This window comes from Lepidochelys olivacea (genome assembly GCF_965140295.1).
Source record: "Lepidochelys olivacea isolate rLepOli2 genome assembly, chromosome: 24".
Lineage (NCBI taxonomy): Eukaryota > Metazoa > Chordata > Testudines > Cheloniidae > Lepidochelys > Lepidochelys olivacea.
Genome location: NC_140434.1, coordinates 5,230,300 through 5,370,001, shown reverse-complemented (window position 1 = coordinate 5,370,001; position 139,702 = coordinate 5,230,300). Strand labels below are relative to the sequence as shown.

The following is a 139,702-nucleotide window of genomic DNA, read 5'->3' as shown; positions in this document are numbered from 1 at the left end:
GGCACGCCACTTAATAGTCAGGGCCAGACTCTGATCTCTGTTACACTGAGGGTAAATCTAGAGTCATTCCACTTAATCAGTGAAGCCGGGGCCACACTGATCTCAGTTATGATGATGTAAAACTGGAGTCGCTCCACTTTAATCCATGACTGTAGGACCAGAATTGGATCTGTTACACTGGTGAGTTACTCCGTTGAAGTCAGTGCAGTGACTGGCTTTACAATGGATTATACTAGAAAATTAGGTCAGTTTAACAGAGGGCATGGCTACACTTGCAGCTGTAGAGCGCTTTGAGTTAAACCCGCCTTCGAAGAGCGCAGTCGGGAAAGCGCTGCAGACTGTCCACACTGACAGGAACAAGCTCACTGGCGTGGCCACTTTTGCAGCACTTGCAGCAGCATTGGGAGCAGTGCATTATGGGCAGCTATCCCACAGAGCACCTCTTCCCATTCTGGCGCTGTGGCTTGTGGGAAGGGGGCAGGGGGCATTCTGGGTCCTATCCCAACGCCCCATGATGCATCAGTTCGCATCCCAGCAATCCCTGTGCTTCAGTCCACATTTGGTGCCATCTTTCAACGGTTTTTGCACTGCGCGCTCTGTCTTCCCTTTCAGTCTGCGGGAATGGAGCCCGAACTGCTGGGGAGTATGCTGACGAGTCTCGCCGGCACGTCACGTTTGGCCGTCGAGTTATCCCTTATGATCCAAAGTGACAGTGAGGGCTCCGACGATGATATCGACTCGAGTAACGCATGCGACACGAGTTTGCTTGGGGCATTCACGGACATGCTCACCACCGTGGAACGCTGCTTTTGGGCTCGGAAACAAGCACTGAGCGGTGGGATCACATCGTCAGGCAAGTCTGGGATGACGAGCAGTGGCTGCAGAACTTTCAGATGAGAAAAGCCACTTTCGTGGGACTGTGAGGAGCTAGCCCCCACCCTGCGGCGCAAGGACACGAGATTGAGAGCTGCCCTGACGGTGGAGAAGCGGGTGGCTATTGCAATCTAGAAGCTGGCAACTCCATACAGCTACCGATTGGTCGCTAACCAGTTTGGAGTGGGAAAGTCGACTGTTGGAATCGTGTTGATGCAAGTTTGCAGGGCCATTAATTGCATTCTGCTCAGAAGAACCATGATTCTGGGTAACGTGCATGACATCGTGGATGGCTTTGCACAAATGGTTTCCCTAACTGCAGAGGGGCGATAGATAGCACGCATATTCCAATTCTGGCAGCAGCCCACCTAGCCTCTGAGTATGTTAATCGGAAGGGGTATTTCTCTATGGTTCTCCAGGTGCCTGTGGATCACTGCAGGCATTTCATTGACATTAACGCAGGCTGGCCCGGAAAGGTGCATGACGCACGCATCTTTCGGAACACTGACCTGTTCAGGAAGCTGCAAGCCGGGACTTTTTTCCTGGGCCAGAAGATCACTGTAGGGGAAGTTGAAATGCCCATTGTGATCCTTGGAGACCCCGCTTCCCCTTTAATGCCGTGGCGCATGAAACCCTACACAGAGAGCCTTGATAGCAGCAAGGAGGGGTTCAACAACAGGCTGAGGCGGTGCAGAATGACTGCGGAGTGTGCTTTTGGCCGTTTAAAGGGCCGCTGGTGCTCTCTCTATGGGAAGCTGGACCTGGCCGATGACAGCATCCTCGCAGTTATATCTGCATGCTGTACCCTCCATAACATTTGTGAAGGGAAGGGTGAATGATTCACTCAGGCATGGAACTCAGAGGTTCAACACCTGGAGGCTGAATTTGAACAGCCAGAGAGCAGGGCTATGAGAGGGGCCCAGGGCGGGGCTGCAAGGATTAGGGATGCAAGGATTAGGGATGCCTTGAGGGAGCAATTTGCAGCTGAAAGCCACCAGTAATATCTGGTGCCCTGCATGGGAGTGAAGTGCAGTGGTTCCAATGTTAGTAGGAATCTGTGTTTGCTGTGCTGACTTGCAGTGCCTGTTTCTTTCCTGGGCTAAGGTATCTTTTACTTTATGCAATAAAGAATGTTTTCAAAGCCAAAAAATCCATTTGTTGAAAAGAAAATCCATTTATTGAAAAGAAACACAACTGCTTGGGAAACACAAAGGGCAAGGGCGTGGGGTGGGGTGGGGAACGGTACAATCACAGGTTATGCGTATGTTATCATACTCAGCCTTCCTGTCTGGAGTGGTGTGCAAGGAGTGCTGCACTTCAGGATGGCTCTACTGCATGGTGGTGGGGGTTGAGTGCAGTGGGTAAGGGTCGTAGTTTTCAGGGCTGGATGGTGAAGCTCCAGGTGTTGGAGGCAGCTGGTGGTGGTAAGAACCCGGAAGTTGGACGTTGGAGGTGACATGGGGGCACAAGGGAAAGAGTTTTGGGACAAGGGCTGCGGGGGCGGGGGAGGTTGGGCACGGTAGTGCTCTGCCTGCATGGCTACGAGCGCCTGGATCGAGTCCGCTTGGCGCGCCATGATGCTTGTCAGCCGCTCCGGGCTTTGCTGCCGGAGCTCCGCGCTTTTGCGCCGGCGCTCCTCCTTCTGCTGGCGGATCCTCCTTTCCCGGTCCCGCCACTCCTGCGCTTTTCGATTTTCATTACTGGCATGCTGCATTACTTCATGCAACATGTCTTCCTTGCTTCTACGTGGCCTCTTTCTGGTTCTTTGGAGTCTTTCGGCTGGTGATAACACGGGCGGCTGAGAGCTCAAGGTTGCATCTGTAAAGGCAAAATGCAACACTTCACAGAGGCAGCATTGTTCACACCAGACAGAGCAATGATTCCCCCGTACTTAAGAGCAAGCACAGTCTACACAATAGCATAATTTGCCCGTCCCAAGGTGAGCGCAGATAAACCCACGGGAGCCCCAAAATGGTGAATAAGCAAAGGGTCAAGGAGGACTGAATCTTTCATGGCTGTACTGTCCTCTGCGCCTTGGGGAGAGCCAACAGCAGCAGGGGGCCCCTACACTGAACACTGTCCCCCCATTTTCCACAGGAGTTCGTCCTGGAAGAGATCTCGCTGCTGAGGGTGACCAGGGAAGCAAGGGAGGATCTTCTACTGCAATGCGGCTTCTGCCCTGGCCCACATGCAGCTTGCCTGTGTGCAGCAATGGTCCCCCCCGCCCCTCCTGGCACAGTGGCGCGGACATGTTAGCCTGACTGGGACAAGGAACACAGCGGTTCTCCCGAGAAACCTGCGCAAGTGTATTGCCCAAGTTCTCGATGAGACCTTTGAGGAGACCACAGGCCGATTGCCGCGATGTGAGAGAGCACCTCAATGCCCTATTCCGCATCTAGGCAGGCATGCGGCCCTAACCCTTCTCGCCCCAAGAGCCCGCACCGAGTAACTTCCTTCCCAAAATAAAAGCCGCTTACCGGGAACCTCCTCTGGTGTTTGTCCTTCCCCAAGCACTGGCCACCACGACTGGCTACCTTCCTCCTGGCTTGAGAACAGCTCCGGTCTGCATGAATCTAGGGATTCTGGGGTGTCTTCTTCCGCCTCAGCACCCTCGCTCCTGCTTTGCTCCTCCTCCTCCTCCTCCTGCCTTGTTGCACTGGGCTCTGAAGTGTCCAGGGTGGTACTCGGAGTGGAGGTAGGGTCGCCCCCAAGTATCGCATCCAGCTCTTTGTAGAAACGGCAGGTCGCGGGGGCAACACCGGAGCAGCGGTTTGCCTCACAGGCTTTGCGGTAGGCATTCCACAGCTCCTTCACTTTAACCCTACCCTGCAGTGCGTCCCGGTCATGGCCCCTTTCCAGCATGTCCCTTGATATCTGCCCGAAGGTATCATAATTCCTGCGGCCGGAGCGCAGCTGGGACTGGGCAGCTTCCTCCCCGCAAACACTGATGAGGTCCAGCACCTCGCCATTGCTCCATCCTGGGGCTCACCTGGCACGTGGCGGCATGGCCACTTGGAAAGATTCGCTTAGAGCACTCCACGCCTGGCTGAGCAAACAGGAAGGGGATTTCCAGCCGCGGAGTCAGAGCGCTCTACGTGCCTTGCCAGTGTGGACGGGGCTGAGCTAGTGCGCCCAGGGCTCCTTTAATGCGCTGTAACTCACACGTGTAGCCACGCCCACAGTGAAGGTGGCACGTGTCCCCACGTCGACCACGCTAGGGGGACGCAGGAACCCTTCCTGTTGGCGCAGGGTAGGTACGTGCTGCAGCAGCGCCAGGGTCGTGTTTCAAGTGTACACGAGCCCCGAGATCAGAATCTGAGCCCCTGCTTTCTCATGTGCCTGGAAAGCACCATCATCACCTGCAGTGCGGCATAAATAGACAACCACCGCCAACCTCCCGCGTGGTATTAAGCTGATGGTACCTTTAACACCAGCCAAAGGAGGGACAGTTCCCCTCTTGCTCCCCCAGCACCTACCTTATTGTCTAGCTCTCGCCCAGGCTGGCGCTAGGGCCTGATGGGTGAATAAGAGACATGTTGGGAAATAGCCCTCGGGGTAGAGGCTGTGATGAGGAAGGAGGGGCTGGTGGTTAAGATGCGGGTCTGGGAGTTGAGAGAGCTCGGGTCTGCCACTGACTTCCTGCTCGAGAACCTTGGGCGAGTCACATAATCGCTCCATGCCTCAGTTTCCCCATCTATAACATGAGGGCAGTAGCACTGCCCAGTGTTGTGAGGATAACTACACTGACGATGGCGAGGTGCTCAGATATTCCAGGGATGTGGGCCACCGAAGTACTGAAGGTAGACAGGAATGGCAGGAGTTCCAGGAAAAAAGGGATGAGGAACCCTGAGTGATCCGTACAATCCTCTTGACACACCCAACCAAAGGTATAAAAATAGGAATTTCCCCATAATTACTTGCCCCGCCAGCAAAGAGACACAAGCTCCAGCCCAGGGCCCTTGTGCATACGCACACACACAGACACAGACAGAGTTTCTTCCGCGTTGCTTGGCTCACCCAGATCTAACCAGTTACAGGAACAAAAGCTGAGCTGCATCACAGATCAAGAGTCACTGTGTCAAAAACAGGCCCCGGCCAGTTCAGCCGGAATTTTGCAGTTGTTTGGGCTCGCTCAGAATTATTCCTTGTCTAAGCTTGTAACCGCGGGAGATGGGAGAACTACTGGCAAGGGTGTGAAGAGGGTAAACAGGGAGGATGGAGGTGGGTTAGGGGGATCCAAGAGGGTGTAAACAGGGGGAAAAAGGAGTTAAGAAAAGGAAGTGGTTGTCATTATTTTGTATGTTATAGTAGTGCTGAAGGTTCACAACGGAAATCGTGGCTGCATTGTGCTGGGGACTGTACGTACACCTAGTGAAAGGGAGCCCCTTCCTCAAAAAACCCACAGCCTAAATAGACAAGACAAAGGCTTGGGAAACTGAGGTCTACAGTGGGGAAGTGACTTACCAAGGTCACACAGGAAGGCTATAGCAGTCGGCAGAACCGGGAAGTGAACCCTCATTGTCTGACTCCTACTCCTCTGATGAGGAAAAACATCTCCATGGTGAGGCCTCTTAGGGTGTGGACTGGTCTCCAAAGGGCACTGGGGGAGCATTGCGTGGGACGCTCAAGACTGGTGGATGTACTACACTGGGTTGGGGGATGGACTAGCTGGGTCCGAACAGGTGTTTTCCATATCTGGGCTGCCTTTCAGATTTGGAAAATGCAGGGTCACCTCGTAGGAGGATTCTCCACCCAAACTTCTCCTGGTGTTATTATTTGTATTGCAGTAGCACCTCAGGACCCATCATGGAGCAAGAGCCCATGGTGCTCTGTACAAACTGAACCAAAGGCCGGTCCCTGCCCCCAAAGAATAACACTTGTCTCCCTCACCAGACATGGTCTGGCTATTGCATTCTCCACAGATGCAACTCCACTTTGTCCTAGATCTCTGATTCCATTGTTACCTTCCTTATCTCCTTCAGCTCCAGAGGTACTGGGAATTCACCTCCAAGCTTATGCTTCTGGCCTCTTCCCACGCTCCCTCTGCTGCCTCTGGCCTTTGGAATGTTACCAGAATCCAGACCTGCCTCAACCCAGCCTCTGCCAAAAGTCTCATTCGTGACATAATCACTTCTCATCTCACTTATTGCAATCCGTCTTTAATAGCCTTCCATCCCTGCTTCGTCGTGCTGCGACTGGCATGCTCTGTCACTGCAGGAAGTTGGGCTATTTCATCACCATCCTCCATTGATCTGCCTTGGTTTCCTGTCCATCTCTTGCTTCAGTTTAGAATGAGATTTCCTGGCTTTCAAAACTCTTCGGATTCACTTCACCCCTCCTCTCTGGCCCCAAATACAACCACTCCCTCTGCTTCTCTGATTTCCATCCAGCTTCTCCAATTCACTCTTCCAAGACCCATCCACTTACTTCCCCAATCCATGCCTCCAACATCCATTCAGATAAGAATTTTGACCCAACCTCATCTCTTACCAAAAACCACCAAAGCATTCTGTTTGTTTTTTAAGACTGGTGCTGAGCATCTACCCTCAGAAAATTAGGCCCCTTTTGTGGTGTATCAAAAACAATGCTGAAATTACAAACTATCACTTTAAGTGAAAGGGTTTTCCTGGGTTTGCTTGCAGGCTAGAGGGGTCTTGAGAGAAGTGTTTGAGCAGAGGAGCTGGTAAAGAACCAGCTTAAAGTAAGGTGGGGTGAGCTGTTCCTCGCTGCCTTAAGGAGCAGCCTGCTTTGTCTCTCTCTGTTTTTGTGTGTTGTTATTCTGAATTCTAAGCTATAAAGTAGTGTTACGTTGCAACCTTTCAGCAAGAGTACTTTATGTTTCTATATAACTTCTCGGTGTATGCACTGTGAACACAACCCCTTTATGGTGTTTCAAGGTGGACAGCCAAAATCAGTAGGCATTCTTGAAAATCTTAGGTAACATACTTTGCTAAGCTATAACTAGCCTAAAGGGGAAAACAAGGAGGGATGGGAAACCCATGGGAAAGGTTTTATTCATGCATATTGCACACAAAGATGATAAAATCAGTACCGAACACAGAGTACTCGGACATGGAGCTGTTTTACACCTTGCACTGTATTTAGCAAAAGCGGTTACCAAGGCCAAAAAACCACAAACCAAACAAAAAACCCGTAACTCTCCCCCCAAAACAACACAACAGCCATCAGATTAAAACAATCTATTTAGAAACAATAAACTTTGCATGATGTGAAGGGTAAAGCTGGAAGGTAAAAAGTAGAATTGAACCCCCCAAATGCCCTGTTGCCAAGCTGGCAACAGTCCCTGTCACAGCCCCCAGGGTACATCACTCCTGACAGAAGCAAGGACAGCCAGCACAAGGGACTGTACAGAGATGCTTTGCTTGGCCGGGGGCCACGCGCTGCAAAACTATGTAGTCCATGCCTTCTTTTCCTTACGCCCCACCTCTGTGCTGCTCTCTGCAAATGATTTTTTTGGGAGGAAGGTGATGGCTAATGAAGGCCTGGCTGCCTGGGGGGTGCCAGAATTTCAGTCAAAGACGTTTAAGGCCAGAACTATATTAATAATAATCCCGAGCTTTTCTATGGCCCTGTACATCACTCAATCTCAAAATACTTTACAAAAGAGGTCAGGATCATGATCCCCATTTTACAGATGGGGAAAATGAGGCACAGAGCAGGGAAGCAACAGGCCCAAGATCACCCAACAGGCCCGTGGCAGAGGCAGGAATAGGACCCAGATCTCCTGAGTCTCAGTGCAGGCCACTAGACCACACTGCCTCCCTGACCTCCTGTATAACACAGGCCTGAAAACGTCTTCAAGTGATTCCTGCAGCAAGCCCATAGCTTCTGGTTGAGCTAGAGTATCTCTGTCTCAGCTATCCAGTCCTGATTTAAAGACTTCAAGTGATGCAGACTTCATCACATCCCCAATGGCTAATTTGGCCCTAGCGCTGTATAGGTTAAAAGAAAGAATGTATATTCAATCAAACCAACCATGGGTGGATTCACATTTTCAGAAACCACGAGGGGAGTTCTGAGAAGACTATAGGGACAATAACAGTTCACCCAATTCCCCAGGGTAGGGAGAAGTCTAGCAGGAGGGAATAGGCCCAGCATAATGGTTGCAAAAGCCATTATTAAGTAAAGCCCACTCCAGCCCGCGGTTAAGTAAAATAAAGTGACCCAATACCAATCAATCCTGATCCACCCACTGATGAAACTTGTTCTTCCACTTGCCCGGGGAAGCTGTTTACTGATTCTGCATGTGCCCTATGCCCTCCATCCACTGTTTGCCCTGTAGCATTTCACAACCGAAAGGAAAATAGCCCCAGCCACAGCTGTTAGCCTCAGAGATGGCCGCACCTTGCCAAAATCAATACACAATCCAGAAGACTGTACATCAGGCTGGCCTAAGAGCCCCTGGTGCTGTACACATTCCTGTTTGCAAGGATGAGTCAAAGCAAGTCCTGTCTCCCCCGGAAAGTGGGTGAAATCACAGTGCCACAGCGCTGGCTGCTTATTCCAGTCTAGAGAGACAAGGTGGGCGAGGCAATATCTTGTATTGAACCAACTTCTGTTGGTGAGAGACACCAGCTTCCCAGCTGCACAGAGCTGTTCAGGTCTGGGAAACCCAGTGTCACAGCTAAATGCAAGGTAGAACAGAAATAGTTAACGCATATTTCAAGGGACCATTCATGGTGATGTGGCCCGTTAACTTTGCTAGACAATAAAAACCATGGGCGGAATAGAGACACTGGATTTATGGCTTATTTGAACAAGCTGAAACCCACTAATAACTCTTCCCCCCATTCCTTTCCTCCCTAGGACTGGAGGGGTGTCAACGGGCCACTTCACCTTAAATGGTCCCTTGAAATATGTTATGCTAAATAATCTGTTCCACCTTGTATTTTGCGGTGACCCTCTGAAGGCTTGTCTACGCTTACATTTTATAGCCCTCTAACTTGCTGGCTCAGGGGGGTGAAAAATCACTCCCCCCTGAGCACAGCAAGTCTGAGCGCTTTAAAGCGGGAATGTGGACAGGCTCCGAGCGCTGGGAGCTAATCCCCTCGAGGAGGTGGATTACCAGGAGTGCTCTCGCCCAGCGCTCGTGCGTGACCACACTCGCACTTCAATGCGTTCCCGCGCCAGCATGTTGAAGTTTCCAGTGTAGCCCTGCCCTGGTGAGGTCAGATCTACACAACAAACCTATGTTGGTATAACGACGTCGCTCAGGGTGTGAAAAATCCGTCCCCCTGAGCAACGGTTACCCTGAACTAACCCCCCACACACACCTCCCGAGCTTTTCCTGCCTACATAGATTCTGCCACTCACGGAGGGGGGAGTTTTACGCCGACCAAGAGCTTTCTCCCATCGACATAGAACGTCTTCACCAGGGGCACTGCAGCGTACAGACATACCCCTAGTCTGTTAGCCTGGCTCAGACAGAGCTAAGAGCCTGATCTCCCCGCCTCTATCAGTGCAGCTAATGAGGCTTATCAGTGAAAACATTAAGTCCACTTTTATTAGCAAGTATCTTTCTTATTCCCAGGCTCCATAGTGGTGACTGTTACTCCATGATCTAATTATCCAACACCAGCCTTATAGTGGTCGGAAGAAAGGATGATTTGAATATAAATAGCTAGTTGAGGTCTGGATCAAGTTAAAGGGAGGACAGAATTAACCCTGTGAAGCCAGCTGATTACTGGTGGAATGCAATTGCTTGATTGATTCCAGTAGGAGGCGCTGTTGGGCCCATGGTTTTCATGCATGGACGGGGGGCCCATGCTAGGTCTGTATCTGGCCACTCATTTCAGCTCTTAAGGCTTGGGATTCAGAGCCTGCACCAGGTGGAGCTGGACTTGGGGGTTGCTCAGTGCTTCTGCAAACCAGCCCCTTGGGCATCAGGGCACTCACACGCTGAAATGTGGGCACACCGGCCGAGCCCCCCATCCGGGCTCCGTTCATCGCCATCAAACCCATCTCCCTGCTGCCAATCACCAGAGCCCCTTGTCCTGTCCTTTACCCCCAGTATCTCATCTTGGGCGCCGCGGCCCGGCTCTGCTTCTCCGACGGGGCGTCCTGCTTGCCGTTGGTGGCAGTGGCAAACATGTTCTCGGGCTCCAGGATGAACATGCTATAGAGGTTCCACAGGAGCATGGTCAGCAGGGGCAGGAAGGTCAGGCCGAAGCCGAAGCCGCGGAAAGAGCGGCCCATGGCATAGGCCAGCCAGTACAGCAGCCTGGGGAAGAGAAGAGGCACGGGTGTTGGGGGGTGTCGGGAGACAGGACCCGGTTGCCTGAGGAGCACTCCGCCCGAGGGCAGGGCTGGTGGACACCGTAGGATTTGGGAACAGGTTGCTGGTTTAACGCTCTGAGTCTTGGCTTTGCGCCGCTCATGGGCAGCCATCCTGGAGCTGCCCACAGTCAAAGCTGGCAGGATGGAAGACCTCTAGGGGAAAGCCAGGGAGTATTGCGGCCCATTCACTAGGAGACGCTGTTCCCTTCCCGTCAGTACGGACGCCAGCGTGGCACCAGGGGAAACTAGTGCCTCAGTGAGGGAAACTCTCCTTGGGATCAGTGCTTAATTTGTAACGAAAGAGGTGCCAGGGCTCTGAACTGCCCAGCCCAGAGGTGCCGAGGCTCTGAACTGCCCAGCCCAGAGGTTCCGAGGCTCTGAACTGCCCAGCCCAGAGGTGCCGAGGCTCTGAACTGCCCAGCCCAGAGGTGCCAGGGCTCTGAACTGCCCAGCCCAGAGGTGCCGAGGCTCTGAACTGCCCAGCCCAGAGGTGCCGAGGCGCTGAACTGCCCAGCCCAGAGGTGCCGAGGCGCTGAACTGCCCAGCCCAGAGGTGCCGAGGCTCTGAACTGCCCAGCCCAGAGGGCCGAGGCGCTGAACTGCCAAGCCCAGAGGTGCCGAGGCGCTGAACTGCCAAGCCCAGAGGTGCCAGGGCTCTGAACTGCCCAGCCCAGAGGTGCCAGGGCTCAGCCCTAACAAGCCCTGGCATAAATTAAGCCCTGGTACTGATCCGACTGCTGCAGTGTGGTGATAAGGAGTCGGGTGGGTGACGGAATCGGTGACACTCTTCCCTCTGAGTTAGGGTGACTCCAGCACCCCAGCATGAAGCTAGAGGGCTCAGTTCTGACCCCTATTCCCCAGTGTGGTGTTATCCTGCAGGGAGCAGGGGGTTGACCCAGCAGGGGACGCGCTCCCCTCTGAGTCAGCATGGACTCCAATCCCCCACCACTAGGGGGCGCTGTGCTACTGGAAGCGCCATCTTTGGATGAGATTTAAAATCCGGTATGCTGGACCTCCAGTGGTCTTCAAAGACCCCTGGTGCTTTCCAAATGAGTGGGGGAGAAGCAGTATTAATCTCTGAGTCCTGGCTAAATGTTGACAGGACCCAAGCTCTCCTGTCTCCTGGATGAAGGAGCGAACTCCAGCCATGCTGATATGTTCCCTCAGCACTAAATTAACGGAAAGACCAAAGAACCCACCTCCCCATCGTGATCCTAGCTCTGCTCTGGGCTTAGACTCATTGCTCTCAGCTCGTGGTCCATTTAAACGTAGCATGGGGAGGGGTCTTATGCTATGCGGGAGGGGAGTGAGCTTACCGTGAGATGGCAAACAGCCCCGTGAGCAACGGGATGAGCTTCAGGGCTTCCTGAGGGAGGTAGGTGGCCAGCACGGCAATGTTGAAGAAGTAGAGGATGAAGAGGTAGACGGACTGGGAGACGTAGCGCCGGTGGATCTCCACCTCCCGGCGCAGCTCCCCGAAGGGCTGCACTGAGGAGAAGCAGAGGCGGGAGACCCCGTACACGATCAGACCTGGTGGGATTGGAGAGAGAGAACTGAGTGGGGGACGCAAGGAGTGATGGGTGGAGACCAGGACTGGGGGCACAGTGACTGTTGGAGAGTGCGAGGCTATGTGTATGCTCTAGGCATGATAGTGACACGGCCATGCCGCTGTAGCTCCATAATGTAGACATCGATGGAAGAGGTGGACATCAATGGTTTTTCCATCATGGTAGTTAATCCACCTCTCTGAGAGGCAGGAGCTCGGTTGACAGAAGAATTCCTCTGTCAACCGAGTGGCATCTACCCTGGTGGTTAGGTCGGTGTAACTACATTGCTCAGGGGTGTGAAAGAATTGTACGTAGGTGATGTAGCTAGACCTAAATTTTAAGTGTAGACCTGGCCTTAGTGTCGGGCCAGCAAAGGGTGCCTTGCCATCTTTGATGTATTTATTTTCACAACCCTCCACCGTGAGGCAGGGCAGTGTTGTTACCCCATTGTGTAGATGGGAATCTGAGGCACAGCAAGAGTCAGTGACCTGCCCAGGTCAAACAGGGCAGGGAATTGAACCTGCGTTGCCAGATAGCAACCTAACCACTGGATCATAAGAACGGCCATACTGGGTCAGACCAAAGGTCCATCTAGCCCAGTATCCTGTCTGCCGACAGTGGCCAATGCCAGGTGCTTCAGAGGGAATGAACAGAACAGGTAATCATCAAGTGATCCATCAAGTGATCCATCCCCATCATCCTTCCTCCCTCTCACGTTCAGCCTGATGACTTGCACAGAAAGAGTGCATGGCCCAGTCAGTTCTTGGCCTCTCAGCTGAGCTTCCTAGCCAGGGGGCTGGTTAGTGATGGTCACATTGGTGGTTTGGGGGATGTGGTCACTAGACACTGGGCTGAGACCCATCCAACTTGTTTCATGACAGTCACCAAGCAGCCATTGGATGGGAATGGCTGTCCGTCACTCCTGATCTGAGTAGGCCATGAGCCAATTCTCCAGGGGTGCTGAGCGTCCTGCAGCTCCCTACTGACTCCAGTGGGAATAGTGAGTGGTCAGCTCTTCTGAAGAGTCAGTCCCCATCCCCACAGCCAGCCACTCTGCCTCTCAGAGCCAGAACAACCCCCCAGGGCAGAGAGGAACAAATCGCCCGGCTCCACCCACCTAGGATGATGGGGAAGGTGCCGAACACTCCGCAGCGAAGGGTGTAGACCAGCCGGGCGCTCATGGTTGGCATCAGGGGGGCGTCAAAGGGCAGGAAGACGTAGGCCCCGTACACGAAGCAGGGGAAGATGATCATGGCCCCAATCATGGAGGCCACGGCCTTGAGGTTGGCAGAGCTGCAGTCCTGGCATTGGAGGCACTGTAGCCTCTTGAAAAGCGGCTTGGTCTGGCCACCGTCGTAGCCAGCTGGCTCTTCGTAGCGCGTGGGGCAGCTCAGGGGGCCGTGGGTCAGGAAGGCCAGTTTCTCGGGGTTGCCGTTCTCCTTCTCACAGCAAACGATGGCCTCCTCCTCCTCCAGCTGCTGCTGCTTCTTCTTCCAGTCGCTGCCCCCTGCCGAGCCTTGGCACCCGGGGGCCTTCTCGATACAGTGGGGATTGATGGGGACGAAAACATGCATGGCCACCTCAGGCATCCTGTTCCCTTCTTCCTCCTCCTCCCGCAGAGGGGAGGAGCCGAGGAAAACCTCCTCGTCTCCAGGAGGCCCCAGCTCGGGGCCTGTGCGGCTCCCCTCAGGGCTTGGCCTCTTCTCTGTCTCAGATGCCTTGCGGGATGGGGTGGTGGGCTCCGTGGCCACCTCACTCACGGAAGAGTGCCGGGACTGGTCCCATGGCAGAGGAGCATCAGGGTCTCCTGGCTTCTTGTCTTGGACACTGCCGCAGGCCACCTTCTGCTCTGGGGGCTCCAGAGCCTCGTTTCTCAGCTCCACCAGCGCCACGTTCTCTGTGTGAGCCCCAGGGTCAGCAGCTGCCATCTTGGGCCTTCGGGGACGTTCCAGCCGGGGACAGACCCGGAGGGAGGCTGGCTTTGTGGTGGTACGGGCAATAGACTCTATCGCCTATTTAAAGCTGCAGAGTCTAGTTACTGTCCTCTGTCATTGCTGTTCTCCACCTATGGAGGGACAAAGAACATACACAATGAGATACCAATAAGGAACTGCCTGTAGATCACCCTTCTCAAGTGGCCAACGCCCCTCACAAGCCCAACCATTAATCAACACTTCCAAGACATTGTCATCCCTCCTTTATAAACTGGGGACACCAAGAGAAGTGGGGCAATTAATCCAAGGTCACACAGCAAATTGGTGGCAGAGCTGGGAATAGAACACAGGAGTCCTGGGTCCCAGTCACCCTCCTGTCCATGCTGTAACCACCAAATCACATTTCCTCCAAAGTTAAAAGAGAGCCCAAGAGTCCTGACTCCCACTAGGTCAAGCTGCTTCCAGCTGAAGTTGGTGGAATTGCTCTGGAAGTATACCAGTGTCACTGAGCTCAGTTAAACACTATTCTATTTGTTATTAAAATGATTAAATCCAGGGGATGAAACAGCTGCTGAAAAAAACCACAGGATCGGTTTCTATGGAGCTCTAGGAAAGGGTTAAATAATAGATATACCCTGAGCAAAATCGTACATCCAAACACTCCTATAAACTCTGGGCATGCCTCGATCTAGAACAGAACTGACAGCTTGTCTATACTTGAAAGTGAATTCAGATTAAGGTTGGGTGTGAATGTAAGGCCCAATAGCTAGTCCAGAATAACTCCATGTGTGCACAAACCCTTCATGGCTACTCCTAGAGAGATAATGGGATAAATTTTCAAAAACACCCAATCCAAACACTTCACGGATTTTGGATCAGAACTTTGTGCCTCGCCTCCGCTCAACTGAACATAAATGTTGGATCCAAATCATCTCTGAAATTGAGATCTGGATTACAGTGCTGGGGCTGGCCCCTCGTTGGCTGAACCAAAAGACCCCTGAATGTTGGGAATAGAGATGCAAATTTTGGGGTTCAGGACCTCGGATGGCAATGAAAAGAGCAGGGCTTGATTTTCAGGAGGGATGAGTTCTGGCAGAGCCCATCCCATTTGCCGGGGCTCTTCGCCTTTGAAAATCAAGCTGGTCAATCCTTGCAGGGACCTGCCAGTTTACCTGGAGGGATATTTATTACACAGGTGGTGAGCAAAATTGCGTAGTGCGTCGTTGAGATGCGCACACCTCGCAAAACTCTCCAGAGGAAGCGGCGTGAACACCGATCGACAAGAACTGGGAGGCACCTATCAACTGTAGGCATACACGACATATGGCAGGCCAACAATTACAATACCACTGAGTCATAAAGGGAAGACCAGAAGGGACCACCAGATCTTCTAGTCTGACCTGTATCTCATGGGCCACCACCACCACCCAACAACCGAAATGAGATTGAAGTATGACAGCCCTCAGGAGACGAGACTATGATGTTCCACAGGTGGAGACTAGGAAGGACTGAGATGTATGAATGCCCAAGGCCCCTGCAATGTTAATCACTCTTAAAAAAAAGGCGGCACATATGGGGAATATTGGCAATCCCTCCTGGATTGGCTGAGATCTGTCAACTAGGATAGTTAATTTATTCATCTCCACACTGCACTCCCCACTAGCAGACTCACTGCACCCATGAGGGATCCCGGGGAGGAGGAGGGGACAGATTCCTAGCTGGTGTCTGTCAGTTTCTCTCCACTAAAACCATCTGGCCCTGTTGATTTTAAAGAGATGTAGGAGTGTGCCCATGTGGGGCTTAATATAGGGTGGGGGATTAAAAGCAACTTGTGAGGCCCTCATTAAGTGGTTGCCCAAGTGTTAGTGGTGGAGGGGAGAGGGATTGGGATCAAAGAAGTTACAAATAAAGTATTGACGTGTATCCTGCACACCCAATAATAATCCCTAGCTCTTACATAGCACATTTCATCCAGAAGTCTTGAAACACTTTACAAAAGAGGGCAGTAGCACTGTCCCCACTTTGCAGATGGGGAAACCGAGGCACAGAGTGGTGACATGAGTTGCCCAGGGTCACACTACATCCCAGTGGCAGAGCCAGGTCTCCAGAGTCTGTCTGTCAGTCTGTCCCTCTCTCTCTCTCTCTCTCTCTCTCTCACACACACACACACACACACACACACACACACACGCAGGCAAGCTACAAAACTCCGTCCTGCACCCATCTTCCGAACAACCCCTCCACTCGACCAGACTGCAAGAGAAAATTAATAAAGTAAAGCAGAGATCTGTTTCCCTGCTGGGCTGCTTACTTGGAAAGTGGAGCAGTTTTGCGGATGGCTGTCCCGGGTTGTGAATGTTTCTGAAGCTTCTTCCCTTTGCCCCCCTGGATCTCAAACCTGTTTAACCAGCAAAGGTGTGGCTGGAATTAAAGGGGCAGAGGCAGCTTTGCTTCACTGGACCTACTGAATCAGCCGGCAGAAAAGGCTGTTCCCAGAGGTTGTGTGCGTGTGTTGTGTTGTGTTGTGTGTGGTGTGCTCATGTATTGTGTGTGCATGTTTGTGTGGTCCATACATGTGTTGCGCATGCATGTTTGTGTGATTTGCATATGTGCCTTATTATTACTATTATTAACATGCTTTTGTATACTTGTGTTGTGAAAGCATGGACTTGTGACGTATAGATGTGTTATGTTATGCATTCAGGTTGGTGTGTTGTGTTTTCCTGTTCATGCGTATGTAATTGCATTGTTTGAACTTTACACATGTGTCTTTGAGGTGTGTGTGTGTGCGTGTGCTCACACTTGCATCGCGTGTGTACTTATTTATTTGGTTCATTTGCAGTGTGCACGTCTGCCGCGTATGCTGGCTGGTGTGTGTGTGTATATATGTAAGTATGGTGTGTGTATATAAATGTGGAGCACGTGTGTATGTTGTGTATGTAATAAGTAGGGAGGGGCGTGTGTGGGTGTGTCTGTGTGTATACGAGCACAGTGTATGTTGTGTGTGTCCCCGTGTGGGTTGAAAGCACAATATCTGACTATGATGTCTACGTGTGTTAGTGCTGGAGTGTGTGGATCTGTCTGTATGCACATGTGAGTGTGGTGTAATATAAACTCCGTGTGTGTGTAGGCAGATGTGAGTGACGTCAGCATAAGTGCTGACCCCAGCATCAAAATCTTAGATCAATATTTAGTTTGCAGTATGTACAAACCCCTGGATTGGACAATGGTTTGGGTGATTAAACTGCATGGGGTAAGGAAACCAGGAAGCTGCCCTCCATATTTGGGTTTATTTGGGATAACTCACAAGGACCCTGGAGGCAGAAAGAAGCAGTTAGAGCATCTCCACAGCCACTTCTCCAAGCAAACACTCCAAGATTCGTTTTCATGTTGAGCAATTTAGTGCAAGGAAATGAGGGAACAGAGCTAACATGGCTCCTGATTATATTAGCCACCTTCCCCACAAAAAACAACCCACAGTCAGATTATGTTTAGGATCTAATTACAGAAATTGTAATTAAATACCCCAGAAAAGAAAGAGAATTCTGAATTAAGGAAGAGACACTCATCTTCCCTCACTCCATCGCATCACAGCACTGCCCAATGGGTGGAGATCTGGACTTTACTCAGAACACGCTGCTCCTGTTGATTCAAACTATTAACATAATCTCAACATATGTTTGAATTCTGCTCCCTTAGGTCCCACATCCAAGCACTGATCTACCCTGAACCTACTGTCTTTAGAAGGGTTACGTGACTTACAATACGGGGTGGATTTCCTAAGGATTAATTATATTATGTATTACAGTTGCACTTGCGATCTCCACTGAAATCAATACCTTGTTGTGCTAAGCGCTGGGGGTGCAGGCTCTGGGGTGGGGCCAGGGATGAGGGGTTTGGGGTGAAGAAGGGGATCTGGGTTTGGGGGGGCTCCAGGCTGGGGTAGGGGGTTGGGTCTCCGGGTTCCGGCTCCCAGTCAGCGGCGCAGTGGGGGGTGCTAAGGCAGGCCCCAGATGTAGCCAGCAATAGGTCCGGCTCCTAGGCAGAGGTACGCAGGCAGCCCTGCACACTGCTCTCACCCACAGGCACCGCCCCCCCCATCTCCCATTGGCCGGTTCCAGTGTGGAGCCGGTGCTTGGAGCAGGGGCAGCCTGCGGAGTCTCGTGGCCTCTCCCGCCTAGGAGCCAGACCTGTTGGCCACTTCCAGGGTGCAGCGCGGTGTCAGAACAGGTAGGGACTAGCCTGCCTTAGCCGGGCAGCACCATCGACTGGACTTTTAACGGCCTGATCGGCAGTGCTGACCAGAGCCACCAGGGTCCCTTTTCGACCAGGTGTTCTGGTCGAAAACTGGACAGCTGGTCACCCTACCCAACTCTGAAGGCAGTGCAGAAGTAAGGTTGGCAATACCATGATCACCCTACAATAACCTTGCGACTCCCCTGCGACCCCCTTTTGGGTCAGGACCCCCAGTTTGAGAAACACTGGTCGTCCCGCCCCATGAAATCTGTATAGTATTGGGTAAAAGTACACAAAAGACCAGATTTCACAGGGGGAGCTCAGATGTCATGGTCCGTGACACATTTTCCACAGCCGTGAATTTGGTGGGGCTCTATTCATAAGCAACCTGTTAGACTCCAACCCTTTATTAAATATCGATTAATCACTTCTTAACCCTTTACACACGAATTAAAAAGCATACCCTCAGTGTGAAAGTGGGGCCAATTAAAACAGAACCAAGGTCTCCTGGCTCCCAGTCCAGTGCCTGATCCCCTAACATTTTCAGCTTGACTGACTTGCACCTATGTCAATTCCTAGGTCCTGGCTTCCCCGGGGCCAGATTTGGCCTTCAGTTTCACCAGTGTAAATCAGGAGGGACTCCATTACTGTTACCGGATTTAAACTGGTTTAAGTGACAGGAGAATCAGGCCCTGCTCTGTCTGCATCTGTTGAGGCCCCTGCCGTCTCAGAGGGTGGGGGGTAAGCCTTGGTTTGTCCCCATCCCCACTGCAGCCTCGCCTCGCCCCTTCCCCCTTTTGTCTGCCGAAGTCATGTGTTGTCAATAAAGTTTATTTTGAATGGCAGTTGAAGCTAGGAGGCGGCCATATTGCCAGCACTAAGTCCTGGCAGCGGAGAGCGACAGCTCTGGCGGTGGGGGCGTTAGCCGCGAAATCTCGCGCGGTGAAGCCGGAGCGGACGCCATGTTGCCCGCCAGAGGCATGGGCGGGCAGTCCCGCTCTCGAGAGACCACGGGAGAGGCGGGCGAAGTCTCGCGTGACTTCGAGCGGGGGCGGGGAGAGGGCCGCGGCTGAGCGATGGCGGCCGCGCGGGGCCGGTGGTTGCGGCGGCCGCGCTGCGGGGCGGAGGAGGCGGCGGCCGGGAGCGGGCGCTGCTGAGGAGGGAGGGAGCCGGCCGCGCCGGGCCTCCCCCTGCCGGGCGCCATGAGCCAGGGCAGCGGGACCCCCGGCGAGAGCGGCGAGCCCGAGGCCAAGGTGCTGCACACCAAGCGGCTGTACCGGTGAGGCGGGGCCGGGGGCAGAACCGGCGGGAGGGCGGGGGCGTGGAGGGGAGCTGAGAGGCTGGGGAGAGACCTGGGGCAGGGGCGGGGGGTGTGGGAAGGGGGGGCAGGGGATGGGGAGAGGAGGGTGGGGGAGAACTGGGGATGGGGGGAGAGGGAGATGGGGGACGGGGAGTGTGAAATATGGGGAGAGGAGGGGGTGGGGGAGAACTGGGGGATGTGGGGATGGGGGGAGAACTAGGGGTGGGGGAGAACTGGGGGATGTGGGGATGGGGGGAGAACTAGGGGTGGGGGAGAACTGGGGGATGTGGGGATGGGGGGAGAACTAGGGGTGGGGGAGAACTGGGGGATGTGGGGATGGGGGGAGAACTAGGGGTGGGGGAGAACTGGGGGATGTGGGGATGGGGGGAGAACTAGGGGTGGGGGAGAACTGGGGGATGTGGGGATGGGGGGAGAACTAGGGGTGGGGGAGAACTGGGGGATGTGGGGATGGGGGGAGAACTAGGGGTGGGGGAGAACTGGGGGATGTGGGGATGGGGGGAGAACTAGGGGTGGGGGAGAACTGGGGGATGTGGGGATGGGGGGAGAACTGGGGGTGGGGGAGAACTGGGGGATGTGGGGATGGGGGGAGAACTGGGGGTGGGGGAGAACTGGGGGATGTGGGGATGGGGGGAGAACTGGGGGTGGGGGAGAACAGGGGCTGGGGGGCAGCTGGACACAGGATAGGAGGTGGGGGGATTGGGTCAGAGAGACCTGTGCATGGGGAGGCAGAGGGGCTGTCCTCTTCTCATCTCATCCCTGCCCTGATTGTGCCATTGCTTATATAGGATGGGGAGGGGTGTGCTGAAGAGCTGGGCACTAAGCCCCTGTTAATCCCCACCTCGTCCTCCTCCAAAGCAGTTGTATTGTTAGTCTCCAGTTTCTGAGGATCCAGAGGGGCTGGCAGGCTTGGAGGGTGCTGGGCATTCATAGACCTTGTTGGTCACTCTTAAGGGACCCTGTCACTCTAGGTGTTTGTACAGCACCCCGATCTGAGTGGAGGTCTCTGGGTGCTACTGCAATACAAGTCAAGGTAGTACAGCAGGGATGGCATTCTTCATATAACCTGGACCAAAGGACTGCTGTAGGCTTCAGGTGTCAGTGAACATTATATCTAGGGAGTGGGGGTATGTCTACACTATGGGGACTATATTGTCATAGCTACAATGCTCTAGCTCTGTTGGCTTAACCCTGTAGTATAGATGCAGCTTATGCTGACAGAAGGTGTTTTTCCATCGCTGTAGGAACACCACCTCCGCAAGCGACGATAGGAAGTATTCTTCTGTTAACCTAGCTGTGTCTCCGCTGGGGGTTAGGTTGACATAGCTGTGACTCAGGCTATGGCTACGCTACACAGTTTTTAGCGACACGGCTGTACTGCTACAGCTATGCTGCTAAAAGTCATGCAGTGTAGCTGCTGTTTCTCAGCAGGAGAGAGCTCTCCTGTCGACAAAAAACTACCACCCCTCATGAACGGCAGTGGCTTTGTCGGCAGGAGAGTGCTTCTGCCAACAAAGTGCTGTTCGCACTGGCGCTTTTCGTTGGTAAGTGTTGTTTGGGGTGTGGTTGTTTTTGTTTTTAACATCCCTCAATGACAAAAGTTTTGCCGACCAAGTCCCAGTGTAGACATACCCTCAGGCGTGTGGATTTTTCACACACCTGAGGACCATAGCTACATCGACCTAAATTTTAAGTGTAGTCCAGGCATGAGAATAAGGACTCCTGGGTTCTACTTGCTGCATACCCATGACCAAGTCACTGTCCCTCTCTGCTTCAGTTTTCCCATCTGAGTAATTTTTCTTCCTTCTCCTGTAAAATTGAGATAACCACGCCTACCTTTGTAAAGCATGTTGAGATCCTTGTACAAAAGTCCAAAGTTTTGACTGGTAGGTTATTAAAAGCATTTCCCTAACTGTGTCTGTGATGGATCTTTATACAATTGCATGTTTTTTTACATTCAAGTTAAATGACGTGTTTTTCATTACACAGAGTGTAGCAAAAAGCAGTGGTTTTAGTTGCCCATGTTCTAGGATGCTCTGTCATGCAGGAGATGCCTACAGCGCCAAAATGTATTAGGGTCTTGGTATTAGCAGTCAGACTGTAAAATACTCCATTCCATACTAACATATTCTGGTGTTCAAGGCAATAGGAAGTAAGTTTTATATTTAAACTTCCAGAGTAGAATTTCACTAGACATCTAAGTGCTTGCTGTATTTTTATAGCTGAGATAACTATGTGCTTAGCCTTTAAAAATGTCTGCTTATTACAAGAGAGGCCAAATTATGTTAGCCAGAAGCTAACCCTGTAGCTTGATTTTGTTAAAGAATTTACATTTAGTAAGTCTACTAACATGGCTTGCACACTAAACAGCCTAGTGTCACATCTTGTTCCTCTGTTCAAATGTAGGATTATGTAAAATGTACAGGTAACTTGCTTTGCAGGAAGATGTACTGTACTCATCATATTCCATGTGCTAGCTGAGGACACGGGCTACGATGTGAGTTTCTAGAAACTTTTGATCCCCGTGTTGATGTGTTTCTTTGATTCATCTCTTCTTGTACATTCCAGTACAGACTTTAAACTATGCATGAATGGGCTCACCTTTGTGGCTGTAATTGTTGTCTAAGTATTATGCCTAGTGTCACATAGAGAATTTGTGACAGAGCTGGGAATTGAACTCAAGTCTCTTAAGTCCCAGGCTAGTTCTTCAACAACAAAACCATCCTTCCTTCAGTGCAGAGATTCCTGTGTGAGATTGAGGAATATGCTGTAGGCAGAGGTGGGCAAGCTTTCCCATTTGGCTCTTCCAGTATGTATAATTCCTGAGCTAGTCCAGTCCTGGGTCTCTCCTAAAAATCTGTCCATTGGGTTAAATTATGTGTGTGTTAACAGTATGTGGTTTAATTTGAGACCACCAAACTTGTTTCACTTGAATCCCAAGTCAGAATTGCCTCCAAGTAACCACTAGCCATTCAGCTCTGCATTAACCTTGTGTAGTCTACAATTTTAGATTGTACTGCATTATATTATTTTGTACTGATACAAGCTGGAATAAGACAATGGCTGCAGTTCCCTTTGTGGACACATCTCATTCCCACAAGGCTACCCCGATCAGTAATGTTTTAAATAAATAAGATGTGCCATCCTGCCCAATTCCAAAATGTTAATGGCAAGGAAAGAAAATGTTAGCTCAGTTTCTCCTCTAGACAAAGAGGACTCATCATTGGATTGTTTCCATGTAGCTTGGCATGAGATGCCCTGTTTGGTTCTTTTTACAGACTGGCATCTGATCTGCTTCCTCTGTGATTCTGATCTGCTGGCTGAAAGCAGGGATTAAACCCAGCAGGTGTTAAAATATGTAGTGAGGCATGACATCAGTTTGTTAACTCCAAAACGTAACTCAGCCCCTGGTGTTAGTCAGATTAGGACATGAGCAGACTGAGTTATGTTCTGATCAGTGTGTTGTGTATATCTTGTAGAAAACAAATCTTGCTCTCTTTTTTGGCTTTTAGGTTGCAGATACAATGTTAGTTGGTTTGTCCATAGAAACACAGAAAACAACTGGAAGGACCAGTGTCCACTAGTGCCCATCCACTGCAATTTCAGGAAGTTGATCATGTGGGATACACCCTAATGGATGATTCCCAGCCCTATGCTCTAGAGGAAGGCAAAAATACCCAGAAGTTCCCAACTAAGTACTCCCTGGAGCAAAACCTTTCCTGACTTCAAATTTGGCAAGTCGGTTCAACTCTGGTGCATGTGAGCAAGATTCATTACTTAACCATTTGATCCCATTTTTACCCAGCAATACTGTTGATATCCAAATAACAATCTGTTTGGTTTTCTTGACTCTCAGTAAGGGCAATACTGCCAGGTGCTCTGGCAAATTGTCTCCTCAGTCTGTTTAGTCTAACTTCATGTGTACATGCAGTGTCCATGTGTGTTGATGTTGTTGCTTAGTTAAGTAGATCCTTACACAAGACTTTGTGATCCCCTTTCAGGTACATATACAAGAATACAATTCTGTCCTGGCCTATGAGCTCCATTGAGCTGTCAGCAATGAAATAATCAGAGTTGTGTGTCCATGTGAGAGATCCATAAAGCAGTTTGAGTTTAATAAATGGCAGGACAAATGGGTCAGTGTTTGATCATCAAATACAGTTAATTTACACTTCTTTTAAAAGAAGACTCGTGCTTGCATCACACTGCATCACAAGTTAACATCCCATTTTCAGGGTCTGTTCAGCTGCTTATAAACAGGTGTTCACTGCTACTCCGTTTCTGACCCTTGTAGTCTGAGTGACATCATTTTCACTTTTGAGAAGTGTCGTTGTGACTGAGCGAGGCTGGACTGGAGGCAGTACAATTTTTTCATATTTGACTAGTACGCCACGAAAAGATGTGGCTTTTTAAACAATAGCTTTGACAGAAGTAAAGAGTACATATTTTGGCCCATTCTTGGAAGGAAAGGAGTCTTTCAAAGGCTTCCGTCTTCACTATGGGTGGGGGAAAATGAATCAGAAGTTCTGAGTTCTTCTGGAAATGCTAGTGAATGAAACAGAGAAGTGAGCTCTGTTTGATCAAATTAATCTTTGATCCTCCTGTAGTGCTTTGGTAGCAAAGTCTATAGTGAGGTGTAAATGGTAGGACAAAAACTGTAGGATGACAGTTACACAATATCTTCATAGTTATTAAGTTTTATCCATCTAGCTTACTACCTGTGGTCAAAGCAGGGGACCTAGAACTAAAACTCATGGCTTCTGTTTCTGACTCTGCCACTGACTTGCTTGATGTTTGGTGAATTGCGTAGCTTCTGTGCCTCTCTTTCTCCACCGGCAAATGTGTATGTTGCCTGCCTACCTCACAGGGCTATTCTGAGGTTGGATTGGAGTTTGTAAAGCGCTTTGAGGTCTTTGGGTGGAAGGTGGTGGAGTATTCATAATATACTCTTTAGTATGTGATTCTCAGCCATGAAGAAATACAAGACAAGATAGACTATTAAGAAGAAAGTGTTACGTTAAGGGAACTATTTTTTTTTGTACGTTAGCTATGTTTTCATCTCCCAATCCATTACTTTACAAACAATGACCCTGTTTAGGGACAGGTTTCAGAGTAACAGCCATGTTAGTCTGTATTCGCAAAAAGAAAAGGAGTACTTGTGGCACCTTAGAGACTAACCAATTTATTTGAGCATGAGCTTTCGTGAGCTATAGCTCACTTCATCGGTGGGAGGAGGTATTGTTTCATATTCTCTGTGTGTATATAAAGTCTGCTGCAGTTTCCACGGTATGCATCCGATGAAGTGAGCTGTAGCTCACGAAAGCTCATGCTCAAATAAATTGGTTAGTCTCTAAGGTGCCACAAGTACTCCTTTTCTGTTTAGGGACAGAATCATTTCAGTCTCTGTTTCCCTCCCTCCCCCTTTCTTTTGGGGTTTCATGTGAGGTGGAGATTTTTGTCTTTCTGGAATCCTGAAATTTTTTTTGCGAGATTACTTTTCAGCCTGTGCATTTGTAAAGGAGACTTGATTTGCTAGGAAGGAGCAGCATGTGAAACTATCCGTTGCCTTGTACTGACTTCTGTAGTTTTCAAGGAAACAGTTGTTAGATTCTAATGGGTAGGCTGAAATTACCTTTGCATGTTCTTGCTTGCAGATGCCTATGTGCAAGTCCCTTACACAAACTGTCTGGTGTCCATCTGTGCATATTTCTGAAGAGAAGGTCAGGGAAGTTTCAGTGGGGTGATTTGCTTTGTGCTAGTGATGGGGATTTTTTGTGGGGGAGGTTGGTGGCAGCAGAAGTGGCTAATGTTCTGCTTTGTGTAGCCCATATTTGGTCTGTCTTATACCTTATTTACAGTACAGTTTCTCTATCTTCAACTTCTTGTTGGAAGAAAAATCGCTCAGTTCAGCAATGGAAATGTTAAAGTGTGTTCAGAGTGGATGAGCAAAGACAAGTAAAGAGGAATCTGGATGGGAAAGAGTAAGTTCCTATATGGTTGATAGCCTGCAGATTGTTGGCAGAATGGAGGAAAGGGGAGTTGGGAGCTGTATTTTAAAGAGAGGATGTGACGAATGAGTGAAATGCAGAGAGGTGGGTAGGCTGTTTACCATAGCTGATCCAGTGGCCGCCAAGTTATAGGGTTGACAGAAGCAGAGGTTAAAAAGAAGGCCCTAAATAATGGAGTGAATTTGACTTGGTCATTGCTACATTTTGTTTTCTTGAACTCCTTTATTAGGTATCAGTCAATGTGCTTTCTGCCTGTACTAGTGTTTGCTGTGGATACTTAGAAGATTCTCGGTTTTGATTATGGTGCAGTTGGATGGAATCAATTTGGCCAGTCAGCTTAGTTCATATCTTCGAATCGGCACATACTTTGTATTTTACACACATTTGCATTCTTCTCCAGGAGACCCAGGAGTTTCAAGCAGTGACTCATGAATGCAGTTTTTGGACTGATGGTACACTTGATGTTGCCTGCTCAATGTTGCAGCTGGCTTTGGAGAAAACATTTTGTTTTTAATTCAGGTGTTTTAAACTGTTCTGCCAGAAGCATGATGATACTTGGCTCTTATGGAGCACATTTCTTCCAAGGATCTCAAAGTTCTTTGCACTTATTAATTAATGAATCACTACAACAATGATGGGGAAGGTGACGCACAATGAAGGTGAAGAAGTGACTTGTCCAAGGTCATGCAGCAAGTCAACAAAAGAACAGGAACAGGAAATACAGGACTGTTGATCCTTAGCCCCCTCCTGTAATCACTGAAAACCAATCCATTTTGACTTTTTTTTTTTTTTAACTGCAGAGGTTAAAAGTTCACACTAATGTATCAATAGAAGTCTGTCTCATTTAAGTCTGCCAGTGCAAAAATACTTTATATTTGACTCATCAGGTAGTGGTACCCAGTAGCTAAGCAGATGAATTCTAGCATATACTTTATTGGTTACATCAAACCTTTTTTTTTCTCCGTAATTTGTTAAGGATAATAGAACTGTTCAAAAATAGTAGATCAGTTGGTGTGATGTGGGATGGTACAGTTCGTTAATGATCATGTTAAATAGGCCAGGCTTCTTCGCTGGCTGAAGCTATCATGGGTAGATCCTGGATCTCATAGAAGGCCCTCACATGTGAATTGTTATCCTGAAGCTCTTCTTTCTGTATTGTCTGGCAGAGCGGTGGTGGAGGCAGTTCATAGACTGGATCTCATTCTCGGTAACAAGGCAGCTTATCAAGAAGTGTTCAAGCCAGAGAACATCAGCTTGAGGAACAAGTAAGTTGGGCAGATGCTGTATTTTAATTTTTGGTAGGAGAAATCTAATGTGCTAAGTTACACATGGCTTTGTTTCAGCAGTTTCACAGGGAACTGAGTTTGTAGTGCACCTGTCAAGCAAAGTACCCCTAGCTCTTTGCGTGTTCTTTTTGTACAGCGCCTAACGCAACGTTGTCCTGGTTCATGACTGGGGCTCCGGCAAAACAGATAAGTCTTTTCCACTGTGGTTAATGATGATCTGTTTTTATAATTTTATAATTGTAATACCTTTTAAAATACCTGTGTATTGAAGGAATTTCATACATATATAGTGAAGCCTGTCTTCATTTTCCAGGAAAAAATAAAAAATAAGTAAAATAAACTTCTTGCCTAGTAGAGAGGATTCTTTATCATGGTTGAAAAATTTTTTACTGGAAGTCATACAGGGATAATTAAAAGTGATTGCTTATTGGGGGTGGTGCTTAGTGCAGGTTTCATTCTATATAAATGCTACTCTGACAGCATTTTTAGTTCCCTTGCTGTGGAAATTTATTATGTGGCTTGCTTTAGTGTTTACTTCTCTGTAAAAGTGTCTTGCAGGTTAGACGCTGATAAATAGCTGGTAAGAGTGCTAGGCTAATTGTACGTGTTCATTCACTCCCTCATTTGCATAATTATTATATCTGATTTTAGCCTGTAAGCTTCTTGTGCAGCTCTGAACACATCACTGCTGAAAAATAAAGTATATTTATGTCCCTCTTCCACTCTCAAAAGACTTGCAAGGCAGAAGAGTCTGCCACAACATGCAGGGCTTGTGGGGTGGCTGGAGGGAGAGAGCTTGGGAAATTCTTGACTCTCTGGTCTTGATGTGGTGTGTGTATGTTGGAGGTGGGGGGTGGGCTGCCCCATGAATTGGCAGACCACAAGCAGTCTTATTACTTGTGCAGAAGAGTGGCTCCCTGCTTACAGATGAGGAGTGATACGTACAGCTCCCTCAAGAGACTGACAACCCTGCTCCATGCATCAGCCAGACTGGTCTTGAGCAGAGTGGGTGACTGGTCACCGCTCTCCCTTGGGGCTGGGCATGTTGCTGTCAATCTGGATTGTGAGTAACCCAGAGTGCATGACCACTAGGTGGCCACGCTTCCCCTTTAATGACATTCAGGCTTTCCTTTGTCCCTAACGCATGTAGTTTTGGTTATGTAAGTGGCTACTGCAGCTAATGGAATGGTAAACTTTCTGCTCTGTGTCTCAGGTTGCGAGAGTTGTGTGTGAAGCTGATGTTCTTGCACCCGGTGGATTATGGGAGAAAAGCAGAGGAACTGCTGTGGAGAAAGGTTTACTATGAAGTTATCCAGCTCATTAAAACGAATAAAAAGGCAGGTATCTGTGCCTCTGAGCCAGAAATTCTTGTGCTGTGTGACATGTAAATGGCTTAATTTATTTGGAAACAGCGTCCGAGCACAAGACTGGGAGCCAGAAGCTCCTGAATCCTAATCTTAGCTCTTTCATAGACTTCCTTTCTGACCGTGGGCAAATCATTCTGGCCTTGGCGGTGCAGGTGCAGAGAGCCTCTCCGAATTAGGTTGCTTTCCGTTTCCCCATTTCCAAAATAGGAATAATATCTCCATGTGAAGCTGCTGTTGGAATCAATTCATGTGAAGATCCAGAAAAGTGCTAATTAGTTTCATGCTAGAGAGAATCTAGAAAGTCAAATTACTTTTATTATATAGTGCTACACACATTATCCTGGTGATCTTATCAGACAACTGTCAAATGAACATCATTCTAATTGGAATACCGTACTGGTCTTATCTAAATTTGGTTCTGCTTTACAGTGAACTGAGGTCTCCTGGTGCCTTCCATCTGAGGATCTCAAAAGTTCTTTACAAATACTGTGTCAATGAATATGGCCATAGGACCTCCAAGGTGGAGGGAAGTATTGCAAACAAGTGCTCAGATATCACAGTTCAGATCACAAGGGGTATGCTTATCACCTTTATTTTTTTTAAAAAAGGCCAGGAAAGCGAGGTGTAGAGGTGTTGTGACTTGCCCAGGTTATTGCAGCGAGTCTGTGGCAGTGCCGGGAATAAAATCCAGATTTCCTGACTCTCAGCTCTGTGTGTTGGCTTCAAGATTATCTTTGCCATCTAGTGAAACTCCACTGGTGGTGCCATAGAGTGAACGTCCTGGTTTGTTTCAGGGCCTCGCTATGTACAGATAGCAATTAAAGTGAGTGAAAATATCCTGAAAAAATGAATTCACTTTGAGGTGGGGGGGTGTAAATATGTGTGCGTTATCCTATTAGAGGCACAAGTCCTTCAGTCCTGCTGTCCCACAATAGTAAATCAGATGAACCGAGGAGGGAAGAAAGATTGACGCTGCTGATCTTTAGGTGGGATGCTTGTGAGAGTGTGTCTGCACTACCAAAGAAAAAAAAAGTGTTTGTAACTCAGGTTAAAATAGCAGTGAAGATGTGGCAACTCTGCTTTTAGTTTGGTTTAGCTGCTTGAGTGCAACTCCATGGGCTTCAACTCAGGCTGCTAACCTGAGTTACAAACTGATTTGCTGTCTTCACTGCTATTTTAACCCAAGTTAAGAGCACACCTTTTCTTGCGGTATGGACCTGCTCTTAGAGGTAGAATCATCTTGGCCTGTTGAGTGTGGCTGATCAGGGAAGGTTTGAATTAGTACTGCTGGAAACAAGGTTATTTTGCATTACCAGAAACCTATCTTTGGTAGTCGTTAAATACACCTGAGAGTGTTGGTGCCTAAATGAAGAATGATGATGTAATCAGTGCAGTCGGGTAATTCATAAAGGTTAGAGATCTGAAACCTCTCTTAGATATAGTTTGTTTCCCCCCAGCCAACAAATGATTTTTCTTGTGAGCATTTGGTTTACTCTCTTTCCAAGCTAATGGATCTTTCACCATTTCCCTTGGGAGAATAAAATGGAAATAGGAAACGTTTCCTGATTCTCAGCTTGTGTTTTAATTTCTTAATAGTCTATTATTCCTAGTTATATCTCTGTACAGTATCTAACTAATTTCTCCTTTCTTGATGTTTACACCTGTCAAATACTAGATATCAACAATACTGGTTAGGTTATTGAGCAGGAAGGTGGAGTGAATTGAGGGAGGATGGCAAAAGATGAGTTACCAGCTACCTCTGTTTAACCAAGTGCAACTCATGTTGTCTGCCGGATTCTTACTGGACTGCATTAACAGGCTCTCACCTGGCTGCCTATTTTTGTTTTCTACAGCACATTCACAGCCGCAGCACCCTGGAGTGTGCATACCGGACTCACCTAATCGCTGGCATAGGGTTTTACCAACACCTTCTTCTCTACATTCAGTCTCACTATCAACTGGAGCTGCAGTGCTGTATTGACTGGACTCACGTAACAGACCCACTGATAGGTCAGTGCCTGATGTGTATTTGCTCTTGGCTGATGCAAGAGTCATAAGCAGATGGCTTCCCCTTGCAAATACTTGTTTCAGTTTCAAAATGCAGAGGATTATCCTTTTCTCATTAGCTTGTTACCTGTTCAAAACACAGGCTGCTCAGCTTTTATTTTCAAGTTAAAACTTTTGGTAATGAAACAAGAGGGGTGGAAAATATTCTTTATTGCAGTCAAACTTCTCTTAGAAAATCCTCTAGCAAGTGTTAATGTTCAGTATGGCAGATTTTACAGCCCAATTTTGAAAAAGCACTTACCTCTGGCTATAAAGAGTGAGCAAAATTGTGTTGCACTCTTGTTATCTTCCCTCTGTGTTACATTTGTGTGCTTTATCCCGCATGTGTGTACTAAAACCCTTGATGCTGCAATTGAATCTAGGCAAACCTCTGCACTTCTCTGACTTCAGGGGTCTATCCACGTGGTTCCAATTGCAGAAATGGAGCTGAAACTTAAGCTGATTTTTTTTGTATAATAATTGTTGTTGTTGTTATCATCATCATCATTATTATTTATATGAGAAAGGAGAATAATGAAACATTGAAAAGGACTTAAGTGGAGAAAAGAGAGAATTTGGAGTTCGAGATATCCATCTGTATCTAGCAATGGACTATTTAACTTGTTTGTGTTCAGTTCTTAGCTGGTGGAAGATGATTGTATTGCAGTTGGCTTTGAAACATCAGTTTAAAAGGCAGAAGTCCTTAGCAACTGTTGCTATAAGAAACATTTTCATGGAACTGCAGGGCTAATGAATCCTATTTTAAATTGTGGCTGGATTTGTAATCGTTGATAGGTGACTGCATTTGCACAAGTCCTGTCCTCTAAGTTGCTGCAGACACTTGCAATTAAAATACAATGAAAATTAAACACTGCAGCATCATTAAAAATGGTGGATGGGGAAGAGTCGTGCTGAAGGGCAGACAACTAAAAATGGGGGAAGTGGGAGGAGGCTAATGGCAAGGTGGCATAAATGGGGATGACAGAGGTACATGGCAAAACATTTTATAGGTTCACCATCAGCTATAGGCACAACTTTGAAGTCAGCGTATTGGTAAAATATCACGTATGCAATGCCTGTAATAATCAGAACATATTCCTCACTGGTCACTGGCTGGTGAGAAGGTGCTGATGGAAGATTGTTTCAAAAACATCTGTCCTGGTGGGACATGTCCCACCAGTGACAAACACCTCCAGGAGTTAAGATGACTTATGCTTGATTGTTGTAGTTAGCTTTAGATCAGCTGATTGGACCCCTCTTTTGTTGCTCCTGCCACTTCCCAATGACTGAGTTCTTTTCTGGAGGCTTTTCTCCCTGTAAGACTGCTGATGGCTGTAGCTACAGGAATATGTTTTGTTCTTTATCCCTTTCACCCATTTTATTTCTCTTCCTCCCCTGTTGTCTGTCATCTCATCTTCTCGCCTCCTTTTTCTCCCTGTTATTTTAACAGTCTCGCCAAGCTTATCCAGTGCTGAATGCACACCACATTTCTAGTGGCTTGGTGGTGAAAGGTCTGGCCCTGGCTTCAGGACAAATGAGTGAGGTAGCACTGTTAGTGATCGCTGTGGAACAGTGCATTATACAGCCCTCAGAAGAAGTGAGGTGGCTTTAGAAAAAAAGGATATGTTGTCTGCATGAGTCTTATACAGCCTGAAACAAACCTGCGTTGATCTGTAATACAACACAGACAAAGGCCCGCACTCCGGTCTCAGTGTGTGATCTCTTATGCTTATGCACTTAACCGTCATGTATCTCATGAAGAAATATAGGCTGCTGCTGTCTCTTTCCAGCGGTCTTCACCCACGGGCGTGTTGTGATTTGGTATTTCTCATGTAGGCTGCAAGAAACCTGTGTCTGCATCGGGGAAAGAAATGGAGTGGGCACAGATGGCGTGTCACAGATGTCTGGTTTATCTGGGAGATTTAGGTAAGAGCAGTGTTTTCTTGCACGGGGACCTTTAAAATATAAAAGCTGTTGCATGCATAGCACGGATACCATGATCATTAGTCACCAGTGATAATTCCTTGCAGACACTGGTTTGTCTTAGGCCTGTTGTACATTTAGAATTTAGATTGACACAGTTGCATTGCTCTGGAGCAGGGGGAGGGGGAGAATCCACAATTCCGAGTGCCATATCTGTGCTGACCTAACCCCGCTGGATGGAAAATTCTTCCATCAGCCTAGCTACTGTTGCTCGGGGGGTGGTTTTTCTATAGTGATGGAAAAGACCATTCTATCACTGTAGGCTGCTCCTGCAGTAGAGGATTGTTTGGTAGAGCTACGGCACCGTCGACAGTATAGACAAGCCCTTACACACATTTGTCACTAACAGATTTGAAGTGAAACCCCCTCAGCTAACAGATCTGTTACAGAATGTGGGGGTCCTGTCTGAGTGCCGCAGACATGGAGTACGCTATTTACTTAGACATTTAACAAGTGTTCTGGGTCTGAATCCGTTTCTGTATAAGAACATAGGGTCTGACTTTCATTTGCACTGCTCTGGCACTGTAAAGAAGTCCTTAAAGTGGGCATAACTTACCAAGTACACGCTAAGACCCTCTGAGCGAGCCTGAGTGGTGCAAGGAGGCCTGAGTGTAAATGAGAATTTGGCCCAACCTGTAGAATTCTAAACTGAATCCAGTGCAGGACGATAATGACAAAGCTGTGGCCTTTCAATAGTTAGTACAAAACATGTACATGGGTTGGTCCATTCGGTAGAGGACTTGTCTGTACCTCACAGTCACGATCACAAGAAGTGAGTGTGTGACATGATTTAACTTCTTGCTTGAGTATCTATGTGTGCGTGTGAAGGAATGAAAATACATGTGAATGTGCACGAATAACTTAGAGAGACAGGGTGGGTGAGGTAATATCTTTTATTGGACCAACTTCTCTTGGCAAGAGAGACAAGCTTTTGAGCAACACAGAGCTCTTCTTCAGGTCTGGGAAAGGTACTCCAAGCATCACAGCTAAACACAATGTTGTTCCCTTTATGCACTGGGCAATACCAGGGCTCAGCCTGTGCATGATGTGTCTGTCTTTTCAGCTCGCTATCAGAATGAGTTGGCAGGTGTGGACACTGAACTGTTGGCTGAGAGGTTTTACTATCAAGCCCTTTCTGTTGCACCACAAATTGGTAAGTGAATTGCCATGAATTTTGGGGCCTTCCAGAACAATAACGTGGCTCACATAACCTAAACCTCTTGTGAAAATGACTGGAAGAAAACACTATTGTAGCAATTGCTCTGCTTTGGGTTACCCTTACGTTTCTTACTTTTGAGAGATTTGTTTTATTATCCAGTTACAATAATTCCCCTTTGAGACTCTCTCTTGCTGGCAAACCAAGGAGAGGAGAGCATCTCTGCTTTAATTCCCAGGATGACTTTGATTTATCAGGTAACTTCATCCTTATTCTCTAGCTGCATCATGCATAAAAGTTCAAATTTACACACAAGTGGTGATGTCATACTTGTCTGGCTCACCCAAGATCCAGCTGCGTGTTGCTGCTTTTGCAGAGCATTATTGCTAATACAACTTTCCCCACTGATATAACCCCACATGCTCTTTTTTTGACTTACAAGCAGTTACTTTGTGCAAATATAACACAGTGGGAAACTGGGAGTTGGACTCCTGGGTTCTATTCCAGGTGTGCCACTGTGACCTCTTGGGCAAGTCACTTAACACTCTGTGCCTCAGTTTTCACATCTGTAAAATGCGGAAATTTTGCTACATTACAAGGTTAGTGCATGTAAAGCACTCTGATCTTCTCAGTCAAAAGATACAATAGAAGTACGGGAACTTATTTAATAGCTTTCTTGTCTAATGTCTTTTAAATAGTCAGTGGCAATTAAAATTTAGTTTTAATTTCTGTCATGCTCGCTAAGCATATGCACAAATTAGAAATGCATCGATATGGAACAAAATTGACACAGGGCCAATTAATGATTCAAACCTTCCTGAACACACACACTGCCTGAGCTGCCCTGAAGAAGCTTGGCTGAATAGAGTGGTCTTGCAGAATGCCCTGAAAGGCTTACCAAGTCTGACAGCCTGAGTTTGAGAATCAAAGTTGAGGGCTTCTGACTGAGTGCGCCTTCTAGCAGTATACAGATATTGAAATGTAGGGTGTCTTAATTAAACGCCCCAGATGATCTCAATTGTGGGCTTTGGATGTGAGCAGAGGTAGCTAAGAACCTGAACTATATAGATACTTAGAGTCAAATTAACCACTTGAGCTGCACTCAGAAACAAACAATACAGATCATGGAGTACATGTGTAATGAGCCCCCTCAGAGAGGTATTGTTAAGTGGACAGCTGCATTCAGTAGAAGCTAAAGCTTCTGAGTGGTCCTTAGAGGCAGTTTTTGCAACGAGTACAGTTACAAAAACATAGTGCAAAGCTTTTTGCTTGTTGAGTTGTTGCTATGGCTGACCCCTAAGTATGAATAATTGGTGTTTATTGATTAAATTTATATAGCATGGTAAATTTACATGGAACTTTTACAAATGTAGATAAGATGTTCTAGCAATCCTTAGCTGACTGGCTAAGCAGCAGTTCTGCAGAAAAGGACCTGGGGATTACAGTGGACGAGAAGCTGGATAGGAGTCAGCAGTGTGCCCTTGTTGCCAAGAAGGCCAGCACCATATTGGGCTGTATTACTAGGAGCATTGCCAGCAGATCGAGGGAAGTGATTATTCCCCTCTATTTGGCACTGGTGAAGCCACACCTGGAGCATTGCGTCCAGTTTTGGTCTCCCCACTTCGGAAGAGGTGTAAACAAATTGGAGACAGTCCAGCGGAGGACAACAAAAATTATTAGGGGGCTGGGGCATATGACTTATGAGGAGAGGCTGAGGGAACTGGGGTTATTTAGTCTGCAGAAGAGAAGAGTGAGGGGGGATTTGATAGCAGCCTTCAACCACCTGAAGGGTGGTTCCAAAGAGGATGGAGCTAGGTTGTTCTCAGTGGTGGCAGATGACAGAACAAGAAGCAGTGGTCTCAAGTTGCAGTGGGGGAGGTCTAGGTTGGATATTAGAAACACTATTTCACTAGGAGGGTGGTGAAGCACTGGAATGGGTTACCTAGGGAGGTGGTGGAATCTCCATCCTTAGAGGTTTTTAAGGCCCAGTTTGACAAGGCCTTGGCTGGGATGATTTAGTTGGTGTTGGCCCTGCTCTGAGCAGGGGATTGGACTAGATGACCTCCTGAGGTCTCTTCCAACCCTACTATTCTATTAATCCAAATCAGGCAGACAGCACAGTAGTTTAGCAGAGAAGGGGACAGGTGAATTATTGATGACTATGAGGGCTTGCTTGAAGGAGAAAGGAGAGCAAGCAGAGGCGGGACAGGAAGATGTGAGGGTAGCATGAAGCAGAGTGGGAAAAGGTGAAGCGAGCAAGTAGTCAGAGCCTCTTCAACATGGCTTTGTAAATATCCTTTGTACCTGCTGGCTCTGTACACTTCCTATCATGAACGGAAATGTAGTGAGATGTAAAGGATCTTCTTGCATGAGGATTGTTCAAAATAACACAGGCTTAGTTCATTCTCCTTTTAATTTTCATGACAGGGATGCCCTTTAACCAGCTGGGGACACTGGCAGGGAGTAAATATTACAACGTGGAAGCTACCTACTGCTATTTACGCTGGTGAGTGTCTGTTACATAACATACTGAGGCTGGAGGGAGCTGATGCATCCTCATTGCTCTCCCAGTCATTGAGCCAGATTTTCTCCTTTTTCTTCATGTGTTGCTCCATTTCCTTGCACATCTGCTATTAGTGGGAATGCTGGTGGAGAGAGGTGGTGAAGGCTGCCTCCCTGACAAGACTGTACTGGATCACAGGGCCACCATGCCACCGAATAAATAAATAAAACACAAAGGGCCAGATTTTGAATGATATTTAGGCACTTAAAGATGAAGACAGGTATTTTCAAAAGCACCTAGGTGCTTATAAAGGGGCAGGCAAGTCCCTGCAGTCTAGTGTGGTGCTGCCCATGTGACCCACTTTTAATTTCCCCATGGCAAGGAGAGACCAACACACCAACCAAATAGCATATCCCCTTTTAATAAGGGTTCAGGACCTGAGTGATTACAATAAACAGTTCCTAAGGTTCTCACCTCAGGACCGTGGTTCAGCTCCCAGATTTAAAATCCACAGAACAAAGCTGCTGGCTAGGCCAGTTTCCTAGAGCCTGAGAGAAAACCACCACTACCCTGCTGCAGTCTGCATGGCTTCTATTCCCCTCTGTCTTACTCCGCTTCCTGTTCCTGTTTAAATATCTCTGTCCTAGTGTGGGGCAGGTCTCCTTGCTTATACCCCAGGCTGTCCCTTACAGAGGGAGTGCACTCCTTCACAGTGCCTAATGCCTACTGAAATCCTTATAAATAAATCTATCCCTTCAGCACTTTGAAGAGTCTCACTCGGGACCTATCTTCATATTTAGGTGCCAAAATACCTTTTAAAAATTGAGCCTAAGATTCGTGGCACAGCCCAATCAAAGCCACGAAAAGTAACTGGTGAGAATCCCTGCAGAAAAGTAACTTTTTGTTTGTAAAATGTTGGTATCTTAGTATCCAGTCTGAAGCGTCCTTTGAAGGTGCGCACGGTAACCTGAAGCGGCTGTATGACAAGGCAGCCAAGATGTATCACCAGCTGAAGAAATGTGAAACCAGGAAACTGTCGCCAAGCAAAAAACGGTAAGAACACAAGAGAAGAGGGTGGTACTGGGACAAGACTTGGAAGGCGATCATCAGTGGCTTCCTTTAGAAACAGGACACTGGGTATGATTCCTGGGGACTTTAATAGGGTCTGGCACAAATCCAGCTCAAATCAGTCGCCAGTCACAGTTGTTGCTGTTTAATAAACTTTTTTTGGATGATCTCAGTCTAGATCCCCCTACTGGTCCCTTTAGTGGTGATCTCTGGGAAAGAGGCCAAGGATTGACTAGGTGCAAAGGTTGAATTCCCTTCTCAACCCTAGAGCTGGTTGCTGCAGATCAGGGTTGAGGCATACTGGTGGAGTGGAATATGTATGACGCTTGCGCTGCTACAGCCTATGTACATCCAGCCTGTGGGCTTCAGTCTCCCGGGCTACCATTGAGTCACAAGGACTAAATTTCACTTTACGAAATAAAAAACAATATGGGAACTCTGGCATCAAGTAGGTACTGAGAGCCCTTTGAATCTAACTCAGCAACCTACCATAACCCACTGTCCTTCACTAAGACCTTGTGTCAGCAATGTAGCCGTTTACTTTGTTTTAAATACATCTTTGCTAGTTATGTTTACTGCTGCCTTTGCAGGAAGTCCATATAGTCATCACCCATCTAGTAGACCAATATTCATGGTGCATTTAATAGGAAGTCAATAGTGTGAGTAACTTGTTTCCATTTATCTGGCCTTGATTTTTAATGCATTAGAATTTTCTGCTAATGGTCTGGTTCTATTCTTACTGCTTTTCTCAAGTATTATCCAGACTAGTTTCTTCCTTCATGTCCACCACCTGCTTCCAGATATTCTAGTGCCTGAGCCAAATAAATATCATCCAGTAGATATGTAGTTTGTTCCACTATGCATCTCCAGAACCGGACAGACGATTGGTTGGTTGTGTGACGTGGTTCTTGTACTGAGAGAACAAATTTTGTAAATATGTGGACGAAAACTGGAGAAATGAATATTCTTCAACCAGCACCGCTGATTCACGAGAGTACTGACATCCTCTGCCTTTACAACTTAAGCTCTTGCTCTGTTTAGTACTGAACAGCCTCAGAATTCTTAACTCCCTTTAATGCTCTCCCACCCCACCACCATTTTTGCCATCCAAACTCCTGTGTATATTTCTTGTTTCCAAAGTTTAAACATGATCATAAGTTCTGAAATGGATGGACTATCAATGCCCCTTTCTCAAAGCAGGACTCTCTGATGGCAAAAGGTAGCTTGCCACACATCTGTGCCTCTAAAGTGAAGGTGGGAGACCATGAATAAACTAATTTACTAGCAATCCAGATTTACATACACGAATAAGAAGATTGCTGTCATCTTGCAGCCAAGTGATGGGATACTCACTTAACTGTGTTTCTCTTTAATCTTTAGGTGCAAAGATATTAAAAGGTTACTGGTGAGCTTTATGTACCTCCAGAGCCTTTTGCAGCCAAAAAGCAGGTAAGGTTACCTTACAACTTCTATCCTCTGTAGGTGACTTGCAGCTGCAAACATTAGAAATGGAAGAGACTTTGCTTTGTACCCTTGCCACAAATGCAAAACCACATATCTTAGTGACGCCTCTACTGAGTCTTTCAGTCAAGAATCCCAAATGTCAGTAAAGTCTTAACACTTCTGTGAGGGAGGAGAGTATTATCATCACCACAGAGAAACTTCATACACAGGGATTAAATCGTTTAGTCGTGGTCACTCAGTAAATCAGTGGCTGAGCGAATGTAGAACTCGGAAGTTCTGACTTTCCAATCCCCCAGTGTCATAGTTGTGTTATGATGCCCCTCTCACTGTGTTCAAACGCTTTGCCCAGTCTTAAAATCTGTGCTTCTAACAAGCATTGGCAGAATGACGTTGGTGCAGAGGGTCACAATCTGCACACATGCAGAACAGTAGAGCAGTTCATTATAAACACCTGTAATCTAACCTCCTTGTTCAGGGGAAAGATGCTATTCTTTCTGTAACCTGTTTCTGTTGGAATAAGTGGAAAGCTTTGTACAGTTGCATGGCTTTTCCTGGATTTTCTGTCTCTGCCAAGAGATTTCAGGTAGCTCTAGGTTAACCCTTTAAATACTGTTTGTTACAGATTGATTTCTGTTAGGGGGCAGTACGCACTCTGATTCTCTTGCCCATTTTAATGAATTGATTTGTGCTGGTTGACCCTGGATTTACACTTCACTGTTACTCTATGTAACGCACATTCAGTGGGTGGTGTATGTGTCTCAGGGTGGAAGAGGAAATAGAGCTCCTCCAATTGCCCGTGTCTGCTATCCTGCTGAAGAGGATTTGCTGGACTTTTTGCAGACAGTTTCTCTCTAAAAGCTGGAAGCATCTTGTAATCCACTGTACTGATTCCCATAATGCTGCCTCTGAAGCAGCAAAGAGCTGCAAATGACTCTGGGGTGTGTGTGAGGTTGCAGATGAGAACACGTGTGGGAGGTCACAGAAGGAAAAAGGTCGAGACTCTCGATCTAGGCTGTTGCAGTGTAATGTTTTAACTACACAGTAGAAATAACTGATTCTGAAATGTTCACTCTTCTTAATAATGAAGGGTACTGTATATATTGATGTGTATTGCCATATAGTGCCTCCTGACCCAGGCATACCCCTGTAGGAAGAAAGTCACCCAGTGATGATTTATATTTATCCATCTCATGCGGAATTTTTGTGGCTGTTTCTAAAGTGCTTTGAGATCCTTAGATTAGGAGTATAAAGGATCATATCAGCATCAGATTGAGCTCCAGACTTGTAGAAACCTGTTAACTTTCCATAGCTGATTAGGTCAGTATATTAAAGTAATCAATGAAGAATTAGCTGATGTACTGCTTCATATCCTGGCCATTACTACATGGGATGAAAGGTCAATTGTGACTAGTTTCTCGCTGCTTGGGTCAGCCATGGAGGCAGCACCTTCATCCCAAGAGTGAGGAGTTGAGCCCCTCACTTCATTCTCTAGTGATCCATCCTGGCAGTATAGGAGACACTCCGACAGCTGTTTACTTTGTCACTTTAGTTTACACTCTGTAGGGATGGGAAAGATTGCTCAGATTATCTAGTCTTTCCCCATCTGCCTGTGCATGATTGTTCCCTTCAGTATATTCTCCAGTGCCTTGTCCTATCTTGTTCTAAATGACTTAAGTGATGACTGAGCTTGCACCAGTTTTTGTTCAGTATCCACATGAACGTTCCAGTTGCCGGGAGCTTGAGGCTTAACCTGGTGCAGGGCATTTGAAGAGTAAATCTATTTGTTTTTCCCCTCACGTTAAGCTCTGTGGACTCTGAGCTTACATCTCTTTGCCAGTCGGTGCTGGAGGATTTCAACCTTTGCTTGTTCTACCTGCCTTCTCCTCCTAATCTGAACTCAGCAAGCGAAGATGAAGAGGAATATGAGTGTGGATATTCCTTCCTTCCCGACCTCCTCATCTTCCGCATGGTGATCATCTGCCTAATGAGCGTCCACAGCCTCAAACGGGCAGGTAATCAGTGCACTAACAATGAACACTGGTGGCTCATTGAATTGTTGTGCTGTGAGAGAAGAACATAAATGCTGAACAAGATGACCTGTCTATTCTGGACACTCATCTTCCATAGAATAAGGCAGTGGTCCCCAAACTGTGGGGTGAGGGGCCTGAGCCAGCCCGCATGGGGGGCAGGGCGGGAGCGCCATTCAGCCCCACTCTGCCTCCAGCTCCACTCTGGGCCAGCCCCAGCCCTTGGCTCCCAGCCCCCAGGAGGGCATGGACAGATTCCATTATGGATAAGGGGAGCCATGACAGAAAAAGTTTGGGGACCACTGGAATAAGGGGACCCACTTTACACAGATTAATTTAGAACTGGGTAACTCCTATAATCTAACTTGAAATTTATTAGTTGTTAGTGATGGAGAAGACTTATTATGTTGCATTTAAATCTATCTCCGGGACCGGGTCAGGATTGCTCCCTACAGTGTATTTTCTAGTGTCCAATTCAATGTGCAATGTCCTAATTAATGATGCATCCACCACTTCCTTTGGGAAAATGTAGATGAAGGATAACCATCTGGTATCGGAAGGATGTCATCACCGAGAAGGAAGAGGAATTGTTTAGAATGTGCAACTTCTCTCCCTTCTTGGTGTTTACGTCCTTCAGATACCAGATGGTTATCCTGCTTGCCAACACTTTTTTCACTATAATAGAAAGATCTGCATAAAAAATGATTATTTCCTATCATTAAGGTGAGAGATGAAATACTGGTGATGCCACCTTGGGCTGATTTATGGATTGAAGTTTTTTCAGAAAGTGGAAACCCCTGGATATTGATGCCACTTGTCAAGATGGCTGTGTCCTATGCAATTAGACAGTAAATCTTAAACGTATCTTATTTGACATCCATTTTGCTGCAGAACAGGGGTAGTCTATTCGCTTCACCTCTGTGCTGTCCTGTTGCAGGTTCAAAGCAGTACAGTGCAGCCATTGCTTTCACTCTGGCCCTCTTTTCTCATCTGATAAACCACGTCAATATTCGCCTGCAGGCAGAACTGGAAGAAGGGGAGAATCCAGTTCCAGCGTTCCAGAGCGACGGCACAGGTAATAAGAGGGAGGTGGTGAGTGCTGTGTTAGCTCAAACTACTTCCCTCTCTGTGGCCACCACACCCCTTTCCTGAGTGTATTCAGTATGAGCTTTGTAGTGCAGTGCACAGCTATGGGTTTGCAGAGCTGAGTTTGAAACGCTTTGATCCTTCACTGCCAGGCTGGAAGCACTAGGCACAAATTGTATGCTGAGCCCCGAGGGAAAGGAAGTCCCCTCTTTTACTCCAGAGTGCCCTGTTCTGGATGACTGTGCTTTCATAGGAAGCTATCAGAGGGATTCTTGCTGCTGTGAAAAATAGGGAAGACCCTCTGGGTTCCAAGGCAGCCCATGGGGAAGTGGTGGGGGGCACAGACTAGAGACATTTGCTAAATCGTTGAGCAACAACTTCAGTTTCACAAATGTGACCAAAGTGCGTGTCCTCCCTGTCTTGTAACACCTCTGCTTGCTCCTCATTCATTTCAGGGTCTAGTTCAAATGAGTCCTGCATGGCTTTTAAAACTCTCCATTGGCTTTGCTCCAGCTGAACCCATGGATCTTGTCTGTGCCGTTCTTGCTACATCCTCTGATAAGTTGATGAATGGGCTTATATGACGAGGTTGCCTGCTATAGAAGGGGACTGGATTCGACAACCCAGCAGGCCCCTTCCAATCCTGCATCCTCTGTTCATCTAGCACTTCTCTCCCCTGTCCCATTTCATGATCTTACAGTTCATGCAAAAGGCGCCTTCCCTGTTGTCTGGAACAGTCATTCTGTATCTCTCTCCAGCTCATTCTTCTTCAGTATCTCTTCTCCATGTTCACTGAAAGTAGGGCAAGAAGTAATGGGCTTAATCTCCAGCAAGGGAGATTTAGGTTAGAGATTAGGAAAAACTTTCTAACTATAAGGATAATTAAGCACTGAAGTAGGGAGGTTGTGGAATCCCCATCACTGGAGGTTTTAAAGAACAGGTGGGAAAACACCTGTCAGAGAGATTCTAGGTTTATGTGGTCCTGCTTCAGTGCATGGGGCTAGACTTGACGACTTCTTGAGGTCTCTTTCAGCCCTACATTTCTATTATTGTAGGATAAACTGGAGGTCTTTGGTCTCCAAGGTTGCCTATTGATCAGGCTTTTTATTTTCTTTCAAGTCCATTCAGCTTCGGGGAAAGCTGAAGTCCTGCCCCTTCGTTAATTCTGCACAATCACTATCTTTAGAAAAATGGACATTCAGATTTTTCTTGACCCAAGTAATGTACTTGAAGATTCATATTAAACAGGACTCTCCAGTATGTGGCCAGAGATATTTTGGATGACGTAATGACCACTATTTAAAGATGGGAATAACTTAACTCTTATGCTTATAGGTGGAGGTTAATTTAATTAAATGTTGTTGTGTTGGGGTCTTAATCACTGGCCTTAAGCAGTTCCACCGAACACACCAAACATATCCAGAATAATGTACAGACTAGTCTGAACAGTAATAGCTGTATAACTTTAGAATGATGGCATGCTTGTGTAGTTCATTCATTCCTGCAGAAGAGGAATTTAACTTCAGCTTTCTTTCCTTCTCTCCTTCCTTCCTTCCTTTCTTATAAAATTAGTCAAATGTTTCAACCTGTCTTGACTACTCCTCTGAGAAAATTCCCACATACCACTGCACTGCAGTGTTGTTTAATAAGCTATTGTGTTTATATAGTTGATGCAGATTCTCCCCCAGCCTTGGTTTTAAATAAAACAAGGTGAATTAAGCATCTTAAGACACTGAGCGCTATCGGTCTAATAAGAAAGGTGGATTAGACCAGTTCAATCCAAGATTACTGAGAGGAGCAGTTCGTTTTAATTTTAAACCTTCTGACATGCATGCAAGTATCCTGCCCCTTTGCTATATTGTCAGCAATCTGAAGTGCATGCAACACATTTTAATTGGAAAGTAAAATACAGGCCTATTTTTAAACCAAGATTTTTATTTTAAATGCATCTCAACTAAGACAAATTAGCCTCTGGTCGGATGACTGAATTCTTGGCAGAAGATTGCATTTTTATTAGTCAGTGAATTTGTTTTCTTCTGGTAAAACGTGTGTATTCCTCTCTTGTTAAGGACCCATTAAGAAGTAAAATTTTCTCTGTAGTTAACTGCGTGGGCTCTTTCATTGGAAAGTTGGGCTGGGGAGAAAGTGGTTTTGTGTTTAAATGAATTTTGTACTGGGGTGGCAGTCTTGAAACCTGAAGCCACGTAATGACTGATCAGGTGCATCTCAAACAATATTAAAACAAGCTTCTTTAGACTTCTGCTTGTGTACTCCAGTCTTGTCCTGGACAGACTCCATGTCTAAGGCCCTTGTGGGTTGTATAATATGGATTCCATAACTAGAAACTGGATTGAGATCTGTCCATTCATTTCACACTAGCTGCCCATCTACCAGCCGTCAAATGGAAGTGGCTTTCACTTGCTAGGTACAACTTGAGCAGGATTTAAACCAGTGTCCTACTGGGTGGAACACCTGTATTTGCTAGGATAAACTTCTGCTGCTGGCTACTGAATGGATCTGGGGATTAGTAAGTGCCATTAGGAGGTAAAGGAATTGTCCGTAATTAAACTTGTCTGTTTCTGTGCGATTGGGGCTTGGTCAGGGAGTTCACATCACTTCACTTGTTGGTGCTTACGTTGACGCATTTGTAAAGTGGGATTATCTCCCAAGGGTGCCTTGAAACATCCTCTGATGAAAGCTGCTATAGAAGTGAGACACCAGCGCTTTCCCCGGCTTGGGATTGGCCACCTGGTTGGGTTGTACGTCAAGTTTTTTTGTTTCGGGTGTCTTTTGCAGATGACCAAGAGACCCGGGAGCCCTTGAACTCCGTTGAGAAGGAAGCAGATGCTGACTTAGCCAACCACCGGCCCAGCGATGAGCAGAGGAAGAAGGACAACAAGAAGAGCAAGAAATACTCCCGTCTCTCCTGCTTGCGCCGCCGGCGCCATCCCCAGAAGGTCGATGAGAGTGATCTGAGTGAGGGCTTCGACTCTGACTCCAGCCAGGACTTCACTAAGGGCAGCGATGGCTCGGAGAGTGGCTCGGAGAAAAGCGACGAGGAGGTGGAGACAGCCTTTGATGTGGAGACAGACTCAGACATGAACAGCCAGGAATCCCGTTCCGACCTGGAGGATATGGAGGACGAGCCAGGGGAGGAGGGATGCGGCCGAACCAAAAGCATGAAAAATGGGGCCAAGGAGGCCTTAAAAAACTGCATGGAGGGGAGCGGGCTGGTGGACTCTAAAAGCCTGAGTGTCTCCAAGACTGAGAATTCAGATGCTGCAGTCAATGGGCCAGGGTCCATGGGCACTAATGAAGCTAGCATAGCCAGTAACCTCCAGGCCATGTCCACACAGCTGTTCCAGACCAAACGCTGCTTTCGCTTGGCCCCCACCTTCAGCAACGTCCTCTTGAAACCAACTCATGAACCAGCTGCCTTGAAGCAGGTAGTGGACAGCAAGCCTTGTGTCAATGGGGATGTGGAGAAGCCCGGCTTCCCTGAGCAAGGTAAGGATGAATACTTGGTTACAAATTATATCTTTACTGGCATGGAAGAACACACAGAGCTGGGTAGAAAATGATTGAGCAGTAGCAGTCTTCTCAAGGAGTGAAATCTATCCCTGTGCAACACTATAGTGCATTACTGTGCACCACCGTGGCACCTGGGAGCCCCAGTCGTGGACCAAGACCCTGTTGTGCTTGGTGCTGTACAGACTCAAGATGGTCCCTGCCCCAAGAGGCTTACAATCTAAATGTAAGAAAAGAGACAACAGATGGATATAGGGAGAGAACAATGAGGTACTGTTTGTCAGCATGATACACTGAAGTCCCTTAGAGCCCTGTTTTCACCAGAGTGGGACTTAAGTGGTGGATAGGCTGCCTGTTTGCATAGGAATTAATTTCACCCTTAATGCATGGAAGGCCAGATCCATACGTTACCGTAAAACGAGAGGGCAGTGCATCAGGACAGTGTTGTATAGTACTTCTGTGTGACGTAATAAAAGATGATTAACCTGTTAACACAGAACAATTTAGTGAAATAACTTTACTTATTGAACTAGTTTGAGATAGTTTGTAAGCTTCTGTGCAATAGGCACAATAATATTTCCAACTGGGTGTTTAGGGGCTTTGTTAATTAATACGGAGGGACATTATAAGTCGGTGTGTTTCCCAAAGTATGGGCTGTATTCCCCTGTGGGATGCAAAGGACAAACTGAGGAGGTATCAGTGGAACTTAGTTCTCAAAAGTGTCATCTTTTATTTTTAAAGTCTCTAGCTGTTATTGTTGTGAAGAAAACCTTCAAAATGTGAAGCAAATGTAACTTGTACAGAGATGTCTGCCTGAGTTTTCAGAGAGCCTGACATAGTATCTCTGTGGTCTGAACTGCCCTATTCATTTCAGTGAGTGCTGATTTACATGCCAATGAGAGTTAACAGTGTTGACATTTAAACACTTTGCTGCTCTTCAAAGCGTGTAAGAAAGGAGAGGAAAGGTCGTGTTATGAAGATCTATACCAGCATTTCCTAAAGTTTGGGGTGCAGAGGATTAGATTGCAGGGTGGAGATGATGTATAAATTAAGGCTTTCTCTACACTACAGAGCCTGTTCTGGCATAGTTCCCTAGTGTAGATGCAGCCTAAGTGGCAGGAGTTCTTCTGCTGGGATAGCTACACCACCTCCCTGAACTAAGCTAATAGAAGCACTCTTCTGTATGTATAGTTGCTTCTGCGTGGGGGTTTTGCTGGCACATGTTGGCTAGGGGCTGTGAATTTTTTCACACTCTAGATGACATAAGTATGCCAGCATAATTTTGTAGTGTGGACCAGGCATTGCAGGGTAGCAAAAGAGTTGAGGTCAGTTTCATTTTCTTAAAAGGGGGATCAACTTTAAAAACTTTGGGAAATGCTGTTATAACCTGTTCAAAGGGAACAGTTCTGATAGATAGGAGGTGCCGGGGCTACTCCAGAGAAGGCTGCTGGAGGGATGGGGGCATTTCTACAGCCCTCAGCACCATAGCGTCTGGACCACTCCTCAAAATCAAACCCACTCGGAGACTCTGGCTCCACCTTACGTTCGGAGCTGGTGTCCAGAGAGGCTGGTGCTTTCCAAGCTGCACTGGGGCACCTTGGGGACACACACGGCTGGGAGAAGGACCCTCACAGCACCACGCGGGAGAGTCTGCAGCTCCAAGGAGGTGCTATATATATTTTTAATTTTATTTTTTTAAATCTTTTAGGGGGAGGGATAGCTCAGTGGTTTGAGCATTGGCCTGCTAAACCCAGGGTTTTGAGTTCAATCCTTGAGGGGGCCATTTAGGGATCTGAGGCAAAAAGGAAAAAAATTTGGATGATTTAGTTGGGGTTTGGCCCTGCTTTGAGCAGGGGGTTGGACTAGATGACCTCCTGAGGTCCCTTCCAACCCTAATATTCTCTGATTCTATGACTAGGTCTTTCTCATCTCTGACTTCTGTGGTAGTATGAAAAGCAGACTTAGCACCATTCTTCTCTGTTGCCCTGCATTGTACAGTCATTTATACCATTGCAAAGTATGTACAAAATGCTACTGTTCTGATTTGCAAGTGTTTCATAGAGCATTAGTGTAAATGCCTGCACAAGGTGTAGGGTAATGGAGAAATGGGCCATTAATGTTTAAATGCAAATATAAAGTCACCAGCGTATCTGTAAAATTAGTTTTGGGTTCTGTGTTTTTGTCAATGCTTCCTGATGAAATTCATTCCACTCACAAAGCTAAAGGTCTGTTCAATTGCTAGTGCTGCAGAGTCTAGCTGAATTTGAAATTTTGGCTGTTTTACTGCTTATTAAATCATAAAAATGTTGTGATTGGAACTTAACTGGCAATTAAGTTAATGGTGAATGAGGCAAATAGAATCCAGGTGACTCTCCCCTAGCTGTACTGGCTTGGTGAGCTCTGCAGAGTTCACAGAAGTGAAAACTTGTTTGTGTCAGTAAAAGTCAGCAGATTTGACTGAGTGACATGCAAAGAGCAGAGATGTGGCATTAGGGGCAATTTCTATACACTGTCAACCATAATATCACATCAGTCTTTAGGTTTGTAGGGCCAGATTCTAACTTTTGATGCACAGTAGATGGCACTGCAGATTTCTTAAAGCTATTCAGTGACATGTATTATTCAAACAAAGTAATGTTCTGGGAGAGAACAGATAGAAAAAGAGATGATATAATACAAGTGCATTGTCTGTATTTCAGATAAACCACTTGGGCCAGTCTGGTCTTGTTTGTTAGTCACTCCTTCCAGCTTCCCTTATATCCGGGAGCAAGGAAGCATTTTGCATCGAGCTCAAACCTAGTTTCCATGGGAGTGCAACTCTGAGAAGGACTCAGGCTTTGCCTAGGCTAAGATTTAAAGGTACAGTGTGAGATCATGTTAACTAGCTTGAGCTAACTAACACCTTCTAAAACTCTAGTCAAGAAAAGGCAAGTTGTACTCTAGCATGCTAAATCTGGATATTTAGAAAGGGATAGATCAAGTTAGCTAACATGATCTAATGCCACACCATTAAATCCTAGTCTAGACAGAGCCTCAGGGCTTGTCTCCCACTTCCAGGGGCTGGGGGGGGAGGGCAGAGGGGTGACCGATGTGCAGCAATGTGAAAACCCGCTAAATCAACCGCCGATCACTCTCCCGTGGACTTTGGTACTCCACCGGAACAAGAAGCATAAGGTAAGTCAACGGATAAGGATATCACGGCACTTGATGCAGGTGGAATAAAGAAGCATTCTTGTCCCCACTGAAGAAAGGATAGGCAGGGAGGGTCAGAGGGTCACTAACTTGCTTAGGATAACACAGCAAGTATGGGGAAGTTGGGAATTGCTCCCAGGTGTGTCAGCTGTTCTTCTAGCCACTAGTTTATTATTACTTTTATTATTTGATTACTGTAGTGCCTAGAGATCTAGAGATGGACCAGGACCCCCTAGTGGTAGGGGCTGTACAAATGTAGAACAAAAGGCGGACCTTGCCCCAAGGAGAAATCTAAGTGTAAGAGAAGAGAGAACAGATGGATAAGCGAACAGACAGGAGAGTACAAGGACACAGTGAGACTATACTGGTCAGCATGATGAGCCTGCTGCCTTCCAAGAGATAGTTACACCAATCAGTAAACTACTGTTGTGGGTGTGTGCGGATGAAGCAGGGAAAGTTGAAGCATCTTTCCCTTCCCACTCCAATGGTGACTCGCTGTGCAAATGCCAATATGGTTTCTTACCAGATCTCCACTTGATATTTAATGCAGGGTATCTTTGCTCTTTTCGTTGTTGTTTCAGATGACTTGTCCGACTCTGAAGAGAGCATCACCAGTAACAAATCCTGTCGGAACGAGAGATCCCTCCAAGAGAAACTAGAGATCATAACCAATGAGGGCCTGCTTCCGACTGTCAAGGTGTTCCTGGACTGGTTGAGAACCAACACTGACCTCATCATCATGTGTGCCCAGGTGTGGGGGTTTTGTTTAAATGTACACTGTTAATGACAGCGTCTCTTAAGTGTCAGCTTGGGTGATTATATTGTGATAAGCCTCCCTGTAGATTCAGGTGGATACATTGTTTGTCCCTTCCTGGCATAAATAATGATTGTGACTTTAATGTGTATTGTTAAACAGATCCCATGTTGCACCATAGATTCAACAGCAACTCAGTGATGGGGGTAGTGATCTCTGTGCATGGTTTGCAAATCAGTGTGTTAAGTTTGTAAAGCAGTTTGGGATCTCTTGGGATGAAATGTATTATTCATAATCAAATTACTTCCTCTCACTTTTATAACTATGTTATTGTTAGGTTCTACCCTACAAATACGTTTTGGTGATGGGGGAACAGGGGATTCAGGGTTATTAAATAGCCCTGACCTAGAAGCCATGAGAATGAGACAAACCCACATCTAGACACAGGGATCATCTATCACGATTGCTATTGAGTCTTCTGTCTGTTTCAACAACTCGCCAAAAAAATGAGAGGGTGGATGTAGAGGCAACTGCTGGTTAGGTGGCCTGCTGGCTAGGTCAGGAGACTGGGCATCCATAGGCCAGAGATTCTATTCTTGACTCTGTTAGTGTCTTGTTGTGTCTTTGAACAAGTCATCCTTGCCTCTCTGCCTTGGTTTCCCTGTCTATCAAATTAAACTAATCTCTACTTCACAGGATGTTGAGGCTTAATTATTTGCAAAGTGCTTTGAAGTCTCTGGAAGGTGCTATCAAAGTACAAAGTATCCTCATAATTATTTGCATCTATCTTGACTTGAAGATTTGCATGACTTGATTTATTTTGCAGCCTTTTTTTTTTTCCTTCTTCCAGAGCTCCCAGAGTCTATGGAACAGACTGTCCGTGCTTCTGAACCTTCTGCCTTCTGCTGGAGAACTGAAGGAACCAGGTACCGTTGGAGCCCATCCCGTATCATTATCCTCCAAACAAACAAACAAACAATGCTCCCTGCACAGATTCAACTCCTTATTTTTCAAACCTAGTTATCAGTGGTGCTTATAGCTCATTATCCTGCAAGGTGAGAGTAACTAATGCAACTTGGTTTACAAGGATGATGGAATATGAGTAAGGCCATGTCTACCTTAGCCTCTGTTGTGTTGAATCATGATTCAAGTTAGTTACCTCCCATGGTTTGGTTAGCTAGTGTGGATGGAGTCAAACTGTACTAAAGCAGGGTACTTGATTGACTGGCTCAAACCTTAATGGAAACTGGTAGCATGCCATAGACATTCCCGTATGACCAAAATGCTTGAACTTTGAAGAACATAAAGCACAGCATAAGACTTCGGACCTCAGCTGTCCTGGCATCAGTGATGATCAGTCACATCTTACTCTATTTCCCCCCAACAATCTAGGCCTGGCTCTTGGTAACGAGGTCAAGGACTTGCTGATTGGCTGTGAACTTCCAGACTTGAGCACCAGCTTGCTGCTTCCAGAAGACGTGGCGCTCCGTAACCTGCCCCCTCTGAAAAATGCACACAAGAGGTTTAACTTTGAGCAGGACAGACCCATACTCTCAGCGGTGGAGGAGGTGAGGATAGGCGAGCCCTGGATTCTTGCTACCAGCTAAACTTGTCTTGATAGAAACTTTTCCTTATCCTAGCAACACAGGAGGAGAGTCTAGTTTTATTGTGGGAGAGAGTGTGCCCCGAACTGAAATACCTTTGTGAACCTCAGGATGATTCACATTGCTTCTAGCTCCATCGCCCAGGCAGTGTCCAGAAACTTCCCTTTCCCCTCAAAGCAACGCAGAGCTGCTACCTATGGGTTTCTTTGCTGTGTTTAACCCCTCACCCTCCTTGTCTGGATAAATCAGTTGGGACGAGTCTTGAACCGTTTGCAGGCTATCTCCTTTAGCCCTGTGTCAGTGACGATGACTGGCAGTGGCAGAAGAATTGGCATTGTGCCATACTCATGCCCAGAATGGCTTTAATTGTCAGCCCAGCTGCAGAGTAAAAAGGGCTAAGATCATCATTACTGCATAGGGGAAGGTGAGACGTTTAGGGAGAAAGTCAGGAGAGTAGTGGTCCATCTAATTTTGCTACGGCAATCTCTGAACTACCTGATGACTTAGAGCACATTAACATTTGTCCACCTTTGCTACCTGATTTTTAAGGGAATGTTATGGCCTTTGATCTGGGAGCTGCGTTTTTAAAAATGTAAGATTCCAGCTGAGGAAGCCCGGGGATGAATTCCTGGATGTCTCCTCATGCTTTTGGTGCTCTGTGGAGAAACTCTGAGGCAAGTTACAACAATCCAAAGCCGAGTACAGTCCCTCCTTTTACTAAAGCCTGCTTAGCTGTCCTGTTAGTTATGTCACCCCTCTTCAGAGAGATGACGACTCAGGTTCCAACGATGGGATAACTGGCCAGCACAGATTGCTCTGAAAAGCCAGATGTCATTGTTCTCTGTTTGAAAACCCTGACTGCAAATATTTCAAAGCACTCTGGCTGACTTCCTGCACCCCGACCCCATTTATTTTCTCCAAAGAATTATCATGTCCTGCATCTTCAGGAACATTCACAGAATTTTTCACTGTGTGAGTGTGTGTGTGTGTTTAGTCATTTCCACCTTTTTCTAAAAGTTTAGGTTCCAGCTTCCCAGCTAGCGCAGGCTGCTGCCAGGGGGGTGTGGTACATCTCATGTCAAACCATCTCCTTCCTTGCAGTCCGTGATCCGTATTTGCTGCATCCGCAGCTTTGGCCACTTCATCACCCACTTGCAAGGCAGCATCCTGCAGTTTAATTCGGAGGTCGGGATCTTCATTAGCATCGCTCAGTCTGAGCAGGACAACTTGCTGCATCAGGCCCAGGCCCAGTTCCGCATGGTGAGTTGGAAGAGTCTTAGGCTGTCTACACGGCCACTTTCAGCACTGACGCTTTAGTCGTTCAGGAGCATGAAAAAACACCCCCCTGAGCGGCAAAAATTTTAACACTGAAAAGCGCTTTATCACCAGGAATGCCGATCAAGCTACCACCGCTCATTCAGGGTGGTTATTTTTTTATTGCCGGAAGAGCTCTCCCCAGCAATAAAGCGTGACTACGCTGCCCACCTCACAGCGCTGCAGGCATTGTAGACGTACCCTCAGAGGGGCTGATGCTCTGGTCTGTGACATGCTGGCATCCCAGACTAATGTTGCCATTGGCTCCTCTGCCTGGCCGTGTGTTCCTGAACAAGCTCGGTAATGGCTCATAATTGACACACTTTCAGTGCCTAGTGAGAGAAGAGGTTGGCCACATTCCTCTTGGGAAAGCTGCTTGCCAGGAGCAAAGTGCATCTAGGGACAAAAGTCTGTTCCTGTTCAGTCTTGCTGTTTCGTAAGAGGATAATCCGCCCCACCAAGTTGTGAATGAAAAGTCATAGATAATCTGGCGTGCTAATGAATGTGCCACAAGCATTGTCCCCCAGTGTAATGCAGGGAATTGGCTCTAGAGAGCTGCCCCACCCCCTGGCAAATCATTATTGTGTAGTCTTTGTGCATGGGAAAAACTCCATCCCAGATTTGCAGCTCTGGAGGACCAAAGTTTGTTGTACAGAGAAGACACAGTTTAAGAATTGGCAGAACCAAGCTTTTTTTCCATGCTGCCCCACCAAAATTTGCCTCTGCCCTCCCCAGAGGGGGATGGTAATCCATTCTTCCTCTCCCATCGGCTGAGACAGCTGACAAGGTGGGCCAATCATGATGGGGACTTTTGTACCCGCTCATTTCATACAAGCCACCCTCAGATGGTAACAACTGTCCTGGTTGGCTTGGGTTGGATTCAAGCTGGTGACCTGGAGGCAAACAGTTTCTCTCCCTTTACCAGTCCCTTGAGCGATTTGTTCCCCTTTTCTCAGTACCTTTCTGGAAGTACATGCTAATCACTAGCCCACACTCTTCCTGCTAATTTTATTTTTAACTCTATTTTTAAAACTAGGCTGCGGAGGAAGCTCGTCGGAACAGGTTAATGAGAGACATGGCTCAGCTCCGACTGCAGGTATGAGATCCCAGCTCTCAACTAAACCACCAGGTCTGTTAACTTAGAGTTAAATGTCCAAGCGCATGAATGAACCTGGCCTGCCAATCTTCTATTTGGTACACTTATGGAAAAATCATTTTCTGGTCATAATTGTTCACATCTCATTCTTAAAAAACCCCAAACAGGTCAGCCCCTCTGTTTTGACCTAGTGTAATAAAAACTGTAGAGATCTGCCTCTTAAAACAGTACTGTCTGATTTGAGGCGTGGTTAGAGCAGGGGTACTAACAATCAGGACTCCTGGGTCCTATTTCCAGCCCAGCTCCTCAATTGCTCTGTGACCTTAGCAAAGATCTCCCATTCTGTCACAGTTTACCCCTCTGGAAACAGGTATACGCATTTCAAGGGCCTTTGGTAAGACGTTAGTCAGTCGTTTGGGATATTGAGATGCAAGGCACTGTACAAACACAAGGTGTATCATCACCATTAGGTGCCCCTGTGAGTACAGATTTGGAGAACTCCATAAAGGTATATACCAGATGTGTGCTGTACATGTTATATATGCTCTCTGTAAAGATAGGGAGACTCTTTGAACAGCTTATTTTTGTCAAGAAAGGAATAAAAGGTCTGGCTCATGGAAATATTCAGAGGTATGTGGAGTTTGTGTAGATGCCACATTAATGGAGTGACAGATAAAAACGGTCAGTCTACTCAGGCACCAAGGATGACTCAGTACAGGCAGGAACCCTTAACCAAGGTGATTCTTGCTCAGATGCAGAAAGTCGAATTTACGGCCTGATTTGAGGCTGAGAGGGAATTTATACCTCTCCTTGGGAGAGTTTTCACCATCCGCTGGCCCAGGGAACACATTTGTCAGGATCAGGCGGGCTCATGCCATGCGATTGGGGAAGTGGAGGGGCTGGGCTGCACATGACAGGAGGACCATCACTCTTTCTGTTTCTGCATGAATTCCTAATCTGGTATTGCTGCTATCCTGTTTCAGCTGGAGGTTTCTCAGCTGGAGGGGAGTCTCCAACAGCCCAAAGCTCAGTCTGCCATGTCTCCTTATCTTGTCCCAGACACCCAAGCTCTCTGCCAGCACCTCAACATCATCCGGCAGTTAGCTACCAGCGGCAGGTTCATCATCATCATCCCTCGAACAGGTACAATTAGGCTCCTGTTTGCATGTGTGGTTTTGAAGGAGTTCAAGCCCAAAGGCTTTCAAGAGAGTCACGCTCCCTTTGAGAACAATGGAGAATCCTCTCTGTCCCCCGGCTGAGAACAGGAGGTGGGTGTCAGGTGCTGAGCTCTGTTGGAAATCGGGCCCATGGTTCATGAGTAGCTCAGCAACCTCCAGTAGGTCAGAGGGAACACTGGTGTCTGGATTTCCCCTGCAAAACTTGTCCAGTGTTCTTGTATAAATGTGCAAGGAGGTTAGTGACTCTTAGAAAGCTGAGGCAAAGACAGCCCCTGTGTTGCAGAGCTTTGGAGAATGGTTGGCTTAGCTGGTGTGCTGGGGGAATCTATTCAGTCTTATGACAACCAAATTACCTCGGGTTCAGCCCACATTGCTATGTGCCTTGCCTGATTTGTGGTGGCTGTTTTTGTGATTTGTGTGAAATGAGGTGGTGGGCAAGTTCCCATTTCCTTAATGTTTGTGAAGGGCTTTGAGGATGAAAATAGCTATAAATACTACATATTCCCCCCCAACTTTGTGCATCACTTTGTAATACCCTGTGAACTTAGAACAACCTGTTCTTGTCTGCCGTACACCCCCCTTTCCTTCTTCAGACCCCACTCCTTAAATCCTGTTTCTTCCATAAATCCTCCTTGTATTGGTTTCCTGCACCAGAACTTCTATCCCATGTTGGTTTTCCTATAGATTGCAAGGTCTTTGGGGCAGGGACTCTCTCTCTGTTTTGCATAGTTCCCCATGTATATTCACGACACTTTATAAATAAATGTCCACATCTCAAACCACTGGCCACAGCTGGCATTCATTGGCACCCTTGTTTGCATTCTCAGCAGAGATCAAGGACTTAATGTTTCATGGAAGTTGATCTTCCTGTTTACCCCTAGGAAGGTGAGCTCTTCAGGTCAGAGTTAGAGCAATGTTGGGACATTATAGAGGAGCCTGACCTGCCCTGTTTTGTGGCTAGAGGATCCTATTCCCAAGGGCTGTGAGTTCAGTGCTTACTCCCAGCACTAATTAGATTTATGTTTTACTGAAAAAGGCTCCTTGCCTCAGGAGTAGCAGCTGAAAATCATTGCATAGGTCCTTCTTTGGCCGTTTTATTTGTAGCTCAGGCTGGAGTCTAACATGGTTCATCAGCTAATAACTGGAGAAAGGTCCAGGTCAGCAGCTGATTAGTTTGTATTTAGCAGCAGCATAAAGTTATTGCCACCTGCCAGAGGCAATTCCACAGCTCCTAGAGTTCATGCCACATGTAGGATTAACCTGCAAAAGGCACGAGCAAACTAACTTTCTCACTTCTGTTTTTTATTAGTGATTGATGGTTTAGACTTCCTGAAAAAGGAGAATGCAGGCGCTCGCGACAGCATCCGATATTTAGAGGCAGAATTTAAAAAGGGAAACAGGTAAATACCCTTTCCCTTTGGTTTTAAAATAAATGTATCTGTTTCTTATGTAGAAAAAGTCCTTCAAATAAATGGTGTTTTGTTCAGATAGAACACAGAATAAGAACAGAATGGGAAATGGGCACAGTTAAACGTATACCAGGGCAGTACGAAGAGGGCACTGACAGCACAATGATTTAATGTGGTTCATGGATGGATCCCAAAACACACGACTGTCTGACCATCTCTGTGTACCTGTAGGGACCACGTTACTTAGTAATGAAATGCAGCCACTTCTGGTGTGGGAAGTTGCAGCTGCTTATTGATGCACAGCATTTTAGGACAGGAATTGGGGAATGGTTTTTCCAACAGAATTTCAAGCATATAGAATGTAATCAAATCCCCTTAAGAACGAAGCGGCTGAGTGGCTAACAGAATATGCAAACTTTCCTTAAAATCAGGTTTTATGTCAGCGGTCCGATATTTGCCACTGTCTGGTCCTATCTTTAGAAAAAGGCCACTGGGGTGATGCTGGAAATTGTTCCTCTCTGGTCTACTCGCGTGCACTGAGTCAACACATTGGATAAAGGAAAACTGCGTGTTCTAATCTATTTGATCTTTAGAAAGTCTTTGACAAAGTTTCTCACAAGAGGCTACTAAGGAGTCATGAGGTGAGAGGCAAAGTACTGTTATGGATTAGAAATTGGCTGAGAAACAGAAAACAAAGATTAGGAATAAATGGTCAGCTTGTAAAATGTCAGAAGGTTAATGGTGTCATGACCCAGAAATCTGTGTTAGGGCTGATGGCACTTTACATGCCACTGATCTGGTGATGTGCAAACAGTGAGGTATCTACATTTGAAGGAACATCAAATTATTTAGGTTAGTTGAGACTAGAGAAAGCCATGAGGAACTTCAAATGGGACCTATGCAAGCTGGGTGAAAGGGCAGCACCTGCTTTTGGTAAACATCCAGCAGTATCAAGGAAACCAACATGCTTAGAATCATACAACTTCCTTTGCTTTAAAATATTGACATTTTCCCTTTTAGTAACCTCCATGTGGACTCAGCAAATCTGCTCTTTCCTCAGGTACATTCGTTGCCAGAAAGATGTTGGGAAAAACTTTGAGAGGCATAAACTGAAGAGACAGGATTTAGATGCCTGGTAAGGTTACAGCTTAGCACAACCTTTGGAGTTCTTACTTTCTCATTACATGCGTGCCAGGTGGGTTTTGGGATGAGGTGCCACCTTTGGGACTAGTTACATAAATTTGGGTTGCTAGATTTGATCCTATTCTTCAGATTGTTTTAAACCTGCAAAACAAAGGGGCTGTGAGGTCCAGTGTCTTATCTACTGGAGGAGGATCAAATCTGGCAACCCATACTCATGCAACTAGTCCCACTGGGACTCAGGACTCCGGGTTCTATTCTCATCTGTGCCACTAGACTGCTGGGCAAGTCACTTCCTTTATCTCTTCCTCAGTTTCCCTCCTGCCCTTTGTCTGTCTTGTCTATTTAGATTAAAAGACAGTTGGGGCTGTGACTTTCTCATATTATGGGTGTGCATGTGGGGTCATGATCTCAGGGCCTCTCAGTGCTACTTTTAATACAAATAATGGGGTTGAGAGACACTGCACTGCTAGGATGAAGCTTGCCCTGCAGCTGTATAAACTTATGCTTTTGTGGATAAGTGAAATCAGTATCTGTTTGCACAGACACAAATAGCGATTTGATTTTTCTTACATCAATGTGACAGGAACCTCTATAAAATATTGGACAGCTGCAAACAGCTGACTGTGTCCCAAGGGAACGGAGAGGATGACACCACAGGGATGGTTACCATCATAACTGGCTTTCAGCCGGATGATCCAAGCAAATTCTCTGCACCCATGCAGGTCAGTGTCTCAGAATAAGGTAACTGGGTTACAACAACTGACAAAATCCTTCCTGACCCCAGGTAAGGGAAAAAACTCCTTTCATCATCAGCATCCTTTCTGCAAGTGTATTTTCTGCCTGGGCTAGTAAGTGCACTCTTTTTCCACAAGCCTGGGTTATAAATCGTGGCCCTTATTTTTGTTTGCAGTAGGGCGTCTTTACACTATACTGGTAGCGCAAAGGGGTCTTTGGAATGGGCATAACTGTAACTTACACCATTTTAAAGCCCCTTTATGATGTCTGAGCAGCGTAAAGGGGCCCTGGGGTGAATACAAATCCGACGGTTTTGGTTCTGCATGGGCACTTTTGCTGAGATTTTCAAAGCTGCCTAGACGCCCAACTCCCATCAATTGAAATGGCAATTGTATGTCTATATCCCCTTCTCTGCTTTGAAAATCTCAGCCTCTGTTTAGGCTGTGCCCCCTTTGGAAGAGCTGTGGCTTCCTATATAAGGAATAAAGTGTGCCCCTTTTCCAGGTTCTTCTCTTGTCACTGATCTTGTGCTCTTGAGGATGGAAAACAGCAAAACTTCTAAAAACATAGTTCCATGTTGTGTACAGGAATTGTTCAGGGTGGGCCAAAGGGGCGGAATTTCATGTAATTAGAGAAAAAAATGACAGAGAATTTGAGAAGGCTGTCAGGAAATGTTTCCCAACTTTGAGCTCAGTCAGCCTCAGTCAAAAAGCCCCGTTCCTTAGGAGATTTAAATTTGGTGGACAAAGTTCTGGAGACTCTATTGTGGTGGTTGGACGATAGATTACTTTGGGAGACCAGTGGGCTTTTCCCATGCCAACGTTCCATGATATTTTACTGATGTCTTCCCCTGCCCCACACACAGAGTCAAGGAAAAATAAAAATCTAACTCTGAACTACCTAATAAAATAAAAATTCTCCTTCCATTGGCAGTAGGGAAAGGAAAGAGCTTTTAAACTGAGGAGGGAGGTTGATCTTGTGGTGAAGGCACTGGACTGGGGCTCAGGAGACCTGGGTTCATTTCCTGGCTTTGCCACATGTTCCATGTGGAACTTAAAGTGAGTCATTTAATCACTCTGGGACTGAAGGATAACACACTCTCTCACACAAGGGTGTTGAGGCTAATACCATCCCATGGTGATGGGTGGTCATGTAAGTGCCTACACGGATAGTATCATCCAGTCTGCTGTCTTGGCAATGCAGGAAAAAATTCCCTCTGTGTGTGATTGTCTTGTTTTTGTCTCCAGTCTGCTATCCAGGCAGCAGCCAGTGCCAGTGTAGAAATAAAAAATGTTCTGGAGTTCTACAAGCAGTGGAAGGAGATGGGCTGATGGTCAGAAGGGCATCGGGTTGGTGTACCTTTCTCTCCCCCTCTCAGAACGCGCGGTGTCTGAACGAAGGAAACAAAACACAGGCGAGACTTGACACGAAGAAGCAGCAGCAGCAACCATGAGAAAAACAAATCCAGTTCCGGCACGCACACAAAACACCCACAACCCACACCACGAACAGACGACTGTACATCTCCAACAGCGCCAACTGCTCTGAGAAGAGAGACACCTCAGCGAGGCCAAGAAGAGATCTCCCCTTCTCCCGGTCGGCAGGGATGGGCGAGAGACGGGCAGTCGTTCATCCCCCTGCTTGGTCGTCCCCAATAGTCAGGCAGCTCCCTGTATGTACTTTATTTAAACAAGCCAAAACCACGGCAGTGGAAATGGAACACAGAAGGGGCTAGCCTCCGGGGCTGGGGACAAAGTTCCAAAGAGTGCTCTTTGTTGGGAATCTGGTGATAGGAAAATGAACACCTTTTTAATTAATTTTTCCATCTTCTTTCTTTTAATTCTTAGCATATATGTGTGTGTGTGTATGTATGTATGTGTGTGTATACATATATATATATATATATATACACACACACACACACACACATATATATATATATACATATTTAAAAAAGTGGAGTTCCTTTGGGGTTCTGCATCCTCTTCAAATGTTAAAGAATTAAAGAGAACAAGGAAATGATGATGCTATTTTTAAACAGAAAAGCAAAAAAAAAGTTTTAGGAACAAATATATTTATTCCTCTCCGGCCCTTTCCATACTGGGGGGAGTGCAAAGTGATTATTGCCTGTAGAGAAAAGCACCAGACGGAAACCTTCCCTATCCCGCTAGGAGTTTGGTGTGCATTCCTTGCTTTTGTACTTGTTGCGTTTTTTGTGAGCCATGATAGGTCTAGCTTGGGCTGTTTGAGAGAATCTGAGGAAAGGATTCATTCCTCCTCCTAAATGACCCCCGCCCCCAGCATTAGGTCTCTGTGCAGGGGAGGGTACAGGTTGAATGCAATCCAGGCTAGTTGCTGGTAGTCGTAATGGAGCTGCATTGGATGCTTAGACAGTGGCAAGGGTTGTTGATTTGGCTCGAGCCTGCTGAGACTCAAGAGACAAATCGGACCTGAAAACCTCTCCAAACGGTCCCTAATTCCTCTTCGTTATTTTGCAGTGGGATGTTGGGGGAGGAGGGGATACAGAGGATTTTCTTAAGCTTATCAACGGTCTCTTCAGTTGCTCTCGGACTCAGCTTCTTCTGTGTAAAACGAGGGGTTTGCAGAGCTTATGTAGTCCCTAGGAGCAGGAGGGGGAAATGCAGTGGTCACTGCAAGTCAGTGTCATCAGGAGCTGGCTCATGGACTGTTCTGTGCCTTTCAGTCAGTACAACAGCATCCATAAAGGAAGGGAAGGCAATAGCTGTGCAGATGCTGGAATCAGCTCCCTTTGTTTCCTGCGAGGTAAATTTACAAACCTCTCTCCTGCACCCTCTCTACGGATCCTCCATCTGACTTCTGGTAACACTGATACCTATAAATGAAAAGCACATTGCTATAAAGATCACGAAGCACCGGGTAGAAGTTCCATCTCTGTTGATCTGTGTCCCTGTATTTTCAGACCAGATGTCCCCATCCACTTGAACCAGCAACTATGCAAGTAATGTGTTTAACCCACTGGTCTCTGTCCAGCTCTTTTTAATTTGGCCTGACAAGAAGCTGCTATAACTGGTTATTAATAGTGTACTATGAATGGACCATTTGAAAACATAACCATTTGCAATACCTGCAGATTTCCCAGCATAACGCATCATACCAGAATTGCAAAATGTCCCGTTTTGGTTTCAGACCAGTATGAATCCCACAGGATTCATCCACTTTGCAGCTTAGATCATTTTGCAGCCAGCAGCCTTGTTGCTCAGATGAAAGGCCTTGGAAAGCCAGTGTGCTTTAAAGGTGATTTTATTCCTTTGGAAAGCAGAGGAGGGCATAAGGGGTCAGTGTTACTAACCGATTTTCTCTTTGTCTTCACCTGAAACTTGTGGTGCTTTACTAGGCCATGCCAAGAAGACAGCGTAAGCAAAAGTGCTGAATGGGGGCTTTCACCCGCTTCTGAAGGCTTCCTGTGTTTACAAACAGATTTCAGCTGTGGCATGTCCCCAGGTGGAGTTTAGTGCATGGCATTTATCCTTTCCCACACGCGTGCAGCTATTTTCTTTTATCGGGTCTGTTTCTGTTTAGCTCATGTTTTTATGTAATGGAGATGCAAAAAGTAAAAAAAGACCTACCCTGTGTATGATGTCTCCATCAGAACCCTCCCACCTGAGTTGTACGAGCCAGAGCGGTGTAGCTTTGAAGGTGAAACCAATTCACCCCCTGCAGTTCTGTCCCTGTTTTTGACATGATGCTGACCAGTGCATTAAAGTACACTCCCCGCTCACCCACATGTCTAGGTCATCTTGAATTCTGTCTGGTGGATCAGACTTCTCTCTGACTTGGGTGTTCTGCCCAGCTCCTCTTGGTAGGACGCAAACTGGAACCCACAGCCATGAGTGAGTTGTAGCGGAAGCAAGATCTGCACTAAATGAAGCTTTGTCACAGCTGATTACATCTCTAGTCCTCGGAAATATTTATTTTTTTCTCCCTTCCGGGGGTGCCGTCTGAGACATGCTGTTCTGGTTTTGTAAAGAAATGGGAATAGTTCTACTGCAGTTAATGTCTAAAGCCCAGGATGGGAGCTGTTCAGATGTAGCATATTCCAATGGCCACGGATGAGATTAAGGGGGGGGAAAAGCAGTGCAAGTGAAGCAGAAACTGAAAACCAGGCCCCAGCAAACAGATCCATTGGCACTGCAGTTAGTTATGATTTCCAAGGCAACAGTGCAACCCAAAATTGGGACTGGAATCCTAGAGCCAAGCTTTGTGAGGCAGAGATCATGGATAGAATGGGGGTGCGGAGCAGCTACCCAGCACTGCACAAATGTGACCAGGAAATGAGGATGATGCTAGGGAAGAGGAGAAGCCTTGGCACAGAAGAGATGTCCAGCTTGATGCCACAGCTCCTTGTCTTTTGAAATGGAGTGACTGTTTGAGCAGGCTGTTGATGGGGGGCTGTTTTGACAGTTGCAGTGGGGCTGTGCAAGACATTTTTAAATTTCATTTTTTGAAGGTGTTTTTTTAACCTCAAATTTATTTTGTAACAATAAACATTGCTGAGCTAAAAAGAGATCCCCCTTCGTGTGTCCAGAAAGAGAAATCAAGGCATGATTTTTTTTTTTTAAAGGGGGGAGTGTGTGTCTGTATTTTATAAAACATCCCTGTCTTGATGCACTGCCTGTCTAAAGGGTATTTTTGGTCATATCGCAAGTGTTTTGGTCATTAAGGAGGATGGGAAAGGCCCCTTGATTATCCTCTGTCATGAGGAGTGTTGATCGCCCCTTTTGCTCCGTATACATCTTCAACCTTCTTTCTGCTGAGATAGGAAGCTTCAGGCAGGGGTGGCCAGTTTTCAAAGATGCATCTTGAAGCTCCCCAAGCATGCTTTTATCCTTCAAAAATGTGTGGCCATGCAACCGTGATTCAATGCAAGCAACACACTTTCTGTGCCCTTGCCGGATTTAATCTGAACTGGAAAGGGATGAAAAATAGCGTCTGAGTCTGTGGAATAGCACAGCCATAGATCAAGGCACCGAGGAAGATGGCACGTTGTTCCCTCTTATGAAACATTTTCTTACATTGGGCTTTAATTGGAGGCACTGCTTGATTCTTTTCAGGAGAGGTGCAGGGGAGGATGCTTTCAAGGCTGGATCCCACAACTCACAATGGGCCAAAATTCCCAACTAATAAGTTGGCACAGGTCTGTCAAAAATATGCAGCCATGATTAAATGCATAACTGGAGCTGTGCTGACTTAAACCAGCAGGGGACTTGGTCCAGGAATCTCAAATCCCAGGCTAGAACTCAAACAGAGGTGGCCACTTTTAATGATCAGCAATGGAAGTTGCTAATGCCAAGTATTTCTCCGAGGCTAGATCACTAAATGGCCAGTGGGGGACTGAGAGTTGATGTATTGTGGCCCACAGCACTAGTGCCCGTAGCTGCTTAGCGCTGTGGCTCGGGTCTTACAGGAGTCTCCCACAGCGTTCAATAGCACCACCCTGAGCTGTAGCTGCAAACTGACCTTCCACGCTTTCCTAGTGCAACATTCAAGCCTTGCAAAGCCAGCTCTTCCTCTGCTAATGCAAATGGTGCTATCTCAGTAGCTACCAAAAACCTTCTTAGACCATGTCCAAACTAGCCCCTGGGGGGAGAAATGTTAACGCAAGCGTCATAACACCCGCTATGCTGGTAAAAAGAAAAAAAAAGTGCTTTATGGGGTTGAAACCATTGTTTTTAATTTAATCGTTTTGTGTGTTTCTGGGCTTTGTTTTTCTTTTCCTTTTTTCCCCCTCCACCGAGTTGGATTCCCAGAAGCTTCAGCACGACAGCTGCATTCACGGAGACTGTTGGTTTCTGGGGGCTAATGTCATCCTTGATTTCTCATGCGGGTGACATGTTTGTTTTGCCAGCAGCCGTCTATATGTGTAGCTATGGGTGAAAAACGCTGTTCGGTGTGTGTTGGACACTGTACTGTATGGGTAGGCTGTGCCAAAAATTCTTTATTTTAGGCTGTTCCCCCACTCTGGTCACACGATTTGTTTGAATGCCGTTTGAAACGACTCAGCTTTTCCTTCTTGTCATCTAGCAAGGGAGCTGTTTAAAGGGGGCGGGGGAATACAGTGGGATACCAGCTGATGATGAAATCAGAGGTCTGTCGGGATGAGAAGGGAAATGACCATGGGTATGGCTTTCCCGTAACCCAATCCTTCCTCTGCTTCTGCAAACATTACAACCAATGTTGAGAGAATGGTTGCTGGGTTGGAGTCAAAGGAGGCTAACGCTCACTCTCCAGACATTTTATAGCAAAAACGACACCTAGCCTGTGGATTCACAGTTCAATGGTGATTAACCAGGGAGGAGTGGGCACACTGTCCAGGTGATGTGTGTCCTAGCGGAACCTCGCCACACACTTGTCAGTTGTCTGATAAGATGAACTCAAAGAGGATTTGGGACACAGGGGGCACAGGGCCTTTTGACCTCTGATTTCATGGCATGCGTCTGACCGTGGTTGGAACACATTGACTGGCTTAATAAAGTACAAGATGTTTGTACCTCCTGATCGCTCCATTCATTATTTCTCCCCTTTATTGTTTATGATCGTTGAGTCCATCCCTGGCACGCAGAACGGCACCTTTCTTGTAGATCTGTGCATGCCAAGCTAAATTGGACATTTCTCCAACTACTTTTAAATGTCATTTTCACGCTGACTTCAGAGACGCAGATGGGAGTTCGTGGCACAAGTTCTGCCTCGCCAGGAAATTGCCTTTCATTAGATTGGCTCCTGGCATGTCATGAGTTGTTTTGCTCTCTCCGGTGAGACTGAGTGGGCATCCCTCTTTCTACTGAGTCCGCTGTCTTTGTATTAGCTGGTGAATATGATGCTTGTGAAAGTTACCAGACACACAGCCCTGGGACTCCAGTCCTTGAGCCACAGAACAGATGCAGCAGCGTGAAAAGTTTGTGCTCCCCGAAGCAAAACCAGGGATGGCAACAAGTTTTTGAGTCATTACTGATCCAAACCAGCAACCTAGCATTGAAAGGCCGAGTACCTCATTCTGTAAGTATTAGTGTGGGACTCTTGGTCAACTTGGCCATTGTGGAATCCCCATTGACTGGGGCTTACACAGTTGTTTAGATGGTGTACGGTCTTTGGAAAACAAGGGGCTGTCTCTTTGCCCGGTGCCTAGCACAATGGGGTCCCAATCTCCTATAATAAAGGAACGCTTCAGCTGTACCAGATGGGAGCTGTGGTCTCCAACATACAATAAAGCTCAGGTCTAGTGTAAGAAGTACCTGAATGCACTAGGAACAAAGCTAGTTGGAAATTTTTGACAAAGAATGGGGTTTTGTCAAACTCATATTTTTTGTGGCTAAATATTTTCAACTGAATTTTTCTAAGGGAATGTTTCATTTCAAATGGAATCTTTCATCTCAAATTTTTTGAAAATGGAAGAATTCTCAAATTTTTGGTCCCCCCCCCCTTTTTTCTTTTTACACCAAGTAGACTAAAAAGAATAATGTCCAAGTTTGTGTGTGTCACTTCTTTTTTTCCACCTCTAACTTCTCCAGAAGTTCTCCCAACTTTGAAAAAGTTCCAGAGTGGCAAAAGGAAAAAATGACTCTCAACTCAGTCACTCAAACTTTTCAAATGTTGAGGAAACAAATAGATTGGTTTGAAATGAAAATGTTGTTTAGAAGTATAATGAAAATTTTTCATTTGCTTGCTGGGGGGGGAGGGGACGGAACGTGTTTTCAACCAGCTCGAGCGGCGATTAATGGGCTGAAATAAATCAAAGGATCTAAGGTCAGATAGTAGGGAAAGTTGCCCTCCAGTGAGATCTTAGACCAGTATTTCTCCAATCAGTGCATGATCCTAGGGGCGTCATGAAAGGCAATCGGGAAGGGGAGGAGGGTCGCTTCCACTTGGTCAAATTGTCACTAGTGTTTACCACCCGGGCACCTCCCACTCGATTCAGAGCCAACCTGAAAGGTTGAGAAGATAGTCATAGTGCTCCCAGGGAGGTGGCTAGAACTCCATCTCTGGCGGTATTTTAAGGCTGCTGTGGACTAGTGACTTGATAGCTGAGAGGGAGAGGGGATCAGTTCCACCCTGGGAGACTGGATCTCCACTCAGGTTTCTTTGCTGTGCCTACATATGTCATAGTGCATCTGGAATGTAGCCTTTCCACCACGGGTCGCCGCTTTTGTTCCAAGCCCTGAAAACGCAGGGTTCAGAGCTGACCTGCGGTCGTATCTTTTAGGAGGACGACCATTGTCAGCTTTAGCCAAACTTGAATTTGTGGTTAAAGCACATAGCTGGGAGTTGACATGGTGGGCTCTGTTCCCAAGTCTGCCACAGACTGGCAGGGATCTCTTTCCTTCGATAAACCCGTCCATATCTCTCTGCCTCTGTTTCCCCATCTGTGAAATGGAGATAATGATGCTGCCTTTGTAGTCTAGTTAGAGCGGGACAGAGGCTCTTTTTCACCAGGCCTGGGCAGCGTCTGACACACTGGAGCCCTGCTCTCAGTTGAGGTGTCTATGCACAGCTGTAATAGTAATAAAAGTCCGGTTTCCCCAGGTATTTGCTTTCAAGGAAGTAATATCAACAGACATTCAGCAGGGTGGGGCCGACTGAAAGAGTGTGACCCATCTGGAAGGGGGCCTGATTTTCAGAAAGAAGCGGAGCGTTCAGCTTCTGACAACCCAACTTCTTTAAGGTGTGTGGCAAGCTAGGCTCCCGAAATCACAAGACACTGGAAAATCTTGGCCTCAGTTTTTAAAAATCTTCCATGGTGGCCTTAGGGCCTGATTCTCGTTCACACTAAGGTTCACACAATGCTTTGGCAGGGGCCGCTGAAGTGGGCACAGATGTAAATTACACTTCCTTTAAGGCTCCTTTATGCTGCCAGTGGTGAAAAGGGGCCTTAGTGCAAAGGAGAACCAGGCCCTCCATTTCCTTCCAGAACAATAAGCTGAGCAGCAGCTTTCTAACGAGGAATGAAGCATGCCCTGTTTCTAAATGGTCGTGCCAGGAGCCGCACAAAAAGGGGGGCAGTCGGGGACAGCTCCTGCATCCTCAGAATTTTAAAATGTCTGGGTGTTGGTTTGGACTGATCACACCGAGACAATGCCTGGCATCAACTGGGTCAAAGGCTGGTGCTCCTGATGCACCATTAATATGCGGCTTCTCGGGACACATCCTCCACCCAGCACCAAGGTTTTCATTCCATACAGACAGTGAGCCCCTGTTCAGCTGACCCAGATCCTGCTGCAAAGCAGCAGTACGGGTTTTGTTTGCTGTACCTGGATGGCTGCCTCCCCCTCCCCCCCCCCCCCGTCTCCCTGGAGTGACTGGTGATATTTGGGTCAGGAGTCCCTTCTGTCCCATGGATTTATTGCAGCTCTCCGGCTAGAATTCTGTTCCGGATAGGTTCTTTGACAACACTCACAACCATCGTATCTGAGCACCACATGCTGGGCTCGTGGGAAGGGGAGGGAGGGGAAGCCATATTTTTATGGGACATCTTGAGCCTGGCCCATTGAGATAATTGGATTTAGGATTTCACTGCTCTCTCGGAAAATCCTTACAGTTATACAGTCCTAGCTAGCTCACTTGCAATGTTTCCTGATAAAAACAACAAGGAGTCCGGTGGCACTTTAAAGACTAACAGATTTATTTGGGCATTAGCTTTCAATAAATCTGTTAGTCTTTAAGGTGCCATAATTACTTGGTTTCCCAGGTCCTGTGGATCTCCCCCTTAGGCTGGGGGGGGATCCTTTAGCAGTGGGTGAGCTTCGCCCGCCCACTTCCTGGATCCCAATAAGGCCACCGGCCTCCTCGTTGTTTTTGTGGATACAGACTAACATGGCTATCCCCTGAATGTTTCTTGATCTGATTGTCATGTTTACGGGGGCACTGGGCCTCGTGGATTTCTGTCATTGTTTCTACCACTAGCTCATCATGTGCTCTCTTCTGAAACCCACGTGGCTATTTATTATTTATATAGCAGTTATGTCTCGAAGCCCAAATGGAGGGGGAGGGCTCCCTGCGCTAGGTGCTGTACGCCCATCACAAAACCAGTTCCTGTCCCAGACAGCTTGCATGGCAAGAGACGACCATGTATAGAGGGGGGGTATGCGTGGCCCTGAGATGATGATGATTTATATAAACAGCAGTCTCGGCACACCGGATGCCAAACTGTTATCGAGTGTAGGTGTCGAGGGAGAGTTTGACAGAGGATAGCAGCATGGTCCAGTGGAGAGAGCATCCCATCAGCCAGTGAGTCAGGAGACCTGGGTTCCACTCCCTGCTCTGCCACTGACCTGCTGGGTGTCCTTGGACAAATCACTTTCCCTCTGTGCCTCCATTTCCCCTCCCAGCCTTCATTTGCCTTGGCTATTTAAATAGTAAGCTCTTCCAGGCAGAGTCTGTCTATGTCTGTAGAGCACCTGGGACAGTTGGCTCTACTTGAATATAAATAATCAATTGGATTTGAGGGTCCTTTATGGACACATTTAACATGATTCTTAGCTTGACCCATGCTGTGCCTCTGAGGTGGATTAAAGAAGGAACTACAGTCTCCTGGTAACGGTGCTTAAAGTTACATGAGGCCTGTTTGAAATGCCTCATACGGCATCCCAGGACTGGCTTTATGAAGATTCATTCTAGCCCAAAGGATTGGAGTGGAGAGGGTTTGGTTTTAAAAGCTAGCCTCTTTTTGGCTTCAATTCCTGATGTGCATGAGCCTGAATGCTAATCAGCCCCATGGCTGCCCTCTGCTTGAATGGGCCGCAAGATGCGGCTCACGTGCTCTGAGCCGAAGGAAATTAACCAGGAGCTAGTTCTGCAGCCCTCTTAAAAATGCAGGTCATGGCTGAAGTTCATAGATGTTTAACACCAGAACGGGCCATTGGGAATAATCTAGTCTGAGCTCCTGCGTAACATCGCCCAGAGCATGGCATCTAATGATTTCTGAATCCAGCCCATATCTTGTGGGTGAGCTAGAGCGGCTCTAGCTCTATAGAGAGCCTCCAAGTGATGGAGAATCCACGCACATCTCTTGGGAAACTTCTAATGGTTAATTACACTCACTGCTAAATACGTGCACCCTTTGACAATTTCCAGCTTTGATTGCTGGCCATTGGATCGTGTGGATCTTTGGTTGCTAAAGAAACCTTTATGATCTGGTGTCTTGTACCTATGTGGAGGTACTTGTAGACCATGTTCAAATCACCTCTTAGCCTTCTCTTTGAGAACATAAAAGGAGGTCAGTCTATTCAAGTCTCTCAGTGTAAGGCAGGTTTCCCAGACGTTGGCTCATTCTAGGAATTCTCTTCTGCATCCTCTACAGTTTCTCACACTATCTGCCTTCGAGTCCTGGGCACCTTCCGGCAAACACTAGTGCCATATTGTAAACCCAGACCTGTAAAACTGTCCCTTTCTTTTGACAGCTCCTTGTCGAGCATGGTCTGCAACTAAACACAGGAGTGCAACCTTTCTTGTTCCCAGCTGTTCTTGTCTCATTCCTGTACTGCCATTCTAAGCTCCATGTTGATCACCAAAAGGGATCATAGGGTGTGTTATCTCTTATGGATCAAACAGACCAGTTAGAAAAGGAGGACTTGTGGCACCTTAGAGACTAACAAATTTATTTGAGCATAAGCTTTCGTGGGCTACATGCATCCGATAAAGTGAGCTGTAGCTCACAAAAGCTTATGCTCAAATAAATTTGTTAGTCTCTTAGATGCCACAAGTCCTCCTTTTCTTTTTGCGAATACAGACTAACACGGCTGCTACTCTGAAACAGACCAATTAGTGGGGCATGAGAAATATGCCCTAATGCATTGGTGAATAGGGAGGAACCTTCATGCACGCTTAATTTTAAGCAAGTGCAAATGCTTTGCTGAATCAGGGACTGGGGGGAAATTTTCACAAGTGACAAGTGTCTTGTTTACAGCAGTGAAGTCGTATCTACATGGCAGGATAATGCATGGCAAGCCAGCAGGCAAATCCATAGCGCCAGCTTGCCGCACGTGTGTAACTTCCCATGTGGACGCTGCTGAAGCCCTAGAGTGCAGCTTAGCATGTTGCAGTTCTCAAGCAGGCATACGCCACGCTGCGCTCAGGGACTTTCCCTGCACAGTAGCAGCGACCGCACCAGCCGTTACTGCGTGGCGAGCTGGTGCACTCTAGATTCACGCCCTGGCTGGCCATGCAATAACTCACTTTGTAGGGAAGCCCCAGTTAGTTTAAGTGAAAGTCACTAATAATTGTACTTTAGGTCTTCCTGTATTATTTCTTTGTCCTCGCTTGGGCATACAGCTCTTCCCAATTTACGGTTATCTCTGAACTTGAATCTCTCCACAGGTGACTTTCTTCTAGCTAATGATGAAGGGTGTGAGCTACAGTTGGGCCCTAACAGATTACTGCAGCACCCTCCCCACTTAAACTCCACCTCTACCCTTCTTCAACTTGATCTCAGCCCTGTGTCCATGCCAGCTTGGTTTAACGGTGACCCAAGGTATTTAGGCTCCAATATTTAGGCTTCCCCTGAAATCAGTGGAAGTTAAGAGGCTAAATACATTGAGGATCTGGTCTGTACTCCTGTCTGAAGCATTCAGGTAAGGTCTATTAATTGTATATTAACCCTTTATAAACGGGCAGGGGGAGCCCAAGATAACATTGAGAGCATTATGATTAATGTCACAGCCCTGTTTGCAAAGCACTCCAGAAATCCTTTAGGGGAAGCGTTATGGCCTATCTGACCATTATGATGTCACCAAAGGACACTCGGGATTCGGGCATAGCGAGAAAAGATTCCTCTTTTTCTGGTTTGTCTTCCACATGCAGCCACCCAGAATATCTTGCAGTGAGGTTCTGAGCTGCACGTGCTCAGCTGGGGGCAAAAGTCTTTACAATAATGCCCTGCTGGTGACCTCCCCGTCCGCTCGATGGGAGGGAGCCCAGAAGTAGGGTATGGGATTTCCTGGGAAGATGCTAGGGATTGTGAGTTTATACTCTGGAGGCTAATGCCCTTAGCTGGGGGAGGTGTCCCAAGAAGGGAGGGTGCCCGATTGTTTTGCAGTCCCTGCGGTGGATGTTTTAAGACTAAAACATAAAAGGGGGGGGGGGCGGGAATAATGGGATATTTCCAGTACAAAAGCTCCTTTTTATTGACTCTGTTGTCTCCTGATCCCAGCCTCTCAAAGAGGCCTTTTCTTCCCCCTCCACCAATAGGCTGGAGCTGTCATGGGAGGGAGCCCTTGGCTGCTTTCCATGTGCTCTGCCAAGGAATGTGGCTAAAAAAAGCGAGAAAAAACACAACAGTGGAGTAGCTAGGAGGGCCCCTTCCGATGCAGCGAGCTCTGAGCTCCAAGCAGATACCATGAAGCGGTAGCAACGGCTGGGGGATCCCCCTTCTACCGTCTCCAGACCAGGTTTGGCATTTCTTCTGCTCTCTGGCTTTACCATTACCCGTAGGGTGGTCACCAGCTGGCTGATTTCCCTCCCCCACCCTTTCCCTGTTAATACACTGTGCGAAGGGAGCTACCGCCTGCTTGGGGATCGTCTCCAAATGGGATGTTGGAGGACAGGGAGGCAGGACTCCAGGGTTGTGTTTCTGACTTGCTGTGTCTTTCCCGCAAACTCTGTGCCTCAGTTTCCCCATCTGTGGCGACCAGGTCCTCGCTGGTGTAAACTGGCATAGTTACACTGTAGTCAATCTAGCTACAGTATTTATCTGGCCCCCACTACTTCGTAGCCAAGAGCCTCACAGTCTTTAATCGATTTATCCTCACAGTCCTCTGGAGCGGTAGGGCAGTGTTGGGATCCCCCTGGTACAGGCCGGCTGGACCTTAAAGGCAAGCTGGGCTCAGCCGGGCCCGTGAGCTAGCAGCTGTCCCTCGGCCTCCTGAGTGACCCTAGCTGGGTGTGAAGGAGACTTTAATTATAATGACTGACCCCATCTGTGTCGAGGGGTGGCGGGGAGGGGTCGTTAAACAGAGCCGTGAACTCAGTCAAGGAGGAGGCCCAGGAGAGAAGAAGCTGGAGAAGCCAGCCAGAAAGAGACCCATACGGAGCTGGCTGGACTCCTCTGGAGGGGCCCTGGAAGGAGCAGGGAGATCCCTGAGGGAAGCTGCCAGTGTCCCCACGAGAGGGGGCGGCGTGGAGGGGAAACCTGCCTGAAGGTAGCAGCGTAGGAGAAATGTCGCAGGGACGTTCAAGAGTGGGGGACAGGAGCTATTAGTTTAGAGATTGACTTGGACCTTTTGTTACCCCAGAAGGGCATTGAACTTTTCAGTCAGCTGGCTGGAGGGCCAGACCCTCGGAGAGACAGGACACCACGGGGGCCAAGGAAGCAGTGACCAGGGGTGCTAGAAGCAAAGTCCCCTGCAATGCTATGTCCAGGCTCAAGGGGGTGCTATGACAGGAGTGGCGGTGCAGGGACTAAGTGACTTGCCCACGGTCACACAAGGAGTCTGTGGCAGAGCAGGAAATTGAACCCTGGCATCTTCAGTCCCAGGCTAGCGCCCCTATCCCTGGGCCCTTCTTTACAGCAGTCAGGGCCCTCCACCTCAGCGGTGGGTCTGACCCAGGATGATTAATGACAGGGCTGCTGGGGCTTTAGGGCACTCTGAGTCAGGACTCCCAGGTTCTCTTCTGAGCTCTGCCAGTGACATGCGGTGTCCCCTCCCCGCACCTGGAGGCCCCACGGCTCCCCTCAGATCCTGGGAGGTTTTAGCAGCGTGTTGTCTGCAAAGCACTCGGACGGTAAAGCACTATCCAGGGTGGGCGCTAGGCAGTCTTATTGCCGGGCAGGGGTGAGACTTCATTTGCTCTTGATTGTAAAGTGCTTTGAACATGGAAAGTCGCTGAGTGCTTAGCAGCGTCTGCTGCAGAAAGGCCTCTTGATAAGGCTTCATTTCCCAACGCGCTTTAAAATCGATCCCATGGCTTCTTTCCTCCTAAATCGTCAGACAGGCTCGGTCGGGGTATGGGAGGTAGGTTAGGGTCTGCTGTCGTGCAGATTCTGTGCCTCCCTTTCCCCTTCTGCAATGGGGATTATGCTGCTCAGTCAGGTGCTGATGGTAGGAAGGGTGGTCTCGATGCAGCACTGGACTGGGGCTCAGGGTTTTATCCAGAAGGAGGAAGTGCCAGAGGCTTCAGGAAGTCTTCCACGGACTTGGCTATTGATACTGATTTTACATGGAAGGTGCCCAGAGGCTATGGTGATGGGTGGCAGTATAAAACCCTATGATACACAGATAAGAAATCTCAGTTCGATTCCTGGCTCCTCGTGTGACCTCAGGCAAGTCAGTTAGGCCCAGATCCTCGAAGGTATTCAAATTTACCTTTCGGGTTCTGGGCTTTAAATCTTTCTCTGCCTCAGTTTCCCCCATCTGTAAAATGGGACTGATACAGCTTTTTGTGAGGATAAACTGATTAAGACGATGAGGCGCTCAGTTAGTTCCTGCAGCAGCGGGAGTCATAATTACCTAACGCACTTCTCTCGAGCATTTTCCTGTGTGTCCTCTGCATCGCAGGGTTTGTCTGATGCTTGTCAGAACTTGTCTTTCCACCTATGAAACCTTCCAGCCAAGAATGCCAGAACTGTTTTCGAACACTAGTAAATTACCCTGCGCCGCCCCCCGGGAGATGGGGTTTGTTACCTGTTTAACAGAAGGGCCATCTGAGGGAATGGACGTTCCCAAAGCTCCGTCAGTTGAGCGGGAGCAATCCTCACTCCCAGCCCCGGTGCTCTACCCACTGGGCCCCACTGCTGTCTCTTCTGTGTTCTTCTCTAGCCTTCATTGCCACAGAATCTGTCACCATCATCGAAGGGTCTTTTCCCCCGCAGCCCACCCCCAGGTAGGGAAGGAGGTGAGCCAGGAGTCTGTTGTGAGTATGTGGAGTGGGAGGGGTCCAATCAAAGACAGGGGGATTTGGATGGGCCCTGCCCAGAGGAATTGAGTTCAAAGATTCCTTTTGCTTTTCTCCCTTCTGGCCGGGACCCTGAGCAGGGCCAGGCTGACCCTAGGGAAGATGAGGTTTCTGATTGGTTGACTCTCAACTTGGAATGTGAAAACTCTTCTTGCCTGGGATGCCTACAGAAAACTTGACAACGGTTATGCCTTGGTGGGCCGATCACTTTCTCCTTGTACACCCCTGTCCGATTCCATCTGTTGTCTCTTTGTCTTTCTGACTTAGATCGGCAGGTCTTTGGGGCAGGGACTGTCTTTTTTTTGGTCTGTGTTTGTACAGCGCCTGGCACCATGAGGTCCCAACTAGGGCTTTTAGGCACTAGGTTGATGCAAATAATAACGTTCAAAGAAAATCTTCAAAATGTTAAATCTTTCAAATCTGGCTCCGCCCTCACTCTTCTCCTTTCCCCAAACGGTCTGATGACTCTCGGTTGGCTAATGCCGTTCAGAGTGACATACAGTAATGCCCAGGAGTGAACTCGATGGATGGGGAGAGGCTAGAGAAGCAGTAGCTACAGGCTGGGACGCTCAGAGTCGGGGACAAGGAAATCTGCTTGTCATTTTGGATCATAACTGTAGCAGCTTTGCACAGCCAAACACTGAATGTTGAGCAAATAGCAAGGGGCTGATCCAGAGCCAGATCTTTCTGAACCCTGTTCCAGTTGGGAGGTGGTTTTATTTGGAGCCCCGGTTCAGGGGAAGAGCATTTGGCAAATTGGCTCTTTCCGACTTTCTCCCTCTATTCAAACCTTACGGAACTAACTTTCACCTTGGCTTCTGCTGCTCCCTCCTGACCCTTTGGGAGACACGTGATGCAGATGGCTGGCATTCAATGGAAGCCTTGTGTGAAACTGACAAAGGGGAATTGGTTTCTAGCCAAGGGGTGAGGCGGGGGAGTTGATTTTTTTGCTGCTCTTCTTTTGGCAGGATAGGGCCGTGCTCCCGCTGGGGGAGTCGGGGGAACTCGAGCCAAACAAGGCAACGTTGATTTCTAACATCTGTCGATTTTTGGAGGCTCTTTGAGCTCCCTTTATAGTCATGTGTCTGGTGAATGGTGAAATCTGGGGCAAAATTATGCTTGGTCTTTCCAGAGGCCATTTGTGATCTGTGATGACCTGGAGCACCCAGCTGAGCTCAGGGCTCCATCATGCCAGGTGCTGCACAGACAACATGGGGCTAGACAGTCCTTGCCCCAAAAAGTCTGGAGCCTAAATGGACCAGGCTGGCAAAAGATGGAATGATGCTAAGCCTCTCTGCGTCCCCACCTGTTTCTTGTTTGGCACTTTGATTGTACAGCGTGTGAGGCAGGGGCGTCTGTGTTCTGGGTCTGTATAGCACCTACTCCTGGTCCCTGACTAGAGTTGCTAAGTGCCCCTGTAACCAAGAAGAATCATCCCTGTTTTATGGTTGGGGATGAAGCACGGAGGGACTCAGGCCCAGGTGGGGTTTTTAAGGCATTTAGGCATTGCTCTGCTCACATTCCACGGGTGAGGAGCTGAAGTCTCATTGAAAGTGAATGGGACTTAGGCTCCTAAGGCTTCAGTTCCTTACTCAGTTAGGCCTTGCAACATGAACAGAGAAAGGCCTCAGTGACCTGTCCAAGGCTGTGCGGTGAGCTCATGAGAGAGCTAGAAATAGAGCCCCCGGGGCCTTACTCCCAGTCTGCTGCTCTAACCACTAGGAAACGCTGCTTCCCAGAGTCGATGAGCCCTGGCTCCCAGCCCTTTGCTCTAACCATGGGACCGCCTTGCCGAACCTGAGAGCAGGGGTTTGGGGTTCTACTCTCATCGCCAGCTCCCTTAGTACAAACACCTGCCACCAGTAGGAGTAAATGGAGAAAAGGAGAAGAGATGCACGCGTTCCCTTCTAGTCCTGGTTCCTTTCACAGATGTGGCACGGTCTAGTGCAACGTTTCTCAAATGCGGCCACCAGCAAAAAATTTTTTTTTATTTTTATTTTTTGCAGCCACGACAGCCTCCAAAGCCTGGGCAGAGATTGGGATTGCCCATAGGGATCGGCGTCCTGCACCATGCTGCCTCCTCGAGGGCTCTGGGCAGCACCTCTGGGGACGCATGGGGCCTGTGCGTGTAACGCCAGAGGCGGCTCTTGACAGTGGAGTCAGCTGTGGTATCTGGTCACCGGGGTGCTCCCCTGCTCCTGCCCAGACAGGGCACAGGGAGCCTGGGACACAAGCACCAGACCCACCTTCCCTGGGTCGGGCTCTCGTTGAAGGGCCAGAGTGACGGGTTTGTCAGAGCGGCCACCAGCACTCTGCGGCCACCAAAAATGTTGTTGTGAGAATCCCTGGAAGTTGCCAGGGCACTAAAAGAAGAGCTTAAAATCATACAGTGAGAGCACCCTGGATGCTCGGAAACCAGCTGGCAAATCAAACAAACCCCAAATCTGTGATTTTTTTTTTCCATTAAATCTCACCACTTTGCTAAGCCAATCTAATGACTTTGGAGCACGTGACTCATGATTTTGGAACACTTGGGCTTGGCAATGCTGCGAAATTCAAGCAATCACAGTTTCCGGGCAGCTAGAGTTCTTTCCTGCTTGTGAGATCTTTTCGGACTCTTTGGGGCAGGGGATGCTGCTGCTTCTGTGTCTGGAGAGTACCTGGGACGTGCTAAGCCCTATTCCACAATTCCAGGTGCAGGCTGACCGTATATTCCCTCTGTGTTTGGAGAGTATCTGGGACATGCTGAGCTCTAATTCAATATTCCAAGTGCAGGCTGACTGTATATTCCCTCTCTGTTGCTGTGCAATGATAATTATTTTGCTGTCTCTCCCCCTTTATTTGCAATGTCTTTCCAGGACACGCACGTTCGACCCTCTAGCAAGGGGCTAGAGAAGAGTGAAGCCACACAGGGGAGTTAAAGGCTCTGAGGGCTCCATTGCTTCCCTCCTGAAGGTTGAGCCACCTGCACCTTTAATATTCCCCACCCCCGACCTAAAATGCTGACGATAAAGTTGCCTCAGATATTCAGGGTTCACCAAGTACCTCGTGTGAGTATTGCCCCACTTCACCCCGATCACGTGTCTTGATCTGTGCAATCCCAGTCTGTCTTTAAGCAGGAACTAGATCCAAACAGGCAACCTTCCACACAGAACTAGTCCCAGCTTTGTCTCCTTTGTTGACCAGGCAACCGCAGTCCCCCTCCTGGAGCTCTCTACAGCATACGGAGCCATCTAGTGGCTAAACATTTTATTAAAATTAATGTTTAAAATCAAATTTACACAAGTTAAGAGGGAAGGTACTGTACATCTGGGGTCAGGCTTGGGTTATGCAGGATTGCAAGTATCGGTTACAAGGTTCACGAGGTACATACATATCACGTAACCAGCATAGATCCAGATTGGGGTTTGGGAGTTTTTAAAGCATCAGTGGATAAATGGGCTCGGGTACGCCACCCATGGAATGTATCAAGAGTCCAAGTCAGTACTGGTGTAGAGAATAAGTACATGGGTGGGGTGAGTCCGTTGGTTCATCAGGGAAGGAAATAGGTTATTTCCCTGGTCGGTGAAATTGCAAGTGAACCCAATATTACAACACAGAACTTTGGGAGGCTCCATGTATCATAGAATCATAGAATCATAGAATATCAGGGTTGGAAGGGACCCCAGAAGGTCATCTAGTCCAACCCCCTGCTCAAAGCAGGACCAATTCCCAGTTAAATCATCCCAGCCAGGGCTTTGTCAAGCCTGACCTTAAAAACCTCTAAGGAAGGAGATTCTACCACCTCCCTAGGTAACGCATTCCAGTGTTTCACCACCCTCTTAGTGAAAAAGTTTTTCCTAATATCCAATCTAAACCTCCCCCACTGCAACTTGAGACCATTACTCCTCGTTCTGTCATCTGCTACCATTGAGAACAGTCTAGAGCCATCCTCTTTGGAACCCCCTTTCAGGTAGTTGAAAGCAGCTATCAAATCCCCCCTCATTCTTCTCTTCTGCAGGCTAAACAATCCCAGCTCCCTCAGCCTCTCCTCATAACTCATGTGTTCCAGTCCCCTAATCATTTTTGTTGCCCTTCGCTGGACTCTCTCCAATTTATCCACATCCTTCTTGAAGTGTGGGGCCCAAAACTGGACACAGTACTCCAGATGAGGCCTCACCAATGTCGAATAGAGGGGAACGATCACGTCCCTCGATCTGCTCGCTATGCCCCTACTTATACATCCCAAAATGCCATTGGCCTTCTTGGCAACAAGGGCACACTGCTGACTCATATCCAGCTTCTCGTCCACTGTCACCCCTAGGTCCTTTTCTGCAGAACTGCTGCCTAGCCATTCGGTCCCTAGTCTGTAGCTGTGCATTGGGTTCTTCCGTCCTAAGTGCAGGACCCTGCACTTATCCTTATTGAACCTCATCAGATTCCTTTTGGCCCAATCCTCCAATTTGTCTAGGTCCTTCTGTATCCTATCCCTCCCCTCCAGCGTATCTACCACTCCTCCCAGTTTAGTATCATCCGCAAATTTGCTGAGAGTGCAATCCACACCATCCTCCAGATCATTTATGAAGATATTGAATAAAACCGGCCCCAGGACCGACCCCTGGGGCACTCCACTTGATACCGGCTGCCAACTAGACATGGAGCCATTGATCACTACCCGTTGAGCCCGACAATTTAGCCAGCTTTCTACCCACCTTATAGTGCATTCATCCAGCCCATACTTCCTTAACTTGCTGACAAGAATACTATGGGAGACCGTGTCAAAAGCTTTGCTAAAGTCAAGAAACAATACATCCACTGCTTTCCCTTCATCCACAGAACCAGTAATCTCATCATAAAAGGCGATTAGATTAGTCAGGCATGACCTTCCCTTGGTGAATCCATGCTGGCTGTTCCTGATCACTTTCCTCTCATGCAAGTGCTTCAGGATTGATTCTTTGAGGACCTGCTCCATGATTTTTCCAGGGACTGAGGTGAGGCTGACTGGCCTGTAGTTCCCAGGATCTTCCTTCTTCCCTTTTTTAAAGATTGGCACTACATTAGCCTTTTTCCAGTCATCCGGGACTTCCCCGGTTCGCCACGAGTTTTCAAAGATAATGGCCAGTGGCTCTGCAATCACAGCCGCCAATTCCTTCAGCACTCTCGGATGCAACTCGTCCGGCCCCATGGACTTGTGCACGTCCAGCTTTTCTAAATAGTCCCTAACCGCCTCTATCTCCACAGAGGGCTGGCCATCTCTTCCGCATTTTGTGATGCCCAGCGCAGCAGTCTGGGAGCTGACCTTGTTAGTGAAAACAGAGGCAAAAAAAGCATTGAGTACATTAGCTTTTTCCACATCCTCTGTCACTAGGTTGCCTCCCTCATTCAGTAAGGGGCCCACACATTCCTTGGCTTTCTTCTTGTTGCCAACATACCTGAAGAAACCCTTCTTGTTACTCTTGACATCTCTCGCTAGCTGCAGCTCCAGGTGCGATTTGGCCCTCCTGATTTCATTCCTACATGCCCGAGCAATATTTTTATACTCTTCCCTGGTCATATGTCCAACCTTCCACTTCTTGTAAGCTTCTTTTTTATGTTTAAGATCCGCTAGGATTTCACCATTAAGCCAAGTTGGTCGCCTGCCATATTTACTATTCTTTCGACTCATCGGGATGGTTTGTCCCTGTAACCTCAACAGGGATTCCTTGAAATACAGCCAGCTCTCCTGGACTCTTTTCCCCTTCAAGTTAGTCCCCCAGGGGATCCTGGCCATCCGTTCCCTGAGGGAGTCGAAGTCTGCTTTCCTGAAGTCCAGGGTCCGTATCCTGCTGCTTACCTTTGTTCCCTGCATCAGGATCCTGAACTCAACCAACTCATGGTCACTGCCTCCCAGATTCCCATCCACTTTTGCTTCCCCCACTAATTCTACCCGGTTTGTGAGCAGCAGGTCAAGAAAAGCACCCCCCCTAGTTGGCTCCTCTAGCACTTGCGCCAGGAAATTGTCCCCTACGCTTTCCAAAAACTTCCTGGATTGTCTATGCACCGCTGTATTGCTCTCCCAGCAGATATCAGGAAAATTAAAGTCACCCATGAGAATCAGGGCATGCGATCTAGTAGCTTCCGTGAGCTGCCGGAAGAAAGCCTCATCCCCCTGGTCCGGTGGTCTATAGCAGACTCCCACCACTACATCACTCTTGTTGCACACACTTCTAAACTTAATCCAGAGACACTCAGGTTTTTCTGCAGTTTCGTACCGGAGCTCTGAGCAGTCATACTGCTCCCTTACATACAGTGCTACTCCCCCACCTTTTCTGCCCTGCCTGTCCTTCCTGAACAGTTTATAACCATCCATGACAGTACTCCAGTCATATGAGTTATCCCACCAAGTCTCTGTTATTCCGATCACGTCATAGTTCCTTGACATCACCAGGACCTCCAGTTCTCCCTGCTTGTTTCCAAGGCTTTGTGCATTTGTATATAAGCACTTGAGATAACCTGTTGATCGCCCCTCATTGCCAGTATGAGGCAGGAGCCCTCCCCTCACAGACATTCCTGCCTGTGCTTCCTCCCGGTATCCCGCTTTCCCACTTACCTCAGGGCTTTGGTCTCCTTCCCCCGGTGAACCTAGTTTAAAGCCCTCCTCACTAGGTTAGCCAGCCTGCTGGCAAAGATGCTCTTCCCTCTCTTCGTAAGATGGAGCCCGTCTCTACCCAGCACTCCTCCTTCATGGAACACCATCCCATGGTCAAAGAAACCAAAGCCTTCTCTCCGACACCATCTGCGTAGCCATTCGTTGACTTCCACGATTCGACGCTCCCTACCTAGGCCTTTTCCTTCCACGGGGAGGATGGACGAGAACACCACTTGCGCCTCCAACTGCTTTATTCTTCTTCCTAGAGCCACATAGTCCGCAGTGATCCGCTCAAGGTCATTCTTGGCAGTATCATTGGTGCCCACGTGGAGAAGCAGGAAGGGGTAGCGATCCGAGGGCTTGATGAGTCTCGGCAGTCTCTCCGTCACATCACGAATCTTAGCCCCTGACAAGCAGCAGACTTCTCGGTTTTCCCGGTCAGGGCGGCAGATAGATGACTCAGTCCCCCGGAGGAGAGAGTCCCCGACCACCACCACCCGCCTTCTCCTCTTGGGGGTGGTGGTCGTGGAACCCCCAACCTCAGGACAGCGCATCTCATGCCTTCCAACCAGCGGAGCCTCCTTCTGCTTTCTCGCCCCAGACATATCATCTGGTCCACTCTCCGCAACGATACCTGTGGAGAGAACATGAAAGCGTAAGCATGTAAAGCATGTAATTGGTGCATACAATATGGAGTGCAATCTGTTAAATTAGGAGTGGGGAGATGAAGTGAGTGGGGATGGGGTGCAGGGACCAGGGTTAGTTCTGGTTTTATTTAGCATCTTTATAGGTGATATGGGGAAGGCATGTTAAATGAAATTCACATGCTACCAAACGGGGTCAAGTTGCAAATACCAGGGAGGACACATGCTGTACTAAAGGGATCAGCTATGGGAGCAATAGACAAAACAAGATTCACCTGAAGAAAGACGTAATTGATGCATCTAGGATGAAAAACAATTCAGCGCACACAGGGCCTCCTTTACCTCTCCCCAGCCGGGATGTAAATGGCGAGGGACCACAATGGAGTTAGAGCAAGGGTTCATGAGGAGTAATGTCACTGAAGGCAACAAAGGCCAGTTGGGATAAATCTGGGAGAATCAACAAAAGAGACAGACCTGGGAAGCAACTGGTGGTAAAGGCTTTAAAAAGCCCATGTTAACTTCCTGAGCCTTATTATATTGGAAGGAGGAGGCTGTTCTGTGATGTGGTGGTACCATGGGTAGGCACCGTCTTATTGTTCTGTTTGTACAGCGCCTAGCACCCTGGGTTCCTGGTTCATGTCTAGGGCTCTGGGATGCTACTGTGATACAAATAATAAAAATCTCTTTAGGAGAGGACAGTCATTACACCCCCCCAATCCCTATTCAGCAGGGACCCCCCCCCCAACACACGCACACTTAGTAAATTGCTGATTTGAACAGTGTGGCATTTTGCCATCTTTCTCCTATTTGTCTGCTTGTTCAGATTCATTGTGTCCTCCGTATTCAGAATCTTATCCCCAGGGGGTGTAAATCTGCCCCATTCCACTGGAGCCAATGGGGCCAGATCCCATGCATCTGGTGTAAATAGATGTCACTCCATTGGAAGCACTGGGACAGATCTCCAGCTGGTGTCAGCGTAGACCCTGATTTACACCAGTCGAGGATCTGGCCCACTGTTCTTTGGGATGAGGTCTCTGTAGAGCACTCAGTTTAGCAACATGCAGTGAGTGAAATGACTCCGACTGGTGAGGACAGGCTGGGTGGGTGGTGGGTCAGGTCCCTTTCCCCGGCTGAACTTTCTGAACAGTGAGCATAAGCCAGGGTCTGTTCCCGGAATCCCAGCCCTGCCCCTCCCACGCAGTGGTGATTAAAGGGCGGATTGTTGCATCCTGGGTGGCCCTGCGTCTCCCCTCCAAAGAGAGCTCCATGCAACTCCCAGCACAGAAGCCCACGTGGAAAATCCCCCAATAAAAGAGAGGGGCCCTGATTCTGTTCCTGATCCAGAGACAAAACACCCCCATGCTGTGGGAGGCAGCGGATAGGACTCCGCCCTGTGGGGTGGGAGACCTGGGTTCTCTTCCCAGCTCTGCCACTGACCTGCTGGGCGATCTTAGGCAAGTCACTGCTCCATTCTGTGCCTCAGTTTCCCCATCTGTACAATGGGGCTGTTGATACTGACCTCCTATGGAAATCATTTGGTGATACTGTATAGGGATGTCCCAATGTGGATTTCACTCACTAAGGGATGAAATAATGCCTCCTTTTGGTTCCCTCTGACCTGGTGTGGCTTTTCTCCCCTGGCAGATCTTCTGGGAGGATGGCATCATGTCAGGCTACCGCCATCCAAAGAGCTCTGCCTTGGACTGCATCCTGAGCTCCTTCCAAATGACCAACGAGACTGTCAATATCTGGACCCACTTCCTCCCGACCTGGTAAATGACTGGCTGGGCTGCACCAGATGAAGTGTGGCTTCTCGTCCATGGGGCGATGCCCGTCCTGCCTGGGCGCACGGACTCCTTCAATGGGGATACCTGTGGGAGGTGGGGGAATATTTCAGCTAAACACGTCTCTGTCGGGAAATGCTGATGGGTTGAAACTCTTCGTCCCATTTCTGAATGGGAAATTTCTTTGCTATCTTGAACTTTCATGGGGGCGGAAAAACTATTTTGCCACCCGGCTTTATTAACTGGTCTTCACTGCTGAAGCATGGAGGGGTGCCAATCTATTGCCCAAAGCTTGCACGTTATTACATGGGAGATGGGACTCAACGGGTCCTCCTGGGTCATAGAGTCCAGTCCAGGCTATGGCAGGCAACCCTATCAGGTCATCCCGTTAAGAAACTGATCAAGCTCCATCTTCAAATCAGTTGATTGTTTGCCCCAACTCTTCCTGTTGTGCCAACGGCTCTTTGCCCAATAATCAATATGAAGAAACGACAGCTGGGCCCCCAAGCAGCTGTTAACTCTTCGAGGAATCCGTTCCAGCAATGGAAGCAGGGTGGTCTAGTGGCCAGACCAGGGAACTGGGAGTCATTACTCAAGGGTCCCATTCTTTGGCCTCTGAGGGGGTGTCTACACAGCGAAGAAAAACCCCTGGCTGGCCCGTGCCAGCCGACTCGTGCTCGTGGGGCTTGGCCTACGCCAGTGGTTCCCAAACTGGGGTTTGTGAACCCTTGGAGGTTCGACAGAGCCGTCCCTAGGGACCCTGGGCGCTGCTGCCGGCAGCCCGAGCCCCGTGACCATGACTTCCTGGCAGAACAAGTTTAGCTTTGTTGTAGTCGTGAGTTGTTTGCCTGGACTGCTCAAGACCTGAATGCTTGTGAGAGGAACTCTTTATTTGAATTGGCTTCTTAAATACCTTCCTGCTGTTTCATGTCTGGTACTCCTTGATGAAACATGTAGGAGGCTGAATCAAAGTAGTACAAGCTACAGAAGTGAAATCTTGGAAGAGCGTTGCCGTTTTCATAATGTAAAAGAATTAATCATGTAATGCTAAATAATAATGTAATGATAAATAGTGTGTAATAAGCATGTCCTAAAAAAACCAAATTATTTCCAAGATCACTGCTTCTATCATTTATGCTCAGGTAAGGGACAAAATCCCTGGAAATATTCATTTTTAGGAGGGGTTTTTGTGAGATTTGATATTTTCGTGTAAGGGGATCACGGGCTGTTAAAGTTTGGGAACCACTGGTCTACACAGGGCTGTTTCACTGCAGTGTAGACTTTACAGCTTGGGCTGGAGCCTCCCACCCCACAGGGTCCTAGAGCCCAGCCTTCTGCCTGAGCCTGGACACGTACGTTGCAATGAAACAGTCCTGCCCTGCGAGTCCGAGTCGGCTGGCATGGGCCAGCCCCGCGGGTGTTTAGTGACTGTGTAGACATCCTCTGAAAGATGGTGTCTAGTGAGTAGAGCAGGAGTCAGGACTCCTGGGTTTCGTTCCCAGCTCTCCAAAGGACCGAGGGCCTAGTGACTAGAACGGGGGCTGGGAATCAGGGAATGGTGTCTAGAGCAGGGTGTACGGGGAGTCAGGAATCCTGAGTTGAGTCCTGTTCTGTTCTCTTCATCTCTGCCTCAGTTTCACCGTGTGGGAACTGGAAATGACAATGCTGCAGAGCTTGACCTAGAAACTCCAGAGGTCTGGTTCCCGGCTCCCTATTCTCAGAGGGTGTGGAAAGTTGGCCAAACCTCATAAAGGTCTGTGGGGGGCGCTATAGTCCCTGTGATGCACCATCCCCATTTGTGCCCGTTGACCTCTCAGGTATTTTGTGTGGCGGTTCCTGGTGCTCTCCTCCTCCCTGGATTTCTGCAGAGACGCCTACAACTGGCCTTTCCTCGTCTACATGTTGCTGGTCTGCCTGTACCCCTTCACCTCCAGCTGCGCCCACACCTTCAGCACCATGTCTGCCCACGCCCGCCACATTTGCTACTTCTTTGACTATGGAGCCCTTAGCCTCTACAGCCTGGGTAAGTCCGAAGCTCCCACGTGGCAAGTGGCCAGGGGCAGCAAGTTAAAGACAAGGCCAGAGGTTCTCTGGGCTTGTATCTAGGGAGGGGCTTGAGCCACAGAATTCAGCTCTGGAATCTGGATGCCCTCGCCAATTGGATCCACGGTCCTGGGTCAGGTGCAGCTCTGTTTAACAGCCTGGCCTTTGGGAGTACGCTTCTCCTTCTGGGTCAGCCAGGCAACACCCTTGGCTGCTGTAAATCAGCATCGTCCCATTGACTTCATGACACCAATTTACACCCAGGGGAGATCTGCCCCTGATTAGTAAATCTCATCACATGAGAAGTACAGGCTCTCCTCTTTTTGGTTGAGAGCTCTGAAATGTACTCTCAGCCGGCTCCCTTTCCAGGCCCCTTTGTGCTCAAACGCAGCCCCCTGGGCTCTGGAATCTGCTCCCCAGATCGATCTGCCAGAGCCAGTCTGATTTCTCAGTGTTGTACTGCCCTAAAGCCTCTCTCGTTTCCCCCTGAGCAATTGATCAGTTTCAGTTTGGGGAGTGAGTTCTCTCTGTGGACTAGGTTTTGCCAGCACCCTGAAGTCTAAAGCAGGGCAAATAACAGATTTTTTTTTTTGATTCACTGGCAATTCTGGAAGAAAAATTAAATTAAAAATTGGACTCCCAGTGAATCAGAAAATCCAAAACATTCCATTTTGGGTTGAATGAAGCACTTATTTCAATGGAGCATTTTGTTCTGTTTTCTGAGCATGTTTTTGAATGTGTTTTTAAAAAACCAACCACCTAAAAATGGCAGGAACATTTTGAAATAAGCAAACGGAAATGTTTGGTTTCAGAAAATGCCGAAACGGAACTTTGATTGTTTGTTGGAATCTTGTTCCAACCGAAGCAATGTGACAAACTTGGCATTTTGGGGGTCACCGAATCCACTTTGCTGTTGCCAAAAAAATATGTTTCCGTTGAAAATCTCTGCCCAGCTCTATTAAGCTCCCAAAGGCGGCTTCATAAAGTTGGCTGGTTTCCCTGCCACTAAGCGACTAGCACAGGGGTGGCCAACCTGAGCCTGAGAAGGAGCCAGAATTTACCAGTGTACATGGCCAAAGAGCCCCAATAACACCTCAGCAGCCCCCCATCAGCTCCCCCTGCTCCCACCGACAGCCCAGCCGATCAGCGCCTCCCCCTCCCTCCCTCCCTACACCTCTGGATCAGCTGTTTCATGGCAGTGCAGGAGGCTCTGGGTGGGGGGCGAGGAGGAGCGAGGGCACGGCAGGCTCAGGGGAGGGGGCGGGAAAGGGTGGAGTGGGGGGAAGGGCCTGTGATGAGCCAGGGGTTGAGCAGTGAGCACCCCCAGAACCCCCCCCCGCCCATTGGAAAGTTGGCACCAGCCGCTCCAGCCCCGGAGTCAGTGCCTAGACAAGGAGCCGCCTGTTAACTTCTGAAGGGCTCCGGAGCCACAGGTCGGCCGCCCCTGGCCTAGCAGAATGTGACCTGAGTCTTGTCCAATGCCGTCCCATAATGTAGTGTGTTTGTGTTGTAGGCTGTGCTTTCACATATGGAGCCTATGCGATGCCAGACCGTTGGGTTAACAGCACTTTACACCATTACTTTGTACCAATGGCTGCTTTTAACTCATTTATCTGCACCAGTCTGTCTTGTTACTCCCGGTATGTAAGGGTCTATGCAGTACCAAGAACGTATTATGCAAAATATCAGGGCGTTATCCATTTCTCTGCTGTGCAAATCCTCCTTGCATCTGTTTCTTTATGCATAATACACTAACACCCCAGCCAGTCAGCAGATCTGTCCTATTCGCTTGTGAGGCAAATTATTCCAGCACTTCACACCCGTACAACCCTTGATGATTTCAGCAGGGGCTGCACTGAGTGGGTCTCGTGCATGATTTCACAAGTTGTTTTGAGTGCAGTGCCGAGTTGGCCGGTGGAACTCCTTGCCACAAGATGCCACTGAATCCAAGAGAACAATCTATGGTTACATTACATAGGATAAAAACAATAGACATGGGGTTTCAATCTTTCAGGTCGTAAGCCAACCTTTAGCTGACAAGGGGTGGGGAAACGTCCCCTGTGGTGGGCAGGTTAGTCCATAATTATTCACTGGGCACTTCTTGCGCCTGTCTGAAATGTCTGGTTTTGTCCACTGACAGACAAGGTGGGCGAAGTAATATATTTTATTGGACCAACTTCTGTTGGTGAGAGAGAGACTCTTTCAGGCTTACGCACGGCTCTTAGTCAGGTCATCCACTCTCAGAGACTGGATACTAGTTCTCCTGCCCTGGCTGATTTCACTCAACTTGCTTCAGGCAAAGGGTAAAATCCTAGCCTATTATATCATCTGTTCTGTTGAAAGCATGTGCCTTTATTTAAAATGGTGATCAAACAAATCCCTTTGTAGAGTCATAACCGTTCAGTCTTTAAACGGAACCCGTAGCCAGGTAGCATGAGAATTGGCATCTAGGGGTGAGAGCAGCGGATAGGGTGTCTGGCCTGGACTCCTGGGTTCTATTCCCTACTAAGTCACTGTCTCACTGCCTGACCTTGTGATAACTTCCATTCCCTGTACCTCAGCCTCCACCATCCCCCAATCATGGGTCTGTCTACACTGCATGCTAAGCCTAGGCTCTGACTCAGGTTTGAGCCCTAGTCCTTCTTCCATCCACTCACACATCAGTCTGACTCGACTCAGCAAGGACTCAGGTCCTCAAACCCTGCTCTGGGGGTGGATCAGAAAGAGTCCCACTGACTCGGGTCATTTTTGCAGTGTGGATGCAGCTCAAACCGCAGACCTGCGTCAGAAGGTCGGCGTAGCGCAGTGTGGACGTGTTAACGTGGCTGTGAGATGTTGGTCCAGCAATTGTAAACCTGGGTTTCCACTGCAGTGTGGACGCTCAGACGTGGGCTTGGAAACAGTCCACGAAGCTGCCTCACCAATGTGGGTTCACAATGCAGAATAGACATACCTTAGATGGATAAATAATACTACATACCCCAGAGGGATGGGGTGAGAATTGAATGTCCAAGATTTCCAAAAAGTGGCAATTGGTTTCAGAAACCCAAAGGGGCTTAATTTGCAGAATCTCTGGACAGCCCAAACCCCAGCTGGCGTCTGTGGGAGCTGTCTGAAAATACAGCCCCAGGGCCTCTTGAGCCGGGCACCCAGACGTTGGTGCCAACTTCTGAAAACCGTTGACCAGATGGACGCGTAAAGCACGTTGAGATCCACAGATGGAAAGCAGCAGGGAGAGATGCAAAGTGTTATTTAGTTCAGCCCTCCTGGCCCCAGAAGTGCCACCTGCCAGGAACTAAACAGCTCAGTGGATGTGGAAATAAATGAGTTTTGGTTATATTTCTGGGCCATGACAGACTTCCAAGGGAAAACAGTGCACGAGCCTGCAGGTCAGTATCTCTCCTGCTTTATGCAGTTGGAGGGAAGTGTTGTTAATCACTGTAGGTCTAAGATCTCCTGCTTTCCCAGGTTGCTCCCACTTTGAGCTCCGGTCTTAATTTTTCCTTGATGCTGGTCTGCTCTTGAAATTGACGAGAGCAGCTGCTGCTCCCTCCGGGTCATTGGGCCTCAGTCCCGAAGCTGGGAAATGAAGTGTTTTTAATTTCAAGGGGAGGTTCAGGTCTGAAATGTGACTTTGTACTAATGGTCCTGTGTGGAGCTGGGGTTTCTTGCCTCTCAGTTACTCCAGATCAAACCTGGTTTTGTTCTCGCTGCTGCTTCTCCTTTTCATACATTGTCACTAATAACAAAAACCTTTCAGGCCCATGTTGTGCCATCAGGGACTCATATGCAGTCTTGTTGCCTTCAGTGGGTTTATACAGCTGATTGGAACTAGTAAACAATTCTCCTGCTGCAGCACGAGAAATAAAATCCAGGGTTAATGGTGCTGTACAGGGTTATAGGAGGAGTACAAAACAGCATAGGCTTATAGACAACACTGCCTACCCACAGATCTGCTGAGAAAGGAGTTTTGACATTGTAACTTTCCAAAAGAGAACGGCAATTTTTCTTTTTTTACAAGCATATTTTTCACCATAACTTGAAACAGAAATGACCAGGAATGGTGTCCAAGTGCTGTTATGCAAGAATGCAGCCAGACTTGGCAACAATTATGACTTATTTTCACAACATTCTCTGTGCAGACTTCAATTGTGATCAAATGCCATACATTTCCAGGAGTGGGAGGGGGAGAGGAAATCAAGCAACATTCTGGATTTGGTTATCTGAAGGGATTATATGAATCACAATGAATGGGATGCTTTCACGTTGTTTTTGACTCCCTTCATTAGCCTTTTTGTGTTTAAAAAAAACCAAAACTATCCAATTTTTACAAAACCTTAAGAGCGGTGATAAATGTTCCTCTCTATATCGCCAACCAAATTCCCAGGTTGCTTTCTTGTGCATGAGATCTTGAAAGGGAAATTGACTAGAAACAAAAATTCCCTTGCCTGGCTTGCTAATGCATCTTTGTGTGAAATTCACTAGGAATAAAAAAAATTAAACTGACCAGTCTGTGCATTTTCCAAGATGCGTGAATTGCAAACAGTAAATTAATATTTCAGTCTAACATGAATTTCATCCTGCTTTCTGTTCTTAATCATTCAGGCTTGGATTTCAAAGGTGACTCGAGGGGATTTAGGCACTCAGTTGAAAGGCGTTTGGTGTCTGAGGCCACTAGGGACCCTGATCAGATTAGCTATTGCAGAATAAACTATTAGACAGTAGCCGTTCCAGAATAATTTGGTGTCCACACAGTAATATGGACTAAAAGACACTTGTTACAGAATAATTGAGGTGCTTCCAAAGCAGAGTAATTATTCCAGAATAAAATCACTTTTATACTGGAATAGAGTGCCCACATTGGAACTGTTACAGAATAGCTTATTCTGCAATTGTCAATGTCTATGTCGACAAGACCTTTGTCTCCTTTGAAAAACCAATCCCAGCTTCAGCATGTGAGGGTTCATTTGAAGTAATCTACTTGTGATCATTGCTATAATAATCTACGCTAATAAACCAGGGCACCGGTAAAATAGTACCGGGGTACTGCATTTTCCAGGCTAACCCATGCTGGCTTCTGGGGGACATAGGGGTCTGCCTGGGGCGATGCAGTTAGTTTGGTTTGGTTTCAGCATCCATTCCAGAACTGAATTTAGTGAGGCTCATTGGCAGCCCTTAGTGACTATGTGGCTCTTAATTCAGATCTCTCCCTGTGTGATTCCCAGTTTCCCGGAATTGGAGTGTCCCCGGCTGAGCAAGGTTTTACGGACAACGGCCTTTGTGTATCCCTTTGTCTATGACAATATCCCGCTGTTTTATAGGGTAAGTCAATTTCAGGAGCAATTTGGGGTGGGGCTCCCTTGCCCTAGGCTCTGTAGGGAAATTTATGAAGATACCACCCTTGATGCAAAGAACTTAGTCCAATACATTCCTGTACACCAGCTAAGAGACCTCAGCTAAGATTGGGTCCCATTGCAGTGGGTGCTGCAAAGCCACCACCCCATAGAGCTGACACTCAGGGGGAGAAAGGAAGCATTATTCTCCCCATTTTACAGATGGGCAAATTGAGGTACATTTTTTTCAAAAAGGACTAGATTTGCTTTGTTTGCTCTTTGGGGGCAGGGTGTCTTTTTTGATATGCATCCTAGTCCAGAACTGGAGCCTCCAGATGCTACCCCCATACTAATCATAACCGTGACGTCTGGATGTGCACCATGAGACACCTGGAAGAATCCTGACTTCCTAAGAGCGGGGGCTCAGCACTGTCAGCAAATCAGTCCCTTTGAGGTGTCTTGAGTTGGTGGGGGGCCCAAATTGCAAATTGCTGTTGCAAATGCTGTCCCCGTCCCCACTGGGAGGCTGTGGGAGCGCCAGGGAGGCGTGGGACTCAGGAGAGTGGTTGGAACCCAGGAGAAGGCATTTCCACAGGAGACCTTAACAGTTTTTAAAAAGGGAGTGTCTCTTTAATGCCTCCTGCAGTGTTATGGCCAGCGATGCAAACAATAACAGCTTCCGTGGCTTGTTTTCCTCAGCAATGCAGGATGTGACTCATCCTTCCTAGAAAGGAACCGCTGGGGCTTTGAATTTGCTCCCAGCAGCACTAGCAGGCAGTGGCTAGGTTTCAGAGGGCATGGGCTCGGCGGGCGGAATACAACAGCAAAGGGAAATGGTTCTTGGTGCTGTGGGATACAGGGGTGGGTGAGACCTTCCTGCTCCTGGATCTGCTGCCGTAATCCGCACCTGGGACTGGTCTACACCTAAAACTTAGATCGACCTAGTTACGTCACTCAGGGATGCAGAAAAGTCAACCCCCCTGACCCCCGAGAGACATAATTAAGCCTGGTATAGACGCTGCTGGAAGAATTCTGCCATTGATAGCTACCGCCACTCAAGGGGATGGATTAACTACAATGATAGGGGGAAAACCCCTTCCATGGCTGTAGCAAATGTCTTCACTATTGGGGCACAGCCGTAGTGCTTGTAGGAGAGACGTAGCTAATGTTACGTAGCTGATGTGGGGCTCTATCCCTTCAGTGGGGCTGGACCACCGAGGTGTTGAGCCTGCTACAGCACTGGCTAGCGGAACTGGGTCTCTGAGCTCAGTGGGTAGAGGTAGTGGGTTGTGCTTTTTGATCCCCAGGTCCCAGGTTGGATCCTGGCTGTTGACCCTGGAACCGTAGGGTTAAGAGAGACCACAAGGGTCGTCTAGTCTAACCCCCCTGCCAAGATGCAGGATTTGTTGTGTTTTAATGTCTGATGACCCACCCGGGGTACTGCATTTCCCAGGCTGACCCACGCTGGCTTCTGGGGGGAGGCTCGGGGGTCTGCCTGGGGCGATGCAATTGCCGGAGTGGGACCTAAAGAGTTAGGCCCCGCTTTGGGAAAATACTTAGTGCTGTAAAGTAAGCAGGATGGATAGAGCCTTGGGGTTTGCAGTCAGGAGAGCTGGGTTCTATTCCCAGCCCTGCTACTAAACCTGCTGGCTGATCTTGGGCAAGTCACTGCCCCTCTGTGTGCCTCAGTTTCCCCTCCCTGTCTTGACTAATTATACTACAAACTTTTTCTGTGGGTACGTACTGTGCTGGGGCCTCTAGGCAGCACCCGGCTATAAACGACATGGAATGATACAAAGGAAGGCAAATGTTTTGCAGTGTCAGGCTTTCCTGGTGTGACACTTAACTCTCACCAGGCTTAGTGCTTCTCACTAATTCATCCTCATGGCTTCTCGCTGAGGTACGCCGCTGTTCCCATCCTGCTTTGACAGAAGGGGAAACTGAGGCGAGGGAGGGAAGTTACTTGCTCAACTGAGTCTGCAGGAAAGCTGAGCATAGAACCCAGGAGTCCTGACCCCCAATGTAACCAGTAGACCGCACTCCCACAGCCAGGTTAGAACCCAGGCATCCCCACTGGTCTTCCCTACCACTGCTTCTCCTCTCTCCCGCCCCATCCCCATTTGCCCTGCAGCTTCTGTTCTGCTTTGGGGATGGCTGCACCTGGAATGATGCCACCGCGGGTTACTTCTACCACCTTCTCTTTGCCCTGCTCACCGGCTTCCTCTTTGCCTCCCACCTGCCGGAACGCCTGGCGCCCGGGCGCTTCGACTTTATTGGTAAGTTGGGGGGGAGAGGAGACCCGGCTCCTGTACCCCAGACCGCTTTGCAGGAGCTGTGCCCCTGTGTCTCGACACCCTGTCGCGAGGCCAATCGACCATGGCCAGCAGGGCGTGTCGCACTGTGATGGCTTCCCCCCTCCTGCGGCCTCGGCCCCCCTGTTCTGCCCCCAGTTGCTCACTGGGGATTCCAGGGGCCTGTGACCTGCCCCCCATGGAGGACGAGGTGCCTGACCATGCCTCACCCCCTGGCTATCCCAGTCACCTGGACACTGTAGACCCAGTCATGCTCAGGAGCCCAGCACCGGACCCCCCCCGCCCCACTGTCTAAATCTGGAGTGACTCCATCCACCAGCCTCCCTGTCACTTAGCGACCTATGGGGTGAATCCCAGGGAGTCGGGGTGTGGGGGGCAGGCCAGGTGCAGAAAGGCCCTTTAGAGCCTGGGGCCAGCTGGGAAAGGGAGGAGGGGTGTTTTCTTGGCATCCCTCTGTTCCCATCCCCCCAGCCCAGGTCCAAGCCCCACACCAGTCCCTTTCTAACCTTTTACCCCACGCCAGCAGCTCAGCCCCTTCCTGCACCCTACACACACACACCCCTTACTCCCACCAGCCAGGTCCCTTCCCCCACCCTACCTGCCCCTCCCTGCATCACAGCAGGGGGTGATGACTTCCCCCCCCCCGCCACTTATCTCTCGGCAGGGCACAGCCACCAGCTGTTCCACATCTGCGCGGTGGTGGGCACTCACTTCCAGCTGGAGGCCGTCCTGTCGGACGTGCGCTCGCGGCAGGCCTGGCTGAGCACCCGGGCCCCGGCACCCGCCTTCTCCGCCACCTTCGGCACCGTCAGCCTGGCCCTGCTGGGGAACCTGCTCATCATCGGGGGTTTCACCGTGGCCCTGCTACGCTGGCCGGGCGGCTCCTCCATCCTGCAGAGCACCGTGCCCGAGGCAGGCCGCCCCAAGGAGCAGTGACGCCTGCCCACCCCCAGAGACAACGGGTGAGGGCGGCTTGGGGTCTGGGCTCAGAGGGGGCTGAAGGGAGAAGGGCCCTTAGCGTGTGTATGTCAGTGCCTGGCGGGATCCACCTCTCGTACCTCAGGACAGCTCCGTGCGGGAGGGGCCGTGCCCTTGTCACAAGGTTCCCTGACGAGCGCTCCCTGAAGTGGGGGTGCTCTAACCTAGGGCTGAGCCTCCAACCCTAGATCCAGCTCTCACCATTAGCCCATACTCCCCGAGAGCTGGGAGAAGAACCCAGGCGTCCGGACTCCTGATCCCCTGCTCCGACCCCCTGTAACTGCAGCTGTCCTCCCGTGAGGCTGCGGACATGGGCCGCTGGTATGTCACCAGTGATAGGAGGCCTCCGGAGATATTTGTGGCCATTTGGCTTTGGGAACTGGGCGTGATCCAGGGTTTTCCCCTGTCCCTTTATCCCCTGAACCAAATCCCAGGGCTGATGCTGTCACCTTCTAGCCCCTGGATGGCTTGAAATCCAAACTGGAATGGGGCAGCTTGACTCCATTACTGGCCAGAGACAAGATGAGAGGCCACAGGTGGCTTTAGCAGGACTCCTGGGTTCTATTTCTAACTCTGGGGAGTGTGATTTTTATGGCTAGAGCAAGGGGCATAGGAGCCAGGACTCCTGGGTTCTATTTCCCATTCTGGAAGGGAGCCTGGACCTAGTGGATAGAGCAGAGGACTGGCAGCCAGGACTCCGGGGTTCAGTTCCCAACCCTTGCATTGACTCAGTGTGTGATCTCGGACAAGTCACTCCCTGCTCTGTGCCTCAGTTTCCCGATCTGTAAACAGGGCTAATACTGCTCACCTACCCTGCCCAAAGACCTTGGAGATGCTCGGATGAGAGGCAAAGCAGGGGCCCTACCTAACCGGCTAGAAACCCCCATGTACAGGATCCCCACGTTTGCGTAGGCTCACACCAGTCGCTGGGGCGGGCCAGGTGCAGCTGCAACCACCACCTGCTCATCCCCTTTCCCGGGGCAACTGGGGAGGTGAATTTCGTAGGTTGTCCTTGGCCCCGGGCCTGTGTTTTGGGCTCCCCTGAGTTTATCTAACTAGCTGCTGGCCTCTGTCACTAGCTGCCCATCGCCACCTCCCACTAGCTCTGCCTGCTAACCGCAGAGCCGCGTCGGCTCTCTCCTGGCTGCCCCGTCAGCCTGCCAACATCTCACCTGCACTGTCCTGCATCCCCAAGGGGAAGAGCTTGATGCCAACGTGCCAGCTGATGCCCTGGGGCACCAACCATCAGAGCCACACACAGCCTCTGGTGTTTGAGCTAAACAGCCCCCTCCGTAGCTGGGGGCCGTATCTGTGGATCAGGCTTGGAGAGGGCCCCGTGGGCAAGGGGCTTGGTGGGTCTATGGACCGAGGTGAATCCTGTCCTCCGCTCTTATGTTCCTTTTTTACCTACCGATGGCAGGAGAAATCTGGTGGGTGCCACCCACCCCGGGTGACCCAGGGCTCTTCTGCGCTCTCAGGAGCAGGGCTGCCAATTTTGGTTGGACGTGTCCCCGGGGAGCAGGGGGTCATCACATGACGTAATCTTGAATGAAAGATTCGTCTTTAATTCCTGGAGAGTCCAGGGCAATCCTGGAGGGTTGGCAGCCCTAGTCAGGAGGGGCTGACATGAAAACCAGGCTGGGGCAGGGGGAATGTGGCAAAGATTTCTGTTTTGCAACAGGGCTAGTTTTGGTGGGAGAGCAGGCTTGATTCAAATCGAGATTGTTAAACCTGCATCTGGCTGAGAGAGTGTGTGTGTGTGTGTGTGTGTGGTTTATGGTGTATTTGTGTGTGTGTGTCTCTGTCTCGCTCTCTCTCTGTGTGGGGGGGTTGTGGTATATTTGTGGAGGGGGAGTTACAGTGTATTTGTGTGGGGTAAGGTGTGCGGCGGTTTACGGTGTGTTTGTGTGGGGGGTGTGTGCACGCATGTGGCTTATGGTGTATTTGCATGTGTGTGTCTCTGTGTGTGTGGGGGGGTTACGGTGTATTTGGGGGGGGGTGCGCGTGGGGTTTACGGTGTATTTTTAAATCTCCTTCCAGCTCTGAGTATAAAATCTCTCTCTCGACTCCCCCTCCACGACCTGTCCAAGGAGAAGTCCATTGTCCCCTCGCAGGTGATGCCGACAGAGGGTTTGCACTGCAGCCCGTCTCTCATTTCAGCTCTCCTGTTGCATAGACTCTGCGCTCAGCTTGACACCCTGGCCGAAATCTGCCTCCGGATCTCTCCCTGAGGGTGTCTGCCCGGCAAGCTGGGCATTGTGATTGCACAGTGCGGGTGGACAGAGGTTAGCTGGAGCCAAGCTAGCGCTAGTCTGTCTGCCCTGCACTGCGAATCACACCGCCGCCTGCAAGGCAGACATCCCCCCCGGCCCCGGAGGGGCTGACGGTGCTCGGAATCCGGCCCCGGAGAAATCCGTGCGCTCGGAGAGGTCAGCTTTGTAGCGAGAGCGCTGCACGAAGCCAGCCCTGCCAAGCGCTGCCCAGCTGGAGATCCCCACATGGCTAGAGTCCAGCACTGGGGGAACTTGTCCTGGAGAGTCCTCAACAGCCATCAGTCCAGAGGGGGTAGCTGAGAGGCGTTACGGTGTGTTTATAGGGCCTTCGCGACAAGGCCAAATCATCCGGAGAGGTAAAGGGGGGAGACGTTGAGGTTTGAGTAGGGGGAAAAAGCGAATGACCCAGCCTTGGCTCAGTGTGACAGTTATTCTGGGGTGTGTAGAGCTGACAGGGTGCTAGGAATAGGCCCTAGGCTGGTAGAAAGATGGCGTAGCCAGGGCAGCAAGATGAGTAGTTTTAAGTGGTTCCCAGTAGGTGCTGAGGAGGAGCTAGTCAAGGCAGCGAATGCAGTAGCCAAACTTAAGAGGCCTGATTATTTTCCACGCCTCTCCTGGCCCTTGTGTGAGTGTGAGACACTCCCAGATCAGAATGGTGGCGTGTTTTCACTAGTGCAAGGAACGGCAGGAGGAGTGGGAGGGGCGCAACGTAGAATCAAGTCTTAAGATGCTTTAACACTCTTGCATGGTGCTTATGTCCTTCTGTTTGCAGGTGGCTAATTAAAGGCTAATTAAAAGGCTAATTAAAAAGGCAGGTGGGAAGACCTTGTTAAGCAAAGAGAACAAACCCCCGAAGGCTTGGCTTCTTTGGGGACTCTCCTGGACTCTGTTCCCCACTTTGAGGCGGCCCCTGTTGGTGCTTCCAGCACCCCCATTCTCTGCACTAGATTAGGGTCCTGGCACCAGCAGCTGTGCCGAAATCACTGGAGATCCAGCTGCTTCAAATAGGTCTGGATTTGGGCCGTTGCCTCCCTCTGTGCTGTCTCTAAAGTGCCCAGCAACTGATCTTGGCTGTACAGCTAGCGGGTGAGATCCTGGCCACCTGAGAAACCAGTGGCCAAACTCCCAGTAACTTCAACCGAGCCGGTGTTGTACAGACCATATGTCAGTCTCTCTGCTGTAGGGCCCGATCCTGCACCACTGGACTCAATGAGAGCTTTGCCCTTGATGCCAGCCCTGTGTGGGATGTGTGTGGCCATGCACCGGCCCGTCGAAAAGGCTGACTAGTCTGGAACTCCCAGAGGCAGGGCTGTGCCAGGCCCCTAGCGGGTCGGAGCGGTGTGTTCGTTGATGGTAACTCTTGGAGCTCATCTTTCTCCACCCACCGACAGATCAATTTCCAAACAAACTCAAGCTGCTCCACGTGGCTGGCCAGACTCCCAGCGGGCATTGGCTTCTCTCCTCCCTGAGCTGGGCGCGCACCGAGTGTTTGTGATCCGGGCTGCTCCCAGCCACTGGGCCGGATCAGCCCCAATGGCTTAGCCCTGAAGCCTGGTGCAGAAGACGGAGGCAGATGCCCTGGGTCTTAGGCAGCCACCTAGTGGCATTGTGTATGTACTGCCTTGTTCCTTCCCCTCCTTGGGTTGGCTTGGGGTTGCCTTTTTTCACACTAATCATTTTTGCAAGGCTCCCCTGCAATTAATGACCCGTTGCCCCACTTCTCCCACCTCCTGTTGTACTAGACCTGACCTCTGACTAGTCTTGTACCTGTACCAGATTAACCCCTCGGTGCATCTAGGCCTGTATTCTCCTAGGAGCAATGAGTGATTCTGTTTCAATGACAGGTTTCAGAGGAGCAGTCGTGTGTCTGTATTCGCAAAAAGAAAAGGAGGACTTGTGGACTTGAGCAAATAAATTGGTTAGTCTCTAAGGTGCCACAAACCCTCCTTTTCTTTTTGTTTCAATGACAGGCAGTCCCCCACTCCCCCCCACAATCCAGGCTGAGTCCGAGTGTTTTGAGACGCCTTGGTGCTTTCTGTGCTAGATCGGCCTCCATTTACCCAGAGGCTGGACTAAATCCTCAGCTGGCGTAAACTAGCATTGCTCCACTGAAATCAATGGAGTTCTGCTGATGAACACCAGCTGAGAATGGGGCAAATCTTGTAGTTTGGCGCCCTGGCATTATCTACTGCTCTAACAACTCACCTTTTTCTCTTAAAGAACCCAGGTCCCTCTCTGGCTATCCTGTGTTCCTCGGGAGATCCCGAAATGCAGATAAATGTCTGCATGAAGCCAGTTTAGCAGGGGGTAGATTTACAGCATTAAAGCTCTTGTGTGTTGCAAGGGGCTGCCTGCGATTCTGCTATGCTCCTGGTATTTATCACCCGTGTGGCCAAGGGACACGCACTTGCTTGTCAGATTAGATTTTTTTCCCCCACCTTCCTCTGTAGCTAGAAGCCTGCCAATAGCAGCAACAGACACAGCAATCTGCACGGTGAGCTGTGCCACTTGTCGCTTATTTCTCACGGAAGGGGCCTCAATTTAGCTGCCCTGCAGGTCGGCACCAGAGCAGCCTTCATGGTATAGAATCAGTCTGACCAGCCGGCTGTCCTCTCCCTGCCTGAATTCAGGGAAGTGTGGTCATCTGGGGGTTAGATCTGGAATATTGTGGGTGTGGGTCTGTCTGTCTGGCAGGAGGTGGTTGTTCCAGCTCCAGGTGAGAATGAGATCTAGTGGTCAGAGCAGGAGATTTGGGGAGGGGTCAGGAGTCTCCTGTCGGTGCTGTTGCTGACTCACTGGGCCTGTACAGAAGGAATGGCCCAAGCGCGGGGCCGTGCGTTGATATGTGAAGCTCAGAGTCCCAGTTGTAGCTATTCCTCTGTGTAGAGGCCCCAATCCTGTGAATCTCTGAAGCCCCCGTAGCTAAGGATTATTCTCCCCTTCCCAGGATCGGGGCTGAAGGGACGTTTTTCTGTGGAGTAGAACAAACGGCTCCTCTCTGAGGTCGCTCTGCATTCGATGGGACCTTGCCAGAGCTTCTGCCTTAAACTCAAGACTGGAGAATCGCTTGGCAGGGGGGCCTAGGGGATAAAGCTGTGGATGGGGAATCAGGAGAGCTGGGCTCTTTATGTGGCTCAGCACGTGACCCAAGAAAAGGCATTCCTGCTTGTGCCTCAGTTTCCCCATTGATAAAATGGTGATAATAGCTGTCAGCCTACTTTATAAAGGGCTTTGAGACCAATGGATGGAAAGCGTTTTATAACGGCTGGGTATTAGACAACCCGGAGCTGTCGTCTTCTCCGTCCTACTGCATTTTGTGGGGTTGAGTCTGTGTTTCCTAAAGCAACTTCTTTGCTGTTTTCTGACGTGACGAAAGCGAGCACTCACTAGATCCCAGTGCGTTTTGTATTTTTCTCCCTATTTATTGTAGGTAGCGATGGTGGGGGTGTTAGTCCTGGCCTATTGATTTGGGGAGGGAACCCCAAATCGAAACTCGTCTTTGGAAGGGAAAGATTTGAGCCAGTGTCTAGGAAATACCCACTCCCATTGACTTAATTTATATGTATACTCCATGTGCTTTCTGGGCATAACACGTGCAACTAACTCTGAATGAAAGGCCTGGATCAGAGGACAGAAGCTGGCCGATGTGATCAGACCCAGACAGGTAAATATCAGGACCAGCTTTGATAGTGACTGCTGGATGTAGTGTCTGGGAATGGGGTGGCATTCCTTTTAAATAGGTTGTGAGCCCTCTCACGGGCCTTCCTGGGATGCCAGTTTGTTTCTTTGTTCTCTACATAAGGTTATGTTTAAACCTCCGTGACACACAACCACGATCACTGTCTCTATGCAAACATACCAGGCCTAGCTACGCTGCTGCTGTTGGCGTCTGAATTAGAAAGCCCACGCGTTATTTAAAGGGATCCAACCCAATTCCTCTGCGCTGTGGAATAGTCTCCCAAGGAAATCGTGGGGGGAATGTAGTGCAGGGAACCTCGCCTCCCCTGGTTCTAGGGGCTGAATGGATTCATCGGTGGCTTCTCCATTTCTATCTTTCAACGAGGTTGGAATGCACTTGCCGGGTGATATGGTTGCATGAATTTCCACCCCACTCGAGGGGACATGCTGGCAGTTGGAAGTTGGCTGCTGCCCTCCTTTGTCAATTAGTGGGTTGAGAGCTGCCGCTGAGATGGATTATTAATATTACCACTGTTGGGCAGGCAGCAAACCTGCCTGTCTCGGAGTCCGTCTGTCCGGGACAGCCCCTTGGATAGACTGCACTGTGTCTGCTCTGGGGGGGTGCTTGGTTTTTACCGGCATGCGCGTGTGTGGCATAAACAGCTTTAAATCAAAACTGGAATAAACTTTAGAACAAAAACTGGCTTGTTCGTTGTGTTGTTTTCCCTCTCGGAGGGGTCAGAGCTTCGGAGAGCAGCCCGGCTGCTTGCCTCAAAGAGGAAGGGCCAGCCAATTCCCTCGAATGCCACAAACCTTTGCCTAGAAGCTGTGATTTCTGTTAACACTGCTGGTTTCAGAGTAACAGCCATGTTAGTCTGTATTCGCAAAAAGAAAAGGAGTACGTGGGGCACCTTAGAGACTAACCAATTTATTTGAGCATAAGCTTTCGTGAGCTACAGCTCACTTCGTCGGATGCATACTGTGGAAAGTACAGAAGATCTTTTTATACACACAAACCATGAAAAAATGCCTGGATTTGTGCTGGAAATGGCCCAACTTGATTATCATACACAGTGTAAGGAGAGTGATCACTTTAGATAAGCTATTACCAGCAGGAGGGTGGGGTGGGGGGAGAGAAAACCTTTTGTAGTGGTAAACACCCATTTTTGCATGGTTTGTGTGTATAAAAAGATCTTCTGTACTTTCCACAGGATGCTTTCCACAGTATGCATCCGATGAAGATCTTTTTATACACACAAACCATGCAAAAATGGGTGTTTACCACTACAAAAGGTTTTCTCTCCCTCCACCCCACCCTCCTGCTGGTAATAGCTTATCTAAAGTGATCACTCTCCTTACACTGTGTATGATAATCAAGTTGGGCCATTTCCAGCACAAATCCAGGCATTTTTTCATGGTTTGTGTGTATAAAAAGATCTTCTGTACTTTCCACAGTATGCATCCGACGAAGTGAGCTGTAGCTCACGAAAGCTTATGCTCAAATAAATTGGTTAGTCTCTAAGGTGCCCCACGTACTCCTTTTCTTTTTGTTAACACTGCTGAGTCTTTCCTTTCCCCAGCCTTGAAAGCAGCGGTGACTTCTATCACAGTCCTTTCATTCCCCTCACCTAAGCTGGAAGGTTCAAGAATAGGGACTGGAAGCTGGGCCTTCTGGGTTTGATTCCTGGCTCTGCCAGGGAGCACAATCCACAGATGGGAGCAGGAAGGGCTGGGAATCAGGACGCCTGAGTTCTGTTACCACCTCTGCTGCAGGGTGCTTTGCCAGGTTATGAAAGAGGGGACAAGGCTTGCTGTACCGGACTCTCCGGGGAAGCCGGGAGGTTGAATCCATCAAGGTCCGTGACATACACTGAGGTCCACTCTGGGAAGAAGCTGGGGGCATAAGGAGCAGGGGGGGACACGAGCCAGCAAATCTCTGAAGAGTGTAAAGAGCAAGGCGGGAGGATTATTCAGGGCCCCACAAAGGGAGTGATGGGGTGAAGTTAAACCTCAGCTTCTTACCTATGGACTAGCCTGCCCCTGCCACTGCCACTGCCTTGCTCGGGCTGGTTTCCCATTAGCCCGGCTGCTCTAGCTGATGTCTCTGAGCCCAGAGGCGGGTCCCCCTTGCTGCTTTGGAGCTCGCACTTAGCTCCTAAAGGGTTCAGGGCCGGGATGGTCTTTTTGTTGGGTGTTCGGCCAGGGCCTTGCACTGATCAGGGCCCCGGGCACTACCACATATGTTAATAAGGAAAGCTAGATAAGGTACTCACATGGGCTCCCTTCCAATAGCAGGAGTGCCTCACTCGAGCAGTTTTAGCCCTGTGAGGTAGAGCAGTATTATGGCCCTCATTTTAAAGACAGGGAAACTGAGGCACAAAGGGGTCTCATAGAGCTGGCAATTGAACGCTGGGCTCCCAAGTCCCACCCTAGCACCCCAATCTGCCGGTCCGTCCCCTTTCTCTTTGTTCAGCCCAATAAATGAGACAGCAGCACCGTTCCTCATGTTTATTTTCTCACATCATTGAAGAAACATTCCATAGCGTGAACCCAGCATGACGCACCTGGCCCATAAAGGAAACCACCAGTAAAGCATTATAGATACAAGGGCAAGCGCTCCAGGCTCAGTACAAGGAGCAGGGCTGGGCTGGCAGCTTAGGGAATATAAAGCTTGTACATTTAACACACAGTTACAGGAATCAGCTTGGGGCAGAAGATCTCTCTGCTCCCTGCTGTGCTTAGATATCAATTCCTCTTTCTCTCTCCCCTGCACTGGGATGGACTTGGGTGGATCTCTGGGCCAGGAAGCTCTAGACCGCCCCGTAGTATCTTCGGTAAGCCTCCTGGAATCCAATGTGGTCAGCCAGCTCGTCACAGTCGGGGTTGAGCTCACAGATCTCACGCTTGCCCTCGAGAGGGTCGATGATATCATAGAACCTGCGTGTGAACAAGGTGGGTTAATGACTGATAGAATGGTCTCTGTGGTTGTCTAATCAGCCTACATGCAAGGATCAGTGCACCTGCCTTGGGAATGCACCCACCTCTGGGGTGGAACATGGCCGCTTTTAATCCTGGGCGCCATTGCTGGGGGCTGTTAAACAGCTGCCGCGTTCCACCCCCGAAAACAGCCCTCAGGAATGGCACACAGGATTGAGTTCTCCGGGGCTGCCCTGCAGCCACCTCTGGGGTGAAAGCAGCAGCAATGCTAGGCCACCGTTGAGGGCAGGGAGTGAGGAGTTCACTTATCCTGTTCCAATTAGGGTGACACTGAAGCAGGGCGCTGCCTGGGCGTTACCGGGATGCGGGCAGGGCTCCTGGGCCCTGCCAAAAAGCAGCCTGGAATTTATGATGTCCAGAAAGCAGCCAGGGCTGCAGTCTGGTTTACTGTATTAATATACAGGAGCCATTAGTGGCTATGGATCTGGGCCCCAGTGCTGGGCCTGCTGCTGTCGCCTCCACTGGGGCCTTGGCTGATAATAGACAAGCCCCAGGTACAGGAAGGCAGGCCCAGTGGTTAGCATGCTAGCCTGGACCTTAGGAGAGAGGGGCTCAGTTCTCTGCTCTGCTACAGCCTCCCTGCGTAACCATGGGCAAGTCCCTTAGGCCCAGCTCCTGATTAGGGAGGGAGATGCCTTGAGCCCTTTGAGGCTGGGGATGGATCCAGGGGTGTTGGGAGTCTCACAGGCCACCCCTCCCAGCCAGCCCCCCCAGATTAGAGCAAAGTATTTCAGCTGTCAGGGCTGACACCGAGAACAGGAAGGGCTGGGTGCACCAGGGAGGATGAATCAGTGAATGACTGTAGGGTTCCTATGGTAACGTGGGCCTGGTGAAAACTTCAGCTGGCCTGAGCCTGTCAACACCCCCCACCCTCCTGCCGGCTTTGGAAGGGGACCCCAGCACCAGCAGCGGGCTGTGGGTCGAGCACATGCCCGTGGGCCGCAACCAGGGCTTTACCTGTTGTAGACGTAGCTCCGTTTGTGTCTCCTCACCACCTCAGCGCTGTCCTGTTTGGAGACGAATGCTGCAAGGCCAGGAAATAAAGGAAGCATGAGGAGAATTGCTCCAAAGACCCAGCGTTGCTGTAACGGGACTGCCCTGTAGCTGCCCTGCATGGCTTCGGTGGAAATCCCAGACACCGAGCAGCTGCGGCTCTGTAGGATGGGGAAAATCTTCCCCCTTGGTTATCCTAGGGTCAGAAATAGCACCCAGGAGTCCTGCGTCCCTCTCCCCACCCCCACTCTAACCACTGGACCCCGCTCCCCTCCCTGAGCTGGGAAAGGAACCCAGGAGTCCTGAGTCCCTGTCTCCCCTGCTCTAGCCACTGGACCTCGCTCCACTCCCTGAGCTGGGGGAGTCCTGACTCCCAGTCCCCTGGTCTAAAACCAGGTTCACACTGACTAGAGCAGGGATCTTGCATTTAGAACGGGTGAGGGCGTCCATGAGCACTGCTGGAAGGCTCCCTGAATGGCAGGCAGCAAAGCTGGATCACACACGGGCCGGGCCTCACCTTCAGAGCTGGGCGAGTCGTTAGCGCTGTTGGAATAATCCGAGGCTGCAAGGCACCAAGAGAGAGGTGGTCAGAAATAATATGCCCCCTTCAGCAGTGAGCTCTCCAGGCCCCTGAAAGCCCATCTGCTGTCGGGGCTGTGCAGAGCTGGGCTGGTAGCGCGGGATGTTCTAAAGGTCACAGATCTCCGTGGAGGGGAAAGACTTCAAGGCCAAACAGCTGCCGGGTTTGGAGTGGGCCTCTCGCTAGCGCTTTAGGCACATTCGTGATGCTTTGCAAATCTAATGCACCTGGAAACAAAGCTCTCCACGTCCCTGATGAATGCCCCCCAGCCTGGTACAGCAGCATAGTTATTCCCCTGGCACAAATGGGGAAACTGAGGCAGGGGGCAGCTAAGCGCTGTTGTTACGCAGCGAATGAGATGCCAGTATGCCCCCAGCCCAGTATCCTACATGTGCTCCTGTGCGAGGGAACGGGGGGGACTGAGATTTTCAAAGCAGAGATAGGGACATAAGCTCCAATAACGTCAGTCAGAGGGGGCCTTAGCAGCCTGCAGGTAGAAAGCCCCCGGCTAATGCATCTGGCAACCCCCCGTCCTCGTCTTACCCCCATGGCACAGGCACAGGGTCACCAGTGCCAGCAAAGTCAGCAGGGTGAGTGTCTTCATGGTAGAAGCCGGTTTCGCTGGTCGCTCTTGTCTTGTAGGATGCTCTGCTGATGCCTGTTGTAGCCTGTGGCTCACAGGCCACCATTTATACCCTGCTGCTAGTCCTGGTGTGGCTGGGTAAAGGGCCACATCCCCCCTCATCCCGCCCACTCCGGCTTTGACCACAGGCGGGGAGGGGCCTGGCCCTGCTGCCAGATCTATTTGGAGCCCATCCGTCTGGGCCCAAGGCTGCCAAACCCAGATGGCAATTGTGGTTTCAGGCACCCTTGGGGTGGAAAACAACCCTACATTCTCAGGCCCAATGGGGGCCCGTGTGGGCTGGGGTGGAAAACAACCCTGCATTCTCAGGGCCAACGGGGGCCCGTGTGGGCTGCAGGGGAATGACAAGGGAGGGGCTCAGGAGCATTGTCAAATGCAGAGACAGGCTGAAACTGTGATGCTCAGAGCTAGCTCCCAACGGGCCTAAAGCTCAAGGGTGTTTGCGGGTGGGGGGAGGCATTAGGATCCTGCTGTAATGATGAGATTCTTCTCCCTCCCCCTGGCCGCCCCAGCAGAGGGGCTGCATCAGAGGCAGGCTGGGGCGGGGGGGTTCATGAGCGACAGAACGCCACAGTCCCCAGCTGGTGTGACTGGTTCTCAACCATTTCCACCTTGAGACCCCAGCAGGGGGACCAGGCCCAGCTGTTTGCGAGCACCCATGACTTGGAGCAGCCCTGAGGGCGCTCTAAGCTACACTGGGGGAATTGTTCAGCTCCAGGCCAGCCCAAGACCTGGGGAGGAGGGGGATGGTTTGGCGCAAACGCGCCTGAGTCCCCGCTCCCTCTTTCACAGGTGAGAACCAGGAGCATCCGAGGCAAAGCAGACCTGGTGCTCTTGGGGCAGGCTTGGCAGCAGAGGCCCGCCAGGTGACACGCTTGCGGCCTGTAATTGCTGCTGAGCTGCGGAAGTTTTCTGCCACGGCCCAGCGGTTCTTTCCTATTAGTGAGTGTACAGGGCTCTTAAGCTGTAATTTTTTTTTGCCTTGCAATTTGGTGCACATGCCTTCCCCGGTGCAGCCTGTCATTTAAGCTAATTTCCTGAGCTCCAGCCCCAGGATGGCCTCCAAACCCTGGGGAGGAAACACAGCACGGTGCCGCTCAACCCCCACTCAACCCAGACGCTGGTCGAGCCCTCTCAAGGAAGCTACGCAAAAGCAGGCAAGCTGCTCTATGCCACGTTCACCAGGCAGGGGCCATGGTGCTGCTAGCAGTGAGGCTGAGGACTGAACTGACCCCTGCAAAGGAGTTGCAATTGGCACAGACTGGCCAGAGTGGCTGGGCCCAGACCTGGAGGACGCAGGGAGCCTGAACTGCCCACTTAGCCCAGGTAGGCAGGGTTGGCGCACATGGGGTCTGGGGAGAGCTTGCCCTGCTGCGCCTCTTCTGCAGACAGCACCCTCCGGTTCCCCCAGCTGCTAACCCAGCATTTCGCTCCAGTGCTCACTGGCCAGCACGGCCTGTTCTAGACCCCGGAGAAGGCAAGCAAGAGGTGCTCTGTGGCCATGGGGCTGCATTCCTCAAGCTCACTCTCACTCATGCTGGCACCAGGCAGAGACCCAGGGTGCCAACACCCCCAGGTCCCTTAACATTGTCTCAAAATATGTGTGCAGGGCGGGGGAGTATCCAGGGTTTTCTGGGCAGTGTCCACTGCTGTCTCACTCTCCTTGTATCTTTTGCTCTGCCCCCTTTTAATTCATCCCCCCTGGATTTAGCTGATCTGTCCTCACTCCTGAGGGGGAGGTTGTTGTGGTTTGGGGCAACAGATCAGCAGCATCTGTATGAGGACTCAGGAGACCTAGCTTCTAGATGCAGCTCTGCCACTGGCCTGCTGGGTGACCTTGGGCGAATTACAGCCCCACTCGGTGCCTCACTTTCCCCATCTGTAAAATGGGGATAATATTGACCTGCCTAGGCAAAGTGCTTGGAGATCTACTTTTGAATTGGTATTGTGGCCCAAGGGCAGTACTTAATTCACTGCACAGCTTCATGCAATTCTAAGCTCAGCACAGACAGAAGAGCTGCATGATCCCATTTAAGCAGGCTGCCTTTCAATGGGACACACAGGTATGTTTCAGAGTAACAGCCGTGTTAGTCTGTTCTTTCAGCAACTGTTCTTTCAGCAACCTAGCCATGTTTACACCCGCAGGCAGGTTGATAAAAGCACATCACGTAAGGGTGCAAAGTTTTTCACAGCCCTGCGTGCGTAGCTCGGTCAATCTAGTTTTTAAGTACAGACCAGGCCTAAGCCACGTAAGTGCTTTTGGAAAATGTGACCTTAAATGAACAGTTATCGACTCACTTCTAGTGAGCAGCACAGAAGGCACGCGGAATGTGCTTGGGCCATGTGGACGAGGAAGGCAAAGGCATGGGGTGGAAAGAGGCACAAAGGATTATGGGAGAAGCAGTAGCTTGCAACCTTCCAGGCCCGCAATGGGAGACAAATCCCTGCAGTCAGGGGCAGGCTGGGATGATGTTCGCAGGGCCACGTCTGGACACGGGGCTTAGCTGACGTGTTCTAGTTTTAAGCTCTTTGTTGATGGGCCTGGCATGGAGCGAGATGGCTGGGCATGGTTTAGACCTTAATCAGGGTGATGGTCTGCAGTAAGCAGGAACTCTTTGCCCATCAACCTCCTAATTTATCCCTGCTGGAGCTAATGTGCAGGGCTGTTTAAACCCAACTACCCCCCCCCCCCTCAGCTTGTGCACATTTGCAATGAGAGGGCTTTGAGTTCATGGCTGGCTTGGAATAGAAAGCGGTTTGTTTTGAATCGCCAGTGCTCCTCAGGCCAACCTTCCACTTCCAGTTCCTAACCACTTCCAAACCTCGCTTTGTCTGGAGGAGGACCCTGGACTTTGGGGTGGAAGAGAGATGCTGTGGGGAGCTTAAGGCAGCCAGAGGCTGTCAAACAAAGCCATAAACCACAGATCACTTGGGCCAAGTGCGTAAAGTCCAAGCCAAGAACAAGGGGTTTGCAGGCCCAGTTTATTTAGATTATAATGCAGCAAGGCAAGCTTTGTTTACAGAAGAAAAATATACCTCATTTGGTCAGTCTCCACTGCTGTGACTTGCCTCTAAAGGAACTGACATTTGGGTACGGTAAATCCATTGCCTGTTTTCACTATTAATAGTTTGGTGCTGCACAAGGATCAGCTGCCCTTTCTGCATATCATTTCAATAGTGGCTTTTAGTTCGAAACGTAAATTCTTAAGTCCCCAGAAACGTCAGCCAGGAAAAGGCTTTGCTAGGTAGGGGCGTAACACACAGATACTATCAGGTTTCAGAGTAACAGCCGTGTTAGGCTGTATTCGCAAAAAGAAAAGGAGTACTTGTGGCACCTTAGAGAGACTAACCAATTTATTTGAGCATAAGCTTTTGTGAGCTACAGCTCACTTCATCGGATTCGGATGCATCTGATGAAGTGAGCTGTAGCTCACAAAAGCTTATGTTCAAATAAATTGGTTAGTCTCTAAGGTGCCACAAGTACTCCTTTTCTTTTTACACAGATACTAGCAGGCCAGACACCTGCCGGAACTTGCCTAGGAAATCAGTCACGCACCTAATCTGAACAACATCGTTTGTCTGATCGCGGCCCAGACAGGTCCCAACCCGCATCTGGATCCCACGGTACAGTCACATAGGGAGACAAGCCCGGCCCTGAAGAGTTCCCAATCTAAAGAGACAAGACAGACCATCTCCCCATTTTATGGATGGAGAATTAAGGCAGACAAGCCCAGATCCTGAAAGGTATTTAGGCTCCTAACTCCCAGGGAAACCCATGAGAGTTAGGATCTGGGCCGGAGAGACACAAGAGAACATTTTAAAAAGTGTCTTAGGGACTTGCCCATGGTCACACAGGAGCTGTGTAGCAGAGCCACACACTGCGTTCAGCTCTCTTGAAACCTAGTCCTGTGTTTTAACCCTCACTGTTAGCTCGAGTACCGTGGTTCAAGCAGGCACCGGCCGCCAGCACAGGTGGATTTTACTCACGCTCTACTGACCCAGGGCCAGCAGGTCCCTTTTTAGTGATGTGCTTCTATTTCCCTAGTTAATGGGGGGCAGTTCATAAGTCTTCGTGTTTTATGCCCACCCTGCACTAAGTCAGAATGGTGCATTGCACAAGTCTAAATGACTTCAGCGCTACAGAGAATCAGGCCTATTGCGTCTGGGCTCTGGGAAGACAAAACGCCCAGCAGACCTTGTTTGTCTGTTTTGGCAAAACGTTCCAGTTAAATTGCTGCAAAGACGACAATTAACCACATAATAATGGGTTAGAGCAGCTACGACGAAGGAAGTGTTTATTTTTCTTACTAAGAGGCACTTGTTAAAGGGGAAAAAAAAGGCAGGTTCTAAGATTATAAAAACAAGCGTTATTATGTCAAAACACCATTCCAAGTAACTATGTACAAGGGATTCATCCACTGTACCAGTGTAACATCTCTCTCCCTGCTTTAGACGGTCACTTGCCTTCACATCTACAGACTGTTCTGCTGACAGAAATCCTACGAGCTGAAGTTTTGGTATTTGCTTCTTTCCTTCAGAGGTACAGGTGTGTTACTTGCTGCAGAAGGAACCTACGATTGGCTCTATTACACTCCTGAAATCCTGTGAGTGGTCATAAGAACGATCAGTATTAAAAATTCTACCTTTAAATGTGGAAGGACAGAGTTCTCTCTGTTTGGTAAAGCTTTTAAGATAGCGCAGCATGAATGCACAGATCTGCTGTAGCTTTCAAAACCTGTGTGAGATCTTCCTTCCTGTTGAGCTTAGTTGGGAATCGGGAGTTATTGCTGATTTTCCTAAAACCCTGGTGCAGTCGCTCATTTCAACACATTTTGATCAATTATGTCCCATAACTGTTTCAGTATATCCAATTTTCACACGGTGTTGTAAACTGTTCTCTCCCTTCTGTCTGACAAATGAACACAAAAGCTCTTGACAAGTCAAGTTTTCAGCGCAATTTGAGTGGGTATTTATGTAAATGCACAGAGAATCCCACTTCCGAAAAGATCTGCAAGGCTTCACTGATGAACATAAACCCCATACATGAAACTCCTGCAAAATCTTCCCCTGCCTCCTCATTCGGGCTCCTGGAACGTCATGATTAGTTCTCTCTGTTCTTTACTAATTGCCTGGATAGAAGAAAAAATATTGGTGAAGTCTCTCTCCTCCACAAATCCCACTGTTCAGGAAACAAATGCAGCACTGATGCAAAAAGGAGCATCGTTTCCACACTTGGAGACAGGACAGTGTAACACTGCTGACAGCATGTGCAGAATACAGCTCATTCATTGTTGAGATGCATTGATCCAGGAACAAGGCCCCATAAGGGAAGGAACTGCACGTACACAAAACACCACCCTAGGCAAAACACTCTGCTTATGAGCACAGATGCAGGACTAACCCCCCCATGCCCTGCAAATGCATACAAGTGAAATTATGCATTTAGAGCCGACTTTTCCAGAGAGCTCGGCATCTGTCTAGATAAGGGCCACATCTGTTTTAAATGCTCAGCATCCGGCTGCTTCCACTAAGACACCAAGGGCCAGATTTCCATTGGAGCAGCTCTTTGGAAAATGTGGCTCTAAGAGCAGGTGCAAAGGCAGCCCTGGTGAAAAGTCTGGCCTTAGGGGTCTGAACAGTTCTTCTTGCCATTACAGGGACAGTCTCATCTTCCCCTCTTCTGCATGTCCTAACAGCTGTTAAAAAAGAACTTGCATGAATAAGCAAAATCTCATGGGTTTCCTGACTCTTCATGAAAGAGGTGTGATTATACATGGAGACCTCACTGTGGGATATAGGCAATTAACAGCATTATGCAATTAGCTGATATGCAATTAATCAGAGCAGCAACAGATGCAACACAATGAAGCTAGATTGGAGCCTTGGGATTTGTGCACATAAGCAAATCCTGCAGTTGAGTGCAGTTTGTTTGCAGCTAGCATTCTTGGAACCTTCTATCCCAGTGTGGCCATTGTCTATTCAAACTGGAGAGACTGGGACACTCTCGCTCAGTTTTCTTGATTTGGAGGCTGGCTGGAATGGAGATTTTACCTGCCATGCTTGCTTGCGATTTTGTATCTGCTGCTGCATCTCTGAGATTCTCGCCCGTCCGGCCAATACAGACTCTGCCAGCTTCCTGTTCTCCTCTTCCTTCTCTTTCAGGGCTTTACGCAGGTATGTCTGGTGCTTCAGGAGGTACGGCACCATGGCACTATGAATATCTTCCTCCGGGATCCCACTGGGGCGCCTGGAAGTGACAGGGATGTTGTTGAGAGGACTGGAATGCACCAACTTTGCATGGTGCTGTACTTAAGTGCTTTAATTGGAACATGTAATATTACAATAATTGATCAGGCCCTCAAGTCCAGTATCCTATCTTTGGCAGTGCCCAACAGTAGAAGCTTTAGAGCAAGGCGAACCCACCCCACAATGAACCTGTCTCACTGTGCCATGATGTAGGTGGGGGGAAGGGAGGAATCCTTTCTGACACTCATGCAATCAGATGATGCCCTGAAGCATGAGATTTGATTAACACACATCCCCACCCTTGAACACGAAAAGGTACACAAATTATTGGTGAAAAGATTATCAGCTGCCTTTCAAAGACAACACAATGTGACTCCCAGCACTTCCAGTGGCCAATAAGCCCCAAGGGCTACGCACCATGTAAATTTTCAACATATCAGGACACTCCAAGCAGCTACGGTTCAGAGTAACATTCAGCACAAGAATTTACTTCCCCTCCAACTCTATGGACATGGCCTAGAACGTGTGATTCTAGCACACACAGAAGTCCAACTAGTTGACGGAGTCAGAGATTCAAACAGACTCCGTTAAGTGGAAGGTGCACTTTGGAAATCAATTTCCTGTCGCGATACAGTAGTATGATTTAAAAAAATCCCCTCTGCCATTCACCTTTGCGTGAAATTCACCCCATCCAGAGAGCCATCACAAGATCTATACACCACTTCACTTCCACGGGGTTTAATGTGCTGCACAAGGGTCAATTTTATCTCTTTAAGAATCAAAGGAACAGGTCTCCAATAAACTAGCACAAGCATACTTCCAACATGCCAAGCAGAGCACTGCCTACCATGCGGGCTCTTCCCGATTCTTTGCTTCCTCCACAATTTTATCCATCGAGGCAAAGAGCTCCTCAAGATTCCCTTCCTCCTTTATCTCACGAATCTCCTCCTGCAGAGGAAAACCACTGGGGATTCAAGAACGATAACAAAATGGAAGTACAATCCATGGACATCTCTCTGCTTGGTCCTTCCCACTGTGAGCGCAAGGACTTTCTCCTCTACATGTCCTTCGAAACAGGAAACAAGTACAACCTATGCTTTGCTTCCTCAGTCTGTAGTCAGCTCCAGTGCATTTGCTGCTGCTCATAGCTTTCCCAAGTAGCAGAAGAATGAAAATTGTCCCAGTCTTGTCAGTTGTCAGGGAAGCTATTCAGAACTCTGCAGGCAGTCATGAAACTGACAGGGATCAAGACAATTTCCCCCACCAGTACAGATAGGCACTGGGGAAAGACCCAAAAAAGGGGGGACAGGGAAGGGTATATTAGTTGCAAACTTGCTTAGGATCTCAGGGAACAAATGATCAGAGCACACTGTATTGAAGCACATAGCTTTGCAGTTTCAGGAGCACCACCTAGTGATTGGGAGTCAGATCTGAGGTAAGTCAGCTGTTTTGTGCCTGGTCTATAAAAGTTTACCCATCTGTAAAATGAGTAATATAAACCTGTCACACAGGGTTGATATGAGGCTTGATTCAATATTATTTGGAAAATGTTCCAAGACCTTTGGATGAAAAATTCTGCAACATCCAAAGCGTTATATTTCCCCATACACCTTTTGGGATGTTACAAACAAGTCTTTAATTCTCAGCTAAACATTTGCAGTTCTTACCTGAATGGAAGTTTGCAGCTGGGATATAAACTGATCATATATACTTCTGGTCATTTCAGGCTGGAGTTTATAGAAGCGATGGTAGCAGTTTGCAAACCTCTGGTAACTGTGCAAAAGAAGAAGAAAAAAAATGCAAACCAGATAAGTGGTTTAAAATACCACACACTGGAAATTACAGAGTTACAACACTGTAAAAGCCTGACTGAAGATTCATGTTTATGTCAGAAGAGAACAAAATGGAAGTAAAAAATATTCTGTAAAATTGTCCATAGTTAACAAACCATATGCACAACTGATCCATACACATCTGTAGACTGGTTGGTCTAACAAAAGAGCACCAATTCACAAAGGTTTTATTGTGTTCAAAAGAACAGAACAAAATCTTTATTCACAGTCACCTGTAAAGGGCCAAATTCTGCACTCAGTGACATCTACATAACCCCTCTGAAATCAGCAGTATCGCAGTGGTATAACTAAAGGCAGAAATTGGCTAAATCAGATGGGTTATCCTTCATTTCCCTGCGATCTAGATTAGGAGTCGGTGTCATCTCCTCCATAGGTGGAACTGCTGTGTGAGCAGCTGAACCCATGGCAGGAACTTGCGGGAGATTAGGGAAACAGGATGAAGCCACAGGGGTTGGTCTGCACTTACCACCAAATGCACGTTTGGGAGGGGTGGATCTAGACAAGTGGTGCGTTTTTCCCTACAACAGGGCACCTGGTCCAGGAATTATTAAGGAGATGGCAGGAACAGAGTGGAACGGATACTCACTTTGCTAGGTCTTAAGACCTAGGGTGGCCCCTCCATCTCGAGGAAATACAAGACAGCTGTATGAAAGGTATCAGATGCTGCTTGTGTTTAAGGGCAGTGCCTTCCCCCCACCAGAATTACATTCATGGCATCAGTTTATCGGCAGCTATCACAACACTTGGGCCCTTTGCATAATTAGTGTTTGAAATTAAAAATTTTTTAAAACTCTGATCTGATGCTTTTTATTGGCTCTGGGGGGCAAGTCACTAGGTACTAGATAAGGGGCTGGGCAGGTGTACTGACATTACTACCCAGAGGGAGAAGGGGAGCCAGACTGAAGGCAAGATTCCCCCTTCTCCCAACAGGCTGTGCAGCTAGCTTTAAAAGAGCCCCTCACCAGGGTGTCCAGAGCTCAGCCACTGGTCTCTGACAACACATGGGAGAGAGAAACAAGACCCTGGCCAACTACAGAGACCCAGCCACAAGTCTCGCGTGATTTCCGCCTAAAGTCTCGCGACACTTGACCCGCCCCTTCCTCACCCCTCGCGAGACTTCCCGCTCGAACCCCCTGGCCCCCCGTTCTCGCGAGATGTTGTCCCCTCACCTGCCGGCGGCCACCAGCTTCTCCAGGAAAGCATCCACCACGGTGTCGAAGAGCTGCCCGCGGCCCGGCTCTTCCTCCGGGGCTGGCAGCGAAGAGAAGCCGCCGGCGGCGGCGGCCCCCTCGCCCTCCGCCCGCGCCGGGCCCTCGCCGCCAGCCGCCGCCATCTTGAACCGCCAAAGAAATCTTCAAGCGCTCGAATAGTCCCGCCCCCGCTTCTTCCGATTGGCTGAGGCGGGAGCTCTGTCCCTATTGGTGAGATCTCGTGTCACTCGGGAGAGTAGCCCCGCCCCGTAATAGCCAGCCCAGCGTCAGCTGGTTCGGTCCCTGTGTCCTCCCCCGGCGCCCGAGCAGCTCCTCGGCAGCCGCTGCCCCGGGGTTGCTGGCTCCACGCGCAAGCCCCCGTTCCACGGGACTGGGTGGCGGGAGTCCCAAGAGCCCGGCTCTGGTAGAGGCACGGCTGCCAGCTCTTGCCGTTTTATTTTTTTAGCCCCAGGCTGCTGCTAGTCCGTTGTGTTCCTTCAAGCCCAGTGATCAAGGGGTGGGGGGAGGGAGAGCTCAGCGGTTTGAGCATTGGCCTCCTAAACCCAGGGTTGTGAGTTCAATGCTTGAGGGGGCCATTTGGGATCTGGGGCAAAAATTGGGGCTTGGTCCTGCTTTGAGCAGGGGGTTGGATAGATACCTACTGAGGTCCCTTCCAAACCCGCCTTGGGATCCCTTCTGAGTAAAAAGAACAGGAGGGCTTGGGGCACCTTAGAGCCTAACCAATTTATCTGAGCATCTGTGTGGAGGAAAGCTGGCAAAGGGGATCCCGATGCACCCTATGGCCACGGAAACCAGAAAACAAAGAACACACACCTTGGAAGCTCCTTGAAAAGACAGGTTTCAGAGTCGCAGCCGTGTTAGTCTGTATTCGCAAAAAGAAAAGGAGGACTTGTGGCAGCTTAGAGACCAACCAATTTATTTGAGCATAAGCTTTACATCGATGCATCCGATGAAGTGAGCTGTAGCTCACGAAATCTTATGCTCAAATAAATTGGTCAGTCTCTAAGGTGCCACAAGTACTCCTTTTCTTCTTGAAAAGAGAGTGAGTGTGGGTTAAAAGATCAATATACTGTGACAGGGTCAGGCCAGATGGCTATAGGAGAGTAATCTTATTGGGATTCCCCTCCCCCCGCGCAGCCTAAGAGAGGGGTCCACAAGACCTGGAAAACCAAATAATTACAGGGGACAAATAATGAACAACAGGGACAGGAGTGTGGTCAAATATAGGAGAGTAATAGAAGGCAGATATATTATAAGTAGATCCCTTTTCCTTGGGTAAGGTAACAGGGAAGGTTTCAGAATAATCAGGAACCTTCTGGAGACAAGACAGACAGGCTGATTGGCTGCAGGTGTTCTAATCAAAAAGCTGCTAGAATCAATTAAGGCAGGCTAATCAGGGCCCCTGGGTTTAAAAAGCTCACTTCAGTTTGTGGTGCGTGTGATGAGCTGAGTGTGAGAACGTCCACTGTTGGAGGATTGAGGTGTACAAGCATTATCAGACCCCAGGAGGAAGGTCCTGTGGTGAGGATAAAGAAGGTGTTGGGAGGAGGCCACGGGGAAGTAGTCCAGGGAGTTGTAGCTGTCACACAGCTGTTCCAGGAGGCACTCTCGACAGCTGCATTCCACAGGGCCCTGGGCTGGAACCCAGAGTAGAGGGCAGGCCTGGGTTCCCCCCAAATCCTCCAACTCCTGGTTAGACACAGGAGTCGTCGAGCTGGACTGTGGGTTCAGAAAAACGGCCAAGGTGAGGGCTGCCGTGAAGCTCCAAGACGAGCAAATCCGCCAATAAGTGCAAGACCCTCCAAGGTAGAGCAGGAACTTTGTCACAATACATACAGACTTGAATTCAATTCTTGAGGTTCAGATACATAGCAGAGATGAGCTTGTAGTTGCCAAAAGTCCTTTTAGAAATAGTTCATAGGTTAGAGTCCAGTGTCCATATTCAGGGTTACTCCAATCAGTGATTGGGGATCTCAGTCCTTATGGTTTGTTTCCCTGTCTTGAAACCCAAAGCAGATCTGGCAGGAATCATCTTTGTGTTCTGCATCTGCACAGCCCTTATCATCATGGGGTTCCACTCTATGACTAGGGCTGTAACTAACTACTACACTAACAGCTTTGGGGTTTGTTTGTTTTGTTTTTTGTAAAAGTCTCATGTGTTTAAAAGTAATCAGTGGGTAGGGGCCTGGCTCAAGAGCTTTGAACACAGGGGGTTGGTAATACTAGGAAATTCATTTCAGTGCTATGTGCCACTTTCACTTCTCTGTGCTATAAGGATAATACCCATCTCAAGGGCATACTGGGTGATTTGCTTCACATTTGTAAAGCACTCTGCAATACGTTAATCCTTTTCTGCCCTCCCCTGGGAGAGAAACACATGGCTGGATAGTAGCTGTAGGGAGAATACTATTACAAATCCCCTTACATGAAAGTATGAATGGAAGTGTGTCTAGTACTGACTTCACAAGAGCTCACCTTGAGGGGCACAAGAGCCTTCTCCTTTGCATTTCCCATCATCAAGAGCAGCCTTCCTGTATTATTAGTATGACACCATCGCTTAGGAGGTCTCCACATCTATTGGGAGCTCTTTGGGACAGGAACCTGTCATTTATAATACGGTTTGTACAGGGCCAAGCACAATGGGGTTCTATCTGGTTGAGGGCTTTAGGTGCTACTGAAATAAGTGTTTAACAGACACCCTAAGCCTGCACCCATTTACATGGGTGTCAGTCAAGCATAACACCGTTGAAGTAAATGGAATTAACAGTTTCACACTGGTGTAAATTGAGAATCAGGCTGCATCTCATTTATAAATGACTTATAAGTCAAAGTCATTTGACTTATCCCACCTTAGATGTTGTAGGTAGAAATGTATTGGGGCTGCAGTTAATAAGCTGTTACATAAAACAGACTACGGTTTCAGAGGGTAGAAAAAAATCAAGTTAATTTACGTTTTGCAATGTTTGCAAGGTATCAAACCAAGATAGATGCATAATGAGATGATCAAATAAATAATAAAAACTTTAATTACACAAAGACATATTACAGTGCAACAGTGAAACCTGTTAAACATACACAATACATTCACCCAGCATCATATTTTAGAACAGGCACTGAGTCGTATCATTCTGTACTCCCACTGCGACAGATGTAGGCAGTCAGATTCCAACATCGTGGCTTCCAAACTCATTCGAAGATTGTATTGCGTTGGGACACCACTTTATTCCCACACAACAGTTCCTCTAATACCATGGAAGCCCTACAATGTTCCATTCCCAGATTTCTTCTTGCAGCCTGGCATGTAGGTATGGGAAAGTTCAGATCACACCACCATATATAACAACAATTAAGATTGGGCCTGAGAGAGTGGCAAAACTTCAGAATACTCCGTTATCTAGAGGGGTTTGCACTTGGGATAAAGACAAATGCATGGATTTCATCAGGAAACAATTATACCCACTCATCAGTTTACTGATAGGATGATCATCTACTGTACATAAAAACCAACAGTACATCAGAAAGGCTGGGGGTGGGGATGTCAAGAATAAATTGACAATATGGTAACAGATGAGCAAAATTCAATGGAAATACTGTATTACCACAAGTTGTCACAGCAGAGATTAACATAGTCACGCCACAGCTGATAAATGCCCTTGAGCAGAAAAAACAATCTAAATGAATATAACCACAAAGGGTTTGAAATGCTTTATCTGCCAGAAAAGATACGCGTTTTAGCCACTACAGGCTGATTAGTACAATATACTATCATTCTGTTGCAACATCCCCAGTGGAAACCTCTGCCTGATTCAGATCTTAAGAACTGATTGGATATACTGAGGCTGGATGGTTTAATGAAAGTGATCAATTAAATCTGAACTATGTGAGGAAGAGGAATAATCTAAACTGGGCAAAAAACAGATGGCTGGAGATGCCAGGTTACTGCAGCAAAACAGAAGGAAAACAGATTGCCTGCATTCTTCTGCAGGACAAAACTGCACGGCTTGTAAAAGTTAAATCCAGACTAGCTGAGCTGCACATCAGTATGAAGGGACACTTAACTTGCTATCTAGTCAGTTTCACAAGGGATTGCAGTTTCAAGTACTACACACGCCTCAGTCTATGGTTTCCCAGAATGTTTAACCTTGCACAATATTTAAATTTGACACTTTGCATATATTCATTTTCACTGTTCAAAGACCATCACTTTCTCGGTTAGTGCTAATCTCTCCTGTTGCTCTATGAAAGCAACATTTTTTAAAAACAGAAATGTGTTGTGAAATCACAAAAATTGGGACGGGGACCTCACAGGCAAATGTAGAACCCGAGGGTTTGTCTACACTGGCACTTTGTCTGCAAAACTTCTGTCATTCAGGTGTGTTAAAAAAAACCCACCTTGCTGAACGACAGAAGTTTTACCGATGAAAAGCGCTGGTGTGAACACCACTTTGTCAGCAGGAGAGCTCTCCCCTGCCGACAAACAGCAGCTACACGGCATGCCTTTCAGTGGCACAGCTCTCGGGCATAGCCATGTCACTAAAAGCCTTGTAGTGTAGCCATAGCCTACTGTCAATTCTTTTAAAATTGACGAGGTTTCAAATTGAAGGCATCTCTAAGGTTTCTTAAATTTGACAGTGCTCCTGAGATACATAAGCTCAGTAAGATAGTGCACACACCTCCCCCCCAAAAAAACCCTACCCTCTCACTTGTTAAAAATGGTCAGATACTCGTTTTTTTTTAAAAAAAAGAATCCTCATACAACCAGTGTCCCATTTCCTTCTACAGATCAAGGCATGGATACTATGCAAGCGAACATTCCAAATTGAACTGTCAAGTCTCAGAAGACAGGATTATAACCTTCCCTGCAGAAGCCGCTATTATGGAATGAGCAGATTTCAAAACACAAATATCTTTCAACAAGAACAAAAAAAATCAAAAAAATCAGAGAGCTGTTTGCTGGCTATGCTGCTTTGAGTTGGTTTGTCATACTGGCTCAAGTGTGAAATGGGTCATTTGACGAACGCAGCTCTCTTCAATTGCAGAAGCACTCAGTGGCATTACCAGCCTCTGTGCGCGGTTTGAAGACTCAACTGTTTTATTTTTTAAAAACTGTACTGTGATACATTTACATATGGCCAAATTCTGCCCTCAGATCCACAGACTTCAGTGACAGCCACCTGTATGGACTTCAGAGAGGAGATTCTGGCCATTTGGTCAGTGCTTTTCAACCCATTCAGGATCAGTGTCTGGCAGCTATAGCACAGTGTCTGCTCTGCATGAGGGGATGTATTCCAGGTCACTCAATTCAGTTAATAAAACAATGGTAGTTAAAAAAAGCAACATGACTCCAGAGTATTTGAAATCGTTACCCACTAGAAATCATAAGTTACCTGCCCGAGTTAAGAAAACCTTCTGTTTTTAAATGAAAGAGGACTAATTTATCATGGGATACAATTTCAGTTTACTTACAGCATTGAAGTCCACAGTAGGACTATAACTCTTTGCTATATTTGACACCTCACCTGCATATCACTGATGTTTCATATGTACATTATATATCACACACACACAAAGCAGTGTGTTCCTCCTACAGCATGCCCAGGGACAGGGAAACTCATTATCCCAGGTAATTTCAACAAAATTTTCTCCGTATTTACTGGTTTAGGACCCACATTTTCCCCCCTGCAAGTTCACGGGGTTCGATTCTTAATTTTGATATTCTCCTCTTGCCCCATCTTTCTTTTTAAGGGAATAGGGTTTTGTATCGTATTATGGACTATAGTGTATTGAAGAAGGGAGTTCTATACACTGAGCATTCATGCACATAGCTCAGAGGAGAGCAAAGTCAGGGTAAGATGCTGGATGTACCAGCTGGCCTTCTTGCCTCTGTCTAGTTCCTGATATGGTACCCATCACCATGGTGTGTTAGCACCTCATGGTTATCCTCGTAACATCCCATGTGAAGAGTACTATTTTCTCCGTGTAATATAAGGGGAACTGCAGCACAGTGCCCAATGTCACACAGGAAGTCTGAACTTTGAGCCTTTATTCTGTGCCCCAGGGCTGACTGTGCTCACTCTATCTGCAGAGTAAACCAGGAGCTCCTTAAGTCTGTGCACATCTGGGGCTCAGGGGAAGCCCATGCTCTACTGAGGGCTAGAAGACAGGTGGACAGCTGAACAAGAGATGGACAGCTGCAGTACAACAGGGTTGGCACCAAAAAATCATCATTAAGGTAGTCAGATGGATGAAAACAGGCAGCCAAGTATCAGTCTGAGCTATATGAATCAGTTATTTGGAAGTAGTGTGTTATCTACTCGATCTTACTGAGCCCCCACAACCTCTATAACTAGCTAGGAAAAGCAAGACCTGAGAGCCAGATTCTGCTCTCGATCACAGGATGCAAGTCTGGGGTAATGTGACTAAGAACAGAATCGGACCCACTGAGTACAGGCTCGTGCTGCACAACTTGATTCGGAGCCTTAGTTTGGTAAGAGACAAGCCATAGTTTGGAATAAGCTTTTCTCTACAGCAAAAGTTGGTGAAAACCCCTTCCTCTCCCCCAGACACAGGATTTTGATCTATTCTGTAGTAATAAACCATTACTCAGTATCTGATACATGCACACCTATCAGGTATGGATGGAAAGACAGAAGCGATTTTCCTTCTTGCATCCTATGTCAATTAAAGCAAGTTCAGCTTCTACTCCTTAGTCACATCCAGTTCAATTTGCACCTAAAGACAGGGCAGTTGAGCATTTCCACCACTCTCTGGATTTGTTTGTGCCTACAGAAATTAAGGGTGGGGAGCAGCAGACATTTCCACTGGATGTAGAATGTTTACACTCACATTTGCCAAGGGCATAGAGTTAACCAGTCAGTCCCTCAATAAATGTCCTCCCCTCCCTGCCCAACCCTGAAATAAAAAAACCCCCACAATTAAAAAAAAAAAAAAAGATGATTAAAACCTGGATTAAGAGCCATAATTGCCATTAGCCTAAAGAAACAAACAGCTCAAATGTTATTTAACTCTCCTGAGCATCAGAACACCAGCTCTGACACTTGGAAGATGTGCAAGGAAGTGAAATAGTTTCCAAGCATATACAAAAATTATGTACAGATCTATTCAGAAAGTGGTAAGCAAGGTCTTAAAAACTGATCCAGGTATTTGTTACTCTCTTCCCTCATTTTTTAAAAATAAAAAAAGGATGTTTGAGAAAAGTTTTACTATACACATATATATATTATATATTTTTCCACCTCCCACGATACCCCTGCAATTAGCAGACTTTCCACCAGGAGGCCCTGCTAGAGTTTGTACATTTCCCCCCATATGGAAATTTGGCAAAATTAAAAGATTACAATTCATTTCAAGAATAACTTTTTTTTTTTTTTTTTTGCTTAACCCGATAGTCTTTCATTTAAGAGAGACCAGGAAATTGTTGGGTTTCACTCACACACCTGGTTGTCCTTGAATGAATTGTCAGTCAAAAGCTTTGCCATACGTTTGTTTGTTTTTCCAACCGGATAACAGTAGAATGTTGTGTTGCAACAGACCTGAGGAGGTGACTGCAGTTGCTCTCGATTCTGTCCTCTGCTGTGAAACTACACAATCCTGTAATTGCGGGAGACCAAGGAGTAGCCCAGCTCTCTCTCTTTCGCTGAGCTTTTAAGCACTGTCTCAATCCATAGGGTTTATAAGACGCTCTCTCTCTCAGTGTTTGCTACCAATGTCTAGAGTCCACAAGCTCTGGGCGGAGGCTCAACTTCTTCAGCGTTTCGTACCCCACCACTATGACAATGGTGGAAGGGGTGGCGGATATGATGCGGGCGGAGAGGCCTTTAGTGAGGCCCCATGGGCCTTCCTCTGCCATTAGCTGCTTGAAAGTGAGAATGATGGAACTCTTGCCTTCCACCTGCAAAGCCAAGAGTGAAACTGTTAGGAGAGGCGATTGCTCAGAGAGGCAGCTCGGGCAGTGGCAGATAAAACAACTGCATTTGTGGTTTCATAAGGGGTTGTTCTGCAATAAGACTGGAAGATATTGCACTCCGTTGAGCTCCTTCAAGGGGCATACCACTGAATTGCCTTCTGGTTTTTAATGTGAGGGGGAACCATAGAAACTAGAGCACCAGATCAGACTCAAGGTCCCTCTAGTCTGGTGCCCTTGCTCAGACAGTGGCCAGAACCAGCTACTCCAAAGAAAGATGCAAGAAACCCCAAAGAAGACTGTAACTGGGACTTCGCAAACCTGCGGTCGGACCCTGCCTCAGTTTCCCCACTCCCGTGTAAGCTAGAGGCTAGCTCCTTGGCCAGCGTGTCAATGAAGCTCCCACCAGTGTCAGTATTTCGTTCCTTTTTCCAAATAATCCATTTATCCAAACACAGTTCGTCACCACACAGGTAAACCAGGTATTGCCACATGAACCCTTCTAACACCTATACCTCAGAGGGCTTCTTCTGCTACCTATACAGTGGGATCCTGAGTCATGTCTTGCACCTAGCTAGTTTGGCAAGCCGCCTTCCAGGTCCTTTCCCTAGCCCAGGGTTTCCTGTAGGAGCCTCTCTGCGGCTCTCCCAACTAACTGAGCTGCTTGAATTTTCATCTAGCCACTTGCGAGGCAGCTGATTCGTCACATGTGCAGCTAAACCCAATGCCCTTAAAGGACCAGCCCACCCTGTGACAACGCAATGATGCAACAACCTGCCCATAGTGGAATTTAAGCACTTGCATTATTTTATGTTTTCTCCATCACCCTATGTGTTTACATTAGAGACCCCACAAGACTGGAGTTTGTCTCGGGACAGAATTTCACTTCCTGCTGGGTGCTGCCCACATCTCCAGAGGTGGCTGCCTTTCAGCAGTGCGACATGTATATCATTTGGGGATGAAAGTGTGCCATGTAGGTGTAAGTTCTAGGTTATTCTGGCTGGCTCCTGCTCACTGCCTCACAGCCGCTCTTTACATGCCAATTTATTTGAGCATAAGCTTTCGTGAGCTACAGCTCACTTCATCGGATGCATACTGTGGAAAATACAGAAGATGTTTGTTTTTATACACACAAACCATGAAAAAATGGGTGTTTATCACTACAAAAGGTTTTCTCTCCCCCCACCCCACTCTCCTGCTGGTAATAGCTTATGTAAAGTGATCACTCTCCTTACAATGTGTATGATAATCAAGGTGGGCCATTTCCAGCTATGGCCCACCTTGATTATCATACACATTGTAAGGAGAGTGATCACTTTACATAAGCTATTACCAGCAGGAGAGTGGGGTGGGGGGAGAGAAAACCTTTTGTAGTGATAAACACCCATTTTTTCATGGTTTGTGTATATAAAAACAAACATCTTCTGTATTTTCCACAGTATGCATCCGATGAAGTGAGCTGTAGCTCACGAAAGCTTATGCTCAAATAAATTGGTTAGTCTCTAAGGTGCCACAGTACTTCTTTTCTTTTTGCGAATACAGACTAACACGGCTGTTACTCTGAAACCTGTCTTTACATGCCGACGCTGTTACAGTCTGGAGCGCGGAGATGGGAGATCAGGAGAAGTGCAAAGGAAAAATAATATGAGCTTTGACCAACAAGAACAGAGTTTCATAGGAGCAGCAAGGGATTGAAATCAGGGGGGTATTTTTGTGCTCATCAGGTCAGGAAATAAACCAAATAAAATACACTGGAGAAGCAGGTTGGTATAATTGAATTTAAACTGTACCAGGGTACTAGCATGGATTCCGTGACCATTGTGGATAGGGATCTTTCCCGTGAGAACAGTGCTACAGATTCCCCTAGAAGTCCGTCCATAGCAAGATTACATGAAATTTACACAGGACCATTTCTCTGTTCATACCAATCCGGGAATCCTGTGACCAACAACAGTCTCACAACATGGCTTTAGCTAGCAAGGTTCTGACCCCACTCTGGACAAGCCTTTAATGACACTAGATCAGGAGAAAAACGAAGGGGTAATCTCCCCATTTTACAGCCACGGAGAGTTTTTAACAATCCATCGGAGCACCTAGAAATAAATGCTAGAAGCCACTGAGAAAAGAGACAAAGTGACTTGCTCACAGCTGCACAGATCAGTGGCAGAGCTGGGACAATACTTGTGCTTTGTGACTCCCAGTCCTGCCCTCTAGACCACGCTACCTTTAGGACGAGCTCTTACCTGCACGCGAGCCCTGATGACATCCATGGGGTTGGTCAGAGTGGAAGCCGTTGCAGCTGCTAGTGGCCCTGATATAGCTTGGAGGAGGAGGTGTGGACAGTCTTTAGGCGTCAGGCGAGAGAGCTGTTCTGGGAACGGGAGGGAGAGTAAAGTTACAGACACGTGTATATATGTATATACTCAGCTGTTCTGTGCCTCCTTCCAGCCAGAACTCCAAGCACTCACCCATACCAACTTCACGGAGTAGAATCCGTGTTTTACAGATGGGTAAACTTGTTACATACCTATGCACCACTCACATGCCTCATTATGTTTCTAGGACTAGGTTGTTTGCTCTAATATAAAAACACTGCATGTTGTCTGCAAAGATTTGTATTAAACTGACTCCTCCATAGGCTATTTAAGTCTCCAGAAGGGTAGTACCTAGTGAATTGTAACACTGCTTCTTGCTACATCCCTCCAAGCAGAGAGCGATGTGTTCTCTAAAGAGCTTACCACACTGTGGGGGCCATCGCTTTCTTCATTCTGCTTTTACATGTTAGTATATTAAGTAACATCATGTGTAGTTTTTAAACACTTACACACACACACAGAGCAATTTAATGGCTGTTTCTTCAGGAAAGAGATTGTTCATCATAGCAATATAGGGCTGGAAAAGACCTCGCAAGGTCATCAAGTCCAGTCCCCTGCTCTGAGACAGGCACACGTAAACCTAGACCATCCCTGACAGGTATTTATCCAACCTCTTCTTAAAAACCTCTCATGATGGAGATTCCACAACCTCCCTTGAAAGTCCATTCCAGAGCTTAACTGCACTTCTAGTTAGAAAGTTTTTCCTAATATTTAACCTAAATCTCCCTTGCTGCAGATTGAGCCCATTGCTTCTTGCCCTGCCATCAGTGGACATGGAGAACAATCGATCACCACCCTCTTCATAACAGCCCTTAACAGTTTTGAAGACTGAACAGGTCCCTCCATCCCAGTTTTCTTTTCTCAAGACTAAAAATACGCAGGGTTTTATCCTTTCCTCATAAGTCAGGGTTTCTAAATCTTTTTATCATTTTTGTTGCTCTCCTCTCGACTCTCCAATTTGTCCAAATCTTTCCTAAAGTACGGTGCCCAGAACTGGACACAGGACACCAGCTGAGGCCTCAACCGTGCTGAGTAGAGTGGGACAATTACCTCCCATCTCTGATATATGACCTGCCTTCTAATATACCCCAGAAAGGTATTAGCCTTTATGCGACTGCATCACCCTGTTGACTCAGTTTGTGATCCACTCTAACCCCCAGATCCTTTTCAGCAGTATTGCCATCTATCCAGTTATTCCCCATTCCCTGTTTGTTGTATAGGTTCATATTTTAAGATGTACTTGTGTCTGCTTAGAAAACAAGGAGAGAGCTCTAGAGGCTATTTTGGCTGCAAACCCAAAACCATGGATCATTTCTACTGGTGTACTTTGTGCCTCAGGACAGGTCACATGATGACTGTATTGACAGATCAAGACCAGAGTGCTGTGCAAAGATATAAACTAGAAGCATCCAGAGCATCAGGAGCTGGAGGAAAGGCATTCTGAGCCTGGGTCCTGGAGATCTCACCACCTTTCTGGGAAAGCTGACCCAATCACAGAAGTTAAATGATTCTTTAAAAATAAATATCCAAGTAGAAATGATCAGGTTTTGGGAGGAGAGAATGGAGCTTATCTGAACTGTGGATAGTTTATGCCCCACACCTTTTTAAAAAAGCACCTATACACCGTGGAGATTTTACAACCCAACACTGCGCTTTGTGTGCTGAAGCAGCAGCTGGATGAAACAGGGCAGAGCAGATTTCAAAGGTAAGGATTGCAGCTACTGGGAAGCTCAAACCACAACAGTGTCCCAAGAGCTGGAGAAATAAGAGCTGTGGCATTAAAAGCAATCGTGCCGACTGTAACCAGCAAGTGGTCCAAGACCCACGTACCAAGGCAATTCTCTGCCTCGCTAATAGGATCTGCCAACTCTGAGGAGTGAGCTGGACACATGGGATGCCTGTATTTTTAATGGTGGCAAACCCTGAGAATCAGTGAAGTGCACTGTACAGCAATCACAGCCAACAAATCCCCTTGTGGAATGACACACCCACCAAACAGCTAGTGGGAGACAAAGATATCAGCTGGGCTAGAAACTTTACAGTTTGGTAACAGCCCGAGTATCACCTGTATTGTACAAATTAGCTGAGTCCGGAGGCATTCTGCACAGGAACAATGATCTCCTGAAAGCTTTGTTATGTCACACAGTGGTTCTCAACCTGGGGTACGTGTACTCTTGAGGGTACGCAGAGGTCTTCCGGGGGTACATCAACTCATCTAGATATTTGCCTAGTTTTACTACAGGCTACATAAAAAGCACTAGCGAAGTCAGTACAAACTAAAATTTCATACGACTTTATACTGCTCTATATACTACACATTGAAAAGTAAGTACAATATTTATATTCCAATCAATTTATTTTATAAGTGTATGGTAAAAAGGAGAAAGTCAGCAATTGGTCAGTAATAATGAGCTGTGACACTTTTGTATTTTTAGGTCTGATTTTGTAAGTAAGTTGTTTTTAAGTGAGGTGAAACTTGGGGGTACGCAAGACAAATCAGACTCCTGAAAGGGGTCAGGAGTCTGGATAGGTTGAGAGCCACTGATGTAACAGTAGGCTTGGCCCGAGGATTAAAACCTATTGAACACAAGCATATCTTTGTTTAGATGCACAACCACAGCTGAACTTGCTTGTAGCTCCATTTCCTGGCTCTGCTAAGGGATTTCATACCCTAGAAGTCTTTTTGCAACCTAAAGGGCCCCACATTCCACACTTGAGAAAGTACAAGTCACACATATGAAACAGTTTTAATTTTCAAACCATTACGTGAACATCAGCTCTTCCACACTCTTGTGTGGGAGGCAAGTATGATCCACAAGTAACTGATGGGGAAGTCCTGGCAGATGTGCCACATGACTTGCCCAAGGCCACACACAGCATATAAGAGCTGGGATTAATACTCAAATTCCTGGCTCTCAGTCCTGTGTGTAGACCAGCGGTTCTCGACCTTTTTCCTTTAAGGCCCCCGCAACACGCTATACAAACTCCATGGCCCACTTGTGCCACAACAACAAGTTTTCTGCATATGCAGTAGATTCAAAGCCAGGGTCAGTATTATGGGGTAGCAAGCAGGGCCCCGTGATGGTAAGTTGCTCAGGCTTTGGCTTCAGCCCTGGGCGGCAGGGCTCGGGCTTCAGCTTTCTACTCTGGGCCCCAGCAAGTCTAACGCAGGGCCTGTTTTCTGGTTTATTTTGACGGACCCCCTGAAACCTGCTCACAGCCCCCCAGGGGGACCTGGACCAGTGGTTGAGAACCACTGGGTTAGACCATGCCATTCTCTTGCCAGAGCTGAGGTCTATCAATGCTTCGCTCTCCACTGATTAAAGAATGTGATCAAATGGGATACAAGCCACCTGATCCAAGAGATGATGGCTGCTCAGTGCTCCAGGGGACAGTCATACCCCCCTGACCCGCTCTCTGCCTTTGTGCCTTGTGGGGAAAACGCCTTTCCAGCCCCTAGTCAGTTCAAGTGCATGAGTGCGAATCACTGTGGCTGGGACTCTGATCTCATTTACAGAGATAACAGCCTTGCTCTGAGACGTTTAGGAATATTTATGTAAAAACAATCCCCAAACAAGAAGAAGGGGTGGACTGACCCTAGGAAAGCTGCCCTCCTATGCTGCCTAGGGCCCTTAATTACCGTGGCCAGGACATCTATCCCAGGATGATCCCTCTCTTCTCCCTTCTTTGTTGCGTTCCCTCTCCTCCGCTGCCACTGCCTCCTCCTGCCCCTCCGACTTCTCCTCCCCAGAAGGCCGTGTAGGGAGGGTCTGATAGGGCATTGTAGGGCTCGGGGTGTTGGATTCCCCGCACAAGCCACCGGCTACATGTTGTGCTCTAACCGCCCCATGCAGACCCTGCTGGTGCACACTATCTATTGAGTGCACATTAATATAGGCCAGCAGGGTCCATTCTGGGCAGTTAGACTGCAACGCATGCTGTGGGTTAGGTGGTGAATCCATCACCTCAAACAATTGCTGCAGCTTGCCTCCTTTCAGAGTCTCACTGTGCAGTGCACAGGTGCCGTGGGGCGGTGGAGAATAACGCCAGCAGCCGCGACACTATTTCCTGTGTTCGTCGGACCTCAGTAGCAGTGAGAGAGATGCACTTTTTTAATGTGTGTGCATGCTTACAAAATTACCTTGCAAAATTAGTAGATTGAGTCCTGAATTAGTAATTTCATAATTACATGTAATACTCTGGGGGGAATTCTGCACCACTGCGCAATGCAGAATTTTGCAGAACTTAATGTTGTGCTCGCAGAATTTCCTTTCCCCCACAGAAATGGGCTGCAGTCCTGATAGCCAGCACTGGGCCCAGCAGACCCCAGCTCACAGAGAGAAGACACTGCTGGGGGGAGGGAGAGGGAGCTAGAGGGTTCCTGGCAGCTGCAGTTCCCAGCATGCCCTGAAGAACGGAGAGGGCAGCGCGCAGAAAACTCTATGCAAGCCTGGGACCAAGCATCAGGCTTTCCTTCTCGGTCCCTGGGCTCTGGGGGAAGAGAGGAGCAGGTGTCTGGGCTGGGAGGGGGCCATGGTTGAGCTCTGGAGGGGGGCGGTATCTGGGCAAGAGAGGGCCCTGTGGCTGGGCTCTGGGAGTGTAGGTATCTGTGCAATTGGGGGGGGGGGGGTCCTGTAGCTGGGCTCAGGGGTCCTGTGGCTGAGCTGTGGAGGGGGAGTGAGTGCAGGTATCTGGGCTAGGGGCATCCCATGGCTGGGTTATGTGGGGGAGGGGGTTCAGGTGTATTGGTATGGGGGACCCCACAGCTAGGGAGAGGTTGTGGTTGTCTGGCCCCCTGGCTGGGCTCGGGGGGGGGGGTGGCAGGGAGTGAGGGGAGAGTAAGGGGACAGAGAAACAGGAACTGGGTTGTCATAGGGGTTTCTTTAACTCTATTCCTGGGGGAATTTTTGTATGTCTGTCTGCTCTGTTACAGACATACTTGCAGACCGGTATTTTGAAATAAATTACCAAAATAATGGAAACTGATGTGATTATATGGTGTTATTTTGACAAATAAAATTTGCGGAATTTTGCAGAATTTTAAAATACTGTGTGCAGAATTTAACGTTTTGGGGCAGAATGCCCCAAGGAGTAATGTCGAAAAAAAAGGGATTACTGAAAATCAGGGAGCATTCACATTTAAGCACTCAGACCCCAAAGTGCCCAGTAGCTGCCCATGCCAAGTCATTGTGGAAGCCTCCGTGTTCCACCTACCTGCATAGAAGTGGTAGAAAGGCCACCATACGGCACTGTTGGGAATATAGGTGAGCAGAGAGGCCACGTAGCCCCTGTAGAAGCCTCTCAGTCCGTCGGCGTTAAAGATCTGTACAAGGATGTCCTTGGTCTGGCCGAAGATCATATTACGTTTGCAGTCTTGGTACCGCACTTTGAACCTGCCCATGCTCTCACCCTCACGCTGCATCATGAGGTGCTGGGAAACGACATCTATGGGTACCGTGATGCTCTGTGCCACCAGAGAGGCTGAGCCGCCGGCCACCAGCGACTTGACCACGTTGCTGTTGTTGTACTTGGATACGTACTTGCGGGTGAGCTCGTAGGTGGTCACGTAGCACTGGCCTGAAATTAGGGTGAAGGTGTTGACCAAGAAGCCCCGGTACAGCCCAGCTGCCCCTTCCGCCCGCAATATCTTCACAAAGGCATCAAAGGTCCCGTTGTAGAGGCTCTTGCCCTTCTGGACCTGCAGCCGTGTTCGGATGAGCGTGAAGGGGTAAACGCTCACCCGGATCATCATGGTCATGCAGACACCAAACACATAGAACTTCTTCTTGTCCAGATGCTCCCACTCGATGATTGGGATGTTGCGTTTGTCCTCCATAATTCCCTGGAATGCAGGGGAATTAAAATTAGTGATCATCAGATAGTCTAATCCTTTGGAAGATGGAGGGGAGTAAGGGACTTTTTGGATTAAGCCTCCTTTCTCCGTTGGGCTCAGCCCTGCAGTGACCTTCCAGCTAGCCAAGGGCTGGACTAAGTCCACTTAAGAACCAGCCATTATTATAAATAATGATGTTTGTGGGGCCTGAGTGAAACAAGTGGCCTAGCCTCTTGGGCACCCAGCACCCAAGCTCTGATTGCCTGGGGGGTAGTGATGGGTAAATCTGAGGATCCCACAGTTGGCTAGCAGTCAATGAGAAGGAGAAATTTTGCCATTAACAGATGAACACACAACCAGAAAGTGGCTATAGGGACTTTGTACATGAGGACACACCTGGTTTATTCAAGCCTCTTGAGCATAGACATGTCTAGGCTGAGGTGGTTACTCAACAGGATTTGCCATGAGGCCCCACAGTGGTGTTGCTGAGTCTACCAGCAGTTATCCCTGAACCAAGTTAAGAGGTACCGAATTGATTTCCCCCATTTTCTGAGATTAATCATTCTAACACACTACCAGCAGAAAGTGGATCAGCTGCCCACATCATGCTAGGTCTCCAGTAGGGTGGATAAAAATGTATTTAAAACATTTTTTTTAATTTAAATTAAATACAGGTTTTTAAAAAATAAACCTATTTAAAATTAAATTTGAAATAATGACAACCTACAGTGAGACCTAAATTCATTATAATCTATTAAAATAACACCTAAATATAAAAAATATTAAGTAGTACAGATTTGCTGACAAGTTTTAAAGAAAATCAAGCCACTGAACTGGTGCAAGTTCCATGGCTAAGCACCTGGAACCAGTGTATGAAGTGCCAAACCAGTTTTTGATATATTCAGAAGATACAGAGCAAGTATTGTCTTCACTTCAGTTTATTCAACTAGTTCAGTTCAGGGACTAGCTCAAAGTTAAGAAACCAACCATGAGTCTCCTCTTCCAATCTATGAATAAAAACTAGGTGTTAGAGGGCAAAATCTACTAGTACTAAAACCTTGAAGGACAGTGACCAGAAATTATCAGTTCAATCCATTAACTACAGCTAATACTTTCTTTGTTTAATAAATCAGGGCAAGTCTACACTACAAAATTAAAGTTGACCTAAATTAGGGTGGTGCACAGCCACCGCAGAAATGACTGCGGTCTTTGATGTCCACACTACGCCCCCTCTGTTGGTGGTGCACATCCTCACCAGGAGCGCTTCCACTGATTTAACTGACAGCATGGGGCACTGACAGCTCGGGGACCAGCCACTGCACCTGCCAGCCCCACGTGGGGCGGAGAGGCTCTGGCATGTCAGCCCTGCGCTTATATCACCTGTTGCTGTCTTTGACAGCCTGAGCTGGGCAAGCAACGCGGTGTCTACACACACACTGCATCAACCTAACTACCTCGACCTAAGCATTATGCCTCTCACGGAGGTGGAGTTATTAGGTTGGTGTAGCGGGCGACTTACAACAGCAGGACCAACATTGTAGCATCCTAGACGTTATACAGAGTTAGATCAACGGAAGCCGCCCTCCGTTGACCGAACCCTGTAACGTAAACAAGGCCTCAGTTAATTTCAAAGGCAATACATTTTTTATAAACTTTTTTTCCTTATGTATCCAGTGCATTTAGGGTAGCTTGATTTAATAAAAAGTTTAAATGCTGAATTTCCAAAAAGAGCTTGACTCATATCGTAAGTAAAAAAATTAATCTAGCAAGAAATGCATCATTCACCATTTTCTAATGTAATAAAAATGTAAAAATTAAGAATTTCAACAAGGGTACGTTAAGCTATAGAACTGCTTAAATAATTGTGCATAGATATGGTGTATCCTTCTGATTAGCAAAAAGCAGCACCACATAAAGTGCAAAGGCCATGTTTAACTGCAAATCAATATGTTTTAATGATTACCAACCAATGAGAATCAATCTTTATTTAGGAAAATATAAATGGAAAACATGACTTAAGTTAGGATCATAGAAGGTTAGGGTTGGAAGCGACCACAGGAGGTCACCTAGTCCAACCCCCTGCTTGAAGCAGGACCAATCCCCAATTTTTGCCCCAGACCCCTAAATGGCCCCCTCAAGGATTGAACTCACAACCCTGGGTTTAGCAGGCCAATGCTCAAACCACTGAGCTATCCCTCCCCCAACGTTTCCTAGTTGTTGATTTAAATTATGATTAAAATCCACACTGCTCTCCAGAATGAGGGAGAACCTACTCATAGTGAGAACCCCTCACTTCATGCTATCTTGACTTTAGTTTCCTTTGGAGTGGCATGGCCATGATCCAACTGATAGGGCACCAGCTGGGAGGAAACCCAGATTCTATTCCAGCTCTGCTATGACATACTGAAATCTTAAGTATGTCACCACACCCCTCTGTGCCTCAGTTTCCCCCTCTGTAAAATAATGCTTACTGACCTTTGTGAGATGCTTTGAGATCTATGGATGAAGAATTAAATATTACCTGTTATTGAGCATGCGGAGCAGGAAAATTTTTTGGCAACCAGCGCAGCTTCTTCCCTGTCATTCTGAGTTCACTGGTGCTGCTGGCCTTCAGGATCCCACCCTTCAGGTCCTAGGCTGTCTACAAAGTAAAGGGTGATATGTTTTGAAATCTCTGAACAAGATCTTAGATTCATCGCATGAATCACAGATGTGTTTTTCCATGCTCCTCTCATTTTTCCCTCCCCCTCACTGATTGGAAATGCAAGTCAAGGGGTAAAGTTAAGAATAAGGATTAAAGGAAGGAGGAAGTGAGAGCACAGATGTAAACAAGCACAGAATTATGTAGTGCCTCTAAGGTGAAGACAAAGAGCCTGAAAAGAAAGTTAGCAAAGATCATGGTTCAGGGAGCCCACCACAGCCAAGGAGATGTAGGTTGTACTTTGATGAACTTTGCTCATTTTAGCCATAATCACTTTCTTTACTAGATAATCTTCTCTGGTGCAATAATCCTGAAATACCCATTATGCCTCCAGCTACGGCTGCACTCGCAGAGTCAGGGATCAGAGCGGAGTTTCAGTAAAACACAATGACTCCTTGGGGCCATATGGACATTCATGCCACAGAACACCGTGATCTCCAGCAGCAGGACACAGTAAGAGGTTACTCACAATTCAGTTTCCCCCTTCAACTCAGCCGACCCTATTTAACACAGGTCTCTCCTCGCCTAACAACCCACCATCTGATCTCTGCTGAATTGCCCGCCATGCCATAAGCCAACGAGTGCCAACCTTTGTGGGGATGTGTTTCTCTGGGATAAGATTCTGAGCTGTTCGTCCCAACTCCCATTGAACTGTTGCGCGCTCACCTGCCGCGAAGCTTGAGCTGATTGTTTGGAGCAGGCCTAGCTCCTTGGAGAGTCAGGGCACCCACGAAGGAATAGGAGGAAGGCAGCAGGGATGCCCCAGGACAAAGCCCAGAGGCACTTTGCTGAGCTAAGAGGGGAATGCTAGAGCACAAGTCTTGGTGGTTGGGAACCACTCCACTGTCAGCAGCCTCCCCAGACAATAAACTCTTTGCCCTCCCATACCTGAGGCAGTACTGGGCGTGAGCGCAAGCGGGGAATTTATTATAGGAAAGGATTCGAGCCTTTATGCACTTTGGGATCATTCAAAAACACAGGCTATAGGCTTCCATTTCCTGTGGAGATGCTAGGAACAGGGATGATACAGTGCCCACCCCTCCACGCCAGTGACACTGAACTGATCTGGGCGTTCCATAAACCAAAGGAAAACTCACGATCTGTATAAGAGATCAGAAGAGCGGCCAATAGGTCTCCCATATTTCTCACTAGAAGGTCTGTTTACTATCTCAAGTAAAGCCATGGAAGGCAGCAAGTGGAGCTTCCTGCTGGTTCCCTTATTCAGTTTCCGACTATCAGCAGAAACAGACGGTATTTGATTCTCATGCAGTTCCTGTAAACTGAAAACAACCCCCTTCACATCAGTGCTGAAGAGGTGGAAAGGTACAATGCCCAGGCAGCAGCCCTCAGTGACAAGCGCTCCCGAAAATGCGTATAAGTGAGAGACTTGATACAGAGAGCCATGGCAACTCACCCCTCACGTGACATTACCTCTGCTATGTTTCACAGTAGCAGCCGTGTTAGTCTGTATTTGCAAAAAGAAAAGGAGGACTTGTGGCACCTTAGAGACTAGCCAATTTATTTGAGCATAAACTTTCGTGAGCTACAGCTCACTTCATCGGATGCATTCAGTATTTTCCACTCAGATAAATTGGTTAGTCTCTAAGGTGCCACTAGTACTCCTTTTCTTTTTACCTCTGCTATGGTATCCCCCACACCCTTCTATCTACAGGCTCTAAAGCATCATACTAAGGTTAGCCATATAGCAGCGGCTTGCAAGAGAGCTCTCTGAAGTTGAGGATGCTCCTCTTTCACGCTGAAGAGGTGGCTGGTGGTAGGCCTGACCCATGAAAAGTGTGTTTGGATACATTCATAAATTCTACAGGGGAAAATAACCCATGAGAGTAATCGCCTGGATTTCTATAGCACCGAACCTATCATCTCAGGATCTCAGACAGGATTCTTCACACACCCAGGTATAGACAAGTAGCGTTAGCTCCATTATACAGACATGGAATCAAAAGTACATAGGTGAGGGGATTTGCTCCAAGGTCCCATACTTAATCAGTGGCAGAGTAAGGAACAAAGTCGCTGCTTCGTGAACAACTCCCCACATCTGCCTCTAATGCCTGTGCTCTAACCACTCAGGCTGGGCCAACAGAAGGCCAATTTTGCCAGTATTGACCAAGCATACAGTATAGTTTCCTCCTCTGGCAAAGTTTGCCCCAACCCACCATAGACTTCACAGATCTAAATCTGGGAACTCCCACCAGACAGTGTTTGTCACTAACCATTACGAAAAAAAAAAGCCAAAATAAAGTTATAATATCCAACCGGAACCAGATTATTGTTAAACCGAACATTTCCCATTCCAGATCAAAGACTCCTCCCTGGGTTCAGTGTAGAACAGTCATATCGGTCAGAGAACATCCTGGCTATGTAATACAAAGGTCAGAGCCATTCAGCTTTAGACACAACTTGTACAACTTGCTTCAAAGGGCTTGTCTACACTTGAAAGTTATTTCAGATGAAGGTAGAATTTAAAGAGCAACAGCTCCCTGTGTGGACACACTTATTATAGAAGAGTGCCTTTTCCTAGTTTTGTTTAATCCACTTTGAAAGCAATAGCTATTCTGGTCAATTTCCCTGTGTAGACAACCCCTAATCATACAGATCAAGACAGCTGTGATAATGCCACTGACTGCAGGGACCCTATGTTTGCAACCTACTAGGAAACCAAAACAGTCAGATGGAATATTGGAGTAATTGACAGTGTTAAGTTATTGTGAAGGGCTTGATTCTCAGGTACACTAAGGCCTCTTTACACAGCTCTGGCAGTGAAAGGGAGCTGTAAGGTTTAACTAATTCATGCCTACTTTAAAGCCATTTTACAGTGATAAAAAGAAGCCTTAGTGTAAATAAGAATAAGGCCCCAAATTTCAGGTTCTATCAATAACAGTCAAATAACCAAGACTATGAGAGAAATTTGCATGATAAAACAATTTACATATTTGCTTATTCCCTTGGAAGGAAATAGAGGATTTCAAGGTGACGAAATCCCTTCAAAAGTCCTTTACATTTTAAAAAAAATGTTTGCTTACTATCAGCCAACAAAATGTTTAAAGAACTTCAGCAAACACTGTTATAGGCTTCATCACAACTTCTAATGATGCTCAGACTGGAGGGTGAGGTTGAAAATACCACATGGTATTTGCAAAACAACAATCTGAATGGAAAAAAAAAAAAAAAAAGGTATCCTATTTTACCTGGTACAAAAATAAAACCATGACTCACTGCTACCGCCAACTGAAAGAGACAAATGGAATATAAGAAAGCTAAAGGCTTGTCTACACATACAAGTTGTACCACTGTAACTACATCAGTATAGCTAAAGCAGTAAAACCCTCTGTAGTGTCTGGATATATGTATATATAATCAATATAAAAGTGATTAAACTGGTATAGCTATTCCCATACAAGACGGGGAATAAGCTAAATCACTATAAGGCACCTTTGTACCAGAATAACTATGCCCACACTAGGCTTATACCAGTAGAACTATTTCAGCATAAAAATCACACCCCTTAACCAACACAGTTACACTGGTGGAACTTTCACGGATAGTCCAGGCCTTCAACCCAGTCTGCTCCGCTGCTCAATGACAGGTTTAGAAGTAACACAGCGAGGTCAAAAATCATATTGACTTTACCTGTGTTATTAGTATCACCATTGATTATTAAATCCATGGAACTAGGTGAGGTCTAGTTTACTTCTCAGAGCATGCTCATTGTGAACAATGACACGCTGGTCACTTTCACTTTTGGATCTAGTTAGTTTCATTTGTTTGGCTCTCAAGCTGTTGCAAGAGCTGCAATGCTTGGCTTGTAATGCCTTCCCTCCACCCACAGGAGTTTTACAAGTCCAAAGAAACGTTTGCATTGGTTTTAGGTTCTATACTGTGTTGATTTTATTACTGAGACCGTCAGCTCCTTGGGGGAGAGACTGTACTTTCCTCTATGTCTTGTTAATAACCACCTTCATTTGAAATCTAAATCTAACAGACAACGTTGCTTTAATCCCATCGTTTGCCAGTGATGGAAGCAGGGCTATGGCAATGGATTAATCTCTAAAGGAGATGAGTGGGGGAGAGGAGTGCCTGGCATCACTAGGAATGTAGCCTGTGTCAAAGGAGGCCAAGCAATGATTGGAACTAGAGCCCAACCTAGTCTCAAACACACACAATTTGTACCCCTTTAACACAGGCCGACTGATCTGTGTTATAAACTTTTTGCTGTAACTGTATTTAAACAAAAAGAAAAGGAGTACTTGTGGCACCTTAGAGACTAACCAATTTATTTGAGCATAAGCTTTCGTGAGCTACAGCTCACTTCATCAGATGCATAAAGCCACTTTATGCATCCGATTATGTGAGCTGTAGCTCACGAAAGCTTATGCTCAAATAAACTGGTTAGTCTCTAAGGTGCCACAAGTACTCCTTTTTTTTTTGCGAATACAGACTAACACAGCTGCTACTCTGAAACCTGTATTTAAACGTGATTCTTTGACCAATGAAGACAGAGCCTTTGTTTGCTCCAAACCAGAATATCTCCCAGTCAGCATACTAATGCCTTGGCCTGAAGTCCTGGGAGTTATCCAGAAGTAGGCTGAGAAACTGCCATCCCAAGATCTATGTTGCCTCTGGACTCTCTCTAAACACAGGAGGTCAAACATTCCTGAAAGCCAGGCCACTGAGGATCTCCTAGTTTTAATTCTTGTCTCTGTACTAGGCCAGAGGGAACCTGGGCTGGTTAGGTGGCTCAACATAACTAATTTTTAATAAATACTTCACACTTTTATACCATTTTTATCCTAGGATAAAAAAATACATCTTTTACAAACATAAGGCCTCACAGTGCCTCTATGCATCATGCTCATTTTACATAGAGTGAAACTGAGTCATGGAGAGGTTAAGGCCAATACTTTCAAACACATACACTGATTTCAGTTGCCTTAATTTTTGGGCACCCAAATGTGGACAATCCATGGCTGGTTTTCAGAAGAGGCAAGCACCCACAACTCAAATTGAGAGCTGACTGGGGTGACCTACTGGCTTTCTGGAAAGATCCAAAGCTGCTCTTCTGATCTACTGTACAGATGGTGAACTCTCCCTTGTTTTATGGAGTGTGCAGATCAGCTGAGGGTCACTGGTAAGGGCTACTCCTTGCAGTGGAGGGGCAGGTGCTGCACAATTTTTATTGAACACAAGGCTATAGGTATTTAATTTGGGGCACCCAAAAACGGACATATGCAGAAGTCAGTAGACATTTGAAAGTTTTGGCAGAAGGGACTTGAGTGGAGAACAGGATCCTTCTAGTCCCAGCTTCTGAAACAGCACCCCTTTTTGACTCCACCATCATTTCACATCACTGCCTGGCCTGCAGCTTTATCCCCAGCTGCCCCTCCCTAGCACCCCAAGCTCACCCCAGACCCCCTACCCCAGGCCTTGCCACCCCATCTCTCCCTCTCCCCATGACCTCCCCCAAGTTGTGTCCTGCCCCATCCTCCCTTCAAGGTGTCCCCGGCCTGTTCCCCTCCAGCATTCTCACTAGTTGCCCTCCCACAAGGCCCCACTCCATCCTTCCTTCAAAATGCCCCCGATATTTTCCCCAGACGCATCTCCTCAAATGCCCTTTTCCCTGGACCCTCCCCCAGCTCAACATCCCCCAACTGCCCCTGCCCAGCCTCTGTTCCCCCTTGTTCCCACCCAACTGTCCCCAAGGTGGGGACTGTCCCAGAGCCTCCCACTGCCCGCCCCTCCAGCTCCTCAACTGTCCCACCCTGCCCCCAACTGCCTCTCCAGGCTCTCAATTATCCCAACTGCCCCTCCCCTGTCCTCCCCTGCCCCCCCAGGTGGGCCCTGTCCCAGAGCCTCCCACTGCCCCCCCCAGCTCCTCAACTCTCTCACCTTGCCCCAACTGCCTCTCCAGGCCCTCAATTATCCCAACTGCCCCTCCCCTGTCCTACCCTGCCCCCCCAGGTGGGCCCTGTCCCAGAGCCTTCCACTGCCCCCCCCCCCAGCTCCTAAACTCTCTCACCTTGTCCCCAACTGCCTCTCCAGGCTCTCAATTATCCCAACTGCCCCTCCCCTGTCCCACCCTGCCCCCCAGGTGGGCCCTGTCCCAGAACCTCCCACTGCCCCCCCCAGCTCCTCAACTCTCTCACCTTGCCCCAACTGCCTCTCCAGGCCCTCAATTATCCCAACTGCCCCTCCCCTGTCCTACCCTGCCCCCCCAGGTGGGCCCTGTCCCAGAGCCTTCCACTGCCCCCCCCCCCAGCTCCTAAACTCTCTCACCTTGTCCCCAACTGCCTCTCCAGGCTCTCAATTATCCCAACTGCCCCTTCCCTGCCCCCACAACTGCCCCTCCCCTGTCCCACCCTGCCCCCCAGGTGGGCCCTGTCCCAGAGCTTCCCACTGCCCCCCCCAGCTCCTCAACTCTCTCACCTTGCCCCAACTGCCTCTCCAGGCCCTCAATTTTCCCAACTGCCCCTCCCCTGTCCTACCCTGCCCCCCAGGTGGGCCCTGTCCCAGAGCCTCCCACTGCCCCCCCCAGCTCCTCAACTCTCTCACCTTGCCCCAACTGCCTCTCCAGGCCCTCAATTATCCCAACTGCCCCTCCCCTGTCCTACCCTGCCCCCCCAGGTGGGCCCTGTCCCAGAGCCTTCCACTGCCCCCCCCCAGCTCCTAAACTCTCTCACCTTGCCCCCAACTGCCTCTCCAGGCTCTCAATTATCCCAACTGCCCCTTCCCTGCCCCCACAACTGCCCCTCCCCTGTCCCACCCTGCCCCCCAGGTGGGCCCTGTCCCAGAGCCTCCCACTGCCCCCCCCCCAGCTCCTCAACTCTCTCACCTTGCCCCAACTGCCTCTCCAGGCCCTCAATTATCCCAACTGCCCCTCCCCTGTCCCACCCTGCCCCCCCAGGTGGGCCCTGTCCCAAAACCCACATTGCCCCTGCCTGGCCCCTCATATGTCGCACCCTGGCCCCCCAATTGTCTCCCGAGCCCCCCAATTGCCTCCCCCGGGGCCCCCAGCTGCCACCCCCACCCCAGGTGAGCGCTGTCGCAGAGCCCCCTTGGGACCCCCCCAGCTAAGCCCCGCCCCCTGCGCGGCCGCCTCTCACTCACCTCGGGCGGGCGCCCCCAGGCCCCTGCTCCGCCCCCATGGCGCCCCCGAGACCTGGGCCAGCAGCAGCCGGCACCCGCTCCACCCCCCGGCCGGAAGTCAGCGGAGGGAGGCGCGGCTCGCGTAGCCGTCCGCTCGGCCAATGACCAGCCCGGCCTGCCCCGCCATCTTAGGTGCGGGCAGAAGCCTCGCCCGGCCCAGTTCCCTCGCGTGATTCTTGGCCTTAACAAAGATGGCGTCCGCCCTCCTCTGCCCCAGTCAAACATGGCCGCCCGCAAGGCTTAGTCGTGCAATGAGCATGCGCGCTCACAGCTTTCCCCCCCCCCCGCCAGGTTGGGTTCTGAGGCTTGCAGCAGCCACGAGTGCTGCACGTGGGCTGCAGGGCAGAGAGGGGGAGGGTGTGGTGGGTTTTGAGTTGGTGGGTCCTGATCTGGGGGGCTTGGCCAGGTTGCGGGGGGCTCTTCGAAGATTAGAAAAGGGGGGTCAGCCAGGAACTTTTCAG

At 48.3% G+C, this 139,702-nt stretch overlaps 6 protein-coding genes and 1 long non-coding RNA gene across 11 annotated transcripts; 3 read left to right on the top strand and 4 right to left on the bottom strand.

The window, feature by feature from the left end:
- Positions 1–6,952: 6,952 nt before the first annotated feature.
- TMEM79 (transmembrane protein 79) lies at positions 6,953–16,072 on the bottom strand. Its single transcript, XM_084614038.1, has 4 exons — positions 15,962–16,072; positions 12,834–13,781; positions 11,486–11,699; positions 6,953–10,114 (listed from the first exon to the last, which is right to left on the bottom strand). Exons 2-4 carry the CDS (start codon positions 13,642–13,644, stop codon positions 9,895–9,897), a joined length of 1,245 nt encoding a protein of 414 aa, XP_084470164.1. The 5' UTR covers positions 13,645–13,781; positions 15,962–16,072; the 3' UTR covers positions 6,953–9,894.
- Positions 16,073–18,978: 2,906 nt separating this feature from the next.
- On the top strand, positions 18,979–59,010 carry SMG5 (SMG5 nonsense mediated mRNA decay factor). 2 transcript variants are annotated; one of them, XM_084613251.1, is made up of 22 exons: positions 18,979–19,165; positions 26,379–26,477; positions 27,712–27,835; positions 29,719–29,875; positions 31,748–31,837; positions 32,958–33,047; positions 35,478–35,556; positions 36,481–36,606; positions 38,002–38,070; positions 39,889–40,097; positions 41,050–41,187; positions 43,995–44,705; positions 48,500–48,669; positions 49,523–49,598; positions 50,065–50,240; positions 51,378–51,536; positions 52,627–52,686; positions 53,670–53,829; positions 55,174–55,264; positions 56,334–56,408; positions 57,000–57,138; positions 58,399–59,010. In XM_084613251.1, exons 1-22 carry the CDS (start codon positions 19,089–19,091, stop codon positions 58,480–58,482), a joined length of 3,159 nt encoding a protein of 1,052 aa, XP_084469377.1. In that variant the 5' UTR covers positions 18,979–19,088; the 3' UTR covers positions 58,483–59,010. The 2 variants fall into 2 exon arrangements, with proteins under 2 accessions (XP_084469377.1, XP_084469378.1); XM_084613252.1 differs by lacking the exon at positions 18,979–19,165 and adding an exon at positions 22,803–22,963.
- An 11,437-nt stretch (positions 59,011–70,447) lies between these two features.
- Positions 70,448–99,424, top strand: PAQR6 (progestin and adipoQ receptor family member 6). Of its 3 annotated transcripts, XM_084613137.1 has the most exons (9): positions 70,448–70,569; positions 75,931–76,122; positions 79,946–80,334; positions 81,968–82,095; positions 83,925–84,130; positions 85,664–85,790; positions 89,376–89,472; positions 91,615–91,759; positions 92,460–99,424. In XM_084613137.1, exons 3-9 carry the CDS (start codon positions 80,134–80,136, stop codon positions 92,729–92,731), a joined length of 1,176 nt encoding a protein of 391 aa, XP_084469263.1. In that variant the 5' UTR covers positions 70,448–70,569; positions 75,931–76,122; positions 79,946–80,133; the 3' UTR covers positions 92,732–99,424. The 3 variants fall into 3 exon arrangements, with proteins under 3 accessions (XP_084469263.1, XP_084469264.1, XP_084469265.1); XM_084613138.1 differs by lacking the exon at positions 79,946–80,334; XM_084613139.1 differs by lacking the exons at positions 75,931–76,122; positions 79,946–80,334 and having other exon boundaries at positions 70,458–70,569.
- A 1,794-nt stretch (positions 99,425–101,218) lies between these two features.
- Positions 101,219–107,308, bottom strand: BGLAP (bone gamma-carboxyglutamate protein). The gene is made up of 4 exons (XM_084613927.1): positions 103,838–107,308; positions 103,232–103,276; positions 102,679–102,745; positions 101,219–101,661 (listed from the first exon to the last, which is right to left on the bottom strand). Exons 1-4 carry the CDS (start codon positions 104,238–104,240, stop codon positions 101,535–101,537), a joined length of 642 nt encoding a protein of 213 aa, XP_084470053.1. The 5' UTR covers positions 104,241–107,308; the 3' UTR covers positions 101,219–101,534.
- A 907-nt stretch (positions 107,309–108,215) lies between these two features.
- On the bottom strand, positions 108,216–113,446 carry PMF1 (polyamine modulated factor 1). The gene is made up of 5 exons (XM_084613929.1): positions 113,206–113,446; positions 111,851–111,956; positions 111,031–111,131; positions 109,989–110,184; positions 108,216–109,066 (listed from the first exon to the last, which is right to left on the bottom strand). Exons 1-5 carry the CDS (start codon positions 113,367–113,369, stop codon positions 109,013–109,015), a joined length of 621 nt encoding a protein of 206 aa, XP_084470055.1. The 5' UTR covers positions 113,370–113,446; the 3' UTR covers positions 108,216–109,012.
- On the top strand, positions 113,322–118,188 carry LOC311512611. Its single transcript, XR_014709487.1, has 2 exons — positions 113,322–113,457; positions 118,030–118,188. It is a non-coding gene; the product is annotated as an uncharacterized lncRNA (long non-coding RNA).
- Positions 118,189–120,181: 1,993 nt separating this feature from the next.
- SLC25A44 (solute carrier family 25 member 44) lies at positions 120,182–139,271 on the bottom strand. Of its 2 annotated transcripts, none has more exons than XM_084613926.1 (5): positions 139,203–139,271; positions 131,901–132,020; positions 128,761–129,388; positions 123,415–123,542; positions 120,182–121,159 (listed from the first exon to the last, which is right to left on the bottom strand). In XM_084613926.1, the coding sequence occupies exons 3-5, from the start codon at positions 129,380–129,382 to the stop codon at positions 120,968–120,970; spliced, it is 942 nt and encodes a 313-aa protein (XP_084470052.1). In that variant the 5' UTR covers positions 129,383–129,388; positions 131,901–132,020; positions 139,203–139,271; the 3' UTR covers positions 120,182–120,967. The 2 variants fall into 2 exon arrangements, 1 of the variants encoding a protein (XP_084470052.1); XR_014709486.1 differs by having other exon boundaries at positions 121,135–121,159; positions 123,415–123,537.
- Positions 139,272–139,702: the final 431 nt, after the last annotated feature.

Coding starts and splice junctions, on each gene's coding strand:
- TMEM79 (XM_084614038.1), bottom strand. CDS start 13,644: ATGGCAGCTGCTGACCCTGGGGCTCACACAGAGAACGTGGCGCTGGTG. Junction 11,700..12,833: donor CACCTTCCCCATCATCCTAG/GTGGGTGGAGCC, acceptor CAATCCCACCAG/GTCTGATCGTGTACGGGGTC. Junction 10,115..11,485: donor GGGCTGTTTGCCATCTCACG/GTAAGCTCACTC, acceptor TCTCTTCCCCAG/GCTGCTGTACTGGCTGGCCT.
- BGLAP (XM_084613927.1), bottom strand. CDS start 104,240: ATGCAGGGTTGTTTTCCACCCCAGCCCACACGGGCCCCCATTGGGCCT. Junction 102,746..103,231: donor CGACTCGCCCAGCTCTGAAG/GTGAGGCCCGGC, acceptor CTGGCCTTGCAG/CATTCGTCTCCAAACAGGAC. Junction 101,662..102,678: donor CGGAGCTACGTCTACAACAG/GTAAAGCCCTGG, acceptor GTTCACACGCAG/GTTCTATGATATCATCGACC.
- PAQR6 (XM_084613137.1), top strand. CDS start 80,134: ATGACTCAGTCCCCCGGAGGAGAGAGTCCCCGACCACCACCACCCGCC. Junction 82,096..83,924: donor ACCCACTTCCTCCCGACCTG/GTAAATGACTGG, acceptor TTGACCTCTCAG/GTATTTTGTGTGGCGGTTCC. Junction 91,760..92,459: donor CGGGCGCTTCGACTTTATTG/GTAAGTTGGGGG, acceptor ATCTCTCGGCAG/GGCACAGCCACCAGCTGTTC.
- PMF1 (XM_084613929.1), bottom strand. CDS start 113,369: ATGGCGGCGGCTGGCGGCGAGGGCCCGGCGCGGGCGGAGGGCGAGGGG. Junction 110,185..111,030: donor AATCGGGAAGAGCCCGCATG/GTAGGCAGTGCT, acceptor TGTCACTTCCAG/GCGCCCCAGTGGGATCCCGG. Junction 109,067..109,988: donor ATCGCAAGCAAGCATGGCAG/GTAAAATCTCCA, acceptor TCTTCTATCCAG/GCAATTAGTAAAGAACAGAG.
- SLC25A44 (XM_084613926.1), bottom strand. CDS start 129,382: ATGGAGGACAAACGCAACATCCCAATCATCGAGTGGGAGCATCTGGAC. Junction 123,543..128,760: donor TTTCTACCACTTCTATGCAG/GTAGGTGGAACA, acceptor TCCCGTTCCCAG/AACAGCTCTCTCGCCTGACG. Junction 121,160..123,414: donor TCATCAGGGCTCGCGTGCAG/GTAAGAGCTCGT, acceptor TTGGCTTTGCAG/GTGGAAGGCAAGAGTTCCAT.
- SMG5 (XM_084613251.1), top strand. CDS start 19,089: ATGAGCCAGGGCAGCGGGACCCCCGGCGAGAGCGGCGAGCCCGAGGCC. Junction 31,838..32,957: donor GGTTTATCTGGGAGATTTAG/GTAAGAGCAGTG, acceptor CTGTCTTTTCAG/CTCGCTATCAGAATGAGTTG. Junction 48,670..49,522: donor TCATCATCATGTGTGCCCAG/GTGTGGGGGTTT, acceptor TCCTTCTTCCAG/AGCTCCCAGAGTCTATGGAA.